Source organism: Embiotoca jacksoni, unplaced genomic scaffold (assembly GCF_022577435.1).
Source record: "Embiotoca jacksoni isolate LCO1_2020_lvr unplaced genomic scaffold, fEmbJac1.0.p SCAF_23, whole genome shotgun sequence".
NCBI classification, from domain to species: Eukaryota; Metazoa; Chordata; class Actinopteri; family Embiotocidae; genus Embiotoca; species Embiotoca jacksoni.
Genome location: NW_027185374.1, coordinates 7,391,136 through 7,535,314, shown reverse-complemented (window position 1 = coordinate 7,535,314; position 144,179 = coordinate 7,391,136). Strand labels below are relative to the sequence as shown.

Here is a 144,179-nt window from a genome sequence, read left to right as displayed (position 1 = left end):
CACCAGCAGAGGCCGGACCTGAGGCCACGAGTCCTGGTCCTGGTGCAGAGACCGGCTCACCCTGACGTGCCTGCTGCGTCTCTGGGCATGCTCACCGCCCGTCTCACCTTTCTCCGGGTGAAGTACCTCCACCATGAAGCCATGGTTGTGGCCCTTCCCAGAGGTCCACTGAGATACGGCGGGGCTGATGTCGAAACTTTCCCAGCGGCTCAAAGAGTCCTGCACCAGCCGAGTGTCCAGCAGACGCGCCAGAGGTTCCGCACTGTGAGAGGCAGGAACTCCAAATAGCTCATAAATGTTGATGCGATGGAAGCCACCGGCGGGAGCACCGTCACTAGTGCTGCTGTTGTTGTTGGGGACTGCAGCTCCTATGACTTGGTCCCGGTAAATACGCAGCTCTGCAGAGGTGATGAGCTCCTCATCGGGGATAGAAGTAAGGTTGAAGTAGAACTGCTGGGTTGTTTTGCTTTTCAGGCTGGCCAGGGCCTCCATAGACTCTACAAAGGACAACAGAGAGACAACCATGGTGTTAGATTATAGAAGTGTGAAATACGGATGAAGCACAGAATTTATGCATGGTACAAGAACGGGAAACAGCATCTGTGATTAAATCCGAGCTGGCTGCATGGATCCAGTGTGAGCAGCAACAGTTTCTTCTGCTCTCTCGCACACACACGCACTCGTAGACCCACACATAACTCGCAGCTTTTTTTTCCCCCTTGTGCAGCCAGCCAAGCTGCCACGTGGTTACAGTGAGTGGGTGTGGACCATTGTCACAGATATAAGACGTATATCAACACTTTTTATGTATGACTCAGTGTAATTGTAGGTAAATGCTCATTGTGATGTAATACCGTCAGTAATGTCACGGTCTTAAAATTGCCTGGTTAAATGTCAGAAGATGAAAGTGGTGCGCTTCCATCTATCGATAAGATCACACAGACGAGTCTGGCTGCCTTCAAATGGCTCATTTGCACTGAGAGAGACCTGGCGGCTGCACACGATTCCTATCAATGCACATTGTAATGCAATAACTATCATCAAAGATTAGCAGAGGAATATGGAAATCAATACAAAAATTATTGGATAAGTGCTAGCACAAATGGCAAGTGTTGCATTAACCTTTACAGAACTTGCCTGCTGTAAGATATCACTGGTAAATCTTGTTATGTGAAATTGAATTAATCGTAAAAGCCATTATAAAGACATAAGGTATTTTTAATGTCTACATTTTTGAGAAGTTCAATAGACTGATGGGAAGCTGAGTATATATGCAGTGCTTGATATTAACTGTGAGCCTGGAAATGCTATCCTTTATTATCCAGCTATACATATTATAGCTGTCCTGAGGCATATGAAAATCTAGAGTTCATTGGTATTCCCCTCTATAGTGCGCAGTAAATGACAGAAGTCTTAGTAAAAGCTGCAATTTTCTTTGAGGCAGCCCCACTTTGAACTCTTACTTATGAAGATCACAGATGATGTATAGACACACTTTTTAATCTGTTTGGTGCGGCAGAGTAAACACAAACTTTGAACTTTGCTTTTTCAAAGGAGGCATTTAGGAAATTCCACCATCTCATCCTAAACCTCCCTCCAGAGGCACAAAGACCTCAATTAGGCCCATCACTCCTCATTTGATGTGGGAAAGCCCCCTGTCTCTCGTTCCCTCTCCTCCTTCCCCCAATCCCTCTTTCTTTCCTCCCTCAGCTCCCAAATCCCCTTTTCCCTCTGTTCTCTCAGCCCCAAATCCTCTTTTCGTTCTGTCTCCGTCTCTTGTCACTCTTTCTCCATTTCTTTCCTGCACCAGTACTCACTCTCTCTCTCTTTCTGTCTTTCTCCTCTTTGAGGAACGGCTGTGTGAACAAGTCGAGGCTTGTCAAAAACGTGTGAACCACAGATATGAGTGTATCAACATTCCTAATTTCTTTTTGTGCTGCATGCCAAGACAAAAGATAAAGGCTAATGTTGGGTCATTCATCAGGGACCTGTCTCTGGCAGCCACTTCCTGTGTAATAGTGGAAATGTTCTATTTGGCATGAAAAATGGTTATTTTTTGAAAACTGATATCAGTGAGACTAATTATCTCGGTGAAATGAATATCAGCTGGCAGATGTGGTGAATGAGTCGAGCTGCTTGCTTTGATGTGCTGCATTTACATCTGTAGATACATGCTTATTATATGGAGTCGCCATCAGTTGCACGTCTCTTGGAGCGGGACGAGTAGCAGCCCCTGCAGCTCTGTTAGCATAGCATGAAAGAACCGGGGGAACGTATGTAAACACAGTTTGAACACATCCGTAATGGCCAGTGATGTCAAGGTGTGTTGGGCGGGTGCAGAGGTTTCCAGTTGTAGGCAGAGAGCAGTCACTCAGCCTCGGCGGCCCGGGCCAGGGTTGTTTGTAGTGTGTCAGTGTAGCCACTTGGTGTCATTACATTGGGCCTCTGGAGAGCACCCAAGCAACCACTCAACCACCCCTCTGACTCACCCCTGATGGAAACTTCCCCAGTGAAACACTTAGGACTCTGTATGAAGACTCTGTGTAGAGCCCCTATGGACTCAGTCACTTGTGCTCAGTAAAAACTGGAGCATGGACCACAGGAAGTAGAATGGAAGATACCGAGTTGATTTCAGAGTAAAAGTTGTAATTTTTTTTTTTTTTATCAAACACATATCATTTATCTTAGGGCCAGGTGCACCTCTCTAGTTTACCAATAAACCGTCCATATGTTTACATTTCATTTGTTCGATTATTTTGTTTACAAACTTTAGCATATCCAACTTAATCGGTAACATTTTAAACGTATAGTGTATAAGTGGTGAACTACTGCGTTTCATTGTGTGAGCCTTATTCATCTGAGCAGCATATGTTGTCTTGGAAGTAAAATGGACTTGAACTGAAACCATGAATTCAACAATCAGCCCGTATCCAGCATATAAACTAAGTGAGCAATTATGGTGTTATTGGAACGTGCGTAATGGCGCACAGCACGCAGACAGAGAGAGAGAGAGAGAGATTTGGAAAGAATATAAAATGCGCGAGCCCGCCTCCCCTCTCCGTTACCAAAGACTAATTTCAGTCTTGTTCAAAATGACTCAGAATTCAGTCTGACACGATGACTTTGTCATAATGCGTGTTAGCATAATGTCATGTCGTGTGTTATTGAAGTAAGAGGGTGATGACTATCACCTGCGCACTAAGGCACACCGCCCTTTATTCCGCTCCTGTGGTGCGTGTCTGGAAAAACTGTTTTCAGAGCCCACGCAAACACCATCAATTATTAAGAAACAAATTACCCGAGGGATTCCACTGCCCCTTGGTGTTTTTGAAGCCGGTGACAGCTGCGCCAGGGGGATGTTTGGTTAAAGGTTGCATCACTACATACAGGAGAGTTAATTTCATTGTGCGTGAGCTGCTTGTTTGTAGTTCTTGTCACTGACTTTTAAGCGATCCCAAACTTATTTAAGAGTTACAAATAACTTGGACGCGTGTCACCTGTAAATGACTAAACCTCCATAAAACAGCGAAGACTCTGAAGTTCAGTCTTGACGCACTGAGTCATGTTTAAATATAGGTTTGGGTTGTCTGAGACAGCCGAGGAGCTCTCCGGCTGACAAGGTAAAGGTATGTCACTAATACATACCTTCATGGTGAAAGCTTCTAATCGTGTTGGCCTTGCTGGCGGCTCTCTCTGCGTGTTTCCCCATGCTCTTGGGCCGTTTAGTGCTGTGGTCTCCGTTTGCTGAGTGCATGCGGTAAAGGTCCACCATGTACTGCGGCACCACTGCTTGCTTGCTCGGGGTCGGCCTGCGCCTCAGTCCAAACATATTGAGAAGCCGAAGCTCAAACTCGTTGAGGAAGCTCTCCGACTGCTCTGGGGTCTGCTTCCCGGATTCGCTGTACTTCCTCCGGCCGACCTCGGGGATAAGTCCCGTAGCACCTTCCAGCAACACCTGAGCGAGCAGCAGTACCATGAGAGAGCGGACCACGGCGACCATGATCAGTCAGTCCCTGTGGAGAAAATTGGTTTCTGTCAATACACTGGCGCTTAGGTATTGACAGGACGTGGACACAGCAGTGGCTTCACTGCAGCATTCCCCAAACTGTGCGTTATCCCCCCCCCATACAGTCGGAATGATTGAAGGGAGAGCAGGTTAGAAAGGGAAGACACCTCTTCACTTTGAAGTAGAACAAAAAAAAGAGAGAGAGAGAGAGAGAGAGAGAGAGACAACCCCACAGGCAATACAGCTCGTCAAACTGAAACACAAGTTTGGTCCTAACATGAACTGAAACATGAAAATATCAAGGTGAGGAAGTTATGAAAGAGACGAACAAAAAAAAAAAGGGGTAACTGACACGGAAAAGACAAATCAAAGGTGCGGGGAGGAAGACTGCAGACATAAAGTCTCCAATTAGAAGAGATAAGAAATCGTGTTTGGTGAGGCGATATGAAAAGAAAAGAAAAAAAGAAATGCGAGTCTGTGCAGCCAGAAAAGATCACAAGAAGAATGTAGTGAGGAGTTAGAATACACAGCAGCAACAGAGGCAAGCAGACGGTGTGACAAGCGTCTGTTTGCAGAGGCTTTGACGGTCATGTATAATCATAAGGGATAGAGTTACTTCAAGGGGCTCGCAGGTGTTAGATCTGACGTGCGTACCAGGGCCAGATGTAGCCCGGGATAGGACATCAAAAAACATCAAAAAAGCTAAATATCATCAGAGCAACACAACCTCCAAAAGAAACAAACTTTTCACCGTGTTCTCAGCTTTTTCTCGTGCTACAAGAAACCCTTAAACTTTTACGCACACACCGTATAATTATATATAAAAAGACAAAGAATTGGCGAGTTCACGTTGTAAAGTAAACGTTTTCTCATCAAGCAGGTTGTTTTAGAACTTCTGAAATTATTAAGGTTCTACTTTTAACAGTTTGTCAAAAGTCCCCCCGTTTTATTTTACCTGACGAGGAAGCGCTGTGTCCGGTCGTCGTTCCACCTTTGGGCTCCGATAAATTCCACATTAATTCGTGTTTAATCCACGTTGCTTCTCCTTGGGGGACCAAAGACAGCCCATACCCTTCGCCGATTGCCTCTCGCACATATTCTCACCAGCTGCAAATCGGTCTTGGTCAGGACGGAAAGAAGAAAAAAAACAACAACTATGTGAACTCTATGAGGAAGCGGGTTCGCGTAGGCATAACCGGTCTAAAATCTCTTGATTGAACATCTTAAAAAGAGTTCGCTGAGACAAAAGTTGAGCGGCGCAGGCTTTTCTTTAAGAGAGAGATAAGCGCACTGAAGTGTCGCTCCTTTGGACGTTTGTTGCTGCGAGTTGGAGAGCGCGTCGCCTCTCCGCTGTGCGCCACACCGTAGTGGTTCAATTGATTGGTGCCTTCTCTTCCCCCAGCGACTCTTTTTGTCGTACAGTGATGTCACCAAGGGGCTGTCAATCATTTGTCCACTATAAAGCACCTCCTGCGGACCTCTATTCCCGAGGTTTATGACTAACGATGTCAAATAAGCACATATTAAGACCCCCCCCCTTTTTTTTTTTTTTTCTTCTTTTTTTTTTTTTCTTTTTTGAGAGGATTTGATCAGAGACCCCCAAAGGAACATTTTGTTTTGTAATGGCTTAGACCTTTTTCTGTACTTTGATTTAATTGTAGTAACATAAAACTAATTCATAAAATGCTGCGGACCCCTTTGGAAACCTCCGTAATGAACCGTATCCTCCACCAGCATGTGTAACTATAAAATACACGCAGTATATATATCATTATAAATAACTCCTTTTCTCGTTGATACATATCACTTACTACAAACTCAGACTATAAAAAGTTTAAAAGTCAACTGGTAAAACCAGACTTGTTTTTTCCACACACAGGAAGAGCCATCACTGTTTGCTTAATACTTTTAAATAACATCAAAATGGCTTGTTACACTCCTGAAGAGGTGAATTTGAGCACACAGAGCACCAACATGTCAGCTCCTGCTGTTTCAGTAAACAGAAGAGGTGTTAATGGCCTGATCGAACACTTTATAGTTTTTGGATTAAGGCTAATATATAATGGCTTTATAACGTGTTGCTTTTCTGGGTTTAAAAGGATTAGATGCTGCAACATGACTCGTTATATTCTCCTGCTCAACTTCAGTGTGTGTGTGTGTGTGCGTCAGTGTCAGTGAGCGTGACAGCACTGCTGACTTATACATGCTTCCTCCTGGCTGCATTAATCTTTTCATTTAATTCCAATTCTCAGCAGTTTATCAGTATATCAGTGTCAGATTTGGCTGCATTACTTGCTGTCTTACACCTACAATACTCAGAGTAAAGTGAGACAGTCTCAAGAGAAACACCATCAATTTCCCAAGATGGCAATATTTAATTCACCTATTTTGAAATTCCGTATTTTGAACATTTGTGCTCACACTAAATTGCATCTTAAAAAAAGCGCAACATATTTTATATTTATGTTGATTTACACATTTATGGAGAAGCACTTGGTGCATTTGTAGTCAGAGGAACAGGCGAGTGAGTGAAACTTTACTGCTTTGTCTTTAGCCTGTGGGGTGTAGTCAACAGTATCAATGTTTGGGTCATCTCCATAAGAAAAAGTATTCCCTGTGTTTATTCCCTTCTATAGTGACTTCCATTAGGTAATGATTGTGATTCAGGCGGCCGTGTTTTGGCCAAAGCAACCGAGCCTGTTTTCTTCACAAGAAACCAATAGATTAAATCCCACACAGATCACAAGATACCTCTGTCTCCCGTCAGGGCAATAACATTTTATGAGGGATAATCCCGGATCATCCACTTAGCAATTAAAATACAGAGAGGCCCGTGGGTACATGCTGTTACCTGAGTGGCTGTGTGCATTCATTTTTGGCTTTTCCCTAACTGGATCCAAGAACTTCTGATTTGACACTTTTTTTTGGTGCAGAATCTAACATGCTTCTTTGGCTGTTGCTTTTTATTTATTCAATATTTTATTTTAATTTTATTCAAAAAATAGATATATAAATTCTGTTCCACTGGACTTCATTCTATGTTTTTTTCAGGGCCGATACTGATCATTGGTAATCAAGGATATAATAAAGGGATATTTGGAACCGAAAATCTTTGTGTCAAAATTTGGAATAAGAAACCCGAACACAAAACTTCATTCACATCCTTTTAAATAGATCATTGTTGCCACTATGTAATCTTATTATGAACGTATATAGCAACTTGGGTTATTTATTGTGAAAACAAAGAAATCCTTTATTGAAGCATCAGTCGTGTTTTTGATACATGATTCAAATGTTTTTTGTTTGTTTTTTTATTGGGAGGATAATCTATCTGCGGTCTTAAATAATGTTGTGTGATGCTTAAAAAAAATACCAATACTGATAATCGGAAAGATGCTAAATATCAGCCCGATATTTGCCCAGGCCGATAATCGGTCGACCCCGAGTTCGTTCATTCATAAAGCCGGGGTATGGGAGACTATGTTCATTCATTCATGCTAAATAGATTTGCTCTATTGTCATGTTAATCTGTTGGCAGTGATAGTTGGGTCTCTGCTGTTGCCAAAACACCACTTGATGAACCTGGTGCTCTAAACCCAGGTAAAAGCTGCTCGGCATTTAGATGCTGCAGATGGGGAGGATAAGGCCTCACACAGCAAGCTGGGAGTATCTTTAATTACCCGAGTGAGGGGATTAGCAAGAGAGGGCTTTATCTGATGCTTTCTCCCTCTTTTTCTTTCTGTATTCCTGTGTGTGTGTGTGTGTGTGTGTGTGTGTGTGTGTGTGTGTGTGTGTGTGTGTGTGTGTGTGTGTTTCTTGGCACTGCTTGTGTCAGGCCAGCACTGAGGAATGTGTCTAGCCAAGGCCGTTGAGGGACTTGATCAGCAGTGCCCAGAGTGGATTGAGAAGATCACGCGGCTCTGATACATCATTGTTTTTTAGGCAGATATATCACGCTTATCAAATCTCTGCCGCTGATCCAATTATGCGCTGATTGAAAGGAGAACATTACAGAGTGAAGTGGCTGGAGAGGGCAGGTAGAGATATGCTATCTGAAACACAAATGAACAACCTGCTGTGAGGGTAGAGGGATGGGGATGGAGGGGGGAGGGGGGGCTGTGAGAGGTTAAACTGTGACTCAGCCAAGCTGCGTTAACCTCAGTGCAACCCAGCATCATTATTCCCTTCCAGAAAGCATTTGTTTGTTTGTTTGTGATAGCAGTAAATATTCTCTGAAAGTAGCAGCATTAAAACTGCAGGTTTCGGAGCGCTGTACTCACACGGCTCTCTGCTCTTCTCAAACACACCACAGAGCGTCCTGGCCCATTAGGACAGCGGTTTATAAACTTTTTGCTGGCAGTATTTCGCGATGTTCCACTCTGCTGACCCGCTGCTTATAGGAAAGGGAAACATCATTCACTTGAAAATGCATTTTTGTCAAAACAAGAACATATGTCATGCAGTGTTTCCCACAGTTGTGTTTAAGTTCAGTTCCGTATTTCTATAACATATATCCCGTTTTTCTTCGCCACACATATGATCCTGTGGTAGAAATCTTTCTTTAAAAGTGGCATTTATATCTTTTAGGGGTGCAAATAGGAAGCGGTGAATCAATTTTATTCAAAATGTTTCGCTGGCACAACCTAAGTATTTTTGCTATGCCTTGTACTTCTGTCAAAGTCTCCTCTGACCTACGAGGTGGGTTGAAAAAAAATGCAGTGGAACATCTGTACATCCTCATAACAATCATTTGGCTAAAGATGGTTGTTACCAGATTAAACTGGTGTTCTTGGAAATCCTTTTTGTCCCAGAAGTGAGGAGTGATGCGACTAGTCTCTGCTCCGACCCCTGGGGCCTCCGGTTTGTGCTCAGGAGCGACAAAACTGAACTGAACAAACATGCGTTGTCCCTTTTTTCGGCCATATTTTCTCTCTTTTAGTCGCCTCTTTGTTCCCTTAATATGATGTTCTGGCCATTATCTTCATAATTCTCTCGCCTTCTTTGACAAGTGGAAGAGAGTATGAGGTTAAATTTGAGCTTAGCCGAACACCATGATGAGGTCTTCTATTATGAAACACACAGAATCTCACCTATATCATTTGAAAGTCAGATTTCTTCATTGGTATGTTCCATTCATCCTTCAGCTCATCTGCAGCAACCAAAAGAATAATATACAGTAAACCACTGTCATGTTCTTGTGCTAATAGATGTTTTTTTTTTCTTGTATGGAAACCCCCTGAAGGGAGAACAATGTGTCATACATTATAAGAGAAGTATAATGAATCTATTGAAGGGGAGATGTTTGAGGTTACGTGAGGGAGACGAGGGTTGAAAGTATTGTGTTGTTTTAGCGCACGGATCCTGAGGAAGAGGATTGGAAGACACGGCTTATTGTCTCGTACACGCTCGTTTCTCTGTATGCGCTCCGTGTGTGTCCGTCCGCACATGTCGCGGTGGACGTGGACGGCGCAGCCTTCTCTTGTCATCACGTACATTCCACGAGTCAGTGGGCAGACAAAGCCCCCGAGATGACACCGCAGATCCGACTATTAGCCTTTCACCTGCTGTTAACAGTAGCTTGGCTAGACACGGGGCCAGCATTCCTCCGCCTCGAGCCACATGTAGTCTTAACACACTGCATCGTGCCTTCGAGGAGATCATCTTCAGAGATGTTGGTCCTCAAAACCGGCAGACAATCTGCTGCTGCGACTCACCTCTAATTCAACCGTTGGAGCAGAGTTGTCTTTTTAATTTAGAAACCATTAAAAATCTTCATCAGTCCACATGTGCTTGACAGCAGAAGCACGACTGATGGACCGTGCCGAGCACGTGCACACGGTGCATGAAAGAGATTGCGGCCAAATGGGACACATTTCATATAGGTTTGTCCCAAAATGGAAACCCACCAAGGTCAGAGACAGCCAGCTAGAAAGCCAGAGTCAATATTTATGGATACTGAACATGTGGCATGCTTCTATACCCACTAATTTGAGCAACAAATCCACCTCCAGATTACATGGCCTTCCAGAGATCACAAGAGAGGGTCCAAACCTTGCATGGAGGGTTCAAATATTGAGAAGTGCGCTGAGGTTGGTCGCTGACAAGGAGCAGTGGGTAATTTGGCAAATTGGCACGTTGTTTATTTGTTTGTGTTTTAATTTCCTGTGTGAATAGGGGACATGGAAGCTTTAATCAGGCAGTCGGGGCTGCAGTTGGTAGTCATTGTCATTGATTTTGTTATAATTATCATATTGTGAAATGACTTTTGGCTCGTATTGACTTGTATGAATGAATCAAAACCGTTTCCTTGTGTCTTGTTCTTGACACTTACATAGCAAAATGAAGTTCCAGTGCTCTGACTATATAATCCTACTAACAAGACAAAGCTATAAAGTCACTATACCAGTGTGAAACATTTAGCTCTGTGCCGACCTCTCGCTCCAACAGTGTACAATAGGAATCACATAAACACATGCGCCATTTAGCCGACTAGCTGAGATGCATCCACTTCGATTTTAAAGAGAGAGAGAGACACACATAAATACAGGGATCTGCCCTTTGAATGCAGCTCCACTCATAAAGACACCACGCGTCACTCAATTATACGTCTGCATGATTAGAAGCTTGGGCTACGTAAACAGCCAGCGTCAAGATTTACATTTTACCCCTTAAGCACAAGCAGCTGTTTACAGGCGAAGGAAGGAGGGAAACACTTAGCAAGTATCTATACATGAGAAGGGATCCGGCACGAACATATCCAGGAAAGATGGCTTCAATTAATAGTTGTTTATGTAGAGTTAATGCAATACTTGGTTGGAGTAGCAAACTGCTTTTTAAACCCTCAATGCTGCTGCTTTTGGGTTTTGAACTTGTTAAGATTCACTGGGGTTAAACTGCAGCGAGAAAATGAAACTCGCTTCTGTGTAACTGCCCTTTAAAGGTTCAGGAAACCAAATAAAAAAAGAAAAAAAAGAAGAGTAACATCGTGATAGAAGTGTTGTGACCTTCACAGGCACAAACACAAACTGACAGCATTTTCAATCACGTGCCGGTCAAGATGAAAGAGCAACACTCGTCGTATATATTTTCATCTGCGGTGTCAAGCCATAAGCAATAACACGCATCTGTAGCTTTGAAATGTCCCTCGCTTTCGCAGAAGCCATTTCAGCCACACAAGATGAGATTAGACCCATCACATGACGCAGGGTATTGGTCAAATCTGCCGGGTTTATCGTTTGGGAGATACAGTGAAGGTTATACAACGGAAAGCATCTCATATCAACCAGCGCAAGGTCAGTCAATAAACATTAAAAATAAAAACATCTCACTGTTTTCAGATGTTTATTTAATACTTAATAAGGATTGCAGATTTCACTGCCCAGCTAATATAGATCACAATTAGCACCATGACATTTCTTTCACAGAAGCACATTTTGTACCAAACCTAGACCCCCCTCCAGCCATGTTGGAAGATATATAGAATTGGTCTGCTTTGAATAGTAATTGTCTGAAATGTTTGTTCCATAGAATTAAATTTACGTGGTTAGAAATTATTAAAATTATATCTGCTCTTTTTCTCTCACTGATATAGTCGGAATCTATGAATATACAAATATTTGTATTCTCTGGACACAAGAAGTCCCCTACATCACTAAAGACCGTTCTCAGTGTTCAATGCAGCCTTCAAGTTTCTACAGCACACTTGTGGAAATTGGATCGGGGTTGGCCTCTAAACTAGTTGTGACTAGGTGAGCTCAGTGATGACAGAAGTATTTAGATTCTTGACTTAAATGCCAACACTGCAAAAATACAATATAAAAATAATCCATTTGAAGTAAAACTCCTTCATGAAAAATCACGAGAAGATCACCATTTAATGGAGCTGTTAACAACTCATAGACATCTGAAATATGACCCCAACTGATTTTTCTAAGACATCAGAGGCCAAAAAAGTTGGAAACCACTAATGATGAACAATTTGTTGTATTTTAAAAGCTTGTTATACTATCCATAGTGTCAAATCTTCATCTGAAAAGTAACTAAAGATATTATGTAAATGTAGCATAGTAGAAATTTACAATATTTCCCTCTGAATTGTATTGGAGTGGAGGCATAAAGTAGCAGCAAATGGAATTACTCAAATATAGTACAAGTACTACTACAACTTCTACTTTAGTACAGTACTTGAGTAAATGTCCTTAGTTACTTTCCAGCACTGCTGTCCTCTAATTCTCCATCACCAAACAGCACAATAAACAAATTTAGCAAAGACAGTTTTGCATGTTGCTGCTACATCGGAGAATATGTCTTCAAAAGCTGATGGAGACCAAAACAGAGATAAAAGAGAGTGGATTTAGCTAAAAACACAACACAAGTGAATGCTGTTGTTGCTCTGAAACTGCTGGGAATGTCAATAAGCTACTGCTTGCTACCAAGTGCAACATATCAACTGAAACTTAAGGCATCCAAGCCATCTGAAAGGAAAAAACATTATTTTAAAAGGTGAATAGGTACTTCTGAAATAGAAAACTGACCATTTTTTGATTCTAGTTGTAGTTATTAGTTGCGTTGTGTTGGTTGGGAAAAAAAAACATCTACAACAAGTTCATGCAAATACATACAGCTATAGGAAAATGCAAACCCTGGCTTTCACATATTTGAAGTTGAGTACAGAACAAACCCATTTCAATGTCACATTTCATTATCGTGGTGTCGTGCTGAGTCTGATCCCAGCCGTCCAGCCTTGAGCGAGTAGAACAGCAGGGTTGTCTGACACAGGAGAGAGAGAGAGAGAGAGAGAGAGAGAGAGAGAGAGAGAGAGAGAGAGAGAGAGAGAGAGAGAAGGCTAGTAGGCTATAGGGAGGACCTGATTGTACTCTGGCATCCACAGAATGACATTATAGCTGTGTGGTTTCATGATAATAATAATCTTCAGAGCAGCTGTATAAACATTTAACTGACATCCACTCCCTGGGCATGCAGTATGTATCTTTAACTTCTACTAGGGCCAGTCTGATGCAACTATTCATATCTCCGCCCATCTCTCGCTCTCCCTCCGTCTCTCAGCTTGAGATACATGATCCATGTTAGAATTTGCTGTAAATGTCAGCGGAAAATGAATGTTCATATCACATTAAGCTTTCAGCATCCGAAAGAAAAAGCATGTCACGTTAGGAGAACAAACTTGGAGTGGGCTGATTTACTGTTTGGACCCACACAGAGCTACGACAGTTGTCTTCTTTCATTCAGTTTGAAGAGCAGTTTTTAAAAAGAAATTTAGGACTCAACGAAGGCGAATAAATTCAGACAAACCCTCGCTCCGGCCTCTCACAATGTCGACTATTTCCTGGTAACATTTGTCTTAATTCGTGGCAGTTTGTGTAAATATTTATGCCACTAAACTAACTGGTCTGTATACAGTAAGCCCCCCCCCCCTCCTTTGCTCCCAATCTTCCCTGGAATGTGATTTAATTGGCGGTTTCCTCTGTTTATCCTGTTTCATACGGTTATGGGCGCTTACTGTAATGAATAATCAGGTAGATAAAGTGTAGCCTTAAATTAAATGTCCTCCTTAAAGAAAATCAAATGAAGGTTAATACCTGTTTCATGCCCCCTGTCTGTAATTCCAGTTCTCTCATCACATGCCAGATTACCATTATGTGTCATTTGTAATACAATAAACAGACTCCAGATGGCTTGGATTCTCTGGAATATACACAGAGCAACAGAAGCTCTGAAGAGAGCTGCTGTATTTTCCTGTGGAGACCAGCTCTCCTTCAACTGCTGGCATGTTATGTCCTCATAAAGTGAGACAAGGGAATGAGGAAAATGATAAAAAAAAATAAATGAAAAGGTTCAGATGAGAGATTAGTGTGTTGTGTCCGTTAGAATAAGACTAGATGACTCAGCTTGAACAAATGCAGCCTTACTGAATTTTCTTTCCTGCGTTATTCATTGATTTTTTTAATTTGTCGTGCTGGCAGTGGAGTGAATTTTTTTGAAGTAGTTTCCTTGTTGCTTGCACATCTTTGACATTGTGCAGCGGAGCAGGCAGGAGATGTACGCAGAAGGCAAGAAGTGAGAGTTTCTGATCTCCCAATTCATAATGGCTCTTGCCTTGTCATTGCACGCCGTGCTTTTATTATCCATATCTTGGAGTTTCTTTTTTTTTTTGCCACAGCAGCACAAACAGACAGTGTGCGAAAACTGATTCTTTTCCAAAAACACCCTGAAAACATATCCATGACATATGAGATGTTAGCTGCAGACTTACCTAAACACCTCTGTTATGATGACTATCTCACATCCGACAGTGATTTATCTGTGATTATTTAGCCTCTGCGTTTGGGTGCGAGGGACGAGGAAAAGATCACTCGTTCAGTTGACGCGTGGATCATCGAGGAACACTGGGCCTCCTTGTCAGTGTGCCAAATTTTTACCCTAGAATGAAACATTGTATTTTCATAACCTGGTTAAGTAATCACATTACCTAAGACTCCATAAAGTGGAAACAGTAGCATATAACCCCGACTTTTTTTTATGTGCCTTGAGTGACAGATTGGCTTTCATCAAAGAGGCAAGCATAGAAGTTATATAGCCATTTTGCTACACTAAGAACACTAAATTGATCCTCATATGTAGAACATCTGGTGAAAAGCAATTTCCACCCAAGTGTTTTAGTATTTCCTCCTAATTAATTTCACATGTACATGACAAGAGTGAGCGGTCTCCCAGAACCGAGGCACAAAAGCCAGCTTTGTTTCCCTATTAGAAAAAGTCATCTGTGGTTCCTGGTTGAAAACTGGCTGGCGCTTCGACGCTCCAAATCAGTGCTGAAAGCAACATTTTTGGGGGAGAAATATCACATCTTGCTCCCCTGGTGACACCGAGGGGACGAAGGGTTTACATTTACATTCAGTCAACTGGTGAGTCGTGAAGCGAGCGGGGCATGTCGGACAGAGTTGTGAAGGTGAAGGAGAGCAGACAACAGAGCCTGCACAGGAATGAGTAAAGAAAAAAAAAGTGAGTGCAAAGCCGCCAATCCAAGCCATAATGAAGGAGTGCGTGTTAAAAATGCAGAGTATTAGAGGCAGTTCTTGGATCTGCGCATGAAATGCTTGAAATTGTCTGTCTTGACTCACCTTAAAGTAACAATTATGTTGAGGCAGTGGATGGAGAAATCCCCATTAAAAGGGAACTTCTCAATGACTCTCCCTGACATGCAGCAGCTTTATATGCAAATATAACAGCATTTCTTGTTGATGATCCTGAAGGATATTAACTATTAGTGTCATACCGCAGGCCTACTGTATATCACAACTGTCTGAGAGACAGGCGCCTCAGTTTATGAAGGTGGTTGCGAGACTGCTGTGAGACACAACACTTCTTGTTATTACTTGTCCACATGACAAGTCAAAAGAGCTCCCAGAGACGTTGGCGTCGACGGATGAAAAGTTGGCTCGATCAGATTAATCATTAAAGAAGGAGATATGAGCACACCACGGCATTGTTTTTAACACCAGCTTGATGCCACTCAATCTGAGACCTCTGTTTGGATTAGGGCGTCTGGGACCACCTGGATGAATGTAACTTTTGTTTGCCAAAACCGCACATTTCTCACCTGAAGGTCTCTTCTTTACAGCGGGTTTCCCCCACCATCAGAGAGTCAGTCTGCTTTTCATCTCCCCGAGCTCTTCATCTTGAGAGAAGATGTGATGCATGGCTACAGAAGAAATAACTGTCCAGAGGTAGCTAGCGGAGGTCTTGTCTGTACACAGGCGAACAAGAATGGGTGGTATTTACACACAGATGCAGGAGGGAGATACAAGCAGGTGTTTACAGGAATGTTTGAAGTTGAAGGGAGATGGTGTGCTCTGATTAGAGCCCTGAGGAAGGCGGACACTGTAGGTGTTTCTGCGGATACAGAATGAAAAAGTCCTCATCCCTTCTTATCTTTTCATTTCTTCTTCCCATCTGCTGTTTTTATAGCTAAGCTTTTGACTTTCAACTCAATTTGGCACCGGGGAAGCATGACATATTGCCATTCCAAACATACCCTTGCTTTGCCCTTTTTATACCACCAATGACAGCAAAACTAGGCGCGTGTTGGCCTCTTGGGAAACAAATCCATCCCACTAACCTCCAGGTCAGTGGCTGGGTTTCTTTCAGTGTGATAAAAGAATTCGAGGACTCCTATTGTCGCTTACCTCCTCTGGTCGTGAAGTTCGGCCGCTGCACCCAGCGCTGCACCGGCTGCATCGAAGAAGCCCTCCTTTCTATCGTGGCTTCAAAGCATTTTTCCCCAGGCGGCAGAGTTACAGGCTCTTTGTGGCTTGGGTTATTTGTCAGAGGGGTTTTGGAGAGTGACTTGTTTCACTCTGTTCTCTGAAAAAAAGGTCCCGTGCGTGAGTGCTTGAGCGGTCTAAAGTTACAGCCGTGAGCCCCGGTATTACAACCTGATGACTGACAGGAAAAATGGGGTGAGCTCTTTTTGCCGGGCTCTAACAAAAACACCAATAAGAAGGAGAGGGAAACAACAGATTAGACTACTGATCTCAATCTGCTCTCTTTTGGTTATTGGGAAATAATAGCTCTGAAAAGGAAGTCATTTAAAAGGGCCTTTAATCAATTTGCCTTTGACGAACAAGCGGCATGAAAGGCTGCAGTGAGAGGGAGAGCATGCTCCTATAGCTCTGAACATTTTGGCGTGTGTGTGTGTGTGTGTGTGTGTGTGTGTGTGTGTGTGTGTGTGTGTGTGTGTGTGTGTGTGTGTGTGTGTGTGTGTGTGTGTGTGTGTGTTGGGGGGGGGGGGGCATGGGAGAGATGGGCTCTAATTTGTGTTCTCATGGTGTCCAGGCATCTCCAAAGCACTTGATCACCACCACAGCAGGCCTTGATGCCATGTGTGAGTGTAAATGGTTCCAAGGCTCCCTGGTGGTAAAATCACATTGCCAAAATGACCACCAACTCTAAATGAAACACTACCCTCTTTTTAAAAGGTCCTATTCAAAACCCTGTGGCTTTTTTTTTTTTTAAAAAGGCACATAAGGTAGCAATTTCCCTCAAATATGGCATAGCCCAATAACTGCTGAAATAACTGACACCATGTCAGGCCGAATGAAAGAATTTTTACAATATGTATGAAGCATTTGCGAGATTTGAGATAGTAAAAAAAAAACTGTTAAGTAAGTCGTAATTGTGTGCCAACATGTGCGACCTGCAGGAGCTGTACTGTACTACATTCTTGCCATCACTTTACCTCTTTTTGTTTTAGTTACAGCCGACTAGAAAGGTCTGTGTATGGACTCTCTTCATTCCAAAGCATGCACAAATCTGTTTTAAGTTCAGGAGAGGAGGAACCCTTTAATTTAAACCCTGAAATGAAGTCATTCATTCCCTGCTAAACTGCACCGTGACCCATGAGGTTAGGTAAACAAGTGTCCCTTGCATTACTGTCAAAAAAGACCCAACCCCTCGCTCCGCTATGATGTAAACTCCCACTATCCTGTTACAGTTGCATGGAGGGGGAAACTGGCTGGATGGATGGTAAAAAAAAAAAAAAAAATTAAAAAGGAGGGGAAGAAATGTATTCATGTGTGCCCCTATTTCTTTTTTTTTGATGACATAGGGAGGGTAAGTCAGTACCTGAGGCTGTTCTCAGGAAGGTGTCCTACAAGGGGGGGAAAAAAACACGTTCTTGGTCCAGAGCAGAAAACTGAGGAAGGGAGGACAGGCCACAATGCACTGAGCCCAGCAGGCCTGCTCAGATCTATTACCAGCTCCAGCCCCAGCTCCAGCACGGCCTGGAATGTGAAGAATCCTACTGGGCTGGGGTTCTAGTGCAGGGGTCCAAACCTCACATCGCTGCTTGCACTCATTTTCCCCTCTGTTTTAGCATTGTATTTGGATAGGTGATTGTAATGGAGCAGGAATGCAGAGTAACCATTCTGCGGATAGCTGGACACAAAGTTGAGACTGTATCGGCATCAAATGTACAATGGATCTGTTCTGGTACTCCCTGAATGTAAAAAAGAAAGAAAAAGATTTTAAGTAAAAATAAATAAATAAATTAAAAAAAAAATCAAACAAAGTAACTGTTTATGTAGAAAAAAAAAAAAAAAAAAAAATCCATGAGTGAGCAGCAGCTTTGGCATGAATATTGAATTCTACTCTGGATGTCACTAATGTGACACTAATTGCTTCTTAGTCTGTCAGAGGACAAGAGAGAGACGAGACAAAAAGACAGAGGATGAGGAAAAAGAGGGGGAGAGAGAATACCAGGTGCTGACAGAGGGCAGTAATGACTGCCAATGGAATGCCTACACCCATAATCCTCTCTGTCACTGCTGACAGATCCTCTTGACCTCTGAACTTCTGATGTAAGGAAGGGAAAAGAAAGGAAGTCACAACTTAATAAAATTACCGAGTGGTGGTTAGCGCTTGTTTTTGGAGTGGCAGTTGTCTTTGGCTGTTTGGAAGTGTTTACATAGGTAAAGCTGCACTCTCTAAGATAGAGTTTAACACCACCCCCCCCCCCCCCCCCCCCCCCCCCCGCGCTGTTTTGGATATGCCCTTTGATTGTTGCTCTGCGCATGTGTGCGCTCCCAATACGCGAGGTCAAAGGGCAAGGATGTCATAACAATAGCAGCGAGTGTGAAAAACGGAGATACGTGGAGGTCATATCTCGCATGTTACAAAAAACCCAGATATTTCAGGATGGATTTCTGCTCTGACATGGGCACCACGCTGCTTCACTGCGGTTCGCCCGGCTAATCACTCACATTAAACCCTGACATTGGATGTGTGTGTGTTGGAGGTGCACTGCAATCTATATTTCAGCAGGCGGGCTATGTCTGAAGACATGGGCCAAAGCTGTCAAAAGTTTGTCATCGATTCCCCCCTGCCTTGTCATCAGGCTTATCTGATCACACTGTGTTGCTCGCTCCACGTTCTCCTCCCTTGTGGCTAATGGCAACAGACTTTCAGTGGTTATAGGGAAACAAGGTGGGACCTCCAGAGGGCCTCTTAAACAGTTTGTTCTGTATAGTAGCTGTCTTTCAGATCTATTTCCTGGATTTCAGCATGATGTTGTGTTAATATAAAATAATGCTGTTTGTAGGGGGATTTTTTTTTTTGTCACTTCAGGTCGGACTTTTTTTTTTGCATCTTAATCATTGGAAATGTACTTTGAACAGAAAGATATTTGTGCTGTCAATATGTTTTCAGACAAAGTACATTACAGGAAAGGTGCATAGATTACATTACATAAACTATCCTTCTTTTTGATGGCTGATGCAGTTCAGAGTGATTACTTTGAAAGTTCACAGAGATTTTGGACTTCTAATATTTAATGTGAGTAGCCTACCGTGCATGTGCACCGTAGCATAGCAAGATATTAGTTTTATATTGTCATGGTATGACGTGATATGTAAAAAATTCTGTTGCAAAACCGGTAACTAGAAGTAAAGTATACGTGGTCGTTGTCAACATCCTGTAAACTTCCACCCGTCCAGCAGCACCTAAGATGGTTTCAGTATGTTTTTGTATTTATTTGAACACTCTTTTATGTTCATCCTACACATCATATAGGACTACAGGATGATACTATTGTGCACGTTCTGTGTATGAGCGTGTCATCATCATGTTTCTGGCCCTTACTCTCTTCCTCCTCCTAAGCCGGCTGCACTGACAATTCGTTTGACAAACATGCAATCACCATAGTCACAGACAGCCCCTTTACTTAGGTAGAGCGCAGTGTGAATTATGGTTGAGATGGAAACCTTTGAATTATGGGTAAGCTCTAAAGTGCCAGGGAAAGAGAAAGAAGAAGAAGAAGAAGAAGAAGAAGAAGAAGAAGAAGAAGAAGAAGAGGAGGAGGAGGGGGGATCTTTACAGACTTGTGCCACAGAGGAGCGCTGACAGAGACCTGGCTCAGCCAACTGCAGCAGAACCAGAACAACAAGAGGCTAACCCAAACATGGACCAGCAGAACCGGAGAAACCCAGCCTGGGCTGAGGGTCAGACGGTGCATCTCACCACGGAACAGTGAAGGAGGTTGACGGCATGTAACCTCTTTACCATTCAATCCACCGTTTGCCCAAGCCAGCGCTGCGAACACACGCTTGGAAAACAGCATTGCAGGCATTCCTACCTAATTGTACATTTGTCCTCTTTCAAAGGGAAGAAGTGTTAGGCCAGATACAAAGAATCTTGGGATAGGGCGATAGCGCCAGCATCCGTCCCTAGCCTCCTGAGGGCTATTTAAAGGTACAGTAGGCTGTATTTTCCGCCGCACAGTGAGGCACCCACCCTTCCGCCTGGCTCCATATTGGAACCAGATGCTGCTGGATGCGAGGCCCCACTAATTTAAGTGGACAGGGCAGATGGAAGCGACTTGCCCTGTATGCATACCACCCCCTGTTGGCTTTCATGTGATAAAAAACCTCTGCAATATGGCGGGGGAGCTCCACTCCATGATACACACATGCGCCGTACATGCACACATTAATACAGCACCTACGGACACACATTGGCATATACACATGCTCTCTTGTACTTTTAGCAACTGTTGTACACAACCACAGAAACACACAGATGTTTTTCAGATAGAGAAAAAGGGCATTTCTGCACCATGAAATAACAGTGTTGTCTGTGAATAGAATAGAAAAAATATTAAGGTAATGTAAAAAAAAAAAAAATCTGCACACTATGAGCAGAGTTTAGACAGTCTCAGAAAATATGTGGTATTGTTGGCAAGCACTGTACCAGTTGTTTGGCAGCTTTCTGCTTGAAATTTATATTAAATTCCATTCAAAATCTGAATTGGTCCAGAAAATTTTGTGCTAGCCTCAATAGAAAAACACCACCCGCTGACTTACTTATAAAATACTTTTTCTTGTTTATAGTCCAGACCTTCAGCCAGCGCTGAAATCTCCTTTATCAGCTGTGTGTTGTGGACTAAAGCCCTGTCAGCAAAGCGCTCACCACCTGGTAGGAAGACACTGATGGGCGCTAAGCCTGCAACCCTATCCCGCCATAAATTACAACAGTGCCTAGCAACCATAAGAACTGTTGTATCGTCCCGTGGCGTGTTCGAGCGCACATGCGGTGCGAGTACTTGCATATACGTTCGTGTATGTCTGCATAAGAAATGGCCCTCCATAGTGTGTCCTTTGTCTGGGGAGGTGACAGGTAATTGAGTCAAAGAGAGGATGGAGGAATTATGGCTGGGAAGCAATTTGAAACGTTGCAAGGCTTTAGAGCCAAACCCTCACTGGTGGTTAATTGCTGTGTGACACAGCCACGTGCAGTCCTTTTTGCCGGGTCTAACTTAGCGTGAAATGAAAATGAAAATGTATATCTGAATGCAGTTTTTAAAAGTAACACAGAAAATGTTTGAAAAAAAAAAAGGCCCAGACCGGGGCTCAAAGGCAAAGGCTCTTTACTTCAACATAACCATGACATATACTGTACATTAATCAACAACTGACTGACAAGCATTAGCACAAACCCATTGTCTCATCCCTCGGGATCATCTGGTGAATGCACGCTAACTGTGAAGCAAAAACTTTCAGATTGGACAGGAAATTTCCTCTTTGATAGTGCATGTTTGTTTAGCTGGACTCGGTTGACCTGTGTTGACCTGTCTTCTCAAGTTCAACGGTCCGCAGCCAGAGCCCTGCCTCGCACCGACAGCCATCCTCTGACAAAACTTTACTGCTCTGCCTTATAACACAGATAAAACCCAAACGGTTTAATTTCTTTGCACATCAAATGCATTGATATTCAGAAAAGCAGGAGTGGAGCTGGGATTGTTGGTAAAATCTCTCGCATGGTTGCAGAAATTTCTTCTTCCTATGTCCGTCCGGAAATGTATTAAAATAGCTTATATAACATTGTTGGAAAGCTGGTGCTTCACTTTAACTTAGTTTTCCAGTCCAGTAGATCTATTTTATGTCAAAAAAGAGCATGAAGCAAAGTTGAATGTAAATACATGTTGTTATTGGTGAGTTTTTGGTATCTCCTTGACTCTCAGGGTGTTATGGCTTTTGACCTCTCCATTCAGAGCACATTAGATAAGCATGTGTCGAGGATCCCCGCCAGCTATACAGTAAATATGGCCGATCTGCGTGGAATTACGTGCGATTATCCGAACAGGATTCCTAACGCTGATTCTGAGAAAATGAAGCTGGGGACTCATTCAGAATTAATGGCCCCTCAATCCCTGCATGAAGAACGAGGACACCTTTTTTCAACCAAGAAACCCGACCACTGTGACGACACGCACGCGCGCGCACACACACACACACACACACACACACACACACACACACATACCACACGTATGCATGCATACATATATTAAGGAGCACACACAAACACAGAGGGTTAAGGGGTTGCATTGTTATCATGGGGGTGCCCTGTGGCTGTGATTAAGCGTTGTTTTCACTATCCCTCTGGTGTCCTAAAGCTTAGGTAGATGTCACAGCTATGGCAGGAATGCTCGAGTGAAGAGGCCAAGAAGGGGTCACAGCTAGGATGTAAACATCAACATTTTCTTTCTTAAAAGGATTTAGGCCCACTTGAAGGGGGGGGGGGAAGCTCTACTACAGCACAAAGCCTGATCCCGAGCACCTGGCCTTAGGCGCAGACCTATGACCAGCTTGCCCCCACCTAATCCTCATTTAAAACCATTTGTGGGGGACAAAACTGACCTTAGATCAGCGTCTTAGCGTGGCCTAGGCTTAGTCAGCGCCGGGTTGTTGCAGCGTGTAGGGATTGGGAGAGAGGCTTTAGCTACAGATTGCTATCAGAGCAGACAGGAGTTTTACGCCCTCCCTGGAACTGTGCCACAGCGGGCCATGGACAATAGAACCTTTGTGCATCACTGATTGGCAGATCTACTCATAACAAACACACTAAATGGTAAAGTCACAGTGGGAGGTGCAAGGGTCTGATAAATCCTGCTTTTCATTTTAGGCACAATGATGCATTTTGCTTTGTTTAAGATGTCAGTTTTGAAGTGACAACTGGACTTTGTGTAATTTAAAGATGACTAGGGGAATACCATGCTGGCAAGCTAGGACTATAAAAGCAATGAATGGCTGCAGAGGCATAAAACATTTTTCTGTCCATTTTTTCTCCTCCTCACTTCTCTCGTCCAGCTGTGTAGTGATGGTTTGAATTAACCTGTCTCCCCAGAGGATGGGCTGTAATGATGCAAATTTAGGGCCTTTCTGACAAGACCCCCAGACACTTGATATGTTGGTGAACTCCTCGTTCCATGTTGGTTTTACTGAACCATAAATACTGAGTCCACCGGCACTGGTGGAAAGAAGTCGAAGAAAAAGAAAAATAGTTTGTAGTGCTACAGACCTGCAGCCCCATCTACTGTTGCACCACACAATAGGAGCAGAAGATGCCCAGAGGCGCAGATGTCTGGCTCGACCCTGCCTCTTAAAACCAAAGCAATACCCAGCTGGGGAGGGAAGTGGTCAAAGTGAATGAAGATCGATTTTCAGTCTAGACGTTTCTTTTCTTTGTTTGTCATGCGTTGTTATTGGTCAGAGCTGAGCAGTAAAAAAATTACATTTCAGTAGCTACATCTCTTTTCCCCTTCCTTCTCCCTCATTCTTTGCCTCAAACATGTGACCGTGGTTATGCTAACACAGCATGGGATGTGAACCATTTTTAGGCTGCGGCCACAACCATGGCATCCGCAGCCCTTCCACTGGCCTCATCTGGAAGTTGCAAAATCTGGATTCATGTGGCAAATGGATACATTTAGGTCAATATTAATTTAAACTCTGAAAAACCGGAGATTTGTTTGCAAACCTGGAATGTAGGAATTTAGGAAACGCCTGGACAACTTTAGTGATTGTGTTTTAAGTTTCTTTGCTTGTGTGCGCAGTAAGCTGCCACCATGCAGATACCCTCAGTGCAGCTAAACTACCAGCAAAACACAAACATGAAAGTCAGTTGTATGGGTGCTCTACATCTGCATAAGTGCGAACTGAACGATTACTTTTGTTTGTCAGGAGTTTGAAGAGGCTGTGTTTTCCTTCTGTGATCATTCTGACGTGCACGTAATGAGTTCTTTCTGACAGAGTGAAACTGGCCCAGCTGCAGCTCTGCAGGTGAATGATGTCTCCAACTTCCTGGCTGTGAAAGGGCCCTGTGTGGTCCAGGTTTCTTTACATCATAGCAAAATGTGCACAGATTGGGAACCTGTCATCCAGGTTGCCATTTGATATTCAAGAATACTTAGTTGATTGTTGACATTACCAACTGACCTTTTTTTGTTTTTGGTACTGTGTGTGTGTGTGTGTGTGTGTGTGTGTGTGTGTGTGTGTGTGTGTGTGTGTGTGAAGCTTCTGTAGAGGTGTATAGTGTCCACAGCTGTGAGGAAACTGTGCCTATAATCTGTCTCACCAGAACTGTGTAACCTGAGTTAGAGTGAGGTTAAGGGTCAGTTATTGAACTTGAATTACACTGGGAGAGGCCTCCCTCGGCCCCTCGCCACCCCTCTCAGCCACCCTGTGGGGTTTGTTTGTTTTCTCTCCCAGTCTCTCCCAGAGCTCACCCAGCCCTCTGTAATGAGTATTTAATACACACCCTCAGACATGTTTACACTGCATGTAACAGCACTGGCTGTGTGAGCTTGCAACACACTTAGACATGTGTGTCAAAATATATGCTTGTGTGTGTGTGTGTGTGTGTGTGTGTGTGTGTGTGTGTGTGTGTGTGTGTGTGTGTGTGTGTGTGTGTACATGCATGCATGTTCCCTATTCATTCTAACTCCCACTCTTTATTTTCATCATTTCTGAAGTCTGTAGCCTGAGGGGAGGAACACCTGCCAGTTTTTTTTCCCCTCTTCAATCTCAGATAAGACAATAGAAGTAGAAGAGGTGTTTGGTTACACAGAGACAGAGCGAGGAATGAGACATATTAAAACCTCCACTGTCTCCCGTATAGTCGCTGCAATACTCCAGGTGTGAATAATGTCAAAAAAAACCCCACATATTTGTGTGAAGAGAGTCGGGTTGGGGAGCAAAAGAGCTTCAGCATTTTTTTCTTTAAACTCATAATTTGACCCGAGCCACAAGCCCTGGGCCCCCTCTGCAAGCTGTTAAGTTTTTAACGTATCGTTTTTCACTGCACATGTTCCGTGTTATGTTAGTTACCAGGAATTTGGATTGAATGGACAATGAAGTTCCTGAACCTTGAGAGAAGGATTATTCTTAATCGTAAGCAGAGGACAGCCACCGGGTTCATATAAAGTTATACCACAGCGCCCTCTGTTGGTGAACTTGCAACACTGCAACTGCCCCCCCTCTCCCCTCTTTTTTTTTTTAAACCTTGAAAGTCCCAGTATGGCTTTGGTCTTTTTATAGGCCAGAAACCACATCCCTGGTGTCTTTGAAGAACTTGTATTCACTAAGTAGTAGTTAGGGCTGCCAGTACTTACTCACTATTTTATAAGTACGAGTGGTAGAGGAAGCCTTTGAACTGAACCCATTTAGAATCCCAAAGCTGATGGCTTTATAATACAGAAGTAAACAGACTATAGTCACATAATTAGCAGAGTGTTTTCCCTTGCACAGGTGGATTAGAGAAATGGTCCAAATATTCCACGTCGTTTTGGTAAGCACCAACATGCTTTTCACGCATTTATATGCACACATCCAAATGTTGGTCCAGACACACGCTACACTCCCTGCTCAGCATGTCAATGTGCAGCAGAGGTTGTAGACACATCCTGCCCAAGTAACTGTATGAGGAGAAATCTCAGTGGGTTATACTCGTGTCGGGTCTCTCAAACCACACCAGAAACACCACAGGAAACAATTAACTTTAAATCTATAAAACCTTTCAATTATAGTCAAATTATAACCACTTCAGTCTGAATTTGGCAGCACACATGAGTATGAAATATGTGTCTGACTGTGGTCAGAAGTAACTAAGTACATTTAATCAAGTACTGTACAGTTTTGAGGTAGGCTATGTGTGCTTTACTTAGTACAATTTCCATTTGGTGCTTCTTTGTACTTCCACTCATTTCATTCATCCTTTCTACACCACTATATTTATTTGAAAGCTTTAGTTACTTTTAAGATGGAGATTATGAATGATACAAGAATATTTAAAATACAACACAGTGTTAAAGATTAAATCTGTGCTTTCCAGCCTGTTTGGTTTCTGACGTCTTACAAACAGCAGTGTGTAGTTGGATTCATATTTCAGATGTCTATGAGTTGTTAACAGCTCCACCAAATAGTGATTTTCCACTCCAAACTTCTCACATGGTTTCATTTCAATAAATCTTCAAATGATTCATATAACTCATAAAAATTAAAGATGAGAGGAAAAGGTCCAGAAACTGAAAACAGATTTTTCTTCTTTCCTCTCCCAGTAATCATCTGAAGACCCCTCAGATTTCTCTGCTGTCTCTGGATCTATAACTGGATATAAAGGAATTCAAATCAGCTGCAGCTGCAGCAGCTACAACAGTAAAATGCTGCTTACACACTGATGTTTCAGTAATAATTATCTCATGATAATATATCGGTCAGAGGACGAAACCAGAACGTTGAAGTTTAAGCAGGATTTTCACTGCAAGACTTTTGCGTCGAGTATTTTTACATTGCTGTTTTGGTACTTTTAATCATTTAAATCATCTTAATACGTCTTCCACCACTGCATATCAATGCTCTTTGATGGACAAACTGTAATGAGTGATCAATTGATTTATGAAACAGATCACACCTGGTCTGTTTTTTTGTTGAATGTCCTGCTGTTGTTGCTTGATGGAATCCCTGTGATTAACTTATCAATCAAAAATATTTGGTAAATATGTTCCCACAGTGCTTTTAACATAACATCATGATTGGTGGTCAGCTATTGAAAGCTTTGTTACAGTAACGCATGATGACATCATCATTCTGGAACTCATAATACAGCTCCTCCTGAAGTGACAGGTATCTTTGTCTTTGTTGAAAACGAACACTCCGGTATCACCGTTTGCAAGTATATTTGTCATACATATTGTTGTGTATATATTAGTTTTTTTGAGGAACAGATTACACATACATCACTTGTTTTAAACTTCAGTTAAACAGGAGTGGAAGAGACTGACAGGCTTGCAAACTTGTGGAAATCTTCTCTAGAAGAGCAGAGCAAGAGTTCATCAATTAATTGGTATTAATTAATTGTACAGTATTTAATACATTGTATGAAGTGGGGGGAAATAGTAGTTATTTTTGCTGTATTTTGCCAAATTTAGGCTTCTACAACATGTAAACCAGCGTTACAACCCACAGAAGTGCACTGGCAGGAAAGAACCAGAAGATGCTGCTAATGCACCGTCTTTGCACCGTGTGATTCTGTTTAGGTTCATAGAGAGGGCAATGCAGGCAGACCCTTTGCCATTCCCACAAGCCTTTTTTTTTTAATGCATTAATATATTGTACTGTGCAACACCAGATAAGTGATTACAAATCTAGGTTTTCTATTTGAAATCTCAGATTGATTTCTGTGTGTTGTTGTCAGAGAAATGTCATTTCCATCATGTCAGATCCAGGGGGCTGAGCAGTAAAACAGCACTACTTTGTCCTCACGTGGAGCTGCACTGGCACTCTGAATTTAAACAATTAACCATTTTGTATCTGTGACTACGCAGTTGTTTTTGTCATAAATACAAACATTAACGTAACATTATTTTGCATTGCTCTGTAAACATCAAGCCAGTCTCAGCATCTAAAACTGGGTTATACTTAGCGAAATAAACAGAGATGGAGAAAGACGCAGAGGTGTGATGCACTGAGCTTCAGTAGAATCCATAAAGTAGCTTGGTTAATGCTGAACGTGCAGTTTAGGATAGATCTAAAGTTAATATTGATAAAGAAAGCTGCAGGAGGCAGTCATTTGAACACCTGTTCCTCATCGTGTGTGTAGAAACGTTCTGCACAGTACCAGTGTATGAGTGTAGAGGTGTACTGTGTACAAGTGTTTTTATGTCAGGTTCTGCTACCTTAACTTAATTTAGGGTCGGGTGCAAGGTCAGAGCGTCACCTTGGATATTCAGTATGCGGATGACAACACCACTGACCTCAAGTAGGTCTTGAATGTTTCAGAGCCCCAGGTCTCGTCTTGAATACAAAAAAAGTTGCAGGTCCTTCGCAGCTGGTCAGCCGGTGATGTTGCCCGACATAAAAGTCAACATCATCAACTTTGAACGTCAGGCTCCCAATCTACCTGGCTGTAGATCACACTCTTTTCTGGACAATATTCACTCCCCAGTGCAGAGATGAACTAAGAAATCTACAGTTCTCTAACTTACTGTATGCATTTTGGACTGTATTACAGTTTGTAAGACCACAAACTACAGATCAATGCGGTCATGTGAGAGATGCATCCTTTGGAAATTGTTGGCTTTTTAAACATATTTGGAAAACCAATCATTTTATTCTCTTGCATACACTGCGTGCAGATGAATTCGTTGATGTAAAAAACACCACATGGAAAATTTGTGTTTTCTATCATTTATTTAACAAAAATATGAATAGATGTAATATTCTTCATTGGAAAAAGTAACTACACCCTCGGCATTAGAAGCTAGTATTGCCCCCTTTAGCAGAGATTGCTTCCTGGAGATGTTTTGCTTAATTTTCCACCACTCTCTGACATCGGCTTGCTGACATTTTTGACCACTTTTCCATGAAAAAGTCTCTCAGTTGCCAGATGTTTTAGGGTTTTCTCTGCTGCACTGCCTGTTTTGAATCCCCCAAATCATTTCAATAGGATTTAAATCGAGGCTCTAACTAGGCCGTTCCATAACCCTCAATTTCTTCTTTTTGAGCCACTCCCTGATGGATTTGTTTGTATGCTTAGGATCAATATCCTGTTGAAAAGATTCCCCTCTAATTCAGCTTCAACCTTCAGACAGATAGCCTCACATTACCTTCAAGCAATCTTTGATATCAATCAATAGTTGAATCAATGACTGCAAGCTGCCCAATCCCTGAGGCAGCAAAGCAACCCCAAACCATAATATTTCCACCACCATGCCTCACAGCTTGTATGAGGTTCTTGTCTTGAAAAGCTTGTTTTGGTCTGCAACAAACATGACAAATGTTACTGTGGTTAAACAACTGTACCTCTGACTTGTCTGCCCAGTTCACATTCTTCCAAAAGGTATGGTCTTCGTACACCGGTAAACTGTAGTTTTGCTTTCATGTTCTTTTTCTGGCAATCTTTTTGATTGCAGACACCTTGACTCCAATAGATCCTGTAATGAAATTCTGGGGCTCTTGGAGACTTCTTTTAGCATCAGACAGTCTACTCTCAGGCTGAACTTCCTGGGATAGCCAGTACTGGACAAATTGGCAGTCGTTTGAAATCGACGCCACTTGGAGAAGATTTTCCTTACATATCAAATCATTCTGAAGGCCTGAGAGACTTTTTTTAGATCTTGGCATGAAGACACCACACATCTTAATAGCTGACAGAACAGCAGACACTTAATGTCAGAGGTTTACATACGCCGAGTCCCAACTCCTTCTACCTAAGAAAGTTCTAATTATTGGCAGCAAATCTGAGGCTCCTGATTCAAATTTTATGGATTTGAAAGTGTAATTATTGTGGGCGTCTACTTACTTTTTCATGTGATTGATTGATTTCATGTTTATTTATCTAAATTATAAAAATCACAACCAAATTGAGTATCACTTTTAGTAGAATAGGCCTTATTTCAAAGAGGATCAAGTGTTTGCTTGTTGAGATATGCTAACATGACAGTACTTACTGTTTTTGGTGCCGTTGTCCTTCCAGCAGAAAACAATATTTTACATGATCACATGGTCTGACAGACTGGTACCAATATACTGGATATTTTTCAGATGAAGCCACGGTAATGCTGCACCAACTGGACAGGCCACCGCATTCGCCCCCCCCCCCCCCCCAAAAAAAAAAAACAAAAAAAATCCCAATTAGATGGATGAAGGTCAGCGAATCCTTGTTATGAAGATGACATCAAAACCAGCAGGAAGAAACAGGGAGGAAGTCACATTACACTTAAACACTGACAGGAGGAAGTCAGTTTAAGATAGAACTAGAAACAAGACTGGCTGTGAATGAGATGCAAACCCCTGTCACCTGTCCAAGGACAATGTAAAGTTCACATTAGGATGAACGTGTATGTTTCGGGTTACCTGAGAAAAGTCACACAGTGTATAATAATACATTTATCATCTACTTCTAATGTGTTTTACATATCACTGTCTCCTACAGCAACAACCACACTATTTGTTTCAACAGTAAGGAAAAGCTGAAATGCTCTACTGACAACTTCGAGGACTTGATTTTAAAAGCTCAAAACAATCTTAGAGTTTTTATATACTGACAATCCAATTATTCCTCCTTACTGTGGGCTTTTGTCTTTCATGTGAGAGTGCTGTGGCTGATTTTAGAGTGAGCTGAAACCTCAGGGCTGATAGGAAGTCAGATGATGGATACCAAAGTCTGAGGCATGGAGGATAACAATGACTCATTCGCTGTATAAAAAAAAAAAACAACACATTTGAGTCTCGGCATTGGTGTGACACTATTCTGTACATTTGTTGTTGTTGCTGAAATAAGTGCTTCTACTTTGGGATTGTGATTCATTAAAAATATTGTTTTTAAATGTGATTTTTTTTTTTCACCCCTTCTTATAGCTTTGAGTCTTTCCTCTCTGTTTCTCTCACACTCTTCTCTCACTTCCCTGAGCTGTCACCCAATTATGACTCTTTTCAGGGCCCGGTCCCCAAACTGTCACAGTTAATCAATCATTAATGACAGGAGGCAAACTCAAACAAACTGCTATTACAGCTGACATGGAAAGTGCCACTCAGAATTTGACAGCTTTGAATAGTTTGACATGTCTGAGGGGTCGGTGCCAGCCGCTGACTGACCGCAGAAGGAGGATTCAAATAGTCCGCCGTTTCTTTTTTTGGAAATTGCAGAAAATACACTGTAGGTGGTGCAAAGCCCAGCGGAGTTCCATGTTTTATTTAATAAGATAGTTAAACTCTTGAAACCAAAAGTCCTGAAGGCTGACTCAGAACTTTATAGAAGTCTTGTGATGAAGAAGGAAAATGGCTGAGAGCCATGTTTGGGGACTCAAACAGAAATCGGGGAGTATTCTCACTAATGGGTGTGGACCTATTTCTTAAATTAACAAGAAGCACCTGTTACCCATGGATACAGGGATGAATACTAGTTCAAATTTCCCTTCTGGTGAGGATATACTACATCCATTTAATGCCAAGACCAAGTCACAACACACCGAGAAGAATTTTAAAAAAAGGCGTGTAACTTATTTTTCAATATGAAAACCCAACCGCAAAATCCTGCCTCATTTCAAGGGATAAAAAAATCTTTCTCATTATTATACTGCTGTTATTGTACTCTAAAAAAAAATTCACAAGCCAGCAATTGCTAAATATCAATGTTGCATGCACCTGCACTTATTCATATGTTTCCCACATCACTAGTGACAAGTTTGTTTAAAACTTGAGGACACTAAATGCCCGTCTAATTGCCACGGACGCATGGCGGCGCTAGATCACTTACAGCATCGATCCTGTCCCCGCATTAACTTGTACCATTTGAAAACAGACGTGCAACTCATTCAGATGCCCCCTCCTTCTCCACCATTATCTCTCTCAGTCCGTCTCTCTCTCTCTCTCTCTCTCTTCTCGTCCTTAGCTGCATGTCGCTCAGTCAGTCAGTCAGTCAGTCAGTGGCCCCGGTCCACGACGCCTGTGTCCGCCTCCACAGCTCTCCAAAACGCCGAGACGCGCCACCGCCGAGCGTCAATGCGGGCATGACATACTGGCAGCAGTAGTGGGCTCCCGTCCGCCTGCTTTTGAGCAGATTACAAAGGAGTGGTAGAGCAATAAGAGTGGAAGAGAGTGAAGTGACTCATTTTCTACCCCTGCCGCGCGTCGAGAAGAGTAGATGAGTCAATGGCTGGGGCACAGCCTGGAGTTCATGCGCTGCAGCTCAAGCCAGTGTCCGTGCCCGAGAGCCTGAGAAAGGGCAACAAATTTATGAAATGGGATGATGTAAGTAATGACCTACAGTGAATCTTTTTTTTCTTCTTCTTCTTCTGTTTGGCACCGTGGGATGATTTCTGCACGCGTCGGTTTGCATGCACTGTAATGTATTACACAATCTATAGGCTACTCATGCAACAGTGGCCGATTGATTTACTAGTCAGTGGAGACAGCACTGACAGAGGGCTGACTGCTTTTGGCTTCCTGGTTTGCGGTTCAAAGAAATACTGCAGCTGTAGTGTGTGCTGACATGTGCTTTGCTTTCATTTACAGTATTTGTATGCGTGCGCGCGTGTTCGCCAATGCTTGTGTGAGAATGTGCTCGCCACTCACTAAATCAAAGGAAACATTTGAACTCATATCGCCCCTCCCCCTTCCTTTGAATTATTTGATCAATTAACTAATTAGTGTATCGCGAATCTAACCATCAGCCAAAGAGCTGAATGAAGCTCGTCTTTGTTTGTTTGCTTTTACTTTGTTCTTGGTGCTATTCCTATGTAAAGGTCTGACTGGGGTGAAATGACCTTGATTAAAATTGATGGCACGCTGCTGATAAGTAAAACAGTAGTGGCCTTTGACCAGACAGCTTTGTTCCGCACTGCACCTTTTCCCCAAGAATAATCCTATCGGAGAATTCACACTGAGCCGTTGCGCTTCAAACGGAGTTTAAATTGAATGACCTTATTGTACTAAATGGTTTTGCTTATCTCCAGCTGTGACTTCAGAACAGCTCTCTCTGTTCTGAAACGGACTCTGTGTGATGTTTTTACTTCCCATGTTTTCTGGCGTATGTTTGTTGTGTGAGAATTTGAATATGTGCCCACCTGTGAATACTTTCAATTCTCTCCCTACATTTTCCATCACTGAAAATGTTGAGAGAGGATAATGTACCCACATGTAACTGTTGCCCAACATACTTTTCTGACACTGAAAGATTAATCAAATCTCATTATTTTTTGCATTCAAATCCTAAATGGAGCCAAGCAGAGGCAACGAAATGTTGCTAATAAACTATGCAGCTCTGCTAGTTTTACATAAGTGGCCTTTTAAAAGTATAATTTCATAAGCTCATGTATTCACAAATACATATTCAGATTCCCTGAGCTCAGGTGAGCCGAGCACAGCACAGATGGCATTAGTGGATGAGCGTTGACAAAAGTGTGAATGTGGTCAGTACAGATGGCAGAGAGGGAATTATGCACGCTTGAAAACCTGCCGCTCTGTCAATCATCAACCTTCAGCTTAAATAAGAGAACTTGAGTCATTCCTTAACCAGTAATTACTAATGAGCCACTCCCCTCTCGCTTCCTCTCCCTCTCTCTCTCTCTCTCTCCCCCTTTCTCTCCCGGGTATGTTGTGAGAAGGGGTGTGTGAGGTGTGAGTCTGTTTCCCCTGCCAGCGTGTTTATGAACTTCAGTTTGTATGTGTGGGCCTATCTCCAGAACCAAATGCCCACCAGGCCTTTCCTGCGAAAAGCCCACGGCATAGAACACACTCGCAGATACTGTCTCTGTTTTATTTCCCATGCACTCCTTCCTTCCTCTTTCCTCTCTGTATCATTTCATGGAAAGAATGACAGTCCTAGGAATTCAGAGGCAGACAGAGAGAGAAAAGCTCTAATAAATTGTCAGTGGGGAAGGATTAATTCAATCATTCTCTTCTTATCGTGGCATTGGACGTTTGGCTGCACTCAAACCTCTCTCAACGAGAAATTGTACAAACAAATTCTTACATGCATGTGATTTAATTATTGCGTTATTGCTTTTCTCTGGTGGAATTTTTTTTTATTTTTCCTTGTCCGTGTAAATTACAGATTTTTTTTAGTCACTCCTGAAATCCATTTTTTTTTCTTTCACTGTGTAATGAGGGCATACTGTACTGCAGGAACTAGAAGCCATGAGTTTTCAGAAGCACAGTGTCTGAGCTGGTGAGGAAAAGCACTGCAGAACTACAGCACACAATGCTGTGACTCTCGAAGAAGAAGAATAGACAAACTATCAGAAAACCTCTCGAAATGTTTGCGAAAGCCTCAGACCTCTCCCAACCTCCCCTCACACAGACATATACAGACACCTTGTATTTTAGTTGCAGCCACTTGCAGACAGCTGACTGCCTCTGCAGCTCATGAAACCACTGGTTGCAGCCTCACATATTGCCTGGATTGTGTTATTTTTTGTCAGTCAGTTCAAATGGCACATTTACCACCAATGACTGCTTTCTGTTGGGAGAGAGTGGAGGACAGGCGGCCATCCAAATCCTCAAGGACAAGGACCCTTCATTTTAAGGATCCCTGACAGACTGGCACGATGTGAAATCTGAGAGATGATGCTGGGTCTGTGTAAACAGATTTTTATAAGTTTACACTTGTATCATTTCCCCTTCGGTCTGGCGTGCGTAGAAAAAGATATGATCAGGCTCCACAGGGGAGCATAAAAATCCCTCAAAAGTAGCACAATATGTCATTAGCATACAGAACAGGAATCTGCTGAGCTCAAATCTCCTCTCTAACACATCCCCTTAGGTGATGGCTAATGGTACAGACTGTTCACTAAAAATAATGGCAATGTCTCCTGCCTTGGAATTGGATCCCTCGGGGTGTTTGTACTTTCGCAAGTCAGTCACTAATCTCATCTTAATTCTGCTAAAAAGCAGGCCACTGGTGCCTAATGTCGTCCCATTAATGACAAAAAAAAAAATCAACATGAGCAGTCACACTCAGGAGGTGGTAATCTGAGCAAATCACTGAAGTCTAATCCACTATGCTATAAGTACTTTTTGTTTTTTTCTAAATGTGCAGCAGACCCATGAGAAAGTCTTTGCTAAGAGTCCATAATGGCTTAATGTGTTTGTAGTGGTGGCCATGAAGAGTCAGGACATTAAGTAAGAAGCTGGTGAAAATGACTGCTCTCACATCATTAGGCTAAATCCCAGAGCTCGCCAACCATCTTCCTCTGACATCCATCCGTCGCCACATGTTGCCCACTGGAAAAATTCTCAATTTACTGGAAATATAAACAGCTTCCTGAAAAGTCAAAGATCAAGCTCATGATTATTTTCTAGAAATAAATATTCATGCAGAAAGAGATATCCATCTGTAATAATGTAACTGTAGAAATTGGACTGTAGATTGTAAATTGAGTGAAGATCAGAGACATGAGCTGGATTCAGTATGAGATGCTACTGTATATCTAAGAACTGCAAACATTAGGCTTCTTTTTCCTGCCCTCAGGCTTTGCATGGTGTGCGTGTGCTACGTGCATTCAGTGGTATGAGCTGCATCTTTTGTCATTCAATCAAGCCTGCAAAGATTGTGCAATCATGTGAACAGAACCAAAACGATTCCTTTGAGGCTCTAATAGATTTCACGGGGATGGTGGGTTACCATAGCAAACGTCACTATGGCAAATGCCACTGATGCAGCACTTTACCAGTTCCGACACTGAACGAGTCGCTCATTTAGTTTACGCTCATTTCCTGTCTTTCTTTTTTTCTGCTTTGCCTCTGTTTATTTTAATTTCTCCATGGATGTCAGTGTTGATCCATCATAGAGCAGGTGTGTGAGGTTTCATGAATTGTTACCATCTTGTTAAGACAGTGTGAAATGATTTCCAATGGTTCTCAGACTCCTCTGCTGTCTGCCACCTCCCTCTCCCAACTTTTAAACTCTGAAAGTTTCAGTACATAGGGTCGCCCCCAAATGTGACAAGTGTGTAGCAGATGCAGACCATTAGCTCTGTCTCCCAATGCTGTGATAGGGACATCATTAGAAGACACTTTGAAGATTTTCTAGCTCTGTGCAGCAAATGCGGTTTCCATCTCTCTGATCTCACAGCCATAGCTGATTGAGGAGGACAATATGCTACTGTTCAGCTCATCCACAGCCACTGTCCACAAGAAAAAAAATGCAAAGACTCATTCTTTTTATAGAAGCATCCAATAATATCTGGTGTTGCCATGTATGCCTCAGGGTCAAACTGTGTGTGTGTTCGTGTGTGTGTGTGTGTGTGTGTTCGTGTGTGTGTGTGTGTGTGTGTGTGTGTGTGTGTGTGTGTGTGTGTGTGTGTGTGTGTGTGTTCGTGTGTGTGAGAGACTTGGAGCCGTCTGTATGTAGGAACTGCAGGAAAGCATTTGACTGTTCCAAGAGAGGAAAATGGAAACATCAGCTGTGAAACAACTTGCAGTTCATGACTGAAGTCATCGCACACACACACACACACACACACACACACACACACACACACACACACACCAGGCTCCTTGGCCGTTTGTGGTGATGCCAGGTCGTGGTTCGGAAAGAACATTTGATGGAAAGGATTGTGTTCATGCTTACAACATAAACAGGACTTGTAATGTTTTTTCAGGTTCTGGTATGCAAGTGTTATTACAAAAAAAAACTAAGCTTTAATCCCAACAAATTAATTAATTGTTTTACTCAGAGAATATTGTGCCGTAAAGCAGGCACTCATGTAACAACCCAGACAAGGCTACACACATCTAAGCAGAAACACACATTGACTCCAGATGTCGTTTCTGTGTTTACTACAGGATTCCACCACTGTGACCCCGGTGACTCTAACCGTTGACCCCAAAGGTTACTTCCTGTACTGGACCGACCAGAACAAGGTAAGACACCACATGAATACGACCTATCCATGCCTTCAAGCTTGGAGCTCTCCTGAAACTCTTGCGGCAGTCTTAATTTTTTAATTTGAAGATTAAATCTAAATTTGGAAGCCCAGATTTAAAGCTTATCAAGCAGCAAGAAATCACATATTGTTTTATAATACATTGGGCCCAGATACTTTCTGTTATCTTTTTATTTTAAGATGTACCATATGAAATTAGCACAATGTTGTGATGTACATGATTCAAGCTTTCCCACGTGAATCAAAATGTTTGGAGAGTGCTTCTGTTATGCATGAACGTAGTGCAACCTCGTAGCGAAGAAGCTATAGCCCTCATGAATAAGTACTCCAAGTTTCGTAGATTGATCAAGGTAGGTAGGTAGGTATATACTTTATTAATCCCCGAGGGGAAATTTTTTAACATCATGAGTTAACTGCGTTTTTGTGACCACTGGTCCGAGCACATCAGCGATTTCTCCATGAACCTGAAACTTGGGCGGAGAGCAACATTGTGTAGTTGTGGGTGAGAAACATATGCGTTTTGAACGTGCTGTGAGCGGTCACATTGTCACGTGGGAGAGCCGAAGTGCCACCGCTCCACAGCGCAGGTCGTTTGTACCGAATGTTTTCCCTCGGACACCTCAGAACATCACATTTGAACTCGGCATTGAAAGTCTGACCCACCGGGGTCGAATTCAGGGTGCGCAAAAAAACTCATCTGGTTGCGCTCCTGACCTGATGTGTGTTTTCCATGTTGGACAGTGATGTTCTGGCCCTCTTAAGACGCGAATGTCACTCAAAACACCTTGACTGGTTCATTGCGTCGTTGCCGTAGGCTTTCTGAAGCATTTCAAGGGTGTCTGTTGCAGATTTCAACAGTTTTGCACAAATTGTGACGTGCTCTCTCTGCTCATGCCAATGGAGAAATTGCCACTGCAGCCGGACCAGTGCTCACAGAAGCCTGTGTAACTTAGACACTGATGCTGATCGAGCAACGATACTTACTCACAAAGGTCACTGCTTCCACACGCACGTCATGATGCTGCACAGCCTTTACATGCAACAGGAACCCGTCTTGTAACATTTTGGTCCAGCTTCGTACATACTGTATCAGCAGTGCGTTGCCAGGTCATAACAGATAGATTTAGCTTTTTTGCTGATCTCCCCACATATAATTCTCTGATGCACTAAAGCATTAGTCTCACTGAAATGAGAAACCTTTCATTTTTGTCACTGTGCCATTGTCAATCTGAATGCTAGCGGTGAGGATTGAAGGACATAAAGCCTTGACCAATAGAAGGATCTGTGATATCCATTACATAGTCAACACCCTGATGATTGGCAAGTGGAAAGTGCTGAAGCACTAAACGACCGTCTGTGTTGTTCTTATCTAAAGTGCACGTCAAAACTGCCTCCTCGTCTCATTGTGTTTGGTATTAATCTGAAGCAGGTGTCAGGACAATATATAAAATGGGCATCTGCAGGCAAGATTGACCAAATAATCTAATGGACCTTTGTGTATACATAGTCTGTGTGCAATCTAATATTCCCTCGTGACACAGGTCAGCCATCAGAAACCTGATTTCTGCAGTATTTGATTTGTGTCACCATGGGAAGTTACAGCACTTACGGCTCGGAAAGCTGCTACATTACCAGACTGTTTCTTCAAACTGTACAACTTTTACATTTACTACCGCCATCATGCAATCCAGTACTTATTGCCATGTCAACTCCATTAGAATATCCATGATAGGCATTTCAGTTGCCATTATCATGGTACATAGGATTATTAGAGGAGTCACAAGCTCTCTGGGAAGCATTTAAGCCCCTGGAAACAGCCTCCTTAACTGTGTTGACATGAATGGAACAGAGCAGGATCAACAATATAGTTATATCAACATTTTCCAACATTGCGATGGTTTACCTTTTTTCTTTGTCTCACTATTCCAGAAACATTTGTGTTTAACGTTTCAGCTTTTGGATATAAACGGCCACCAGTTAGCTTCAATTGCATCCATGACAACACTGACTGGTTCTCAGGAGGTCTCTCCTCTCTGTTCTGACTTAAACCTGTAAAAGAGACAGAAATCTGAACTGCTGCAACTGCAGTCCTTAACTTGACACCTGTGAGAATATTCCCTTGTCTATTGTGTTGTTTTTTTTCTCCACTCCCAAGTATGGCAAAGAATGTCATAATAACCAGGAACAAGGTTATGAAACTGAAGATGGTACATGCTATCAGTTTCAGGAACCTTATCAATCACTTCATCTCAGTCTCACCTTGAAATTTGATGTTCCAGTTCGCTGTGTTTATTTGTATGTACAACTGTTGGGTACAGGGATTGATTACGCGGAGGACTCGAGCACAGGTCTGCCAATCCAGCGCCTCCAAAATAGCTCTGCAGGCGTCATGTTTTCCTGTTCTATTTATGTGTATAACGGGAGCCAGAGGTAGACTAATTAATAGCTACCATTGATTTGATGTTTTGCTGGATGAGGGGTAATTCACAGCAGTCATATCAGGAGTGCTGACCGAGACCTTTCCTTTGCACACAAACACACCATTTATGAGTGTACAACGACTGCTGTTTTGCAACAGACAAAGGACCCTACTATGTTTCCAGCCTGCTGTTGATTAACACACTGTATGTAAAGAAAATATCTGCAGTTCTATTGAACAGTCAAGGAGAAAAGACTTCCTTTTCTAGAAAGAAAGAAAAATAAAGAGACTCTTTTGATGTCTAGCTAGTGTCTAGTGTGTGTGTGTGTGTGTGTGAGTGTATGTGTGTAAAGTGTGTGTTTGTCTGTGGTCGGAGATAACAAGCACTAAGTGTGGTTCTCCACTAAGAGAATTGAGAGAGGCTCGTTGGCATCAATTCGACATTATTTCCTGTGCCTCTGTCATAAGGCGAGGATTTTGAATGATGAGGCTTTTGTGTGTGTGTGTGTGTGTGTGTGTGTGTGTGTGTGTGTGTGTTTATCTGTGTGGGTGTCTGTTCTGTCTCTCAGCATTGAAAACAGGCCCACCGCACACATAATAACTTAAAATGATTCCATGCACAGCCCCCGACAAAACTCTATTAGGGCATAAAGAAAGGCACCGGCTATATTCCTGTGCCACTGTGTGTTTGTACGCATGTGTTTATAAAGAGATATTGTCTCAAGCGTTTATTCATGATGGTATTACACATCTGTTGAACAGACCAATTTAAACAAGCCGTGATACTCTGTCCAGTTGTTGTGTGTGTGTTTGTGAGCGACTCGGCCTGATGGCCTGCAGAGTAAAGGCATTCCTCAGATTCTTCAGGAGCACAGCAGAATTGTACTCGGTGTGCCCACTGCACTGACTTTCAAACACACACCGCCACACTTTCATCCATTTACTTTATTTTCAGTTCTATTATTTATTGAAGGTCTTAACCATGACTCATTTAGTGGTTCAAGTGCCTTGATTTACTGTCTATTTAAATAGCTTTCAATCTTGTCAAGGAAACACCTTTAAATTCAATGAACATATTTAAGGGCATTGTCACACCTGAATGTCTGGACCAATGTTCGGGTCTGAAAAATGAGGCCAATGCGGAAGTGTTTTAAGATGAAATACCACAGAGTGCGCTCCAGGTTGGCTCCAAAAAGCCTCCGGCACCATAGACTCCCATTCAACTTCTCTCATGAAATACAAAGTCAAAGAATTGTTTACATAAGTTATTTCAGTGTTTCTAGCAAAAGTTGCTTTTGCTTATTAGTTTTCTGGCGATCCATCTGAAAATAATCCCATCATTAATTTGAAAATAAGCCTAAAAAAAGCAGCGTTTTGGGGGGCGTGTCTGTTTGATTGACAGGCCTGTGGTGTGACATTCCTACATCCCTAAACTTGACATTGTTAGGTTTGTAGATGGTGTGCATCTGACGTAAGTGTGATCGAAAGTCTGTACTGTTAATCCCAAGGTTTTTCAGTGATCAGTTCTCCTGCCAGAGTGTGATCCAGCAGTGGATTTCAGCCATGTTTAAAGGTCAGACCTGTTTAGGTGAGATGTTCTTTGCCTTTTAGCAGATGACTCAAGGCTCAGGGATCCAGGTAGTTTTATCTCGCTGTCTTTGTTGGGGTCACAGTAAGTCGTGCTGACGATACAACCTTAATTTTGAAAGGAAAGTATTCTGTGAAGAAAATGTCAGAAGTGTAACAAGATACTTGTATTAGTTGTTGATGGTGTCCGGCGGGGAAATGGAGGTGACTTAACAATGGCAGCAGCTCAGTGTACTGTATGAGCACCTTTGGATTCAATAATAAGCTTAATTGTATTTTTCACTTCTCTCTACATACCAAAACAAATGCTTGAACCAGCTTAGTACTCTTGTTGAAGGTAGTTAATGTAGTATGATATAGTTTAATGGTATTACACTTTCTCTGTAGATAGAGAAACAGGTGCAAACAGTGTAGAGTCCTGTGCAATGTGAGCTGTGTCTCCATTTCTGCACACTGCTGTATTTTTAAACAGGGCACTGCTATGTAAACTACTGCAGTCATAACTCTCCTGTGTTTGTATGAGTCCATTTGGCTGGCTTTTTATGTTTCTGCACGGTCTCCCTTTCATTTTGAAACGCCTCCTGCTTTAAAAACACACAAACACACATTCACATTCACAGATGGAAAAAAATTATGATGAAGATTACAGTGATGATGCAGCTGATGAAAATGATGGTATGCCTGACAATGTCAGAAACAATACCATCAGTAGTAGAGCAGAACCATGTGTCACCTCAGTGTAAATGATTACCACGCAGTTACTTTATGTCAACATAATCCTATCCTACATTTGACATAGATTAACAGGAGGGCCATAAATACTCCACCGCGCCTGCTTCTAGTATCATTGATAATTAGAAATACCGAGTTCAAAAGTTGGCACATTTCCCATTGCCATTCAATACCATCATCAGTAGATGTTGAAAACATAGGTGAGGTGTTTTCCCTCAATCAAAGAAAAGTACAAGACACTTTAAGAACAAGGAACTTGAATATATTTAAAGGTTCCTTGTCCCAAACTGTAAGAAAACACTTCCTGCTTGGAGTTTCGCTGTGTCTATTATTGTTGGCTTCTACTCAATGAATTTGCTCAGAAATGTGGTCTGAATAGCCTGCAAATGCATCACCAGTGTGTCTCTTATTTACTTGATACCCATTATTGGAATGACACAAGTCACTGAGTTCCCATTTTCACCCTCCGCTTTGGCTGACTACTTTACATTTTCCAGTTAGAGTGCCATGGTAACTAGACAGAGACGCAGCTCATTTGACCACATTGCACACATGTGTATGTCATGCTTCAAGTAACAAACCATCACGCACTCGGAAGCACCTACACACACACACACACACAGACACCCCAACATTCCTGTCATGTCCAGCCAGGAACAGGTGCTTCTTTAGGAGGTTAAAAATAACGTTTGCTCCTGTTGGTTGGGTCTGCTTCCAGGGGGAGGAGCAACTGAGAAGTGGACTGACTCAGTCAAATTAACAGCGTTTTGGTTTAGTTGCCATGGTTGCCATGCGACAGCACACACCTTGGAAATGTCACATTCTCTTTCGGCCCCCGCTCATATTGTGAGGAATGTTACCGCTTTGAAACTGATATCATTGTTTCTGTGTGTGTGTGTGTGTGTGTGTGTGTGTGTGTGTGTGTGTGTGTGTGTGTGTGTGTGTGTGTGTGTTTTCTCCCGGGCAGGCTGTGGTTATAACAAAAGGTTAAATGCTTTCTCTCAGGAGATTTATGTTTGAGTATTGTGCCAATTTCAGGACATTCACTGGACAAGCACTCAGCATATGGCATTGAATGATGTTCAGAGGTGAAAGTCAGTTCACCCCAGGCCAAAACCAGAGTCACACAGTTGGCGGCTGGTATGTAAGGAGCATTTCTCGATGAGCCCCGAATTGTCATAATCCAGAGCACAAAAAAAAAAGAAGCTCTTTTCGGGTTTCAGTTAAGTCCAAATACAAACGGGATGGACCAACACAAAGCCTTTTCTTTGTCATAGCAGAGTTCGTACATCTGTTTACCCCAACACAGCAATTTTCTGTGATTACTGAGGCTGCTGCTCCTCCACCTCCGTCAGCACTATATGGGAGCGAGAGACGAGGCATAAATCTGCAGCCAATCCACTGAAAGTGAATTGTGACCTCTTCCAAGTTATAGGCTGGCACACAGAGCCCCTATTTCATCCTCATCAGTAGTCAGAGAAAGAGAAAGAAGATTAGGAAGAAAAAAAAAAAAAACTTTGTTAGCTGTGGTTGTCAGTTTATTTACATAGAGTCACTTTCCTGCCATATTCACCCTGAGATATGCAGCAGATCTTCTGTCAGTATCTTGGTTAAATAGTATTTTCATGAATGCTGAGGAAAATCTTTCCACCAAATTACTTAGATAAGATGTTCAGACAGAAGGAATCAGCCACTCAGAGAGGCTTAAGCTTTGCTGTAAACACTGAATGGCTAAAGATTACAGCAAAAGGTCAGAACAGGGTTATCGATAACCGGCCAACACCTTTTATAGGTGTTATTTATTGGTTTTCAGCAGTGTGGTGAAAGCTGTTGTTACTGCAGTAGTTAAATATTATGGCCTTTAATCAGTCACTCTACGCCAGGGTTCTCCTGGAGCTCGTGAACTACCAGTAGCCCATGACCCAGTTCTGAGTAGATTGTGACATTTTTGAACAATATGCAGTGTTTCCCATACATTTACTTGGGCTGGACGCTCAGGTGTATTGATGGACGCCCAGGTATATTTGGTATATTCATCATGTTTTTATTTATTTATTTTTCTACCTGTCAGAGAGAATGCTGCTAACAATGCGATCAATTAACAAGTGGACAATCTCCCCTTGCTGCCTTCACCTGTGTCTGCTGTGTCAGTGCAGCAGAGGTTGAGCTCTCGTATACTTTCATTTTGCCAAAGTATCTCCCAGAGTGAAAATGGTTTGGACACCCCTGCTTTACTCCATGTTTTTTAGGAACATCAAATGCTCCTATATATATGACAAAGAACAAGGATAGTTTTGCTTTATCTCAAAGTTTTTTTTATTCAGTGTGCTGAACAACAGCTTGACTTGAAGCATCCACCCTAAAACAAGTGAATGGTGACTGTCAGACTGTCAGTCTGTCTGCTGAGCAGGGTAGAGCTGTGACTGTGGAGCAATCCAGTGGCCTGGATGTTGGAACTTGGAACTTGGCACCGTGGAGTAAGGAACAGAGCCGAGAATCAAATGCAGAAAAAGAAAGGTGTTAAACGAAAAAAAGCACTGCCAAACTATTTAGGATTAGCAGTTCCTGGGTGAATTCAAAAAAGGCTTTGTTTGTGCATGAGTTAGTCCAGTTTTACTCCTTGAATTCTGATTAGGACTTCTCCACTGCACAGCGCTGGTTTGGTAAACACTGCATGCTCCAGCAGACACACACACACACACACACACACACACACACACACACACACACACACACACACACAGTTACACTAAAGAGGAGGTGCAGCGATATTGTTCTGTTCGTTTCCTCTCCTGAACAACTGCGGTCTGTTCACAAAACTTGGGAGGCGCAGATCCAGAAAGAGGACTTCTTTTTTTTGGCTGATTAAATGTTTCCCCGGTGCCAAAAGCGTTCAGTGTGAATCTCAGTACTTCTGCAGAGTTGGAACAGAGGTGGCTTAACAATGGCAGCAGCTCTGACTGGCCAGCTCAGAAGAGCCACTAAGACCCTGGATTCAGATGATAAGCTCAACCAATCACATTGCTTGAAATTGATGATGCAGCAGCAACTGAAGGGTTGTGGCCCATTTTCAGTATTAACAGGGATGGAAATGGTCAGAGAAAATAACAGGAGTACTTTCTATAGTAATGAGATCATATACTATAACATAAATAATCCTATGAGTTGAATACTCATAGTTGAGGAAGACTGTTAGTTCACTGTCATGCTTATGAAAATTATTTTTTCTTATTTTGCCCACCTTATTTAATAATTTATCTTCAAGGTGCAGTGATCGAGGCCTCAGAGAGATATTTAAAGAATAACACTGGTATAATTTTAGTGTTTCCCCTCACTGTTTTAATTCACATGAAGAGTCAACTTGTTCTTGCCACAGTCACAAACTACTGCTGTTTGTCTTTCCAACCAGAAGCCATACAGTGGGCTGTAACTGTAGTTTTTAATGCATTTTTTTATGCTCAGACGGGCTTTATTTCAATATTTTTTTCCTAACATAACTTAATAACACAACAAGTCTCGTTTGTAGGTGTTTATTTATCTCTGACTTTGCATTTTGGTGAGAAGGACTGCTGCTATAAAGTGGGAAAATATAAAATGTTTTCAATTGGTGGAAATAATTTAACCCATCTTAATAACTGCGGATCTCAGTACAGGAATTGCTGCCTGTAAACCGGCTTAAAATGTATCTTCCCTTCATATTCAAGATTCATATTCTACATTTTGATAGACCTGTATTATGAACATAGAGTGTATATAAAAGTGGACGTAGCTTCCAGGTCTGAAAAATGAGGCTGATGCGAAAGTGCCATACCACCGGGTGCCACTAGGGGTTGGCTTCAAAAAGCCTCCGGCTGCATTGACTCCCATTCAACTAGTTTCATAAAATTGAACAATCTATAGTTTTTTCCAATTAGTTATTTCGGTTTTGCTAGCTAAAGTCGATCCTTGTCATTAATTTTCGGGTGGTCATTAATTCGAAAACAAGACTCAAAACGTCGTGTTTTTGGGGGCGTGTGTGTTTGATTGTCAGCCTTTGGTGCAGTCAGTTTACTGCCATGGGTGGGTGGGACCTATTGTCATCAGATTTCAATTAGATAAAGTCTAATCTCACAAGCTCACAAGCTTGTACAAATATGGTCACTTCCAACTCCAAACCACTCTGAACAGCAAGATTTGCCGGCCAAAATCCGAACTTGAGCCTTCATATTGGCCGTTCACAAACCAATGGGTGAATTCACTGTTGGTTGATTGTGACGAAAAGGAAATTTATCCACATTTGAGTATTTCATGAGAGAATACATTAAAGGCCAGTATTGACTCATCTGTAAAAACAAATATCATAATCTGAAACTTGAATTAGTCATTGACTATATAATCAGCTTATAACAAAATATTGTTGTAGCACTGTGTTTGTGTACAATGAGACGGCAGCTCGTGACTAATCACAGGTGCTCTGTGTGACTGCCTGTTTAAAATGTGACAGCAGAGTGAAGAGGCTGATTACGCTTCTCATTGTCTCATGTGTCCAGGTATTTATAACATTTATGCCGGCCTATTTCTGCGCCACTTATTCAAAACTGATCTCTATTGTGTTGATTCCTTTCATCTGACACAGTTCACACAGGCTGCAGTGGGATATTTTGCGGGCTAAGTGCTTGTATGATGGCGTAGCACACAGTCGTAGGAGTACGAGAGCAGAGCGAGAAAGGAAGAGGAGATGAAGAAAGGGAGACTTTTGATGGATGAAGATGACTGAAATAATTACACCGCCTTTTTCTTCGGCTGCCTTGATCCACTCACTTGAACACTGTCAGAAAAACCCTCTTATTTCAAGCCTATAAAAAAAAAAAAAAAAATCTAAGGATGCCTCTCTGGTGCCAAAGAAAGTGGTTAGTGAAATTTTGATGTGGAGCACTTAGATGTTTGGTTAACAGTGATGACGATAAATTGACTTTATCTGTACTCAATAGACTGCAGTCAGCTGGAAGGTCTGCGTCATCTCACTCTGCCCGTTTTGGTTAAGTTCTGCCTCTGCCACTCTATTTCTGTATGCTTTTACGTCTCTTGGTGCTCTCTGTCATTACTGTCTTTGGACATGCTGATTACCTCTTCATTATGTTCATATATTGGTTTGGCTGCACAATAACACGCAATGCTTTGAGGGAAATCTTTTTATATAAACAACTGTTGCCATTTCTCACACAGATTACGTTTTACCTAGCTGTGTGCAAGGAATTAAAACTCACATATTCATATTTATTATCCCTCTAGGCAGTTAGGAGCCTTTTTATTGCAGGCAGTAAATAAGCTGAGCCAAAAGTGAACTTTGAACATTTGGACCTTTTGACATGGGATGTCAGGAGGACGACTCTGGTATAGGCCCGCGTGCAGCAGCTTTTGTTGGAGTTTTGAGTTGTCACTCTGACATTGCCGTGATTTGAATATATTTAAATGTGCAACAGAGGCTGTAGCTGTCAGTTAGATATTTTCATGGTTGAGACAGAGCGGAGTTGATTTGTTGGTTGAACTCATAACACGGATGAATCAGTCAGTGTCAGCTGGTTTATGGCTTTTCTTTTTCATCCATACTGGTCTGCATGGCAGTGCCTCCCAGCTGAACTACTAAAGTCTCCGTGTTGTCCACAAGATTCAGAAAAAAAGTATATAATGTCAGATTACAACAGTTTACTTAAACATTAAACAATAAGTTTATCGTTATCTTTGCTGTCTGATGTTTGGGGAGCCAAAGTCGATTAAGGGCATTTTGATATGTGGGGTTGGTCTCATTAATTTTGACATTGATTGGTTTGTGTGTCTGCTGACAGCATTTTGTCAATTTAGCCGGTAGCCTTTTTGGTTTGAATGGAGCAAAAATAACTAAACAGATTAATTTCATTGCCACTATATTATTGTTACGGCATTACTACCAGCTTTAATTCTCCTCCCAGAAAATAAGCTCTAAGTTTTGGCATTTTTATGTTTTTTTCAAGTTGACTTTTGATTTGTACGTCAGACCACATTTCCACTGAATGCTTTGTTTCCTCCTCTGCCCATGTGCTGCAGCTAATTTTTACTTCACTTCTAGTTCTTTTTTTTTTCTGTTGTTCAATTGGTGTTGGTAGCCAAAATCAACTTCCTGTAATTACTCCGAAAGTTTGAACCATCCAAAATGACCAAATTTCAGTCGCTTAGTCTGGAACAGGGTCAGAGGCGCCTCTCACACCTGCCAATTTGGTTCAGAACAAACTGAAAAGTCAGAAGATCCGGACCAAACCAGGTAGGTGTGAAAGCATCCCAAGACTCCACTGAGTCTAAAGGAGTTCATATAAAAATAAGTCTATTCTAAATGGCCACGCTTAAAGGCTGGGGGATGGTGGCACGCAGTTTCAGACAGTCTTTTGTCGAAGCTGTTCATGGTGTTGCACTTAACTGTATACCCTCAAGTGATGAAAGTAGTTGTGAGATGAATGATAAAAGAGAGTTCAAGAGGGAAAGTCAATCCCAGTTTAAATTCATACTCTTGCACTCCTCCTTGGTTGCAATGTAAGGAGGTGTACGGTATATTATTGGAATATTTATTGTTGTAGCGCCACTTAAGACGATCCATCAAGTGTTTAGTTTGATTTTTACTGAGGCCTTTATTTATATCCAGCTTTGATTTATCTTTGAAAACATGCGGTCCTAAATGTCACAGGACTTTAATCTGACCTGGGGATTGTGTTTAATCATTCTCCATATGTGTCCTTTTTTTTTTTTTTTACTCATAATTTGACCTACTTATACACAAAGCATTTGCAAATGAAAAAAAAAAGTTGAATGTGTTCACTCAGCTGAGCGCCTTGGGTATTCTTTTACCCACTCAGACAATTACAGCGGGTAAAATAAGTATTGAACACGTCACCATTTTTCTCAGTAAATATATTTCCAAAGGTGCTATTGACATGACATTTTCACCAGATGTTGGTGACAACCCAAGTAATCCATACATACAAAGAAACCAAAACAAATAAATTCAGAAATTAAGTTATGTGTGATAATGTGAAATGACACAGGGAAAAAGTATTGAACACGCTTACTGATATTTATTTATTACTTTGAACAAAAGCCTTTGTTGGTAACGACAGCTTCAAGACGCCTCCTGTATGGAGAAACTAGTCGTATGCATTGCTCAGATGTGATTTTGGCCGATTCTTCCACACAAACAGTCTTCAAATCTTAAAGGGCCTCTTCTATGAACTCTGATCTTCAGTTCTTTCCATAGATTTTCAAGTCAGGTGATTGGCTGGGCCATTGTAGCAGCTTTATTTTCTTTCTCTGGAACCAATCGACAGTTTCCTTGGCTGTGTGTTTGGAATCAATGTCCACCCTCGTTTCATCTTCATCATCCTGGTAGATGGCAGCAGATTTTTGTCAAGAATGTCTCGGTACAGTTTTCCATTCATCCTTCCTTCAATTATGTGAAGTTTGCCAGTACCGTATGCTGAAAAGCAGCCCGACACCATGATGTTCCCACCTCCAAACGTCACTATTGGTCTGGTGTTTTTAGGGTGATGTGCAGTGTTGTCCTCCAAACATGGTGTATATTATGGCATCAAAAGAGTTCAATTTTGCTCTCATCTGACCAGACTATATTTTCCCAGTATTTCACTGGATTGTCCAAATCTGCGTGTGAGTCTTCCATGGTGAGCGTGCATACAGGCCGTGGCGGTTGAGTGCGTTACTTATTGTTTTCTTTGAAACAATTGTACCTGCTAATTCCAGGTCTTTCTGAAGCTCTCCACAAGTGGTCCTTGGCTCTTGGACAACTCTTCTGATAATTCTTTTCACTCCTCTGTCAGAAATTTTGCGAGGAGCAGCTGGTCATTGCCAGTTTATGTTGAAATTATGTTCTTTCCACTTCCGGATTACGGCCCCAACAGTGCTCACTGGAACATTCAGAAATTTAGAAATGCGTCTGTAACCAATGCCATCAGTATGTTTTGCAACAACAAGGTTGCGAAGGTCTTGAGAGGGCTCTTTGCTTTTACCCATCATGAGATGTTTCTTGTGTGACACCTTGGTAATGAGACACCTTTTTATAGTCCATCAGTTAGGACTGAATCAGCTGATATTAATTTGCACTGACAAGGGGCCGGATTGCTTTCTATTTACTGATAGATTTCAGCTGTTGTCTTGGCTTTCCATGCCTCTTTGCACCTCCCTTTCTTCATGTGTTCAATACTTTTTCCTTGTGTCATTTCACATTATTACACATAACTTAATTTCTGAACTTATTTGTTTTGGTTTCTGTGTATGTATGGATTACTTGGGTTGTTACCAACATCTGGTGAACATTTCATATCAATAGCACATTTGGAAATATATTTACTGAGAAAAATGGTGACGTGTTCAATACTTATTTTACCCGCTGTATATTACCTAGAAAATGGAGATATGCAAGTAAAATGAACAGAATCTGAAAATAAATAAATTCCTTTCTTTTTCTCCCTAATTAACATCACTGTGGGTGATTCTGCTTTGTATACTAGAGCATCTCTTAATCAGATTACAGCTGGACATCGACTGTTATGGTCACTAGTCAATCAAATGTGTGGAGGGCCGTGGTTTTTATGTTGTATTATGTGTTGTGGGGGTCAGAAATCAGTGGTTACAGAGGGCCACAGCAATGTATAGATCCTTTATCACAGTTTGTCTGAGTGTTACTGTGTCAGGTCAGAGGGGATGAATTATATCTCTCTTTGATTTGCTGTAATACTTGTAATTATGCTGAATCAATTACAGAAGAAAACATAGCTCAGACATAAAAACTCTGATCCTTCTGTTAAAATGATATTTCAAATTTGTGTTGCCTGTTTTATGAGTCAACTGGTGAGCAGAGACACACTGACTCTCTCTCTCTCTCTCTCTGTCTTTCTCCTTCCCTTCCCTTCCTTTCACTTCAAACACTAACCCTGCCCAGTTGCCATGACAATCCAATCCATGCAGCTTGTTTTTTGATACTGCAAAGTACTCAAAAACCCCCCTGCTGCTGTGATTTGACTGCCATCTCTGTTCCAAGCCAGGTGGCTGCTTTCCTCAGGGAGCCCTTTCAAATAAAGGCATTCAGCAAATAGACTTTGAAGTCCCACTGTAGACAAGCTCTCAATAAGAGAACACACTTCCTTCCTGTTTCATCCCGGGCTTTGACGGGAGATCCTAAATGGAGCGCAGCCTCGTGTTGCTCATCAGTTTGTTGTGGTGTTAATGCTACAGAACAAGTGACTGTAACTGAGAATCCTCCATCAAGCTCATTTCCTGATTAAACAAGTCTTTTTCTTTCATGCAGGGTTTTGATCCAAATGCGAGACAGAGAATGCACCTTATTTTGCTCAGCAATTTAGCTTCCCTTTAATTTCTGGTCTTTGATTATCCAGTGTGGGTTAAAAGTTCACCCAGTAATGAAGCTCTCCCATTCTCTTTCTCCTCTCTTTCATCTGCACAATCACTGAGAACAGAAAGATGAGAAATTAAATTAAAAAAATATTGAAGTCAGAGCGGCATATTTTAAATTATCCATATCTCCTCTGAAGAATGTTGTAAAATTGGAAATAGGCAAAGTTAGCTTTAGTGGCAAATTAATTATCTGTGTAATACTTATTGTTGCTTCTCTTTTGTGCTAGTAGTAGCAAAATTACTATTTCTCATTTCCTGAAAATTGCAAGATGGTTTGTGGAAAGAAAACATCCAATTAACTGTCACAAAATGTATTATTTTCAAAGCCATTAAAAAACAACTCAAAAGAGTAAAACATAACATGAGAAGCACATTCAACAGGCTCCAAGAACACATAATGTCAATGTACTATGGAGCACATAAAGTACCGTGAAGCAGGTATGTCAGCCAAAAATTTAAGTCAAGAGCCTTATGTATGTACTGTGCCCAAATTCACATCCCCTTTTCTTGGTTGAATTGCTCAAAAAATATTTATCAGCAGGGTGAATTCATATCAAATAAAACAGCACAACTTGAGCTTTCTAGCAATGTTAGTTGGTTCTCTGTGCGACCAAGTGTTGGCAAAACAACAAGTGTTGAGTTTACATTACAATAAATTTAACCATAGTTATAATCTGCATACAGCTCTGCATCCACCTTCACATTCACTACTCTTGTCTGAATTACTCATGAACTGGCCATTGAATAAATATGGAACATATTTCACAAGAAGGAGCCGAACTGGAGCTTTGTAATGATGATAGTCATATATTCACCCCAAATAAAAATCAAGAGACCACATGTTTGGCTTGCCCTTATAATGACCAAGATAAATCTTGAAAGTAAAGGTAGTGAAATTACCATGTAAATGGCTTAGTGCAAAGTCTGTGCAAACCATACAGTTAGTGACACGAACACATCCTCTGGACAACCACAGTTTTCAATTTCTAGTAAATATACTATACTATAGTTTGTTTGGCCTCTCAGTTCCAAATATATTTCAACCAATTGATCCTTGAAATGGACGGAAAGATTAGCTGGAGGCACTTTTCTTTTTGACATTACTGGTACACTTATGAACATACATATAGATGTTATAAGCGAGAGAAACTGTGTAAAACATTTCACAGTTGAAAGGATACAGATGCACCACATACTTTTTTCCCAAACCCAAAACATGTAGTACATTTTACAAGTGTGTAGAACTATCTGATTAAATAACAAGATTATGCGTTTTCGGTTCAGGGAGGCTGAAAGACTTCAAGTAGCTCCCGACCTTCTGCATGCAAATAGAAAAAAAATCCCACAAGAATTTAATGTCACAGGGTTAGACTACAGATCAAGATGTTTAGCCTCTTCAAGACTCACTTTATTCTCACTGTAGATCTCATAATTGTGTATCATGCTTCATCTTATAACTCTGCGCCGAAGCACTTGGCATTACTTTATTAATCCTGTTAATATATAACGAGCTGTAATTTGCTTTCCCTTCTCCCCGTTTTTCCCTCTTAACTAATGTTTCAAGCTGTTTTTTCCAAATTCACTGAAAGGCCTCAATACATTTCATTTGGTTGGAGGAATCCAGACAGTGGATGGCGTCCACTCAAGCCCCCTTTGTTAATAAGGCAATTATAGGATTTTTGCTTTCAAACAATTTCCAGTGCTTCCTCCAACACAGATGAATGATCAATTGCTTGAGTGGATAACTGGAAAGTAGAGGTTTTTAACTCTGTTTCAAAGACACAGATGTAGAGTGGTCAATGGGATAGTAAGTATCACAGAGATGAAAGAGTATGTTTTGTTCCGCCAACTGGTCTTATTAATTCTTTACAAGCATGTTGGAAGGGCTGCATGTCGTGTGTTGACACTCATTAGCCTATTAGTCAGAAAACTTATTAACAACACACTAAGGGACTCATTTTGGCCTTTTCTGTAAATTATTAACGGAGAGGATTACATTTCAATCCACAATCATTTGTGACAAGATTGTTTAGTGTCTGAAAATCTGTTTAACCCACTATCACACTGCTTTGTGTATCTTACTCTGCAGGTATGACCTACCACCTAAATATTTTTCTTGACTGGTAAATAGAGTGAATATAGAAAGTTTTCTGCCAAGCAATCACTCCGCCGTCCATCCCCAAATTTCCTCGGACTCCCCTCTTCCTCTCCCTGCTCCATTTCCGCTCGAGCAACTAAGTGTGTCACAAATGTGGGTCAGCTGCCTTTCTTTCCCCACTAAAGTCAATTCAATTTGGTGGAATGATATGAAGGTATCAAATTTAAACAGCTTGGCGGTGCTCTGGGGCAAAACAAGAAGCGCAGCAGTCTGCCATACTGAAAATACCAGCTCTTTCCTCGAGAGAGAGAGAGAGAGAGAGAGAGAGAGAGAGAGAGAGAGAGAGAGAGAGAGAGAGAGAGAGAGAGCGAGAGCGAGAGAGAGAGAGTAACATGACGGGAGGGAGAGGAGCAACACCTGCCCCATTAGAGGAGAGGAGGAGAGGGACATGGAGAATTAGTTTTCAGCAGTGCATTAGCAGATGAGTTGAATTTAGGGTGGCAGTGAAACCTTTCAGTCTCCTCTTTATAGTCTCACTGCGCTCTGTTGATGATGATTGTCTCTGCATCTGTGGCTTTGCTCCATTATTTGTATCAAACAGCATTAGGGCTGGTTGACAAACATATGTAATTGCCGAAGGTTTCGTTTCCAAGAAAGAGGATAAAAAGGCACTTGACTTCTAAGTAGCAGCGGGTCGACAACAGAGCCTGACCGATACATTGGCATGGTTGATATGTGTTCTTTAGTGTTGCTGCCACGACTAGTTTTACTATTATACATACATACCATTAGCATAGTGGAACAGTTGAATTGAACACAGCTTCACTGAAAGTGAAACTATGCAAATGTTTGAGTTAAACAGGAATCATTCATCCTTCTAAGATGAAAGGTAGCCAGTGGTTTGGAAGTTCCCACAAGGATGGAAAGAAAAAAAACTGTTTCACGACAAAGATAGTACTTTTCCCATATTATGCTCTTATGCCTCTTTAATTACTATTTTTACTGTGGTGGCTGTTGTAGCTGCTAACAGACCACAACATACTCTGAATGCCTTCGGTTGCCAGCACAAGAAAAGATGCCTACCTGAACCACAGGGAACTCAAGCTCCACTTATCAAGAAGTTTACTGCTGTTTCCAACCCACACTAGTTTATAGACTACTTCAGTTCATCACACATGTATTAGTGTCAAAATATATAGAGATGAGTATCAAGGATTTTCATTACAGGACTGTTAAGAATAATAAGATAATTCAGAAACACTGTTAGTTTCAGTCATAGTTTGTCCACCAAAGAGAAAGAGGAGGGCAAAGTTGGTCTGTTGGCTGGTAGTTCCACCACTTTAGATCAGACTGAAATGTCATGTTGGATAGATTGAAATGAAATAGCAATCAGATATTCATGGTCTTCAGAGGAAGATGCCTCTTGATTTTGTTAACACCCTGACTTAAACTCTTGTGCCATCATCAGGTTTGGGCTTTTATATCTTGACAGCTTTTGGCAGAAAATGGATGGATTGGCACGACATTGGGTCCAGACCTTCATGGTCCCCAGACAATGCATCGCATAAACTTAAGTGATCCCACATCCATCCATCCATTTGTTTCTACTTATCCGGGGTTCGGGTTGTGGTGGCAGTAAGTAAGTTAGTCCAGAAGCCTCCCTTCCCAGCAACATTTTCCAGCTACTCCTGGGGGGTTCTAACACGTTCCCAGGCCAGATGAGATATTTATAGCGATAGAGATAGAACGTAAAAACTTCCCTCTGAGGGATTAATAAAGTATCTATTATCTGTCTGTCTGTCTGTCTATCTAGCACCTGTCACCTCACTCCATCCTTCCCTCATCGTGAACAAGACTTCAAGATACTTGAACTAAGTCACTTGGGGCAGGCTCTCCTTCCTAGTGATCCACTGTTTCTCTGTCATAGCACCACAGCCACAGACTTAGAGGTGCTGACCCTCATCCCAGCTGCTTCACACTCTGCTGGAAACCACCAAAGTGCGTGCTGAAGGTCGTGGTCTGATAAAGCCAACAGACTCATATCATCTTCAAGTAGCGGAGAAACAATCCTGAGACCCGCTTCCTTTTCTCGTCAATTTTCCAATTTGTCAAATACTTTTGGTTTATGACAAAATACCTGTAAAACAAATGACATTCCCATCAGCCTCAGCTACGTTAGCATGCTAACACGCTAAACTAAGATTGTAAACATGGAAACTACTGGTACAGAATGTCTAAATAATAGGCCTTTAAAAACATGAACATTTGACTGTGCACTGATGTCAGAGAAAATCACATTTGGGAAGGTTCTTAGTTTTGTGCCAAGAGCCAGTGTGATGTCCTTTTCTCTCTTCCGTCCTCTTCCTCCCACAACTGTGTTTACTTGTCCTGTTCTGTTCAAAGTGCTCAGGTTTATGAACAAAAAACCTGTAGGAAGAATGAAAGGCTAACCAGAGAGTGTTTAAGGGGCAGAGACGTTTGCCTGCAGAGAGAAAGTGACAAATGCATTTCTCTTAGCCGCCCGCTTTGTCCTGACTTCAAAGGACCCGTGGTTTGCACTTAAGAGGCGTCTAAATGAGGTGATGGGAAAGATGAGAGTCAGAACTGCACTGTATCTGCCACTGGCTGTGATTCTCAAAGGATTTCAGCAGAAGCACACACAGACACACTGATCACTTTCATCCCGTAGATGTTAAAACAGAAATGTGGTGTGGTTGAAATGTTCATTTCAGCCATCGCCTGAGTACCAAGAATTTCATTTGTGTGAGTGCTCTTCCCTGCAGACAAAAGGTGAGTGTTGTATTCAGACAAAAGAATGTTGAGGATATGCTGTGCAGATGCCCATATATATATATTTTAATATCTGAATAGAAGCAAGGTTAGGACACTGAAAAGTATTATGTAGTTGTACAAGTGCATTATAGTGGGTGAGTAACTTAGTTTACATGTATACTGTGGTGTCTCTGTCTGTGTCTTCTCTGGCCTTTATTTACCGTAACTGATCTTTTTGGGGCTTTTTAAGTCAGTATTTGTATGTGTGTTTCTGTATTTCTGTATCCACTTGCTCTGGTACTCTTAACGGGATCTCAGATGTTTCACTGCAGCAGTTAAGAGCCATCCAGAGTGTGCCTAGAGGATGCCAAATAGAGATGGTGCAGAGCAGTCAGGATGGAAGAAGATGGAGGAAGGGATGGGGGTGGCGTGTTTGTGTGTGTCAGTGGGGGTTGAGACAAGACAAGATGTGAACCGTCATCCACAGACGCGAGAGCTGCTGTTGAGATGCGAGCAGACAGGAGGGAAGGTAAGAGGGTGGGAGGATGAGGAGGGACAAAGGAGGCAGTTGTCCAGGGAGAGGAGAGGTGAGATGAGTGAGGAAGAGATGAACATGTCCAAGGCAGCGGAGGCAGATATAGACAAGAGAGGACAGAGTAAGCGAGGGAAGGAGGAGGGGTGTTGCAAAAAAATAAAATCTAGCTCGAAGCAAGACAAAGACAAACAGAGGATGATGGACAGATAAAGGAAGCAGATTTGCTGTCTTTGTCATCCCACTCTGCTCTGCTATCTATCAGAGAGGAGTACACTCCCCCCAGTATCCCTCACTACACTGCATCAGTCATTGTGTATGCGAGTGTGTGTCCAAGATTTGATTGGTTGAGCACGCTCTAAGGAAATTGGTGGCCAGTGTGAGCTCATGAGACGGTCACATCATCGCTCTCAGTCCCCAAGTGTTTATAATGACTGAACACTGCAGACACTGCAGATTGATGATGGAGACAAGTTGGAATGTGTGTGTGTGTGTGTGTGTGTGTGTGTGTGTGTGTGTGTGTGTGTGTCTCTGTCTCTCTCTCTGTGTGTGTGTGTGTGTGTGTGTGTGTGTGTGTGTGTGTGTGTGTGTGTGTGTGTGTGTGTCTGTGTGTGTGTGTGTGTGTGTGTGTGTGTGTGTGTCTGTGTGTGTGTGTGTGTGTGTGTGTGCGCACAAGCACAAGCGTGCGCCCATAGAGTTGTATTTGTGAATGTGTGCATTACCTGATATGCGTGTGCAAGCATGAATATGTGCGCTGATGTATAGAACAAAGCTTCCTGCAGCCTTTATCGCAGCTCTGGTTGTTTTGCGGAGCGTGCCAGCTGCTGATAGCCGCTATCAGCCGCAGCCATGCTCCCCTGCTGCTCGGCCTCAGCGTTAGTCCCCACAAAACCTCTCCTCCCTCACTCCTTCCTCACAGCCTTTCTCATATTTTTCCTTCTGACCTCCAATCCCTGTGTCTTCCCCCCATCTGTCTTACCATGAACCCAGCTCACACTGATTACCAAAGTCATGTGAGCCCATTGATTTATGACTTATCTCACGTTCTGATGACTCCGCTCTCGTGTGTTTCCAGCTAAGCTTCGTCATCCTACTTAAAAATGAAATTTACATGACATTGTGGGCATAATGGAAGTGAATTAGCTGAGAGTCCAGCCAGATAAATTCTTATCATATTTGTACACATGCTTGGTGAATGAACTTATTTTTTTGTATAATGCTGGTTTTGACTTGAAAATGTATTCAAACACACCTCAAAGTGTGAGTAAACCCTACGTTCTGAAAGAGGATCCGACCACGATTTCTCCAGCTTGTTTCCTAATATCCTCACCATCCCTCCTGCTGTTTGTGGAAGTCTTTCCCTGCATTTAAAAAAAAAAAAAAAAAAGCATTAAAATGTGTAAACTTGGCAAAGCTGTATGTGATGTGATTGCTGCCTTGAAAGATAGATGTTGCAATGAACGACTGATGTGATTTTACATTAAAATAATGGGAAAAGTTTTTTTTTTGTTTTTTTTAATAGTATTTATTTACAATGCAGAGTTACAGGCCACACATAGAGGCTGAGAAAGGGAAACAGGAACAAGTAAGAAATTATTAATAATCTACAAACAGAACACGTTTTATTTTAAGAGCTTTATTTCAATACACAAATCAAACCAAGCAAAGAAAAACAATCAAAACAATGTGGTTAGGCAAGAAAGGTTTCATCAAAACTTAAAGTGGATTGCAGCATTGTGTTAAATATGAAGAAATTCTCTACGCTTGCGTACATATCAATTTCCCCTTTAGAAGAGTAGAATACAATAGGAATTCCAGGGTTTTTACAGAAAAATAAACAGGAGCTCGACAGATTTAAGATACTGTAATCACAGCACCGCCATCTGACTGTGGACCTTCTTTTGTACGCCCTCCCCCATCCCCTTGTCTTGTCATCTCTGCACTGACTTTTGTCTTGTAAGGGGTAAACAAAAATCTATCCTAGATATTTAAGAAAACAACATGCATAGGTTGAATGAACAAATTATTTGTATGCTTCTACACATTATGTTCAATTCCACATTTTGTTTTTAGGTTGTCCGTCTGTCCGTTCCATTCTTGTGAAAATGATATCTAAAGAACACCTTGAGGGAGTTTCTTCAGATTTGGCACAAACCTCCACTTGGACTCAAGTGGCTTCATTTGTTAAATGTGACAGTTGCAAGATACAAAAATACAAAAAGATATGACTTTTATAAGAGAAGCATATTACATGTCACCCCATATATGATGCTTTTAACTGCGTGAGAGTGTCGGCCATATTTTCTTTTAATCACTTCTGTGACAAATCGGCATTGCATTCACGTCATTTAAAGGTTAGAGTGAAATTGGAGGCAGAGAAAACTGGAGTGTGATGCATCATTGCTTTAAAATGCTCAAACGCATGCTGACAATCACTGGACCACAGTGTGTACACAGGTTAGTCAAAGCACGGAGCTCCCACATGGTGGCTAGAAAATGCCCGGATGACATCTCTGCAACAGCACACTACACATGTCTGAGATAAGAGGACTGTACACTTTCGAAAACACAGCTTTTGCAGTGCTCAACAGTAGAGCCCAGCCCAGAGATAGAAACGGCTCTCTCAGTTGATACACAACTACACATAGAAATTAGGCTTATTAATTAATGCTTTGCCTGAACTCATGCTGAGTTAGACTCGGGTCCTACAGATCTACAGCAGAATTGATTGATTTATACAGATTCCACCTTCATACAACCACTTACCATTGAGACTTTAAAGGAGAATAAATAAAAGTGGTGGTGTTCAGTTCATTTCATTTGCATTGTAAAGAGAAATTATCATGGGTTGGTTGCTTATGACAGGGTATTGATTTGTTTAAAGATTTTATGCAGGTTTTTTTTTATGCTGCGGACGAAGCGAGGAAAGGGAAAGAGCTGGAGACATGGAACAGGGCGGATGGATGAACTAATGTCTCCGTTTAACCCTCGTGTTGTCCAGCTGTGTTCAACCAAGTTCTGTTTTATTTCTATATTTTTCTATATTTTTGGGATCATTGGTCATTATTTTTTAAAGAAACCCTCACAGCCTCCTTGTCACCAATGATCCCAAAAAATATGAAAATAAAATAGAACTTGGGTGAACACAGCTGCGGGTCATTTTGATCCAAGGACAACACGAGGGTATGCCCTCGGGCAGCCTCATGGCAATGCCATACTCCAGTCTGGTTCAAGGTTTTTGTCGCATGCCATACTTAATTTCTCTCCAAATTGAGCTTGAACTCTTCATTTTATGCAGGGAAACTAATGTAAAATTTAATATGTCTTCTTGTGAAGAAGATACATCTTCTTAGCTTATTAGTAGGACAGGAAGGAGCACTGAAACCCTTGGTGGAAGTTCTTGAGAGACAAACGTTGCATGCATTACATTGCATTTAGCTGACACTTTTATCCAAAGCGACTTACAACACATCGATGGTACACCATCGGGAGCAATTTTAGGGTTCAGTGTCTTGCTCAAGGACACTTAGGCATGTGGACAGGAGGAGCTGGGGATCAAACCACCTACCTTCCAGATTAGTGTGCAACCCACTCGACCGACTGAGCTACAGCCTCCCATGGCAAATGCAAAATGTACAGAAAATTACTTCCATCCACATCCAGGCTTTCATCTCTTTTGTCTGACTCTCTCTCTCTCTCTCTCTCTCTCTCTCTCTAGTCAGCCGCTTCAGGTGAGGAGTTTGGTGACTTTATCACTGTGAGGCTGTTAGAGTTGCTCTGTAGAAACCCAAGAGCAGGGCAGCAGAGTGGATGTGACTCTCGACCGAGCTCAAGCACGACTCCCCACCAACCATTTTCCCTCGTAGGGTGTGTTTCCAGGCAGCTGAGTGTCAGTGGAGGGCCACTTACAGGGACAGGCGCAGCACCTGCACAGCTTCAGCGGGTTTTGTTCCATATAATCACATCAATGCCCCGAATCCTTCGACCATGACTCAGTGGGCCTTTCGAAAACTCTTGTGCATGGAGATTGCCGCAGTGTTCTGTAATTAGTTATGCAATTATCTTATGTAGCTCTGCACCTATTAAACCTCAATAGTCATCTCCTTTTCCTTCTTAATTGTGCGAGTGTATTTTATGTATATGTATAGACAGAGATGTATTTTTTTTATGTTTACAGAGAGCCTCCCCAGGCTTCTAAACCGTCTGTATACTGTATTTACGAGAGATTATTTTGGTCCATAAGTGGCATAAAGAGGCCTGCTTAACATGTAGCAGTACAGTGTGTGTGACCTTATGACACAAACCAGCAGCTTGTCGGCAAGCTTGGAATCAAACCACATCCGACTGGTCGGCAACTTGATGGCAGACATGGACGTGTGGGGCATTAGATGAAACGTGACACGATGGACCAGTAAAAGCTTATTAGTGGGTTGATTATGTCTTCTATTTCTTCGTTTTGCTTTTTATTCTTCAAACAGATCAAATTATACTTTGATGACATTGTTATTACAAAGCACCGCAAAAATACGATCCATCACAGATAGCCGTAAGAATGACTATCGTGGACATTTTCCTCAGACTATTCCTGGTATAAAACAGTTCTGTCTCAGAAATCTCCCCCTTATTTTTTTGCTCCGTGCGTGTTCACTTATCCCTCTGTCCTGCCCTCTCTTTCTTTGCTCATTGTCTCTGTTGCTCAGCAGAGGCCTTCAGCCCTGTGGAGTGCACATCAATTTTTGAACCTGGAGGCTGTTAAGCACGCTGTCGGTAAATGAGCAAGGTAACCTGTGGCTGTCCGTCTTCCCACTTCCACTTATCCTTGTCTCCGTCTCTACCTTCCATCCCATGTTTCCTTAACCTCTCTCCCTTTTTTCTCTCATCAGCACATCCCTCCATTGCGTATGCTGCTATATACAGCTGTGACAGCTTCAAACAGCAGCAGAATTCTTTGTTATACAACCACCCAGCCTGGGCAAACCATAGCAGCCCCATTGTAGATACTCAGGAAAAACTTTAATTCAAAGCACCTTGAGCAGATTTTTTTTTTCCCACCTTGTCTCGAATCAAATATATTATATCACACTTCATACATAGGTGAACTCATTGTTGTTCAAATTTAATGATAAAAAAAGGGTGTATCTTGCAGACATGAAATACTGTAAACAGTATATAACATTTATAGAGTAGAGACTGTCCTCATCCAAAAAAACAACCCAGGAGGTCTTTTGTGCGAGCATCTCATTACAATTATATTTTAAGGGTGAGCGACCTCGACTGTCGTATGATTAATGACAATCTTATGTCACAGAGACATGAGATCATACAGACATCAAATGGCGTCTATACAATGTTAATTATTTTCTTCGATACAATGGGTATGGGAGACCACTGTTAGCGACCCGTTTCCAAACCACGTTTAGCGTTTCCATGGTGATGAAGGTTACATAACGCTGATTGCAGGAGACTGCTGTTTGCTACGCGTTCGGGACCAGGAATCGAGACAATTTTTTTATAACCGCGTTTACTGTTGCCATGGCAATGAGGGCTACTTAACACTGTTTGCAGGAGATCGCTGTTCATTTCCTGTTTCGAACTACGAGTCGAGACAATTCTTTAAAAACTGTTTCCATGGCAATGAGGGTTACTTAACACTGTTTGCAGCAGACCGCTATTTATTTCCCTTTTCGAACTACAAATCAGGACTATTTTTTAAACCGTGTTTACTGTTGCTTTCACAACAAAGGTTGCATAACTTTAAGCAAGTAGTTACTTCAACACACAACAGGATACAGTTCATTATTTGAACCCCGCTGTCACAAGGACAGATACAGGAGATCATTCCTGCCCACTGCAATAAGACTGTACAATAACTCACCTCTGGCAAAATCCATCACAGAACAATAACACTGTTGACTGTGTTTCTTGGTTTGTTTGTATATAATATATATAGATATATACTGTACTGTATATACTGTGCATTTTATATTTTTTACTGCTATTTACTGCTATTTTATTGCTTTTCTATTATTCTATTCTATTATATTCTATTATTTTATTCTATTATTATTATTATTATTATTATTATTATCTTATTGCTTCTGTATGCTGCTGTAGCGAAAAAAAAAATTCCCCTCGGGGATTAATAAAGTAACTACCTAACCTAACCCAACCCAAACATAAATCTTTTCTAAAATAACCAATTGTTTTTTTCTGCCTAAACCAGACCAATGGTGCTAATTTAGGAAACAAACAACCGTTACGGTTGAATGCATTGAAAGACATAAAGTTAATAAAGGATCTTAAGCGGAGGTATTTTTTTTAACAATAAAATGACTTGGATCAATAATGAATGTCCTACAATGTTTCATATATAAACCGTCATCTGTATTTGCTACTCCCCTGCTGGAATGTGTTTGATTTTACAAGGAAGGCAACATGCTGCAGATGTCGTGTGAACGTTGCTCCTCAGCAGAGACAGACAAACAGGCAGAGAAAACAGGGCCCAGGGCCAGCGCAGGTTAAGCATGTTCATTTATTTCTGTATTTTCTCTCCTGCTGGCCCTGCTTGCTTCCTGGACGTGCCGTGGCTCTTAATAGGCTTTGGATTCGTGCTCACTGTTTTGATACGTACAGAAATGCTCCGAGAGAGGGAGGGAGAATAAGAGAGTGAAAGACAGAGCCGGAGGGAGAGTGATAAATACAGAGATAGCAAAAATGAACAGATAAAGAGCATGTGTCATGGGAAATAAATGAAAGACGTTATACAGGAGAAGTAATGGCTGGACTGCAGGACTGAAAGTGCTTTAGTTAACTAACTGTCCAGTGTCTGTAGTGATAAATGCAAGTCTGTATTAATAAAATGCCATTGCCATCAGATTTTATTTACATCTGTTCAATGAGTAAGCCTCTGCACGCTAACAAATGCTGAGTGAGGTCTTTGGATGTTGCAGTTTTGGCTACATATATATCGTCTCAGTGCTCACAGCTTGTCACCATTACAGGCAGTTTACGTTTAATAAGTCGGTTCTGTAGGTTAACACTTAACCAATGATGTTTAACCAGCTTAGAGCTGTGCTAACAGTGCATGGCCTGAGGGCACAAAGAAAGGACCCCATCAGCCAGTGACTTCCTGATGTCCCACTGCTTCACCAGGCCCCCATGTGGAGTTCCACCTCTCTAAAGAGACTTCAAAGGCAGGCATTTCCAGACCCGATGTAGGCGTTAACCTTTGACTCAGAGGCTCTCTCTGGACAAACTCTAACTGATGCCACAGAAACGGCATAACTTCTCCTTGTGTATTACTGCAACTGAATAGATTGCTTTAATTTCCATTTTTAATATGAAGGCAGACAGCAGCTGCATATGACGTAGCAAAGGGACTACAGTGTTCAGCATGTACTAAAGCTGCATGTCGCTGAAAAAAATGCTAATCAAATTGTTTTCATGTTTAATTCTACCTTGGTTAAATATGCTTTTACTTTGAAAACCTAAAGATCCTATGCTGCCTGTACAACCTTTTGGTTTAAATATATTTCAAGGGGGGAAATAATGAATAATGCTATGTATCATCATTGTACCTTCAGTATCAGAATGAATGACAAATTTAAACTATTACATCTAGTGGAATTTGCAGGCAAAGTTAAACCCCATTTTTAAATATAAGGATTTAAGTAAATACTCCAGGGGGGTTCCTATTGGCATGTATTTGTAGATAAGGGAGAGTAGGCAGGTGCAATTTTCCAACAACCTCATGGTCCTGAGATGATCAGATAGCGGCGCTGCGGCTGGAGATTGAGTTGAGCCCCCTTCGCCTCCTGTCTCTCCAGATAATGCTGAGTGGACACAAACGTTCTCTGTGGTTAATTTTCCACCTCATGGCCCGGTGCCCTCTCAGAGAGATGGAGGGAGCGATAATCCAGATTGATAAGAGCTGTGGTGACTGAAGGAAGATACCAAGGGACCTTCTGTGGGATTACATTTTCTATATATTTTTTGCTAAACACATTGTAGGCAGTTTAAGGGACAAAAGGTTTTCAAATATGCATGAAACAGAGCCTGTCCATGGATTGATGGATGCATGCTGTGTGTGTGGTGTGTGATGATTTGTAGATGGACATAGAGTGGGTGCCTTTCCTATGGTAAACCTGCTATATAGCGGAAGAGATAAATACAAAGTTTAGATCACCAAGAATTTCTTCAAAATCATGTTTTTAGCTTTAATTTAAAGAAAAAAATACTTCTGTCATCGAAGAAAAAAGAAGGACAGTTCAGATTTCTTGTGCATGTTGCTTAATATTTCGCCACTCCTGTTTACGTTTCTGTCCCACTGTGGCCGTGGATTAAAAATAATGTGAAATATTGGAGCAACTGTATTAATAATGGACCACAGATTCTGTTTAAATTTATTGTGACTGTTAAAATGCTCTAAAGACAGCTTTGCTTAACTTTTTGGTTTAATCATAATGCTGATATTCAAGGCTGACTTCATTAGGGTGCCATGTTGTGTGTCTTTGCCAGTTGAAACCACTCACACAGCTGAGTCCAGCCAAGCTGGACCAAGGTGTTATGGCTGAGCATGATGCACCAGCAGAACATTGTGTATGTGTGAAGTGTTTTGCATCTAATTTCTTTTTTATTAGTCCTTGCCAGCAATGATTCCAGCGCTATAACGCAACTGATGACATTATCTGTCATAGAAAACAGTCAGTACTTTTCATTTTTTGGCTTGTTGCATCAATACTCCTAAAACTACTTAGAATATTTGGTTGTGTGCTTGTGAGGAGCTTCTGCTCATTTAGCCGGGTCATCAGTCAACATGGGAACATTACACTTTTGTCCTAATTTGACATTTTTGCAGCGCAGACAGTCATTAAGGGTGCATCTGTCTGTGCTGAATGACTCCCACGTGACGCCCGTTTAAGGCTAATGTGGGACCTTGAACACTTGTGGCTGTTTAGACACACACAGACACAAACATGCACTGCCATCCGCCACAGGTGGCAGGTTTAAAAATAGAAAGGGTTCCTGAAATGATTCCTATCACCTTGGCTCCCAGTAACTTCCATGAGTATAAAATGTCTTTGTGTCCTGAACAGTCTTTGAAGTCTTTGAATTACCACTTGGTTGACATTGACACTGCTTTTTATGTGCTTGTTCTTGTTTACAGGATACAGACCTCCTAGATATAGCATACATAAAGGATGCCAGAAATGGAAAGTGCACCAAAACACCAAAGGTAAGCCCACAATTCCCGAGTTTGAATTGTTTCCGGGTTGTTTTTTATCTGTGCATTATTACATATTAAAGAAACAGTGTGAACAAGTCTCTATTCAGACAATGATCAATGTGAAAGGAAACAGGAGGGCTTTTTTGGGGGGAATGATATGAAAGCCATGTGTGGGTGTGAGCCCAACCATGAATTATACTGTCTGTGTACACAATACTGATTGTAATGACTGATATTCAACCGTAGAGCATTCTTACAGGTGCAACTGGCAGTAGTCTTTATGTCGCAAGTATAATTCATGTAATTGATTGATGTGTGTGTTGCTGTGTGTGTGAGAACAATGGTATTCTGTCAGAATCTGCACATATATAGTTTTTTTGAAAGTAATTCAAATTCAAAATGCTATTGATTGACAGCAATGAGAGAAGAATTCGTTCACACATTTTTTATAATCTGGTATACAATTGAACAAGAAGTTGGCCCATTGTGGAGCAGTTAAAAAGCCAAATTCAGTTAATCTCCCATTTACAGAGTGACGATTTGAACAATAACCTTCATTATTCTCTGTTCTTCTACTATACATCATCCCTACATAATGGCTCAATTTTAAATAGCTTTTGGAGCTAGTCAGTCTTGAGATGAGACGTGACAGTCTTCATCAGTCTGACTCTGCAGCAGGAGAAGCGAGTGGGGGTCGTGCACTTGCTGCTCCGTCTGGGGACTGAGTAATGACGGAATGAGTACAATAACACAGAGAGGATTCATGCATTTCTAAACAGCTTACAGAGTGAAGCTACCCAGGGAAGAGACATGACCACGTGACGGGTAAGATGGTCGAAGCATTGGAAATCCATTACTGGAAGATGGAGTGGTGATGCACCCTGGGCATTGTAATGGGAGCACCAGTGAGACACAGTGTCTGAGGAGTTGATGAGATGAGGAAAGGAAGGAGGGAAAGGAGAGAGGGAGGCAAGTAGAAAGAGTCAAAGGACAGGAAAAGAGAGTTTTTTTTTTATGTGCGGTCTGCAGAAGGCAAAGAGAAAGATTGAGAGGAATGGAGGAAGGACACGGAGATGATGTGAGGTCAAAGGAAGATGTCAGTCGAGAGGCGCAGATAATACCAGACATCAGCTGCCATGAATGGAAGGCACTTTTCAGGCCATTTCTCCTTCACACTTTTTGAGGATCTGGTCAGAACAATGAAGGTTTTGTTAGGATCTCTGTGCTGTTAACTTCACCTTGAAACAAAACCCGGAGGATTTATTTTATCCAATTAAAAAAGCCAGTTGAAAATAATGGGATTGGTTATGCAGAGTCATGTCGACAGTGGGAGACACATAGGTAACAAAAATCTATCAACATTTAAATCTTAAATTTTATACTGTGCAAGTCCTTTAATTCATAAAACTCTTATTTTTACTGTGTTGTTGTTTCGTCTGCTGGTTTAATTTTTTTATGCTCTTTACTCTTTAAAGCTCGCCCCGCTCCTTCTGCTCCTTCTGCTCTCGCTCGAGGGCCTCCTTAGCCGCATTCATCCATTCATGCAAATTGCAGGAAACCGACACACTCACCGAGGCGAGATGAGATGTTGGACTCATGAAGACATGTGGGTAAAAAGCTTCAGAAGTGCTTTCATTGTGCTACTCAAGAGTCCTGCGTTTCAGCTGAATATTGTCAGACTCAGATACAATCACTCTCGACAGACTTGCTTGAAATGGGCTCCAGATGGAAAGGCTGCTCTCGCTCGCCTCTTTTTGAGCTCTTGTTTCTCGTAGAGCTCAAGTTACTTCATATTGTCTTTGAGCGGCGGCGGAATTTTGTGTCTGAACGTCATTAAGGATTTGGAGCACGCCGCTGTGTTCATTGGCTCGTCGCAGTGTGTGGGCAGCTCGTCTGACCTCTGCTGAACTTCTGCCACCCTGCCCACGGGCTCCGGCTAGTCGGTTATGATTCATACGTTTTCTGTGTGGAGGACATACTCACAACACAACACAAAAAATATCTCGCACTGAGGAGCGCTCTCTATCATCGTGTCCATTTACAAGTGTACAGACACAAATCCCACACAGATGCACAAACACATGTACTGCATAGAATACCGAAGCATGACAAAAAAACCTGTGCCCTTTGTTTTACCCTGCTCAGGCTGCTAATGCTAATTAGCATGTGTCCACCCATCATCATTCAGGCTGATTAGATTGGCCGCTTGTCAGTATGGCGAGAGGCAACCTTTGTGTGACGGTTGGCCACAGAAATAAATCACACACTCTTAGGTCGGGTGAGCAAAGCAGAGCGCTCATGATCATCCACTTCATATAAACAAAAATAGCTGGCTGATTTGCAGTGAGAGAATGGTGGGCAGAAAAGCTTAAAAAAAGTATTTACTGTTGCTCTGAAACCTGTTCAGTTATTTTGTACATGCTTTTTTCTTTATAATAAACTGTGCTGGAAAAGTTGTATCTTACTTTGGTAATGCCTCATGCGGCTCAGTCATCAACTGGTTGAATATTGGTTTTAATTTGTCTTCTAATCTCTGTATTTAAAATATTTAGTATTATTTCATAGTATTTAACCCCATCTTAGATTGCTCTTTGAACCCTTGCAGAAAAAAAAGAATTCCCCATGGGACACGTGATCACATATATGACAAATGTATACCACATGTTGCAACATATGATAACACAAGGAAAATATATGACTGTAAAGAAAAAGAAAAAAATAAGAATGCAAAATAATGGCTTTATTGCAGTTATTTGAGGCAGTAAGAGTATTCCACTCATTTGGGGGCGAGAAATGGAAATATAGAAAAAAGGACCACCAGAGAGTCTCGATAGACATCCACTCCTGTTCTTTGTACACGTTAAAGCCCCTGGTCACTGCTACAGGCCCCACTGTTCCAAACCATCCATTCAAATTGTCTCTTTATTAAATCAGCAGATTAGCTTGTTCCTGCACAGCATGTTCCCTCTCCTCAGCACCAACCAAGCAGTTAATCACATGTCCCAGCTTTTATGTACACTTTACCATATAACTAACTTCGACATACCCGCGTTCAGGTAACATCTACTCCGCGTTCGGCCTCTTTGCCCACTGTATGGGGTGTATTGTGACGCTGCCTCTGCCCTCCTGTTCCTCTGTCTGAATTGAAGATAAAAATGTAATCAGCAACTCACCATGCCCTGTACAGTAGGTGTCTGACAAACAAAATTACATGCTTTCTCTCTGTCGATTTGACAACCAAACAAATGTCTGTCTGAAATGGCCTGCCTGTGAAGTTCAGGCTGTAATATGCATCTAGAAAATGGAAAGTCTTAATGATTTAGTGTTCTGCACTGTAGGCTTCATCCTCACATCTTTCCATTTTTTATGACAAAGTAAGACATCAAGCGCAGACACTATTATAGGAGGGCAGGATGTGCAGACTGAAGGTGGTTGGATAATTCAGATATGCTTCCATTAAGTCTGACATGTGTTTCAAACAAGACATAAGGATCACGTAGCTTACCCATCCATGATTCCTACTTATAGCTGACTGAGTATAACATCGACTCACATGTTCACACACAGGCAGAGGAGTGCTACTCAAAATCAAATTGTTTGGTTGTTATATTGGTGAATTTCACACACACAGAGGCATGTCTGCTTGAGGAGGCGTTTGCAAAAAGGGGTAATCACAATCAGCAGAGAAGGGGGAACAAATTAATGTCTGGAGTCTTGCCAAAGAAGGTAGTTTACAAATGTCTGAGCTGATGCAACTGCTGTTATCAGCAGAGAAACACATGGAAATCTCTCAGAACTCCAAAACAAAGCTGGGAAACAACCTTAATCCTGGAGCTTCAGTATGCAGCTAAAATACCGGATAAATGATGCGAGTCATTTTCAAAGATGGCCAGGTTGAAGTGCTGTGCATCAGCAGCAACACTCATGGAAGGATTATCATGACCACGGACAACTGGACACAAACTCACCACGGACCCTTACTTACACCCACAAATAGCAGACGTGTACTGTGTGCACATGGAGTTTCATCACACGATCATAATGCAGGGAAACCCACAACCACACACCATCTATTACTTTGAAATTGTCTTATTTTGATGAATGATTAATACTTTAGGTCTGTTTCTTTCTAAACTCCTACAGCAGAGTATACACAGTACATCTTTAGAAGTCAAAACACAAATCCTATTTTAAATACAACCACCAACAACAAACTGTGTAAGATCATAAAATGAGCATCAAATGTTGTGCAGAGCCACAGCTACAACCACACAAAACCACAGTAAACAATATCCAGTCCGCTCTCATTTCAGGGTATCAAATAATTCTGTATTTTTTAAAAGCTTTTCACATCTCATAAACACGCACAAGGTGTCTTACATTTAGGCATCAAAAACCACACGGTTACCGTTAGGAAAAGATCTTTGAGTTAGATGTGACACGATTGGCACTTGGTTAAGTTTGGGCAACAAAATGACTTGGTTAGAGTTCGGAACAGATCCTGGTTTGGGTTACTTAAAAGACATCCTCGTTGACTTTTGCTTTTTCATGGACTTGAACACTGGTCTCCTGGTTAAAAGTCCTGGGTTTGTTCCATTCAACCACCTCCAATTTTCGTCCTAAACTGACAATACCCCTCTTTGTACTTCATCACATGACCTTCTTTGAATGGCCTTAACACGGCACATAAGACGTAAGGTACCTTTGACCCCACTGGCTGTGACAAAGCGGCATTATTTGATGTCCTGGGAAGGAGAACAGGCTAAAATATCCTGCCTAAGCTACCAGTTGTACTCTAAACTTCTTTAAAGAGAAGTCATTGATCAGGTTGTCCAGGTCCAACTTCCATATGAATTCCAGTTTAATGGCAGCTGTTGAGTGGCAGCATGTTCAGGTGTCTCTGTGTCATCGTTGTCTTTAGTTCATTGTAAATCCCACACATTTGTGAAAAGGACCGTTCTGTGTCAAATACAGCCTTTAAACGATGTTTATGTTGGAAAATGTAGATTGTAATCCACATTTGAGCATTTGTTTTCAGAAGATTTGATGGAGGCATGTTCAGTCCATCAGGTCTAATTAAAGATCTGAAGTGAATCTGTTCATTAGCAATATCTGTCTAAATCTGAGGGACAGGCAGAGAAAAGCATGTTTGCTTTCTCTGGCCTGAACAGAACCCCGAACAGATCACATAGTGCTTGTATGCATCAAGTCTGCCTGTGGCCAAGACAGGAGGAAATCACAGTCACTCCAATATTTTAATTATAAAAAAAATATTTGAATGTCTTTGCACGCTGTTGTCTGCGTAGTGAATAAAAGTGTAATGAATCAGCGGTCTGGAGCAGACTCAAGGCTTCAATGTTCATTTCCTCCAGAGCTCTTTGTTCCGTCTGACTTTTGTTGGGAGGTGAGAGGAAGTGGCCGCTAGCTCTGTTACAGTCTGAGCCTGCAGCAGAGAGGACTGCTGCTAAATACAGAGCAGCTTGTGTGTCCCCAGCAGTGTAACAGGATCTGGGAGAGGCCAGCAGGCCATTATCACCACCACTCTGTCTGGCCAACAAAGTCGGCTAAAGCTCTATCTCCCACAGCAGTAAGTGCTAAACATCTCCTCTGAGTGCACAGCGAGCTACTGCAGGGTTTAGATCTGTCTTTTCTTGTTCAATCCATATTCAAAGCAGCTGTGCTATAACAGTGTTTGAGACAGTGATTAGAACAAATAGACAGTAAGAGAGCCCACGGTATCAGTGTCATGGCATTTATTTTAGGCACTATGGCGCTGCGCTTTAACAAATTATCCAAATTCTTTTTCTTTATTTATTCATCTTTGTTTAGCTGAAACATCCCACAATAAACTTCACTGAACTGTAAAGAATATGATTTAAATCTCCTGTGTAGCATATTTTTTTAGGGCTCTTGCTGTGGCCGTGCTCATTCCCATCATCTGTGCTGTCTGGTGTGTATTGATGAAAGCCGTGGGTCCCACTATGAGCTCCAGCTACAACAATCACAGCCCTTCAAATCTATTGATGTTGAGAGTGGCCAAGGCCTTCGTCCGACCCTGGACACCGCTGCACTGTAAATAGCCAAGAAAGCATGGAAATATGAGATAACATGAGTCCAGTATGTCGTACAATACCAATGCAAATGTTTGCAGTTTAAACAAACTGACTTGTGAGCTTTTCCATTACAGTCTTCTGTATAAGGGCTTTCATTATGGGTTTGCATTACAGCGGCGAGCAGGATTCCTGAGAAACAATATGAATTTAAGTTTAAAATCTCTGCTCAAATACAACCTAATAATAGTTTTGATATGTACTCAGATGCCTCTGCTGGTTGGTGGCATATTGTACATTGTGATGCATTTATAGTCAGTCCACTGGATCCATGTTTCAGCTAATGATTGATGTATTTGCATGTGTGTGTGTGTAGAAAGATAATACCTGTGCTATGTAGGGGTGGTATTTAGAGAATGTCTAAATCATGTAATGATGTTTGCATGTGTCTGTGTTGCAGATGTAACACAGTAAATATATACGCAAGTAAATATATCTGCAAACCCTCACAGCCGCCGTCTCACCCGCAGCCGAAAGAAAACAAACTGTAATTCAAACCCTGGTCTCGTCTGCTGTACATCTACACAGTCACCTGTGGTCGAATAGAAATAATACTTGATCCCCGCTTACATGCAGGGAGGAGTGTGAACCCGCTGGAGTCATTTAGACTGAAGCTGGCAGCACATCTTGCTCCCCCTGATCGGCTCTAGATCAGTATCACATGGCACTGGGTTGAAATAATGGACCTGAGACCATTATTGTTTGGAAGTGATTCAATCCTTAAGAATTACAATTGTTCAAACGAGCGCTGACGGTTTGAGTGATGAGAAGCTGAATCTAAAAAGAAACTTCAGGAAGACAGTCAATGGAAATGAGTCTCTTCCGAGGCCTTTCTGAGAGTGGCTGTGATGCGTGTGTCTGCATGAGTGCCACAGGAAGACAAAGTGAGAAACAGATTGGAGTGTATGTATCTCTGACTGGTGCTTGTAGATTAGAAATGAAATGAGAGCTAAAACAGTTAGTTATTTCGTTAGTTACCAAGTTTAGTGAGCAAGTACGTTTATTGGTAATTTTCTAAGCTTCTCCATTGTGAGGACTTTTTGCTTTTCTTTGGCGTATGTGACAGTAAACTGAATAACTTCAGGTTTGGACATACTTTTATAGACAAAACAAGACATTTTATGACATCACCTTTGACTTGAGGCAAGTTTATGTCGCTACATTTTGTCCTAGTTTAACTTTAATCAATGAATAAATGTAGACATCGCCGCCACTGTGCTGCAGTGGTTAGCACTCGCAGCAAGAAGGTTCTGGTTCCGAACCTCGGCTGAGGCCGTTCTGTGTGGAGGTGACGTGTTCTCCTCGTGCCTGCGTGGCCTATCAGACCGTGTTCAGACTAAAGTGGGTATAGATAATGGATAGATAGATGCATACATTTAAAAATAAAACAAAAACAAATGAATCAGTAGTGAATAGAATTTGACTGATGCCAACTTTCATGAACCATCACAGTTTCACAGATTCTAAGGAGACATGTCTTGTTTAGACCAACCATATCCAGTTTGCTCTAAAAGAATGAACCAAAACGTATTCACATTTGAAAAGCTGCAACCAAGATTTTTTTTTTTTTTTTCCCTTTAAAGAAAATCCTCAAAGCTTAAATCACAAGGAATCAAAACATACGAAACCTGTTAGTGCTCGACCGCAGTTGAGCAGAATAGACCCGTACAACACAATTAATTGAGTAAAAAAGGGGAGAGATTTGGATGTGGTAAGTGTGAATGAATTGAATGAAGTGTTGCTCGCCCCTTCCTTCCCAGCGGAATTTGCTTCGAGACATTTTAGTTCACAGAGGCATGAATATGTCTGTCAGTTGACAGGTCTGCACAGAGAACTCCCACACACTCCTATTTTAGACAGGATGCACACACACACACACACACACACACACACACACACACACACACACACACACACACACACACACACACACACACACACACACACACACACACACACACACACACACACACAAGCATGCAATCATACTTCCAACACTGTGTTATGTAGGTAACTGAAATATACATGCCGTCACACTATCAAAGCATGTATCGTCTTTTCTTACTCGGTCTGGCACTCTCAATCAGAGAGTTAATTCAGTCAGCACCAATATGTGAAGAAGCAATTGGATACTATTGCTCCTAATTATCATTTTCATTGGAGGGATTGGCCACAGGGCAAAGGCAGCTTGCAGTAAGAGGTGATTGAAGTAAAGGGGCATATGGACGAATTGATTTTCATAAAAGAAACTGCAAGCACCATTTGTCATCAGCCTAAGACAAGCAATTGATCAGGCATTGACGTAACCTCCAGGCGAGCAGCAGCAGTAGGTGATAATACAAAAAAAAAATAAACAAAGAAAAAGGTTAGCATGATGGACCCTGATGCCTTTGGGTTTGATTCTTCAGTCAATTATGCAGGTAATTCCTGCACACAGATGAATTCCCCCGGTGTGAAGCAGGCCATCTCATTAATGCTCCCGCAGAAATCGAAGATGATGCCAAGCCTCTCTCTGGACTGTCTCAAAGCTGTCCTGTTCTCAGCTAACATGGGTCTGAGCTGCTGGATCTGGATGAATGAAGGGGAAGAAAATGACAGACTGAATGAACAGATGAAATAGAGACAGTGATGATGAACAGAGTGGCCTGTGTCAGCGTAGCGGGAGAGTTACCCAACTGAGTCCAAAGATTGCTATCTTGGTGAAAAGGCAAGAAGGAGCACAATGGTGCACCTGTTCAGGTAAAGTTTCCAGCTTTAGCCGAACCTCAGCTGGAATGTCTCAAACATTTTAGTGCGGGAAAGAGAATCCTCTTTGTGGACATTCTTCCTTTGCATTTTTTTTTTGTCTTTTGCTTTGTAGTTAAAAGGACAAAAAAAAAAAGAAAAAAAAAAAGCCACTTTAAAATGGAGCAAACAAGCATCTTTCACACTAATCTTCACAAACAAGCTGTAATATCCAGTTATTTAGGATATTCACAGTGTTGTATTTGTTTTTCCACATTATTAAATGTAGTTAAGTCAGCTGTTTGCAACAGAACACTTTTAGTTAGATGTAATCATATAATAACTGTCTTTAAATTACAAAGAAATTAAGGCACACAGCAATAGGAGAACAGGAAGAAAAGCAAAAGCAGCAAGATTTTTTAAAAAGTAAAGAAAACAGCAGCAGCAGTGAAGATAGATTCTAATCACTGCACTTGAAATGCACATAAAAAAAAATTGCCAATTATGTTTGGCTGCAGTGAGAGATGATTGGACCAGTGAAAATTGACATGTTTTATCATGACTGAGCTGCTAGTAGCTCGACTGAAGCTCAGAAAGCCCTGAAAGAACAAAACTAGTGAAACCTATCAACGTGGAGACAAATGAATTGCTGGTCTGTTGGCATGCAAAGACACTTTTCTTTAGTCAGTGTGCTGGTGTCAGTCTATGTCAGTGGAACTTGGCTTACATCTTCAGGTTACTCGATGCCCGCAGTGAAATCAGATGTGACATTTTGTTAACCCAGCAAAGGTCGTCCCAGTGGAACTGAAGCTGATCAAATAGGAAGCAGTCGGGACAGGAGCTCTGGGACTGGAAAGCAGGGAGCTGCCAGCTGAAAGTCAGCATTTTCGCCGGTGAAGAAAAACCGGTGTCAACACAGACACGCATTCATCTTTCATTTCAGTTCCTACAGGCAGAGGGAAAGAGTAGTGCACACTTACAGCCTATAAAGACAGATGTACCCCCACATCCCTGTCAGATGAGCTTGAGTGCTCCTTCATAAGCACCATGCATCATGTTCATTCTAACGGGATCTTAAAATGGATGTTAAGAAACACCACAATATGTTGATCTTTGTATTCTATTATCACTTGGAGTTGCAGAAGCGGAAATCTTTCAACCATTTTGTTATTGCTTTCAGTTTATTATTTTAAGTGTGTATCCTCTTTTGGCTTACTTGTTTAACCACTTATCTACTAGTTTTAGGACATTTTGTAGGTGTTATAGTTTTCGTAGGTACAGCACAGATAAGGCTGGGTACCGACCTTCGCTACTTTTATGGCACTGACCCAATTGCTTTGGTACTATCTAGTATCAAAAAATGCCTTGTCATTCAAATTTCACGACATAGGCTACATTCACACTAATCCGTTATCATTTTAAAATGCATAAAGTTCTTTATGCAGGAGTAAATCTCATCAGCATCAGTGAGCATATACAGTGTTACATAGACTCAACTGATAAAATCACTCGATTTCAACTGAAGAAATTCTTCTAATAAAACACTTTGTTTCTCTCTTTTCAAACTCATTTTCAGCCACATAACTGTCTGAGTTGTGTTCACTCCAGTAACTTCAGGCTTCCCTGTGTGCAGATCTACCGGTAGCATGCGAAGCATTCAGGAAACATTGGTAAATTGTCGCTCCAAGCGATGGCTATGAAATGTAAAATTGTAGCAACGAAAAACAACCTTGATTATATTCTCTCCCTCTACATGAAAACTAAACGTTTGTACCGTAATGTGTCATGTCATTTTCTTTTTCTGAAAAAAAGTATCAAAATGGTATCAAAAGTTTGATGGTATCAAAAAAAGTATTGTTCAGCAACAAGTATCAAAATTATTTTTTAATGATTTCCAGCCCAATATGTAGAGGCACTCTACTATATCTGGCAACTTTTTTTTTTATTATTTATCTCAACAGTAACTCGTTTAGTCTGCCACAGACGGGACACTCACTATAAGTCTACAATCAGTGGCTCTTGGTAGTCTTGCTATCGACTAGTCTGGATTTAGCTCTTCTGTGCAGTTAAATCAGTCTGTCCCGGTCAATATATCGAACCGGTTGCTCGTGTCCAACCATCACCTATGGATTCCAATCATTGCTTCTTATGCCATGTTTAACTCTACTGGGTAGACTGAGGCCAACCTTGCACCTTATTTGCTGATTCACAGGCAAACTTTTGATAAATAAAAGTCTCTAAGGATTAGCTTGTTGGTTTAATGTGTAATGAGTATCTCTAATAGTCGGTCAATGTAATTATCTAAGAGATTAATCCCTGTGTATTAATGCCAACTAAAATTACACCAACCAAAGTCGACCGAAGTCAACTTTATATTCAGTGTCCTTTACACATACACAAACCAATGACACCAATATACTGTGCTCTGCCGGTGAGTGTGAAATATATGGGGTTATGACCAGTCTAATGGGCATGTTACCACGGAAACCATAAGAATGAGCTGACACATTTAGAGCTAACAAGGCCAGAGAAGGTTCTCTGACACATAGTAGCTTTCCATTTGACAGGAGAGCAAAGAAATGATCACATTAACCACTAATTAACTGTTCTCATCCACAAAGGTTCACACCTCTTCTTCTCTTTCTTCTCTTTTTCCTTTTCTTCTTCTTCTTCTTCTTCTTCTTCTCTTCTCTTCTCTTCTCTTCTCTTCTCTTCTCTTCTCTTCTCTTCTCTTCTCTTCTCTTCTCTTCTCTTCTCTTTGAGAAAAAACTAAAAAGCAAAAAAGATCATCTCCCTGTCAGCTCTGTGAGTCTGTTTAACGGCAGTAATTGGAGTAACATTTTCTGAGATCCACGAGCTGTTCCAGACTCATGATTCTTAAAGTGATTGAGAGTCAAGCTTTAAAAAATATGTTTTTTATTCTGTTTCATCAAGTATCATACTGCCCAAAAAAACAGTCTTTCCTAGCATCTGTCCCTAATTAAACCCAGAAAGGTTACACTTAAGGCTTCTTATTCTGTGTTCCTTCAAATGCTCACAAGTTATCAGATCGACTGGGAGTTTTGAAGCTGCACTGGCACAGCTTCAGGACCCTTTTCATGCTAATTTCCTACTTCATGCAGGACTCCTTCCAAATTAATCCACTTTGTAAAAGTTGATGATTTTTGGAAGCAAACACCTCAAATGACTCATAATTTAAATGGAATGATATAATTGTCTTTACTTTGATAATGATCATGAATGCTAATGAAACAGTGCTCATGCTCATTGATCATTTCAAACTGCAGATATATCTTTCTTGAACTGGACTCTGCAAGTGGAGAGTTAAATAAACTTTTAGACATGCCTGCAGGCAGAAGCCAGTTTGTCCCCATTCCTGTCTAATTTGTCCAGATTTAATTTGGTGATCAATATCTCCTCCAAGTTTCCACTGTACTGTTATCATGCATCCATCCATAACATATACATGGTAAACTGTTAATGGGAGTTGAGAGAGCAGCTCTTGGGGATTCACTTAATTTCCGCCTCGTTCACACTAGTCAGGTCCTAACACCATTAATCATATAGGTGACACCGGGAGAAGTCCCGCTCATGGCTGTGCTTGTGTGATCATTTTTTTGGAGCTGCGTGCATAAATATGTGTGTCTGTGTGTTTGCAATGCCGAGACAAGAAACAGGTGACCTTTCTCACTCCCTCCAATGATCCCTTCCAAGCACATCAGCACACGGAAGACTTAATTGGTTTTCAATAGTAAATCTCAGGAGGGTCACTAAAGAAAATGTCTGATTCTTAATGCTGCTGCCCCAGAAACCACAGAGCTTGAACCAACTATTTCCTGTCCGAAAGACCAGAGCAAATGAGATTCACTTTATTCTTCTCGCTTATTTGTTTTTCTCCGCTGAGTGATGACTGAGTAGACCAAGTTGGGATCTGAGAACTTGCGTACTTCTCTTTCTTGAATGATTTCACTTTCTGTTGTTTTTTTTCCTCAGGAAGTTGTGTTACACTTTTTTTTACATCCATTTGTTTCGTTAGACAAGCCCACTTCCACTCACTTCCATTCTGGACACCACATGGTTTGGAAGCTGACAGACTGCAGTTTCTGTTTAATAAGTGTAACACTTACCAGAGATGCTGACAACACTCTCTTGAAAAAAAACATGTCCACTTAACAAGTATTCTGGCCCGTGCACTTTTAAAATCAAATTTTCCTAAAAGGAAATGAAAAGTCTGCCAGGATTAACCAGCTCAATTTCCTTTGTCTTCGTTATGCCATCTTTTTGCTGCATTTCATCCCTTTTCAAAATCTATCTTTTGTTAATATTCAGTATTAAGGCAAGCAATTGACATCAGGAAATCCCCACTTGGACCAGAAATATCTTCAGTGAAGGCATTCTGCATAAAACAGGTGTAATTATTTCATCCCACTGTGTACTGTAATTTACTGCAATTATGGGAACATTTCTCCAAGTGTAGCGACCGTGCTCAAAGGCCTATTGTTACATTCTGCAATGTAGAAAGCAGAACTGGCTGGGATTCAGCTCGAGTAGGATATGACAGCCCGGCAACACTGGTCGGTTGTTTAAAGGGGTTAAAGATACCTCTAGTGTCTGTAGATATTATGATGGGAGCAAAAGAGGAAGTCGGGTGATGCTCTGCCAAGTGATATAATATGGTCACCGTTGTCTTGATCTGGTTGAAATTCTTTTTATATTTTTTAAGTGCTTGAAGATCAAATCATCTCTAAATTATATGTTTGCATGACAAATAGCCACAAATAGAATGGTCAAAGATGCCATATTGACATTGATTGACTCACAACGTCAACTTGAAGCCTCGTTTTGTTCTGCTACTGTTGGCGCTGTTGAAGTTGCTGCATTACACATTAATGCAAATATACACTTCCTCTATCTGTTTTCAAATAAAAGCTGTCTAGTGTTTCAGTAGACAGAAACCTTTCATTTCTTAACAAGGTGTTTATTGTGAAACACTTTCAGGAACCTGTTGCAATTTAAATCGGACAATTATACTTCAGATAAGTAATCCAGGACAACCGCTGAAAATAGCCTGATTATGCTGTTGACAATTAAAGCAGTAGAAATATACATTATTGACTATTTTATGTAAACTTGCCACCACAGTGGTTACATCACCGAAGGAACAGAAAAACATCTGTGTGTCACAGGGGTGCTATTGTACTTCAGAAAATAGCACCACACCCCTGGTCACGTACGTAACACAATTCATGTAACAAGTGTACTTTTTCCTAAAGTTTTGGTGCTATATTGCAACTCTTTCACTTTATCCACATGTGTTTATTAGCCTAATGGTACCAGATCCAAATTCACTGCATGAATACATAGGGGTAGAGGTGTTCTTTTGGGGATTGTTTCTAGTTGTTGCATCCTGATGGTCATTGAATTTTGAAACTATTTGAGCAGCCTTTAACCAATAACCACAGCCTTGCTGTGCCAAGTGCTCCCGTGTATATTGATGATATTTATAAGGTGTCTTTAGGACATTTTTCCAGACACAGTCATAGTAAAATGAGGAAGCTGTAATCACGTCCACCATGGCGGCATGTTTCATATGCTCTAATTCAGGGTGGAAGAAGATGAGTCTGATTGAATTTGGCTGTAATATTCTAACTTGGACTGGTAGACTGTCAATGTTGGAAAAGACAACAGCATTGTGTTTTTGGCCTGCCTGTTGTGCAACAATGTGTTACGGTACAGTAAACAGTTATATGTGTTTTTTTCTGTAGAATAATATCTCTGTAAATTGTTGTTCATTTTCTGAAATGTTACAAATTGTCTTCTAGGTTTGCTCACGTTCATCATACACTAGATTAAGACAATGTCCTCAAAGTTTGATTTGGCTGTCAGTTGTCGAGCTTCTCAAGTGAAAAAGAGGAGTGACAAATGCAATTTTCATCCAGAACACTTCCAGCTCATTTCCATAACTTGTTCAGTGGCTTCTCCTGAAACAAAAGCATACAGTGATTTTGGTAAAATATGAGGATTGTACTGTTTCTCTGTCTTTTCTGTCTCCTACAGAAATAAATAGTGCCATTAGATGCAGATTACAAGTCAAAGGTTTCTTCTGTTTTGGATTGTCTGTCTTGTTAACTATCAGCAGGCGTGTCGAGACATCTCCCGGTCTGCTGTTTCAAACCGAGATTGGCCAATTAAGCTTTGGTGCTATACGTGTCTGTTGTGTCTGCCAGAGAACAACCATTGACTGATAATCATCTTTTATCAAAGGGCATCAAACAGAATCAAAATTAGTCGGTCTGGTTCCACATGTAGTCTAGATTTCTACCATCATGTGTGTCATTACCACCGTGGAGTCCTGAAATGTTCCCACATCCCTGTTAACTGAGACATAGACCATAGGATTAAACGGCCACTTGAATACTGTCAAATATCCAAAGGCTTGTTTAAACACTGAGTAAGTCTTTGTTGGCAGATCAGTGGAGCACACAGATGCCTTACCAAATGGGGCATGATGCGAGGGTGGTAGGTGGCTGGTTGGTTGGTGGCTGGCATGGCCTGGTCTGGCAGATGGTCTGGGGAAGTCAGGACAGCAGGCTCTCTGTGTCATAGCGGAGCTAATGATGGCAAAAGACTAAATGATGACTACAGACAAAGTATAAATCACAATTATCACAGCACAGAGCTCACCAAGGATGTTCAATGTTTGCTGAGGGATTCGGAGGCCCAATTATGGTTATTTATGCACAAAATGATGACATCTAGTAAGTTCTGCTCTCCATGTGGGGAACATTAGTGTTTGCCCTGGCTCGAACAGTATGTGGCTAAACAACTGTTGCCATCTTTTTTTGCAAAAAGGCCCGAATGACCCAGCATGCTGGATCACGTACCCCTGAAGCTTCTCACTTTCATAGGAAGTGAAATAGTGCCACTGATTTCACAGAAAAATAATGAGCTTTGATGTTACGAACAGACTGACATGACAATATAGTGTTGTAGAATATAAAAAATGAGAGATGTACTGTACCTTAAAGGTAATTAAGAACAAATGCATTTTTTGTGAAGTCACAGTAGGATTTAATTTGAAATTTAAAGACACAGAAATGAAACAAATAAATGCTCCTACTTCTTCTCCCATGTCCTCTTCACTGTTTGTTTTTTCCTTGTAACAGGTGCATGACAAATATTACTTTTTAAAAATATATCTACATATCAAAATCCCTCTTTGTCTTCCTATGAAACCATCATTCAAAATGTCAAATTTCTTTGCAGAACGCTGGTAAATCATTTTGTGTGTCTTTAATAAATAGTTTTATTTTATAGGCAGGTACAGTACACTTCATAATAAACTGTAGGGAATGGAGTTTATTATTGCACAACTGCTGTGCGTCATTCATGTTAAGCCTAACAAATCGGCACAAAGTCTGTGTGATGAATAAAGCCAGATCTGTTTGTACATCTACGTCCCCCAATAAACCTGATTGGTTCTGGTCAGAATTATTAAAGATCTTGGGGCTGGAACTGGTCGGCGTCCTCTACGCAGCAAGGGCACAGCTCTAGTGGTCGTTTTTGTCAAGATGGAAGGAAAAAGTGGGTGTAAAGAAAATAAATGCAAGAATGGGAACAGCTAAAGGGAGAGGACATATGTGGCATCCGTACAGTAGCTGCAGTGGCAGAGCATCTACAGCCCGAAGGCTGGACTGTGCCAACAGGGACTCGTATTAATTATTTACTCCTGGACCCCATTTGTGGACATTTCCCCTGCGAGGCCTCTCGCTATGGGGCTCCTGACTCATGGCGGGCCCCTAGCAGGGTGCCAGAGGGAGGACTTTAGTCTGGATATGGCTCTTTTTCCAAACAGCCTGATGTACTGTGAGGCTTTGCAGGCAACTCTGAGGAAAACAGATTACATTTTTCTTTTTTTAAGTCATCTTACTTCATGAACACAGCCATTTTCTGTTGTTTATGTTTGTACACAGTTACTAACACCCATAACTGAACTGTAATTCCTTCGCCTTTCTAAGGTTTCAGGGTCATTTCGTCAAAGGAGCAGGTGGAAATTCTGTTTCTAGCTCAAGGAGGCACCAAAAACACAGATCCTGGTTTCACCAGTCTCCTGGCTGTTTTTGCTCCACCATGTCTATTTTTGCCCCAACTATGTTTTTTAGTCTTTGTGTGGGCGTACGTGCATCTGCGCCTTCTTGGATGCCAGGGCACATGCCTGTGTCATTCCATGTTAGGTATCATATGAGCTGATTGCTGTTAGCATTTCTCTGAATTCACAGTAGTCTGCCCACAGTAAATTAGAGCTTCTGTAGACTGCAGGATAATTACCGTAGTTATGTACCTGCCAGCTTCTGGCGCCCGGGAGCTGTTTTTAGTGCCACCCTTGATGGAGTGCTGCTTGATGGACGGCTTGAACAGAATGGGGTTCATCCACCTCACAAACTGATGGGAATGAGTCAAAGAGAGTGGGTGGAAGTAATGACCAGAATACCTGGGACACGCTGAGATGGAGGAAGTACTTTTAAGTAGCACAACAGGATAATGGCAAGCATAATTACAAACTTTGTCAAAGAGTTTTACGCTCGTTACTTTGGGAGAAAAAGTATGAAGTTGGCATTTTACCATGAGTTTATTTTCGCTTTTTTTTTTTTTTTACTGTATGGCTGTTTTCCAAAGGATGTACATCCCTTAGTACACTCACATAAAGTACTCTTACATGTTAGTACACTCACTTGTGTGGTACTTGAATTTTAGGAGGGTAGTGTAGTGTCAAATTACACACTACTGTTCTGCACTTCCCTAAAATGACTGTAGCATTGGAATGCGTCACCCGTCAAAGTATCTACCAGCTTTGATTATTTTACCCAGAAATGAACGTGTTTTTGTGCCCTTTGTTTAACAGACACAATAAACACACAGGTGGCTCCTGTGCAACAGTAGTATTATGGTACTGAGTGAAATATAAACACTTTTACTTCCTCCACTGCTGCTGTTTGAAAATACTTTATGTTGGTGGTCAAACCAAGATGACGACCGTTCAGTTTCATCAGTGTCCATCGTTTAACACACAGTTTATTGGATCGTTTTGAGTACTTTTATACTTAAGAGTGTGAACGCATGTACTGTATGCACTCAAAATAGCAAGTGTGAGTCTGTAAGTTCACCTTTTGGAACACATCCTCAGTGCCATTTTATTTCCTCCTAAAAACATTTTTTTCAGGTAACTGATTGAGTGGTCTTATTTGTTTGTTTGTTTGACAATTGTTTTGTCACGATTCTTAAATTTAACTAGGTTAGACTCAGTCAGAATAAAATCGCTGAAAAACATGTAACGTAAGCTTTTTTTCTTGTAATTGAAATCTTGGATTATTTTCCTGTTTCTAAAATCTCTCAACTTTGTTTTTGGCAGTATAATTTCATTATACAACATCCCACTTTACCAAATACTTCAACCAAGTGAGCTGTCTTGTTTGATCTGATTGCCGGCTCAGCTATTTGAATCCCGTGCAAATCAATTTTTTTTCCGTGCTCGTTCTAATGAGAATTGCTGAGCTTGTGATTCACAGCATGTGATTATTTTTTTTTCTCCTGCTGGAGTTCATGCGTTGTATCTGAGGTCAGCTCCCTCCTGTCTGTGCCTTTACCTTCCCGTCTGCCCAATGTGAGCTCAGCCAGCCAGAGGAAGAGAGCATGCCAGGTAGACTACTTCCACCTCATCAAGCTTGGCCCTTGCCCCTTCTGTCTCTCCGCCTTTCCTTTACAATGATTCACACACAGCATGAGTCGTCCTCTTGCCTCTTTTTCTGTTTAGTCTCTCTCACTCCTTCAAAGCCCCCCAAACACTGACCTACCGCTGGATGCTCACAAGATCCCATGTCCACACACACACACCAGTGTTTAAACACATGTAAAATGTCGGACCTCATTTTACTGCTGTAAACAGAAAGTGTGTCTTTGTAACAGATTATGATGCAGGTTGCGTTCCCGGGAACTCAGGAGCAGAAGGAGTCTGTGTGACAGAGATGTGACTGGTCTCCTCTGTAAAATTATCTTTGCGTCCTGCCCTCCAATATTTTACTGCCTCTCTTAGTTTAAACTGGCAGTCTGCTCCCCTGCAGGTCCCTTCAGTCCTTTGATAATCAAACATCTGTTCTAAGAGTTTGGTTTTGTGGCGTGTCCAGGTGTTGAGGTAAGTTCTGATTGGGTTTCTGTGAACATGTAAAGAATTAAACAGCTGTTAAAACAGCCTCTGTATAATGAAGTCAGTATGTAGAGAGTGAGTACAGTGACATCCTCCTTGAAGCTTATGGCTGCTACTTTTTGTTTCTGTGCCAATCAATCTTCTCTTTTAGGGATGCTATTTTATTTTCAACACTAATGTCTGCCTTTTCTAGTAACATTTATTGGTAAAAAAGAACACTGAGTAAATACTAGCTTCTAAACTCTGCAGTCCAGCCTCTCTTCTATGTGTATTTAAAGACCAATAAGCAAGTCCAGATGCAAAATAGCAGAACGGGGAACAGAAAAGTAGGAGTCCTTGAAAAGTACTTAAATCTTTAAACAAACACATTCAGCGGTTGTAATCACCATTCATTTGACATTTAAAAAAATGTCACTTGCCACTTTTTCACAATTTTGTTTTGCTTTGCAAAAATATATTGCTTTGCAATGTTAGTGTGAGAGTAGTGGAGTCAAGTGCAGGGTGTAAGAGTGGAGAGCGTACAGAAGCCACTCTGTTCCACTCGTTAAGGTTTTTATTCACATAAATACACTTGTATTTTATTTTGTGTAAAGTTTTATTTCACCTCTAAAGTTTTGTTCTCATCATAATATTTACTCTATGTTGGGTTTTCATATAATCCGAACTGACATGGCCGCTCCTCATATGCCTCTCATGCTACAATGACGCCAGAGCAAAGCACATTTCTCTGCAAGATTGTTCAATTTCCTCCCCATTTCTGCAGGATTATTCTCTTCAAAGCCCTGCAGTCATCATGTGCAGTCAATAGAGATTCTTTTCTTATTTGTTGTTTGAAAAAGATTGCGGCCATGTTGACCTTAAAAAGAAAAAAACATTTTTTTATAGCATGCCAGACTGTCAGAGATCATTTCAAAAGTGTGAAATAATTGTATATCTTTTATAAACCGGAGAAGGCGTTTCAACTACAATATGGTTACTGATGATATTTGTTTGTACATACAAGCACTAAAACAGAAACATATAGATACACATGTACTCCAGCTGAGGAGATGAGTTGCGTTTGAATCGGTAAGAACTCCTCTGTGGCCGATTTCTTTGTGACAATGTCTGTCGGCTGACAGTGAAATCAGATGATTTCGCTATAGAGGGGGCTGTGATTTGCAGTTAAATGCTTGTCAGGCATTCCTTATGTTTGCAGTGAAAAGCCTGAATGAAATGTCAAGAGTTTCTCCATTTGAGGTGAGTTTCTGCCATTTTCTGGACAAGGCTCCAGGCACAGCTCTCAACAGCTGTCAGACATTGGTAGTTTTGTTCCACTTAAACACTGTGATAGTGAGCAGGTGACTTTTGTCTTCCTTTCAAACTTCTTTAAAATCTCTTCTGTTGGTTTATGCAGTGTTTCTAGACCACAATCCTTCATTCTTGGTTTTATTATTAAATCACCTTCCAAGAATTCAATATCACATGAAGAAAAAACACATATATTGTCATGTGTGTCTTAATATTGGATATAAATGTGGGAAACAGAAGCTGCAGATGGTCTCCTCCCCAAACTTGTCAGGAGGGTTACTCCTGCATTTGTGAGATTTCAATAAATTGTTTCATTCCGAGTGTAATAAAGATTCGTTCTACAAAATTATAAAAGTTTCTGGAGCGATACATCAGACATACCTCGACTTCTGAATTTCTTTTGAACACATTTTTGTCTGGAGTCCAGGTGCCTTGCAGGTATCGTGAAAGTTTGACGGGAGTCTCGCTGTGCAGCAGAGTGAAGGCTGATCACTAAGAACAATTAGTGTAGTCCAGGATTTGCGTATTCATGATCAAATGAGAACTATCGTGTTTGTGTAACTGCTCTTGTCAAAAATAAATGTTTCACTTTCCAATTCATGCCGGCGATGCTCAGTTCCGGTGTGTGTCATGAAATGATTCGCGCTGGGTGTAAATGTTAGGCCACTTCCCCGAGACATGGAAATGAGCGGCTGTCAGCACAAGTTATTGTGCTGGCATTTTGGAAAATGGCGTGATAGCTGCCCTCCGTCTCCCCTCTGTCTCCCCTCCGTCCACCCCTCCGTCTCTCGTTTCATGTCTCACTGCTTCGAGGGTTAATGAAATGCCCCTGTTGAAGAGCTGGAATGAGGGATTGTTAAGTCTGCATGAGCTTTCAACCTCCTCCCACGCGTTTCCTCAACCTCTGCCTCGACGCATGAGCACCAGCGACGCATCAACGCATCAACGCATCAACGCTGGCAAATGTATTCGAGCAGAGAGCTTCTGATGAGCTAAAGCTTTACTCTAATCAGGATGTGATTTTTGTTATTCTAATTCCCTTCTTAGCCGTTATACCCCTCAATCAAACACAGAAGGGGGAAATATTTAGCTTAAGAAGGTTAACTCCTTAACATAATGCAATTTAAATGGCTTTTACAAACTGTGTTCACTGGTGCTTCACTGATGGACAGTAGCCAATATCATAAACAAGTTAGCCCGGTGGCTTGAAGGAAAACATTAAATATAATTTTAAGAAATTGCCATGATTTTGGCACATGTAGTCAGGAGCAAGGTGTTTTGTGAGTGTACACACACACACACACACACACACACACACACACACACACACACACACACACACACACACACACAAAGCCAAATGTGTGCATGCTCAGTTCTGTACTGTGGTCAGTGATGCATCACCTGACAGATGACTGATGAAGCACTGACCTTTTACTCCCGGCCTTGTGGGCAATTCTCCGCCTCATGAAACTGTGGTGGTCTGCCTCCTCTGACACTTGAGTGCTCAAATGAATTATGACCATGTGGGAGAATCATAAAAAAAAAAAAAAGAAGCAGATGAGGAAGCGCCTTGCAGATTGAGGGGATGAGAGCGTGATGCAGATAGCAACAGGAAAGAGTAAGATGGATACACCAGAATATTAAAAAAAAGACTCCCTGTTGACTCCCTCTGTGATTCCCTCGTATCTCATCCTCTCCTGGTTCTCATTCTCAGTCTGGGGATCGTGTTTACAATACAGTTGTTTGAGAGAGGTTTATCTGTGTCTTATTCTCCGGCTGCAGACAGTGGACTGTATAGTGGCTTAGTTTCACTCGGAGCTAGGAAAGTTAATACAGTCACACTGAGGAAGTTTAAAATATGAAAGCTCAGAGCTGTAATGGGACTAGAGAGTTCCCTCGTACTTATATGAAAGGCGGCTAGTGTTGAGGCTGAACCAAACAGACTGTTTGATCAGCCGAAAAAAGCTGTAAAGTTGAACTACATGCTGTCCCTGTGTAGCAGAAATGATTCATACTGTAGTTCCCCACTGTGAGGGTGTGAAGTGTAAGGTTTCTTTGTTGGTGTCTTTGTTTGTGTGTATGAATGTGTTTGTGTGCAGCTTCTGTAATCCATTAGCTGCAGATCTGTATAAAACTGTGTTTAGGTTGCTTACATTTTTTTTAATCACAGCCATCCTGATGGTTCAACATTCATATACATTGTGTTTTGTAAGATTTTGTTATTTTGACCCATGCAGCCTGTACAGCTGATCCTCCATGATACAGTACCACTGTGTAAGAGGAGATAAAGGAAGCCTTACATCTACAGTGTGTATCTGTGTGTCTTGTGTGTCTGCAATCTGAGGTATCTGCGTGATCGAGGAATGTGCTGTCTATGTGTTCGCGACTACACGTGTGTCGGTGAGTGCACATGAATGCGCATGGATGATAAGGAGGGCTGTTTGCAAGAAACGAAAAAGACAGGGCTCTTTCTTCTAATGGGACCCATGTTTCAGTGCTTTCCGTCCGTGTAAGTTATGATGTGGTTAATGTTTAAAACATGCCCAGCAGATGCAGCGTGACCCTCTTAAATAAATGACTGTATCGCCAGGAGAGGGAGTCGTCTTAGGATTAGCTTTGCTCAGGGTGAAATGCTCTGTGGACTCTGTGACTCACGCTGGCTGATAAACAAGGACGCACATGTAACAGCAAGTGTAGGCACACACGCACACACACACACACACACACACACACACACACACACACACACACACCCCCTTAACAACAATGACATGAAGGCAACTGACTCAAGGCATATCAGCATCCAGCAACAACTAGATATCTTGTGGCGCACATGTAAATTACAAAACACGCATCTGCGCAATATTTGTGTGGCAGAGTTAACATATCACCCCCAACCTGATATCGCATCATTTACTTCCAAAAGCCCGAGGCTTTTTAAAGGCCCACCAGCAGCATCTTGCCGCTCTGTTAGTTAACAAGGCTAGCCAGCAGCAGGAGAACGGTTGCCCTGCTCCTGAACCGGCAGTACTGCTCTGCAGTGTCATGGCTTCACACGTTGAGATGTGCTGCTCTCTTGGATTTACAACTTTCAAGCTCATTAATCCATAATTGTTAGAGGACATGATGAGAGATTAATGAGCAAGTGTGAGGTCAGATGGGATTATTCATAGAAGATAAGGATGATATCTGACTGTTTACACTAATTTCCAAATACCAAATGCACCTTAAAAAAAAAATCTGGCAATATTTGGTAACACTTTACAATAAGGGTAAATTAATGCCATAATAAGCATTAACTAACAGTTAATCAGCAGTTAACTAATCTATAAATAATAATGTATTAATTGTGTTAATGCTTACTAAGATATTATTTATACATTGTTTAATAGTTTATAATGTTACTACTGACACAGTAAATACAGTAATAACCATTAACTAACAGTTGATCAACAGTTAACTAACAAGCAAATAATCATCAAATATTTATCACCATCTGAATTTCTTAAACATCTTTTTGTTGAACAAGTGCATGTGCTTTAAAAATGCTACGTGAACTGCCACGAACTGCATTGGCAGGGTCAGCTAAAGTGCAGTCATCCTCAAGACACCAACCTAAGTGGCTGTTTTTTTTTTTTCTCTCCCTTACACAACATTCTGTAAAGAGTGTGGGTCTTATGAGAGTTGGTACATTAAGAAGAAAGAAAAGGACCTTTCACATTTCTTATTTTGTAACCCAGCGGTAACTTCCTTGAATGAGGAGCTGTTCACTTATTAAAGCTGCTATCCTTGACGTCTAATTAATTATTTCAACCGTCTCATGTAGACATTTTTTAAGCAAAGCACTTCATAAAAGCATGAAATATTGCTTCTACTACTTGTCCAACATAAGAATCCGAGTATCACATTTCTACTTGTAATTTGGTGGGCAGTGATTTTAGTTTTTTTGATACAGTATATCTCATCATCAGACAACCTAAAGCCTCAACAAACACCACATGGTTGAAGAGGAAACTTTTACTTTGGGTCCCCTGCTGGCTGAATGGTTAATACCAAATACCTGCAGTGTCCATGGTTTGACTTCTGACCAGCGTCTGGCTCCCGTCTCTCTCTGCACAAACAATGATAAAAAGAAAAACTGAAATGAAAGCTCTTTTAGTAGTTGGGTGGCATGTGGGTAGGTAGTCGGGTCATCATCAATCATTCATATTGACATTTCCTCTGATCTCATGTTCTTGTGTGTATATTTATACACACACTTGCATGTGAATCTGTGAACTTGTGTGTGTTGATCCGAGCCTGCCTGAGTACAGTCTTATGCATGTGTACTCAAATGTGGATGTGTGGATGTGTGTGTGTGTGTGTGTGTGTGTGTGTGTGTGTGCATTTCCGTGTGTGACTTTAGGCAGCCGAGCCTGCCTGAGTACAGTCTTATGCATGTGTACTCAAATGTGGATGTGTGTGTGTGTGTGTGTGTGTGTGTGTGTGTGTGTGTGTGTGTGTGTGTGTGTGTGTGTGTGTGTGTGCATTTCCGTGTGTGACTTTAGGCAGGTGCGGCGCTGCAGATTTAATGACCTGAGGTGTCACTGACTTCCCTTTTGCAAATCTGAATCTCTTCCTCGTGCCCAGCAGAGTGTGACAGTTTGAGTGCTCGGCTGGTGACAGGTGGGGGCCTTGTGACAAACTCAGGCAGGAAGAGAAAGTCTGTGTATTTCCTCCTCCCGGCTGCAGCTCCACCTGAATGTTAAGTGTCTGAGAGGAGTTATCATGCTGACACACTGCAGCTGCTAACATACAACATGAATCTCTGACTAAACACATCCTCATAGGCACGAATATACAGATACATGCCGCACATTCACACGCGTGCGATTGTGTTATATAAAAGCTGAGCTCTCACAGTAAAAGTATGTTGTGAAACCCAAAAGCATCCTCTCTCGCCTGGATCGCACCATCGTCCCAAATCCCCTCCCACCCCCGACCCTTTGCCTTGTTTTGCTCTAAATCTCGAGTCTTTGTGGTAACTGGGACCTTAGGCATGCCTCTAATGGCTCTCACAATACACCAGCACAAATTACATTTCACTCACATGGCTAAAGTCCCGTCCTCTTCTTCCGTTGCTTTCTTCTTATGGCTCTTTTTCAGTTTCTCCTTATTTTCCTCTCCTCTCCTCTCCTCTCCTCTCCTCTCCTCTCCTCTCCTCTCCTCTCCTCTCCTCTCCTCTCCTCTCCTCTCCTCTTTTGTTTGTTTCTCAGGCCAAACTCTTTTCCCAACATAACTACTGATGTGGGTGCAGCAGGTGCCGTAAGTGCCTGCAGCTCCCTCCCAAATCAGTGCTGCGCTGACTGCATACAAGGAGATGAGCTGTATGTTCAGCTAATGGGTACAATTTTATAAACCACATCAAATTGTATTGACGTTGAAGCGTATAATAAATGAAATATGCATCTTACTGTCATCTCGTCTTTTCTCAGAAGCCTTTCATCTTTGGCAGGCTGCCACAGCACTCCTCAAAGGCTGCTTTAGTCTTGTATGTTTTTGTAAATTGAAAGTGGCTTGTTATACTTTGACTGATGAGGCTGGTGGCATTCAGAATACAAAAGTCATCAGTGACGGATTCCCATTCAAGTCAGCACACGTGTTCAATTGATTGGTGGTCAAGCCTAAGACCATGATGTCTCAAATGTCTGAAACGGAAAATGTGCAGTAGTTTTTGCTCCTAAAATTTAAGCAAAGTGTAATATTTTACAAAATCTAGCCACACAAACCTGTAAATACTTACATGAGAGTCAGGCCGACAGACAGACAGGCTGTCAGAAGGGAGAGATCCTTCAGTTTATTGCCTTAGAACATTTTTAGCGTGATAATAATGGGCGCCTCTAAGCCGCGCAATTTGATTCGGGGGCGTGAGGGACGTGTAGAGGACATTTATCAGCATGACACAGGACACAATGCTCTTTGTTTGATTGGTTAAATTAGTGGGAGCTCATTTGCTTTCACTGCAAAATCCTCTACAGGGCTTTTTGTTGTGTTAATTAAGCCAGAGCAACCATTTTGTATGCCACTTGCGTACTGGGTGGCGAGGGAGAAAAGAAGATCATTGCTATTCCTTTTCTTGCACCTCGGAGACGTCGTAGTTTGTTTTGTTTATGATTTGCACTAAATATGAGCTGATTAAATGTATATTTGCTCAAATTAGTTTGGTTTAGTTTTCCTCTGACAATTACCTCCACCGAATACAAAAGCTGGAGAGTTTTACTCTCTGTGTAAACTGGACTCTGGTCAGCACCCAATGATTTGTCACAACAGAGAACAGATGTACAACAACCTGCTGAATTTGTTGAATGATAAAGATTGTAGGAAGTTAACATTTTATTGAATAAAAAAAAAAATGTGTCACTCAAGGTAAAAGACAACTTGTTCGCACACATTTGTGTAAGCATTTACAAGCAAGAGCAGAATCCCCATGGGATCTCCTCAGTTAAGTGAATCCACTTATGACTTTTATAGAAACACTGTGTGCTGTGATGTTATGGCCCGCTCACCGTGTATTGCTGTGTATTGGCTGCCCTTTTTAGCACCATCTTTATCAGTTAAGCTGAAAATGTGATGAGACAGGAGGATGTTTTCCAAACTAAAAACAAGCAGGAGAGAAAGGTTTGGAAACCACCAAGCTCTCAGGATTTGGAGAGCTGTCATGAGGTCATCAATAAATAATAAATAACGCCAGAAATCCCCTGCAGACAGTTTGTGAACTTACTTGACTTTGAAACATTAAAAGTATTGTTGGAAGTTTGCCAGTCATTCTTTTAATGTCAGCTCGACACCTCGAGCTATTTTAATTAGTCCACAAAGAGTACGTCTCCTATCACAGTGCTGCTTAGCCCACCGTGTTTGCTGCTTTTATAGCCTCTAATGTGGGCAGGGAGATTCAGTGGAGCTGCAGCCTCACACCTCACACCGTCTGTGTCAGAGTGCTGACCTCTCATTAATCAAGCAAATCAGCCGTCACACGAGGTGTGAACTCCAAAACGCTAGCAGGTCTTCTTTCACTTCAGAGCTTTCAGAGGGAGATTTTTTTCCATTGTGAAACAGCATCAAACCAGAATACCATGACATAGAGCAGCACTGCCTCTCACTTCCTCAAAAAAAAAGCATTGCCTGTCTTTTTCCGTGGCCTGTTTCATGTCATTTGCTTTTCCAGTGAAGTGTTTTTATTCGCAGGTCTGGCCGTTCTGTTCCACCACAGTGTGTGTGAAGAGGGTCAGGATGCTGGCTTCACATCTTCGGAACTGATATTCATTGGTTTGTTCCGTTTGATCATTGTTAATGTCTTTGTTGTTGTCTTTGTGTTTCATCTTTCAGGAGGCCAAGCTGCGTGAGCTTCTGGATGTCAGCACGCTGGCGGGGAAGATGGAGAACAGGATGCTGACGGTGGTGAGCGGCACAGACATGGTCAATATCACCTACCTGAACTTCATGGCCTTCCAGGAGGAGACTGCGAAGGTAAGAAATTTGCAACAACAAAAACTATTTTGAATTGTATTTAAAAGAAGCTATTAAAAGGAATATATCTACTGTTTTTACAGTGAAAACTCTGTTCCTAAAATTCTAATATTTGTATGGCCTTAGGTGGTGTAGTTATGTCTGTATGCTTGAAAAAGCTGGAGATCCTAATGTCACAAAGGTTAATTGTGAAGGATGAAAACTGATGCATAACAATGATATGATCAGTATTTTTACTTTGAAGTCCCTGTTAAACTATCCTAAGTAAATCTTGAGTAAACTATCGCTGTAACTGTGTTTTCTAGATTCAAATGGAAATTTTCAGCATAACCATATACATAGAAATAATATCTTAATTTATGGCTGACACAGCTACAGTAACAGAACCCAACATTTCAGCACTCAGCAGTTCTCAATGGGTTCTCCCCTGAGTGTGTGTGTGTGTGTGTGTGTGTGTGTGTGTGTGTGTGTGTGTGTGTGTGTGTGTGTGTGTGTGTGTGTGTGTGTGTGTTTTATTTACTGCAGGAATGGGCAGAAGAGCTGTTCAAACTGGCCTCTAACCTCTTGGTACAGAACATGTCCAGAGAGGCCTGCCTTGAAAAAGCGTATGTCATCCATGCACACACACACACACACACACACACACACACACACACAATCTCTCTCACACACACACACACACACACACACACACACACACACACACACACACACACACATAAACAGACAGTCTCACACAAATGTAAATCCCCAGTCCCCAAGATACATTTGAAAATCCGGTCTGCTGGTAAAATAACCGACACTCACATCAGGTGTGTGCTGAATTTTATGTAAACATAAACAGCAGGAAAAATCAAATGAAAAGCATCTTCTGTAAAAGAGACGTGACTGATTATCAGAGTGCTCCCACTTCCATGTACATGCAGCAACTAGACTCAATTAGTGTTTTGCATGAAAAAGCATATGTTTATCATGCACAAAGTATACGAGAAACATACACAGAAACCTTTCTGCATACACCGAGGTGCATTTGGGCTGCAGTGTACACATACTGTACTCTACCAGGCAGCCTGAGGGTTTGAGTTTATGAGGGTCACTTCACCCCACAACAATGAGGAGGTAACAGAGAAAGCAGGAACAAAGGGGAAATATGTATTCGTTCATGAACCGCACTCACTTCCTGCATCTCAGTCGGCTTATCTGCTTTCCAGTGTGACAGTATATACATGTGAATTCATGCGGTGCTGTGGCCAATGTTCTTGTTGCATTGATGATGCAGATTGAGCTTAAATTTGAATCTGCCTTAATAGTTTCTGTTGAGAATCTCCCGAGCTCTGCTCGGTGACAACTCCCAGCCGTCTGATTGTTTATCAGTGAACTGAAGCCATTACCTGGCACCCCTGAGGAGGCTAATTGACTTATGAGACAATAAAAGTGGCCATCGACCACATAGCACAGAGAGCGCAGAACGGAATTGAATAGAGCACGTTTTGCAGTCATATTGGTTGCTCACAGCAGCGGTTGTTGTGCACTGCTTGCAGCAGGAGGAGGCTTCATCCCTGAAGTGATGGTGATGTCTCTCCGCATGTGGTTAACTCTCATCGCTAGCTTTTAAGGCTGTGATAAAAAAATATGTCGGCGGGGGGTGGGGGCAGCGTAAAGGAAACTGAGCCCAAATGGCTGTTTGCTACCACATCAGTACTACAGAACTGAGTATACTACTTGGATTACGTTGCTTTTAATCATCAAGCATTTGCAATCAGGATAAGAATTGCATGTTATGTTATGTTAAGTTATTGCTTTGCTGTGTATGTAAAAAAAAAAGCAGCTGACTGTGCAGAAATAATGTGGATAACCACAGGTCAAATGGAAACTGACATTCTTGCTGTAGGATGAACTCGAGGGGGTAAAAAAAAGGGATAGAGAAAGTGAGTGAGTTAAACAGAAAAAGGAGACTGTGAGTAATCAGTTTTCCCTCTTCCCCCTTGTCAAAATGAATAATACAGGCACTTGTGAGCTAGATGAGAGTATCACGAAACACCCTCAATGTTTCTTCCGTCTTTCTGGGTACTTGAGCCTTTCATTTGTCTTTTGTTTCCTCTGTCTTTGAAAATTTTGTTGAAAAAAAATTAACCCTTAGATAGCTATAGCGACCAGCTCTTCCTCAGCCAACAATTTTTTCACTTCACATTTCTGTCATTTTGGATGAAAAAAAGAAGAAAAAGCTTGAGACAAAAACTCCTGATTCCCATTAACCATTACAGCCATCGGTGACTTTACCCGTGGCACCCGGTCTGCCCTATGAAGTGGACACTGTAATGGATATTAATTATTAGCCAGTAGCCACTTAAAGCCCGGCTGTAATGATGGCTCCTGTTGCAGCTTGGCTATTTTTAGCTCAGGTTGCTGCTGCCTGTGTTGCTGCTGCATGGCTCTGCGCTCGCCTGTGCTTGAGACTTCCACGGATTAGCCACAATTTGAACCCGTCATGTAAACAACAGACATATATTCATTGGTATGCACGGAGAAACCTACACCTGCACTCAGTCACAAGGAGATATTTTATACGCAAGTGTGTATTTCATTGCAGTGATGTCGTATGAATTTGCACATTCGCTCATACACAGACATGGCAAACGGTTATCAGTGACACATGTGAACTCAAGCACAAACACACGCTCCCAGAAATTAAATTGGAGCATGAATGTTCTTCACACAGACAAAACTGCTGTTACGTGTTGTTTAAGGCGTGTGCTCTGTCCAATGCAGATACACTCGGCTGAAGCTGCAGCTCAACCCTGAGGGACGAATCCCTGTCAAGAAGTAAGTCGGTCTGACTCATCCGTCTCTCCCTTGCCACCTCTCTGCTCTTTTGATCAATGCATGGTTTCCTCTGCTTTTTCTTGTTACATTCAGCATTCATACGCTTCAGTACACACACACACACACACACACACACACACACACACACACACACACACACACACACACACACACACACACACTCTGTGTATTTATGTAGAAATAAATCATCCCTCTCTTCTGTCGTCACAATAAACCCTTTTATTCCTTTCACAACTCTGTAGCTTTATTATTTCTATCACAGTTTTTTTCCTTTATCTCTCAAAAGCCCTCCCTTATTGGTTTGTTCACGCCTGTGTGTGTGTGTGTGCGTGCGTGCGTGCGTGCGTGCGTGCGTGCGTGCGTGCGTGCGTGTGTGTAGTAGTAGCATGCCTCCCAGGCAAGACTCAATTGTAAGTGCTACTAACTTCAGCTCAAAGTGCGTCAGCATGTGATGTCTGTGAGAGTTTTCTTTTGTTTATTTCACTTTCATTCATCTGTAAATTTTTCAACAGCTTATTGAAAATCCAGCTCACTCCGTCTCCATTAGTCAAGTAGAGCTTTCAGGCAGGCCGCAGTGAACTTCTGTGATAACCTCCATCAGAGTCTCGAGGAAAGCGGTGGGTGTCAGCACAGCGAGGCAGAGAGAGACACTCCTTGCCGTTTAGGGAATTAACCTCCTCACTGGGAGCACATGTCAACTTGACTAATGTCAGCTTGACACTGCTCTCCCGCTGAGCATACAGTATGCGCTCATGGATCCGCGCATGCATACCTCTGCAAGTAATTATAACGAGGCTATGGCCGACGAAAACAGACCTAAACATCCTACGGTAGCTGTAATGACACCAGAGTTGGTTGTAGTAAATCTCAGTTATTGTCAATATACACTAGAATAAAACAGACGCCAGGAGCTCGACCACACAGATAATGTACCGTGTAACTGTATCAGTATGTATCTCCAGAGGTAAATGAACCAGGACAGTGATGATACGACAGACTGAGCTTGTTTGTAGTTATGTGCATGCATTTATAATGAGAACATATTATATCTGTCTTGTTTACTTCAGCAAGAAAATAAATTGTTTTGGAAATGGTAAGATGAGATGTGTTCCATTTTACAGGCACGAACTAAAAATAGCTGAAAACTGTAATGATAACGGCAATGATACTTATAATGATAATGACAACCATAAAAGAAATCACAACATTGCAGATGCAGCTTTGTGTGCTAATTATCGTTCAGGGTTATATCGTCTTCATAAAAACATGATCTATTTTGGTGTTTGCCATCTGAAGTTTAGATGTGTGTAATTAATAGTAAGCAGTATTCAAATCAGGTTATTCTTTATTGTACATTAGCCTGGTCGTACCAGACCCAAATCCACTCTGTGAATGGACAGGGTCTGGCCAAGCACTACTGGCTACTGTTACTTGTGGTTATAACTTAATGGGTGTAAACCTCAAGTTTTGAGACTATTGGCGCAGCCTTCGACCAATCAGCATTGACTACCATATGAGGTACTGTATGTTGTGTACTTAAACTCACCAAGCCGTAAACAATAGAGATCCTCCCTCATTGTGAGCACAGTGTGACGCCATGTTGGCAGATGACCACTGTAGACTTTGCTTCAATTCGTCAATATTTTCTGGTGTTGTCTTCATCTCGCTCTACCACCGCTGCCAATGCTGAAACTGCATTCAACAAACGCCTGACTTTTAAATCATGGCACTTAGCCATCCCTACTGGTCGCTGATTGGTCCGCCTTTCAGAGTGGCTTTACTAACCTGAATGCAAACAGGGTTTCCAGACTGTAATCACACCAAAGACTGAAGCTGTGATTAATAGGTGGGCAGAGCCAGGCTAATTGTACAAACCACTTATTTGTGAATATTAAATGTTCATTAAGTAAATATATTTAGAGTAAATTTTGTATGACGTTTGTAGAAAATCCACTAGTGTATCTAATTATCAGTCTGCCAATATATATCAACGAGTGAAACACTTTTTCAATCAAAACAGACTTGATTTTGGGGGAGTTATTTAAACATTTTTATCGCCATGTGCACAAACAAGATCAGTAATGTGAGAGATGTGAGTCTATGGCAATTAGACCCTATTATGATGTCATCATGTTTAAAGAGGGTGACACTGTGCGTAGTATAGAAACCTCCCGGTGTCCAGACACTGGTGGTGGTTATGGGATCAAATGAACATTGAGGACTTGTATGTGATGAGGAGTGGACTCGGATGAACACTAGAGGTGAATGGGCTGGATGAGGGCTGCAGAAAATCACACTTAAATGACAGCTGACGCAGCAGAGAGAAGAGGAGAACAGATTTAAAGACTGACATGATTGGCTGATCGAGATTGTGGTTAAATCTGATAGATTCACTGAAAACACCCGTAGTCATCTTATTAGAAGAAGCAGGAAGAGAGAGCGAGAGAGAGAGAGCGCAAGAAAGAATTGTGAAAGAATCAGGCAGAGATAGTCTTCCTGACTGAACTCAAGAAACACAATATAATTTATTAGTATCGGGTATTATAACCTCCAAATGCTCCAAAAAAGTTGAATCAGTACCTCCAAACAGTTTCAGCAATAATAGAAGATTACTGTGACCTTCATGAATGTAAAATCTATTGCAACACTGTTAGACTGTATTAGTTTGAGCTAGATGTTCCTTTTTTTTTTTCTTTTTTTTTTTTTTTTTTTTTACCTCTACCTTCTTATTCTGCATACTTTATACATCAACTATCGGTGTTTCATATTTGTCTGTAGCTTCTCCCTGCGTTAAATAGTTGCATTCTTTCCTGCCTCGTTTATGTTTCGCTCTTTTTAAGTTTGTTGTTTCACGTCTTCTCAGTGTGTACTGTTGCTGCAATAGGTAGTTCTCACAGTATCCTTGATATGTGTCAGTTAAAAAGCTGTGATGAATTCACTGAGAATCTGAGTAAAAACTTCTCCATCTGTGACATTTTCTGCGGTCATTCATAAAGGTGTGTCTTTGTGTCCCTACAGTATCTTCAGGGTGTTCTCAGCAGACAGGAAACGAGTGGAAACGGCATTGGAAAACTGTAACCTCCCTTCTGGCAGAGTGAGACACTAATTTTTTTTTAGTCTTACTGTCTATTCATATTTCCTCCACCTCTGAACCCATTTGTGCCCCTGCTTCTCTATCTTATCCTGTCTCTCTTATCTTCGCCTACAAGCTCTTTCATCTTCTCCAGCCATCCGTCAGTCTGTCCTCCCGCCAGTCAGCTCATTCTCTATTCTCCTGAAACAGTAACTGATTGCTGCTTTGCTCGGTTGTTTGGAGTCTTATTTTCTGGATGTCTGCATGGCTTCCCACTCAGAACTGATTTAGCCTCGGTTGTAATGAAACAAATAGACCCAGTGGGAGCGATAGAGATGACAAAAGCTGTTTTATCTTTACCTCTCTTAGGTATCACTAGAGAGCAGCTGCCCCCTCATGCATAGAGGTGCAAACAGTCCCCCAACACAGTGCGCAATCCCTGAACTCCCAACAGTACAACTGCAAGCAATTTGCAATCCTGGAAGTGGGAAAACTGCTGTTTAATGCAGTTCTCAGCATATGCTGAAACATATGGACGTGCATTACATTGTAGACATTGTAACTGTAATGAATGGCTTTTGAATACAAACAGAATGAACACATACACAGAGAAATACAAACACACACATGCACAGAAGAAGCTATACATAATTAGCGCGTGGAGAAAGAGCAGGAGGTAAAAACGTGTTGCCGTATGAAGGTCTCCTGGGATTTGCTGTTATTCCATTGCGCAAGTAATTACAGCTAAATGGTATTGCTGTTAATCCCTCTCACACACACACACACTCGCAGACAAAGGCGCATACACAATTTAGCTCGCACCAAGGTCTCTTGAATGACTCAGTGAGCTTCAGCAGGGTTTGACCTGCACCCCCCCCCCCCCCCTCCCTCTGTGTGTCCTTCCTCACCTTCCTCTTCTCCCACTGATTTTGAACACTGTCTGGTTCTGCTGTGTTTCCTACCTGTTTGCCTCTGATCGCTCTAAGGAGCCCTCTCTCTCTGTGTTGGGTTGTATTTTACTTTATCAGTACTGTAACTGATAAGTGTGCACAACATGACTCATACAGATCACATTCATTACTGTGCAGAGGCGTTTGAGGCTGAGAGAGTTTGATAATAAACACACTGAAGATGGATTCAATCTGAAATTACATCTGGACAACTCAAAGGAAACTGTTACAAAACAGATTTGTTCTGAAGTGTCAGGTACAAAGAATGTAAGACATTTAAAAGGGTCTTAAATGGTCAGAATTATGCGCACGTTGCAGATAATTCAGTTTTTCACTTCAAATTATGTATACAGTATATATATATATATATATAGTCAGCTTCAAGGTTGGGGTGAGAGGAGAGCAGAGCAGAGTACAGTATAGTGAGACAACAAATAAAAAATGTATAGTCTGCCTTTTCTAATGTGGCTGATATTCTGGGTGCAAATGTACAAAGAAGGCTTGACTGCATTCTGGTTTTCTTTGTTTTGTTCTTGTATTGTTTATCAGTAGTGATCAATATGTTAATTATTTCCTCCTTTTCCTCTCATTTAAGTTTTTTTTTTTTTTTAGATGGGCGTTTTCCTGTCACAACGTAATGCATAAATAAAGATTTAAAAATAAAAGAAGTTTATATTAAGAGTATAAAAATGTGCTCTCAGTTCTCGGATACAAGCATTACACTATAGCCATCCCACGATGAGCCTCTAAATTCAATATCTGCTGATTCTATAGATTTGCAGTTCCTCCACAGCGTCTCCACCCTCTGCCAGGCCGCCTGCTGCCCCGCATTTTGTGAACACGTACATACGATTTAAATAACCATGTTGCTGTTGTCTGCTGCAGAGTGACTCCATCCCCCAGGAAGACTTCACTCCAGAGGTGTACGCCATGTTCCTGAGCAACATTTGCCCTCGACCTGAGCTCGACCACATATTCTCTGACGTGTAAGAAGTGTTTCCCTCTCTTGTCTGTAATAGTAATCACCTTTTCAGCTTAGAAGAAAAACTGTGAGAAATGTATATAATTTCTTCCAACCTGTTGCTGTGTTTAGTCCGGCAGCTAGATAATGGCTGCCAGCCCTGAAAAGACAATATGGCTGTGCAGGTTTAACACATCTGCTTTTGCCCATTAAAGCCATCATAAGAAGTTAATTAGCCCAGGAAAGTGCGTTGTAATGGCCCTAGTTGTGACTTCCTGAACCTGGCAGTTTGGCCCCTCGTGCTGCAGAAGCACGGCCCGGAGGGACTCAGACCGTCAGCCGAGGAAGCACGACCGGTGCCACTCCGAGTCATAAATCTAGATTTTAATCACAGTTTAGTGAGATGGCACGAGAGCCAGGAGGATATACAGAAGATAATTTAGTGGAACAGGCTTAGATATGAAAAGCGTTTTAATCAAATCTCATAATTTACTCAACACAACATTTAATCCTCTGCTCCTTTGCGCGTCTGTTGCTCTCCCTCTCCACATCTCTGTGCGCTTTAATTACAGCTCTTCCTCTCCATCGTCCTCTCCTCATTTCATTTCCTCATTTCTCAGTTTCGGAATTCTTGCTTAGTAACCCTCATCATGTTTTTTCCTAATTCTCCTTTTTTGTGTTCTTTCTACTGACCCTGTTCTCTCCTCTCCTCAGAGGGGCGAAGAGTCGACCTTACCTCACAGTGGAGCAGATGACAGAGTTCATTAACAGTAAACAGCGAGACCCTCGTCTGAATGAGATACTCTACCCGCCTCTCAAACCAGAACAGGTCCAGCTGCTGGTGGACAAATATGAACCCAATGCTTCGCTGGCACAGAAAGGTCAGTGGCTCAAGTTTCTGTCAGTACAATCCCAGGCATACTAACATGCTTATGTGTACACAGAGACACACGTAACACACGATCAGCAGCAGCTTTTAATACAGATCCAGTTTGTCCGATAATCAGATCCAGCAAAGAAAAAAATAGGAGTCACAGATTTTAACTCAGAAATATTTTGTCTATTTTTAAGTTCTTGCACCCTCTTCCAACCCTACTAAGACTCCACCTACCCCCAAACTCTTCACGCCAGCTCCCACCACCAGTAAATTTGGCAGGGGTGTTGCCATAGCGATCGCTGCATGGTGTCCGAAGCTTTAGAAAGTGATGGGACGCAGTAGGATGCCAAAGAGCGGAATGTTAGTGGTCTGTAAATACCACACAAACACACACACACACACACACACACACACACACACACACACACACACACACACACACACACACACACACACACACACACACACACACACACACACACACACACACATCTCACCACCACCAAAATGTTTCTCTGCCTCCAAACTTAACAGTTGATATTCCCCAACATTATTTTATTTAAGTTCAAGATCGCATGAGTAGAATTTCGTAGTGTTTGGGAGTCACATTTCTCTTTACTTTCATTCGTCAGTGTTTTTGTGTCTGTGCTTCTTAGAGTGAATCACAAGTCTTCCTTTTTATCTTAAACTATAAATTTGTTTCTAAGAATGAAATGTCATGTAAAAACTTGTAAAAAAAACAAAAAACGTATATGATCCCTTAAATGTGCACACACCAAAAATAATTTCTGTGGAAGACTCATAATAATCTTGTGTAATTGTAGCTGTTGTGTCTGAAAGAGCTCTGTGCACTGCAATTTAAAGCTATCGTTCAACATATTGGGAAATATCTATTTGCCTATGGTGTGATGCTAGAGGCAGGTGGCAACCCACTGTGACATCACCCACTGGTTTTTGTGAACTGACGTTTTGAAGCCTCGAGTCTGGCATTTGGGTGGTTGCCATCTTGTTTTTTTTGGAGCCGGAAGGGACAATACTGTGGGAGGAGCTGAGGAGGAGTGAGGGTGGACCTGGCTGACCACCTGAGGACACTGTACAGAATGAAAGAAATGAAATCATAATTATTTTATTGACTCGGGATTCATGAGAGAAGTTGACTCTTTTTAATTAGAGTCTATTGGAGCCAGAGGTTTTTGGAGCCAGCCCCTAGTGGCCCTCAGTGGTATTGCAGTTAAAGAGGTTTCATTCAGACAAAATTAATAAAAATAATCATCCTCAACATCACAAAACTGCACTTGCGTAGAAGTAAATAATAAAGCAGTCTTGCGTGTAGAATTAGAGAGTCAGAAGTGGCGCAGAATAATTCATTAAGGACTGAGAAGGAGGAGTGGATCCAACACTCCTGGACATGCTGTGCTTTCATGTTGTCTGAAGTGTCAGTGGACCGAAAGCTGCCCGTACTGGAGCACATCCCACTCCAGATATCAGGCAACCAGGCCGGGTGTGTGCCAAGTCAAGTTTGTATCTCTGCTGGAGAGCATGTTATACAAGTGTGCCCAAAATGGGCGACTTATTTTACACCGTGTTCTGTTTACTGTGGAGCAAATCAGTGGACGGAGGTTTCCATCACGTTAATACATGTTGAATATACTGATTTTTAAATGCACTATAAACTTGCTGTGTTCCAAATGACATACTTCCCTTCTTACATTACGACATAGTTCTCTCACGTTAGGACTCTTACTTGTGCAGTACTAGGGTAGCGTTGTTTCAAATCGCACACTGCTGTTCTGCACTGACTGGAAATAACCTCATGTGACACATCAGCCACCAAAATATCTGCAGCTTTAAATATTTTACCCAGAAATGAACGTGTTTTCATACCCTCTGTTTAACACAGTGATGGCTTCTGTCACGCAGTAGTAGTGAAAAAGAAACCTTGTGCTTTGTTAAGAAACAGCGGGAGCTTTCTCAGACGCCTTAATTTGAAAATGTTTTACTTCCTGCTCCCACCCCTTCCTCTACGTCGCCAAGATGACGACCGTTTAGGGTGGAAATTGTCCAGCATTTCACAATTATTTTTATGACTGTCTTATGTAGATCATCCTGGTACTTGTAAAATATTTTATGTTTCTCTACTTGACAGTGTTAACGCACTTATGCAGTCAAAATAGAGTGCACAAGTACGCCATTTGAAACACAGCATTTGCATTTACCTTGTGTCAGTTCATTTCCTCCTTCAGAACTTTTTTTCAACTAAAGACTTTTACTCAGGAGCTCATGTCTTGTACATTTATTTTCTATCTATTGAGAAAATATTTAGGAATCCCGCAGGAGAGCTTTAAGATTAGATCTGTGTATGCAGATATGTAAAGAAATGCAGCACACAATATACAGGCCCTAGACATTAAGCTTCTTAATCTATACTATATCTGATCTGAACAATTTCACAATACGTCAGAAAAATACTTCTACCCCTGCAGTAAGAACGTCCTCAACCTCCATTCACATGTATGATGGATGATTAGATCGCAGTATCTACCTACACACAGCTGTTTTTTACTCCCGCTCACATGCTGTATCCACTTTGACTGCCCACCGTTTGCCTCTGATCACAGCGATGTGCTCCTACTGCGATGTTGTATGTTCATCCTGTCTCAGGCTCTCTGGAACCGTGCCCTTGCCTGTCCCAGTGACAGATTTCCCCATGTGAAGTATTTATCTAGCCGGAGGAAGTGCTGCCATCTGCTCTGCAGAGGGGTCCAGAGCTCCACATGCTACCTTCGCACACACAGTCAGATATGCATGCACATATTTTTTTTCTTGTCTCAAGGACACTTGTGTGTGCATACCAAGCATGTGCTTTTAGATTGCACTAAAAAAAAGCATTGCATGAATGCATTTGCATGCATAGATTTATATGCTTACATTGGAGGTGAAGCCTGTCTAATTGAAGAAGTGGAGTGGGGAAACAGTTACATTCTTTTTCCTTTTTTGCTCTTTCAGACCGGGAGTTTTTGAATATTTATACCTTTCATTTATTTCTTCAGAGCTCAGTCTTTGTCTTTGACTACGTTAGTCTGTGTTCACTCAAATGTTCTGACAGTGTTTGAAGGCAGATGAATAAAATTCTAAATGAGACAAGACACTTAAAGTCTCGTACATCCAGAATAGATGGTGGAATATCATCAGTGTTTGTAGAGAGGAAACTCTTTGTCAGATTTGGTCATTTTGTGTCCATTCTTGTCTCACAGATTAACGTTAAAATCAGAATACATTTCCACTGCAGTTTCCTCGCAGCTCCCTTGTGTCCTTTTTGCTGCCAACAGCCACAATTTCATTTAATTGACTTGAATGTAGCCCTTTAAGTCTCACCTTTGCAATAACACCTGTAGGTTCCTGCGCAGGTACAACCATAATCCCCCCCCGTTATGTTAACACCATTTGTCCCTGTTTGACCTACAAATGTCTTGAGAACTGGGGAGACTCTTTGTCTGTGTCTGTGTGAGTGTGTGTGGTGCAGAGGTTCGACCTCCACCTGGCGAACTGAGGTCCTGGCAGTCGGCGAGGGAGTGAGAGTCCGCATGCGACTGAGCTCAGATGTCACAGACAGCAGCCAGCGTTAATTAGTCCAGCAACTCTGCAGAGGGCTGCAGCGCATTAATTAGCATAAAGTGGCCGGAGGGACCTGCTGCACTTGTCAAGCTTGCCTCACTTAGCATATTTAGCATAACGTCAAGTGAGTAGGTGTGGGGGATGAAGGGGGTGTTTTGGTTTAGCTTAGAGCCCCTCGCTATACGATCAAAATGTAATCCATGATATATTTGCGTCTGGATGGATGGAGAGTCAAGCTTTTATCATCAGCTGCTTATTACTTATTTATTCAGTATCGTTCAATTTCTTGAGCACGTTCAGTGAGGACACGAACTCGGTGATGACAGCAAAAGGGCAGAGCTTAAGACGACTGACCTTGATAAACAATCAAAACAAGGACGGAACAACATCAAGGGCAACTCAGCTTTATCAGATCCTCGTATTATTAGTACAGACAGTAGCAAGAACTGTAGACGCAAGTAGAGCCTGAAATGTAGAGAAGTGCAACAATATTGTAATCTACCTGAATTACCGTTTCAAGCCTTTTCATGACTAATAACTGATAGTATACACCTACAGTGAAATGAAAGAGATCAGGCTTTAAGGATTAACCACAGAGGCTTTCAGCAAACAAAGAATCAAGTTTCTTACTAAATAAAACTCCTAAAACTGCAGCATGTGTACTTAGTATAGAGTACTTTTTTTTTAAAGGTTATTCTTCATGTTACATATTTTATGTAAGGCCTCGCAAATTGAAAAAAAAAAAAAGCCTCCAAAAAAAAAATCTGTTGAACATACACCACCATATGGCCTGCACCATATGTTTTATCTGAGTTGTTTAAAGGACAAGGCAGGCCACATTCAATATGTCTCATGTTGTCTACAAATGGCATTAAATAAAAGAAGAAAACCAGCAATGTGTTAGTCCATCTGGCAATACTTTAGGACTTCCTTACCCTGTCTGAGGCCCTCAGCCTCACTCCTATATATTTTAACTGAAGATATAAATCTTTAAAAAGGTATGCAAATATGTGATTACATTTTTAAAGAAAGCTCAATAATTTTCTAAAACTGCAAGGCACTGTAGTTCTTAACAAATCACACTCAAACCAGAGTCAGTACGGCATTTGTTTGGGAGTATTTAATGGTGTGGATGAACAACCTGTTGGGCCACTAGTGAGTATTTATGGCAGCAGACTCAAAGTAAACAACTGTGCCCACATTCATCATAGTGAACCTATCAACTATAATACTTTTGACTCTCTGTATCATACTGTGGATACTTAGACATTAGTCCAATCAGCTCATTAGAGCAAGGACAATCTCCCCATTTGATATATCACGATACTTGAGGTGCCGATTCAATATGTAGTGCGATTTTTAAATACTGAGAACATTGACACTAGGCCATGGGAAAAAGTTGAATTATATACTTCAAGAGACTGTATCATGAGTCATATTTTCAAAACAATGCACAGCCTTATGACATTTATTTTAACAGCCTTATTTACTGCATATAAAAGAGGTAAATGTTTTTTGAGAGACTGTGCTACATTTAGTTGTTCCAGTGTCATAACTAAATAGATAATGGATTAGAGTGTGTAGGTATCTATCCGGACCCCCAAAACAATGTTTTCCAACTCATCATCTTGACGAGTGTTGCTGTGTTGTGTCCCTGCAGGTCAGATATCGGTGGAAGGCTTTGCCAGGTATCTGAATGGGGAAGAAAATAGCATCATTCCCCCTGAGAAGCTGGACCAGAGTGAAGACATGACCCTTCCCCTCTCCCACTATTTCATCAACTCCTCACACAACACATACCTCACAGGTACGCACATGGCGTCAGCCACAAATCTGTTTTGCATGTAAGGAGCTTTGTCTGTCACATACTCACACTCAAGTTGATTTCACTCCTGACTGATTGCACAGGTGCACGCTTTATTCCTCTACAAAGGAACAGATCAGACATTCATTTAGAAATACAATTATAGCTGCACATTGATATGCTCAACGTTATACCTCGCAGGTCAGTCAATCAGATGTGCCAGAGCTTATCGGGCTCCCTTTCCTGTGTCACCTCTCAAGAGCTTATCCAATCAAGTCATGCCTTGAGACTCATTTCATTGATATTCATGAGTTAAATATTTCTTTGGACTGGTAGTCACAGTAACTGGTTTGCGGCAGCGTGTGAGCATGGCAAGCACAATACAGAGGCCATTTTCTCTTCAATGGATATTAGAATTCATCTATTCAAATCTAATCCCGGGGGGAACCGGAGAGCATCGAATCTCTTGAGTGGATCAGATTTCTCCAGCGATGAGGAAAAAAATAAAATTTCCATAATAGCGCAGCTTCATAGGCTGCGAAATGAAGAAATGAGGAAAAACAAACAAGAGGTCATTGATCTTCTGCTCATGAACACCGTTTGTCTTTACATATTTTCAAAGTGGCACACATTATGCTGTTCTAATACTGTTTGTCTTTACATATTTTCAAAGTGGCACACATTATGCTGTTCTAATAGGGAACGGAGACATGAGGCAATGTAGAATGGATTTGTTTATATTTCACAAGTTAATAAGATCCACACAAAATAAAAACACTGACAACATATTCATTTATGTTGATTTCCTCCTATAAACCTATGATACATTAAAAGAATGTTTCATACTGTATGTACAACCCATTCAGTAAAGACAGTGTTCCCTTGATGGACTTGGGTAAAGATGTCAGGCAAAAGTAGAGAAAGAGTGAGAGGAAAAAGGATAAAAAGAATTTAAAAAAAAAAAAGAAAAAAAGGGAGGAAATAATGATGCCTCGGAAAGTGAGAACACAGATCTGCTTCTCACTTTGACACACGTCCCCTCTTGTTGCAGGAAAGTATGTTGCTAATGTGAGGAGGTAATTGCTTCGCTAATGGTGATAGGGTGATGAGATTTGCCAGCTTCAGATAAGGACAGCTGAATTGTTTTTTACTGCATGCAAGCGACGAATACGTTTAATGAGCTCTTGAAAAGTGGGTGGACATGCTTTTGTAGGCACCCTGCCGCTTCTTGGGATCGGTACAGCCGTAACCTGAAGGTGCTGTTTGTGTGTTAATGTGTTTGCCCCCGTTTGTGGTGCCGCAGCCGGCCAGCTCGCAGGCAACTCTTCAGTGGAAATGTACAAGCAGGTCCTCCTGTCCGGGTGCCGCTGCATTGAACTGGACTGCTGGAAGGGTCGCACCACAGAAGAAGAGCCTGTCATCACTCATGGCTTCACCATGACAACTGAAATCTCCTTCAAGGTAACACAAGGACAGCTGGGTGATGGCGGTGCAGGGGAGAACTGAGGTGGGGGGGCTGGGAGCAGAAAAGGAGGAGGAAGAGGTAGTACTGCTGAAAAAATGTTGCTGTAAAGATATATTAATGTCTTTAGACACAGAGAGGGGATGCTCTGGTCAACACGCTGTGCTGGTAGATGATGTAATCCACACTTTGCATGCATGATCCATCCAGTGCATCAAATAAACTTTGATTGGGATTTGGGTTAGGCTAACAATATAATTGTGTTTTAATTACTTGAGTTTTCAAATAGTTTTGGGGTTGAAAATATCTAAAAAAAGACAACAAAAAAAACATTGTTAGATTCATTGCACAAATTCAAGATACAATACTCATCTGAATTGAAACTTCATTTCCACTAGAGTCTGTTTGGTAAACATGATTTTGTGCCCTAATACAGAATTTAGGTCCCATGTGAGTGTGTTGTCAGCCACCTTTATAAACTTCTCCATATTCAAACATACCCACTCTTGCATCAACAATGAGAAGCTTATTTCAGGTTTAAAGAAAATTGAATAAGTCAGCTGTTTAAATAGCTTCATTGCCTTGTTGGCAATGTGTGTTGGTTTGAACCTATAATCCCTCAGAAAGATCTGAGTCCTGGTTGATTTGGTGACACTTGTGGATAGTGGTGGTAACAGCAGGTACAGTTTGATACAGTAGCAAACAATCCCTGGCAGCTAGCCATCCATCCATGACCTATACCTGCTTTATCCTGATCAGGGTCACGGGCGGGCCGGAGCCTGTCCCAGCTCACTTTGGGCAAAGGCTCCCTGCCAGCTACTTTGTTAGAAATAAAACAGAAGTGTGGAACCAAACAAGCTCGCATAATTTAGATAAAGAAGTCATTGAGTGCTGTCTGATGTCATGCTGCACATGGTGCGAGAGGGAACAGTGAGGATTTTGCTTACCTTGCGGAGGTGTGCAGCCATTTGTCTAAAGCTCTTCATCCAACTGCTCACGGTAGCAAAGAATGGCCGTGTCTTATTTTTCAGACATATTTTTGATGATGATCACAGCCACAGATGACAAACACACTGTGTTTCCTGTGACTGTTTCACAATAAAAGATACCCTGTGTTTTGGTTGAATGCTTTTAATACGAAGCATCTTGCGCAAGGTGGTTCTTTTCACATTAGCAATAACTTAATACATCGAGTGCGAAGAGAACATTAAACACTGAAGCTGTTATCGATAAAATTACAATTTGCCAGATTACATGCATGCACTTTTCTGTAGATTGCGTGTGCTCAGATTGGCAACCTGAATCCAGTGAGGCAATGACGAACTCTACCACTACCAACAAAAACAACTCGAGAAAAATATGAATTCCTGAATGGACATTTAAATGCATTAGTTTATTTTGATTTCATGAAAATCTTTTGTATTCTATCTGTGTTATCATTATATACAGCAGGGAATAAAACAAACTGACAGAGTTGCACACAAATATAGATATCGATAGGAAGATAAAAGAGTTGGAAAAGAATAGTGGAAAACAAAAAGTGGGGCATGCATGCAGCAGATGGCAAATTGTAAGAGACCGGGGCGCACTGAATAGCCCTAAAGAGAAGCGCTGAGGGGCGATTAATTGAAGTCTCAGAAGATGAGGAGGAAAAAAAGAATAGGAGGAGGGCATGGAAATCGAAGGGCAGAGGAGGTGTCGAGTGAAAAGAAGAAAAAGATGGCTGAACAGATTGATAGAGGAAATATCGATCTAGCCACTCGAAAAGCCTAATGGAATTATTCTAATACAAAACGAGGAGAGTCGTGAAAGACGGGAGGAGAGCCACAGATGGAGAGGGTTGAGTTACAGAGAACTATTTTTTTTTTGGCGGAGATGGAGTAAATGGAAATGAAGGCATTAGTGACACTGTTATTAACGACGGTGTATTTGACTCAGACAATCAGTGGCTTCGAAATCTTATATCAGATGGTTAAGTGTCTTTACAAGTGACACCACCTTCATCGCTCAGCTCTCACTTCAGCAAACATATCGAAAAATTGTGGAATATGAATGAAAACGGTGATTAATGACACTTTACATGAATGATAGTTCTTGTCGTGTTATGTCTTATTATCACTCTTCTGTCTCAAGCAGTTATTGATTTCAACAGGTTTAGGCATGTTCTTTGACCGAGGCTCCCAAGCTTTCTAGGAATAGTCTTGAATCACAACATTGCAGATAGACATGAAAACAGCCAAGAGTGCTTTGAAATATTTAATTTTTTCATCACTCTACAGCTTAAAACCAACATGATTTATTGTTTTTGAAGTGTATTACATTATTCAGATAATAATGACAGCATTCTGTCTCAGTTTCCTTTATTCATCATGACTTGCGGTTCCAATACTGAATAATCTTTGTCTCTGCCTGGGTATTCAGGAGGTGATCGAGGCTATCGCAGAGTGTGCCTTCAAGACCTCGCCGTTCCCCATCATCCTGTCTTTTGAGAACCACGTGGACTCGTAAGTGAGCCGATCGTTTGAACCTCATTGATGAGCACTGTCTATCAGCAAGCCTGACAATAAGCCTAACCAGCCACTTTCTTTTTATCAACTATCTTTTATCTGTAATAGCTCCAATGGGATTCTGAGGGGAAACATACATATTCACTGTATTGATATATAGCAAAGAAATTATGTTTATTTTGTGTGTGTGTGTGTGTGTGTGTGTGTGTGTGTGTGTGTGTGTGTGCGTGCGTGCGTGCGTGCGTGCGTGTGTGTGTGTGTGTGTCTGTGCGTGTGTGGTGACTCCCAGACCAAAGCAGCAGGCCAAGATGGCAGAGTACTGCCGGTCAATATTTGGAGACGCATTACTGACAGAACCTCTGGAGAAATATCAAGTGAGTACATAAGATGTTAAAACACACACTTGCATGTGCACACGCTCACATTAACACTTGTGTGCACTCTTTCTAACATGCACGCACAGATAACATATGACATGGCCAGCAGTGGGGGATTCAGAAGATATTACCACACGCATGAGTGCACTAAAGAAGTGTCCTTGAACTCTGCTGCCCAGCATGCTGCCCATACGGATATGCATTCAGGACGCTACAACATTTTACATACTCACATGTACACACATATATATATTAAATACACAATATAATTTCTCTGTGTTTCTGTCTTTCCCAGTTTCCCTTTCTTTCTCACTTACAGCAACATATCGACATGCCCTCTCGCACCTGACAAAATGTGTTACCACTGTTCCTTTTTCAGGCACTCCAGGCACTCTCCTACAGTAAATGGCTGTCTAGACTTTATCTATAACTCTCTCTCTCTCTCTCTCTCTCTCCCACACACACACACACACACACACACACACACACACACACACACACACACACACCACACACACACACACACATACCTGTGGCTATTTACATGCCATAGAAGCCCAACTTCTAATGATCCATCCCACAATCCATCTTATTCCTCCGCATCACCTCTCCCGTTATCGTGGGAAACGGCAGCCGCTTAAGATTAAATGGAAGTGTTTTACGCTGTAATCTAAACATGGCTCTTCTTGGCAACCCTTCATCTGCCTTTCCTCTGTTGCCATGGCTACCAGTCAAAAGCTTGCTTTGTCCCTTTGTAGCTAAACTTCTCTTTTTTTTCTCCGAAAGGCGTCTTTGTGTGTAATGACGCAGGCACTTGCGTGAAGCAAATGTCGACACTTGTCTCAAACACACACACACACACACACACACACACACACACACACACACACACACACACACACACACACACACACACACACACACACACACACACACACACACACTCAGGCATCTCTCACTGTGTCTGGTACAAAAAACAATTCTGCACATATATGTACTTTAACCTGCCACTTGTTCCCCGAGTGTTATTCACCAGGGATGTGGTTGTCCCTGTTGGTTTAACGCTACAAAGTAACTGAAGTTCCCAGTAGTTAGATGCAGCATTATCTCACACACGCAGGGAGCTCCTCCAGCACCGCTGCCTGCCAAAGACACAGCCCGCTGAGAATTACAGCTTCTGACTGGATTTGACATTGAAGTATTACGAGGGAAAAGTCTTTTGAATGGAGTGGCAGAGGGAAGGAGAAGGGAGGCAGAGATACGGGGAGACAGACACCAGCGTAGAACTTAGAGACACGGAACGAGAAAGTGCCATTGAGGAATGAGATTTCTACCACTGGGCATGTAATAACTGAGAAAAGGTGAGAGCAATGACAATCACTCCCTTCTGGACGGCGGTGTATACAGCGTATCGGATGGGATATCAGCTCCATAGGGGCGGGGGCAGATAGGGTAATATAGCTAGATTGGTTCCAGCTCAGCCTAGGGTGAGAATAAAGAGGATTACAGCTTTCTTAGAAACTTGAGCTTCTCCTGCGTCTGCACTCTGCAAAACTGTCACTCGTCTTGAACAATAGGGACTACTGATGTTTTGTTTTTGTGTTTTTTTTCCCCATTAAACTGAGAACAGTCATCCTTCCATAAGAATTAGCTAAAACTACTTCATTCATTGTGCTGGTGATGCCAGCATATTTTCATTGTAACTGCTGAATATTGAATATTTTAAGAAATACGAGTATTTGTCTTGCAGTTTGTTTAATCTTGTTGAGGCTTAGCTAAGCAGCAGACGGACCAGAATTGGCAAGGCGAGATGTGCTCGCACACAGAAAGGCAGGCGGGATTGAGAGTAATGTGGGCTCAAGAGGAAATAGCTGCTGGGGACTAACAACAATAATCCACAAATTGAAAATGATATACCTTGAATCATAAAGTTAATAACTCCATCATAGACTTTGCTCCATCCCTCCGGGTCTTCTACTTCTATTCTTTCTGCATACAGTTATAAAGATAAGGATATTAACAGGCAATACTTCCTGCAGGAAAGGTCTGTCTCTTCTTCTCTAAAATATGCTTGACATTGGAGAATTATGCAAGGGTCTTTCACATTTTCAAAGTTAAATAAAGGAAGAGATTAGAAACAATCAGACTGACTACACACCAGGGTAAAAAAAAAAATGCTTGTTTACAAGAACAAGTCCTGCATTCATTCAGTAAAAAAGTATTATGGGAGAAAGTACTTTGAGTATCATAGAAAAACTTTGCAGAAACTGTCTCCTGTGAGTCTCATATTATTATATCATTAGGGAATCATAATGACTAAGGCATTCTGATGTACTGTTAAGTTTGTAAAATCCAAATTTGAAATATGAGTCACGATATAAGCTTCTTAAGTAGGCTAGTTTAGGAAATGTAGTTACATCCCAACACTGGTCAGACAACAGGGCTCGAAAGTGGGGGGCATTTAACTTGTAGCAATTCAATAGATTTTGTGTGATGCATTTGGGTGAAGTCAAGATCACAAATCACTTCCTGTGGAACTATTTGAGCGAAGCCAATGCAAACAGGACGTCTAATCTGTATTTTATCACTTCCCAACAACATCAGTTGAACAGTTTGGATGGATGTGTGGAGCGTCTGGGAAAACAGATTATTGGATGGGAGATCTTGGCTTGAGTTGATGAATCACTGTTTTTTTCCCACTCTTGAGAGAACTTGAGTGAAATGAAGAGATGTTTTAAGTGAGGTTATGTTTATTGCTGATAAGTTATAAACACTGCAGCTGTGCTTGTACTCTACGTGTGTGTGTATTCAACATCGCTGCTGACTATCTCCATAATGAATTATTAATCACCCTAAACACAGTGATCCAACAGCAGTGTACCCCATAAATAAATCAGAGATCTGCCTACTTCTGGCCAGCTCCCTTGGGAGAGTGAGTGTTTGTGTTTAACACTCGGTTTCCCCCTCAGGAGGCTGATTTAGGTGTTGAAAGTGTAAACTTTTGAGCTATTACATCAACAGAGTTTGTAATGCTCGGTGTTGATACTCATGGTCACTAAACCGGCTCTACTCAGCAGAATCTGTCATTCCTTTGAATGGCATAATAGCCACGAATTTACATTTTACACACTCCAGTAAACAACTTCAGTATTTTTTTTCCCCCTGCAATTGGCTAATTTGTCGAAAGTGGGGTAAACTCTGACTGTAATGTAGAAATCTCCAGCCATACTTCAACATTTAGGAACATAACAGCTGCAATGTATATACTGTTTTCATTGTTTTTGTCAGAAAAATTCTTTACAGTGCCCCATCATCCAACAGAGTCAACATTCAAGTGTTATATTATTCTACAAAAATATTTAAAAAATTCTTCCACACCTTTTTCTTTCTCAATTTCCATTACCTTTTTCTGATTTGATGACCTCTCTGTATCTGTTCCCTTCTTCTCTCGTTCCAGCTGGAGTCTGGTGTGCCGCTACCCAGCCCGATGGACCTGATGGGGAAGATCTTGGTGAAGAACAAGAAGAAGCACCACAAGATGGACGGAAGCACCAAGAAAAAGCTCTCAGAGCAAGTGTCCAACACCTACAGCGATTCCTCCAGCGTGTGTGAGCCCTCCTCCCCGAGCGCAGGTGAGGCGCAAGCAGACATCCCGCTAATACAGTCATCAACACTGGGACCGTTGCGTTATGATGTTGCAGATTTTGCAAAATGTAGCCCAACCGTCTGGGTCCACTGTGTGCTGCGGACCCAGACCTCTTCGCCGCCCAGTGACTGAATCCCTGGAGCGAAACTGTGCTGTTGTTTATCATTCATCATTTTCATGGCCCTCTCCATCAGCTGGAGGTATTATTGGCTGTTGCATACACTCTCTGTCATGCATATACACTGCTTGTCACTGAGGCATCTTAAACACTGGCTGGTCATAGCTGTCAAGTGTGTCAGAGTGTGTGCGCATGCAGCTGTGTGTACATAATGTCCAATGTCCATTTTTATATTTTTACAGCTGTTGCCTTTAGCTTTAGTTTTTTCTCTTCCGACACTTCACATATGTTGTTTAATGTGTGTGTGTGTGCGCGTGTGTGTGCACGTGTGTGTGCGCGTGTGCGCGCATCCCTCAGTGCTTATTTTCTGTGTTTCTCTGTGTTTGTATGTTCAGTGTACCATTCGGGTACAATAGACCTCGCAATCCATCACCTTTAGTTTGCCCTGATTGCTGAGCGCCAAGCTTCATTCTTACACGAACACACACTGCTCCCTGGTGGAAGGAAATAAGCAGTACAGGTGTCAGACTCAATAACAATATAGGGCCTGATTTACTAAAATCTCAAACAAAGGGTACTAAATTGCGTGTTTATTCCAAAAGTTTGCACATTTATTTTGCACCCGTTTTGCCGGTGATTTACTAAGAGTAATTGCGTCTTTGATATCAGGTGCAAATCGCTGTATTTAAATGAGGTATTTTCATGTGTTAAAGTGATTCCAGCCGTTCTAACAGAATAAACTCAAAAGAAAAGGGAAATCTGATCCCATTGAAATTAATAAATAGCCTGTTAATATAACCAGAACAAAACGCTTTATAGGAGATTATCAGCGAGGAAGTCAATGCCGAGGGAATAACAAAAAGATCATAGATGAAATTATCAGAAGATGGCAAGATATTAGGCGAAAAATAACAAAAACGGCATATAATAAAATGTCGGCAAAAAAAACAGGAGGGACGGTGGATGAGATCCTCTGACAAACACCGATCAGCAGAGCCTGTTCTTTCTTTGATGAGCAGGTGACTTTTCATTCAGTTCCTCGCGAGTGCTCGGGAACCTTATGAAGCTACCTGTGAATTCTGCGGGACACATTCAGGACCTGTGACAGCACACCTGACTAGCAGGACTGTGTGGAACATCCAAGCAGCGATACGCTGGAACGACCCAGAGGCAGGAAAATGCTGAGTCGTAAGAACTTTTTTAATTGCTGGTATTTCGTGGCTCCTCCTTGTTGATGGCTGTCAATCATCATTCAGTTCATTCAATAACTCAGAAATGTCATCGCTTGAAAGAAGAGATGTCTAATAATTTTTTCCTCTGACATCTCAGAAATGTTTACAGTTGTAAAACCACGTTCTCTACATATTCTTTGCTTTCTCTGCGTCTCCTTCTCACCACAATAAGAGCAGCCGTCTCTCCAGATTTGCGCTCCTGATTAATGTGTTCCCTTCAGTCGTACTAAAATACACAACAATCACTTCTCCTATTTCTACTTTCAGGTTCAGTAAATATAGTTGCAGGTGCTAAATTTATGTATTTGCATTTCCCCTCCCAGTATTTTGCAAGTTCAAGTAGAAACGCCCAATATTACATTGCACATATGAAAGACGCAATCCTCACTGCACAACGTTAGTGGATCACCTCGGACATTTTTTTTGCAGGTGATGTGAAGTTTGCACGTGATTTTTACACACGCAAACATTTAGTAAATTTAGGTTTCTAGGTTTAAAAAGGTTAAAAAGTATTCAAAAGTGATCTCTTTTTTTTTTCCTCACAGGTTCGACCAAAGAGGAGATGGCAGATTCCTCGCAGCCCTCTGAGGTAGCTGAACTTAGCCTCAGACCACAGGGCAGGAAGTCTATTGGTGAGTTATACATTGTACATGACCTTTGACTCAGATCTTTAGTGGAGCCCTGATTAGGCCGGCGCAGAAGCTGTAGGTCAGTCCGACCATTACCCTGTTAAAATTAATTTCCTCTGTCAGCGTGACCTCAGATTCACCGGGAAATCTTAAGCAGAGCTCTCATTATGTACTGTAGGTGCTGAGGCTCGGTCAGCTCAACCAAAACAATATCAAAATTAATTTCCTCCATCCACGAGCTCCTCGAGTCAGAACCTGTCAGTGTGAGCCTTGTTTGTGTTGCTGCTTTGAATGTAATGTGATTCTAGATAAAGATATATTTAAAGGCTGTCTACTTTCAAACCAGTCTGTCTGACATTTTCATAGAGTTAGTGGAAATGTCAATTACATGTGCATACATTTCATCTTTACCTATTATATTTATCTTTAATGTAATCTGTGACTCCTGTTTTAGGTGAGGTGGAGGCTGAAAGCGAAGATGAAGATGATGACGATGACGACTGTAAAAAAGGATCAATGGATGAGGTGCGTATTTTGCAAGTGACGAGTCAAATGCTGTTAATAACAGACCCTGACTGTTCAGTGTATTATTTGTATGCCACGTGCTGGGGCTGTCCTTTCGTCTTTGATCATTTTTGGTATGTGTCTTTAAATGTACAGGGCACAGCAGGCAGCGAGGCGTTTGCCACGGAGGAAATGTCCAACCTGGTCATCTACATCCAACCTGTCAAGTTTAACAGCTTCGAGGCTGCTAAAAGTACATAAAACCTGTGAACATTTATGTTTGTACAACAATAAATAGAGCTATCAATCCCTTAAAAAAATCCCATAGACTTAAAGCATAAGTCATTTTAAGACATTTGTTTGCCAAATAACATGTTTCCAAATGGCTGGTGTCAACAGCTAAAGGAAGAATATAGTTTTTGATAGAGCACCTTTGTCAATCAGCTACCTATTATACTGCTATATAATCTATCTGTTGATCAAGAAAAACATTTAGCCCTTGATTTCTTGAATCTACTTAATAACCATTAAACGTCTCTGATCAATATTTCCCCACCTCCACCCACAGAGATCAGTCGCAGCTACCAGATGTCATCGTTCGTAGAGACCAAAGCTTTGGAGCAACTGACCAAATCTCCTGTAGAGTTTGTGGAGTATCCTTCTGATGCCGTGTTTTATACTATTTAACATGCCGCACGATGTTTGAATTTAATCTGCATTCATGTAGTTGCTGTTCTTCCACCTCATATTTACTCCTCGTGGTAATGACTTGGTAAACAGGAGCTAATTAGACTCTTTCTGGTTGTCTGTTTTCATCACTTTACTTCAGTGCCTCATCTCGTTCAATAAAAGTAATAATAAGATAATGTACAGATAATATGAGGTCAATAATTCTTACTTTGTAGTTGGATTAATGTTACTTGCATCAAGTTGTGTTTTCTTATGCAGTCCGAGCAGCTTTGTCCTTAACGAACTCTGTTCAGATACAACAAGCTGCAGCTGAGCAGGATCTACCCAAAAGGCACTCGAGTGGATTCATCCAACTACAACCCTCAGCTCTTCTGGAACGCCGGCTGTCAGCTGGTAGCGCTCAACTTCCAGACCATCGGTGAGGGAGGACATCTCTCTGTATAAATATGATGTTCTTTACCACTTGAGGAAATGATAAGTTTCTTGTTTGTGCGTATTTTGTGTGTGTGTGTTGTTACACATGTAAATGCGTTCTTGTCCTTCTGTCTTCACCCCACAGATTTATCAATGCAGCTGAACCTGGGCATGTACGAGTACAACGGGAAATGTGGCTTCAGACTGAAACCAGAGTTTATGAGACGGCATGATAAGCACTTTGACCCATTTACTGAGAGTACAGTGGATGGGATAGTAGCCAACACACTGTCTGTTAAGGTGTGTGTGTGTGTGTGTGTGTGTGTGTGTGTGTGTGTGTGTGTGTGTGTGTGTGTGTGTGTGTGTTTGCGTTGGTCTTTTCTTGCTTGTGAAGCTCTGTCTGTGTTTGATTACATTTCTCTCTCTATTGCTTTTTCTTTCATGCTACTTTCCCTCCAGATCATCTCTGGCCAGTTCCTGTCAGATAAGAAAGTGGGCACGTATGTGGAGATTGATATGTTCGGCTTACCAGTGGACACAAAGAGGAAAGCTTTCAAGACCAAGACGTCTCAGAGCAACGCCATCAACCCTGTCTGGGAAGAGGAGGCCATTGTTTTCAAGAAGGTGAGTTTTCAATTTACATTCATACGAGTTCGATTGATGAATTTCACTCCAGTTCTCATCAGTTCTTTTAGGGGCTCTATTTTTTTGTGGTCTAAAGTATGTGATGCAAATGCACTCGTGAATGACGTGTAATGATGAGTGCATTTTATACCTGTTCATACTGTTCTCATTAGGTTGTCCTGCCCACACTTGCTTCATTGAGGATAGCAGTGTTTGAAGAAGGAGGAAAGTTCATCGGTCACCGCATAATCCCTGTGTCAGCCATCCGTCCAGGTGATAAAGTTTTGTATTTATCCACCATCATTTCAAACACTGGTCAATGATTGTTCCACTCTTCTTAGACAAAAAAAGAGATCACATATTTAAAAGCAAATGTTTATTAGCTCGTGCATCAAAAGCATTAAAACATTAAATAATAGAAAAGAAAGGCAGAGACAGGCCTAAAGCCATTCCATGTAAGATTTTTGCACATTTTTGCTCGAGCTGTGGTTGTTCTCTAAATTGTGTTCAACTAGCTGGATGCTTCGGTTTGAAGTTGGATCTTCTGAATTGTTGTTTCTGAACTGATGGACTTTAAATCTGACTAAAACCCTGCAGGCTATCACTTCATCAGTCTAAGGAACGAGAAGAACCAGTCCCTGATGTTACCTGCTCTGTTTGTGTACGTTGAGGTGAAGGATTACGTCCCAGACACATTTGCAGGTAAGTCAGGTGAACATATCTAATAGTTCATGAGGTTTCTGTTCTATGATCAGTTACACAAAAAAAACACACAAAAAAACTCCCTGTTTCCTTCCTGCTCCTCAGATGTCATTGAAGCCTTGTCCAATCCCATCCGCTATGTCAACCTGATGGAGCAGAGAGCCAATCAGCTTGCTGCTCTTACTTTGGAGGAGGGAGGAGAAGAGGAGGGTGATAAAGAGGTGTGTGAATGTTTACATACAGGTCCTCCTGCATGTGTGTGTCTGCTCAGTCGTGTTTGTGTTTATGTGCAGAAAGCTTTGTGGCTTCTGCCACAGATCAGCTGCTGATTCAGATGAGCGGTCCTCCGGCCAGCTGGCTACTCTCCTCATTGTGAGGAACTATGTGGTTCTTAAGTCAAAAGATATAGTAAGGAGAATTAGAAGATGTAGAAAGCAGAGTTTCATGTCAGAAAAACTCTATTTAGATACAGTTTAGAAGAAAAGCAGCATGAGGAGGTTTTTAATGTCACCATAAGTACTTTAAAACCCACAGCCATTTACCAGCGCTTCTGTAGGGAAAGAACTGATTATGAATCGCTGCTTGTTTCTATCACAGATATTATCAACAGACTTTGGTCCGTTTTCTATTCCCAGTCACCCCAATGATAAACTGCTCTGCAGCTACAGCTGTAGCAGGACTGTTGCTGCATTTCATAACGCCTCATCCAGAGTCTTAACTGCAGGCTGTCATAGTAGGTTTTTTTCTGATGGAAGGTCTGTCACTGTGATTTAAGCGTGGCTAACATTAGATGTCAAAAATCAGTAGTGCATATATCTCCATTTATCTCTGTAACTGTGTTTACTTTAGATGTCTGACTGAAATATTTCTCCGACCACATTAAAAGTGTCATTACCCATTCAAAAAATGTTCACAAACTGCTTTGAAGTTGACAAACCAAACCAAAATTCCATGACCATCCTCTTCATTACTGTAACCACTATTTGAGCTGAATGTAATTCTTTTGACTACTATGGAGCAATATTTTAACGTTTTGTTTGCATCTCATGTTTGCCCACTAGGATGCATATGTGCTTGAGACTGATGTAATATACAGTCCTGCTGATGATTTCACACAACCAACTACTGATTAACTATTGGTGGTGGTGTACAGCACTGGAAGAAGTTTTCACATCCTAATACAGCAGTGTAAAAATATTTCATTACAAGTAAAAGTCACGCATAAAACATCCTACTGAAGTACATTACTGTTGTAGTTGCTCCAGGCAGAGCTACTTGAACTACTTTATATCCAATTCTATATCCAGGGACAGCAGATAAATCTGAGGGGTCGTCAGGTGATGAAGCGAAAAGCTTTGAAACCACTGTTGTATTTTAAAAGCTTGTTATATTGTCCATTGTTTCAAATCTTAATCAGAAAAGGAACTAATGCTGTCAGACATATATAAAAGTAGAAAGTACAATATTTATTTCTGACATAGTGGAGTGGGAGTATAAAGTAGAATCAAATGGAAATGCTTGATTAAAATACAAGTACCTCAAAATTGTACTTAAGTATAGTACTTGTAAATGTACTTAGTAACTTCCCATCACTGGCAGTGAACCAATTAAGACAAGAAAGCAGACGATTAAATGGGGCAGGTTTTCACATTATTCTAATAATTACAATTGTCTTATGAGGAAGGACATGCATTCGTTAATGAGGCCTCAGTGATAAACAAAATGCAGTTTGGTGAGAAACAGTGAATGGAAGCAGGACCTTGTTTGCAGAAACACTCCACAGAGGAAACCTTTAACTTCAACCCTGTCTGTCCCAGGCATTAACAACCTCTAAAATATTTCTCATATTTAAAGCACATACTGACTTACTGACCTGATGTGAGTCACTATACAGAATATAAGACATAACAGCTTGTATCCAAACTAGGGTTGGCAGTGACCTTTAAGCTTGGGACAGGACTTAGTTTGAACATAACCTAAATGCAAAGCAGTTCAGAGAATTTGTCACGGCTGCTTCAGAGGATGTGACCTTCTGCTTTGTTCCAAGAGACATCCAAGGAAAGATTGTCCTGTGAACGTCTCACACTAACGGCCATCAACAATACAACAATAGCAGGAGGACAGATTTTACTGAAACTTGTAAGTAGGGCATTGAGGGTAACATAGCTGCAATCTTGATGAATGGTTTTAATTAGTTTAAAAAGACCTGATGGAGACAAGTGGCCAAGGATTACTGCAGGTGCAATGCAACAGGGAGCAGGCAAAAGGTGTAATATCTGAGGAGAGATGTGACAATAATTTCGAAGATTGAATTGAGGATGCATTTCGGACGAGAGGCGAGACAGGACGGGGTTATCTGGGGTTATTAGGAAAGGACCATGGGAAAAAGGGTGGCTCCTGAGGGGCTTCTTTTATCTGTTATGGCAGCTGATATGATTACCCACGAGGATGGCCGACACAGCCTTCATGCCGTGACCATGGCAACAGTGACCTAACAGGAGGCAGAGCGTAGAAAAGGCAGAGCATAGCACGGGGAGAGATAAGAGTAGAGAGCAGGGAAATAAAAGGGAAAGATCTGGCTAGCCTGACCAGAGCGGAGATTATTTTAAATTGCATTAACCTTTCGGAGATAAGAGCATATAGTTGGAGATTCGGGCGAGCAAACGAGAAATTAGGATCTGCTGAGCCTCGGCAGAAGGGAGCCATGATGAGAGTGGGTTACCAAAGCTATGTCTACAAATTATCCTGCAGGACACAAGTACAACAAGTGAGTCCAGGAAACAGAGGGAAGGAGATTGTCAGCGATCTAAAAATTTTTTTTTTTTTTTTTTTTTTTTTTTTTTTTTTTTTTTTAAAGAAAGCAAAACTTTTTACATGTAGAAGGTGTTTATACTGACGAGGTGTTAGGCTGCTTTCCATTTTACTGCACCAAATATTAATGAAGCTAAAACATATGAAATTGAGTGTGTTGATTGGTAAGATAAATGATGGTTCTCATTTAGTTTTGAATGTTGTTCTTCACTAAATGGCTCTGCAGGGTTGTAGGCTGAGTCTATCCTTTGTGTTGACTTCCAATGAGATTGATCTAAATGTTGGATCTTTCTTGTGACGGACAGGTGGAGGCAGGAAGTGATGCCCCCTCAGAATCTAAGGTGGACCACAGGGTAACGTTGCCCGCGGAGAACGGTCTGAGCCACACACCCATCATTGCTCCGAAACCCCCTGCACTGGCCGGCCACCAGCCTCAGTCTGCAGGTGCACAATCAGTTTACCAGTCTTGTATGGTATTGAAGATGCACTGAAAATTGTTCATTAATTTTCTCATGTTACATTACATTATTATGTCACATCTTACAGTAATTTGAGAGAACTATTTTAATTAAAATATTTTGTTAAACATGCATTATAATCTCCTACATGAATATACTGTATGCCTTTATTCCATGATGTGCATTACGTTTTTTTACTTACTAAAATTACTTTTTAAGTATATAATAAATGATTTGACATTTAAATTACCGTTGGTATCCAGTTTACTTAATATTCCAACTCTTTTTTTTTTTTTTTTTTATAAATTGTTCCATTTTAATCAAATAAATGTATTCATTTGCGAATGTTTTATGGACATACCAGTACCAGGTTATGGATGAGAAACACAATACAATAATTTTTTTCATCTACTTCTAAATTTTGAAAAAAGAAAATATTCAACTACTTAAATTTTATATAATACATAATAATATATACTTTAATAACATAATGAGCAAAACAAGATCTAAAAGTTTTTTGTTTTTTTTGGAAATACAAATTAATAGAAGTATTTCAGACCTGTACATCTGACTGACAACTCATCCTGTGAACTTGTTTTGGGGAACAGGCTCATTGAAACCATCAGTGAAGACTGAGGACATCATCCAGAGTGTCCTCACTGGTAAGCTTAAATTCTCTGACTCGCCGTGATCACTTCCTCTTTTGTTTGAATGTGGTTACTGATATTATGGATTTGTTTTCCTTCCCTTATTTCAAATCACTTAAGTGTTTTTTTGACCTTTTGACTCCAAGACCAATTGATTTTGATGTTCATGCACATGGTACTCATGGGAACGATTTTCAGCATAACTCTTAGCGAAAATATTCAGTTTCAGGGGTTTTGATCCTGTTAGGCTTGAAAGACACTCTATAATTGAAGCGTTCATTAACCTAAGAAATCAATGTAGCAATTGTCAGAAAGTAGATATACGTAGTTATTCATATTAAAAAAAATTTACACGACCCCTTCTCCTGCTCACATTGGTCCTCCCTCCCTTGTCTGCAGAGCTGGAGGCTCAGACAGTGGAGGAGTTGAAGCAGCAGAAGGGCTTTGTTCGCGAGCAGAGGAAGCAGTACAAGGAGATGAAGGAGCTGGTTCGGAAACACCACCGCAAGACCAGCGAGCTGATCAAGGAGCACACGGCTCGTGTATCGGAGCTCCAGAGCCAGCATCAGCGCCGGCGCTCCGCCGTGCAGAAGAGCCACAAACGAGATGGTAAGAAAAGGTAGGTAGCCCGCCTCTTCTACTGTTTAAACTGTCCTAGTTTTGGGTGCCGTCTTCAACTTTTTCTTTTAAAGTTTTCCCTTTTTCCCCCCCCCCAATCTCTTGCTCTCTCTATCTCAAAGGAAATCCCAATTTAAAACACGTCAACTTAGAAAAACTTTTCCAGTCAATCAATACAGACACAGTGTCATGTTTAAAGGAAACTTGTAATTATTTTTTCAACCTGGAGCCTATTTACCCATCATGTTGGGTCTAAGTGCCCACTTAATTGAACCAGAAAGCATTTTAGCTGTCAGCTATTCAACGGGCTGCAATGGGCTACTTTGGAGCAACTGCTGCCTGTCAATGTACGTCCACTAAAAGTGCTTGTTTTTGCCACTGACAGGCTCAGATTCTTAATTGTGTGACAACATTATGGAAAGGATCCCTAACCTGGAACAGAAGACTCGCTCTTTATTTTACTGTAGGGTGAAGTGCTTTAGTGTAGGATTTCTTCTCTTCTGTGGCTGGCAGTAGTCCTACAAGTCTGAACGGTCACTGTCGGCCCAATGGTCTGCTCGGGGGACAGTATGGACAGGAGTGAAACACAACTAGCCACAACTGGTTACAGCTTCACAAAGTTAGTTAATGAAAGTTTTGCATGACATATTATTGGCACAATTCAGAAATGTGCAAACACAAACCTTTTTTTTTTTTTTTTTTTTTAATTTCTTTACATTGCACTGTACTGCAACACATTAGCACTTCTCTCTCAAACGCTCTCACATTTCCACCGTTGTGTTCCTGCAGTGACTCGCCTCTTGCAAGATTATAAAATAAGACTTCTATTTCATGTTAGGGATCCTTTCCATATTGTTGCTAGACAATTATGTTCAGAATCTGTCAGTGTGAAAAACAAGCGCTTTTAGCGGATGTACACTGACAGCCCGTTACAGATGCCCATTTTGCTCTCTGGCTGAATACCAGACCAATTTTTAAAAACTGTTGTCCCCATTAGTCATTTAGACACAAAATGATGGGAAAATAGGGTCCAGATTGAAAAATGCCAAAGCTTCTTTTTACGATACAGCAGTAAGCACTTTCACTGCACAATACTGTACTCAGATTCAAAGAGCAAGCACTGTATACAAACCCTAGCAAGAACAAGGCAGATATTTCTGTCCATAGATCAAAATGAAAGACATGTTACATTCTGCGTAGGGGGCATGGCTCTCACTTTTTCACTATTTGTGTCACTCTTACCACCTGCACACAATTGCTTGTCAAAACTACCTCCACAGACGGTGTAGACTCTGCACCGTCTGTGGAGGTAGTTTTGACAAGCAATTTGGATATTTGAAAGTGCATTCTGGAAAATGTGTAAATTACCATCTGAATGAGAAATGCAGAAAAACACCACATCACTAATCAGCTTTTGATACATCTTCATTATATACAGTGTTATTTATCAGTTTTTATACCCTCACTCTTCCTTCGCGTCTGTTGTCCATCTACTGACATACACAAAACACAATGCAGTAATACCTACACATTAATAATATACCTTATATATTGTATTGCTCAGAAACAAACAGTAGCCTACAGGCAGAAGTTGAAAAAGAAAAAAAGCGGAGTTATGCAACGAATATGAATGAGTGGATAAGACTTGCGCCGAGCCCCGGGGACACACTCAGAGCCCTGAGGAGTGTCCATCACACACGGCAGAGATTACAGTCCTCTCAGCCAGCGTGGACCTCAGAGGGGCACTGTACAAGAGAGATAACACATGTCAAGCAAGTTGCTTTGAGAGAAGTGTCCTTCCATGTGTTTGAAAATACTTCAGTGTTCGCAGCACCTTTGCCCGAGAAAAGAGAAAAGTATTTTAATGACAAGTAGACGCGCTGTCATGATGGTATGCCTGTGAAAATCTGAAGTCACTAAGTTATAGTATGAGTTAGGGCTCCTCGACTGACATTTAAGCATGTGTCATAATTTGTGGTTTTCCCGTTTGTGTGTATGCAGTCGGCCCGAAAACTCCCTGTCCACACTGGACCAGGACCTGTGTGAGCTGGAGCAGGAGTGCAGCCAGAGACTGGCCGAGCTGAAGGAGCAGCAGCAGCAGCAGCTCCTCACACTGCGCCAGGAGCAATACTACAGCGAGAAATACCAGAAACGAGAACACATAAAGCAGGTGCTCAATCGCAGATGCACAACACAACTACACACGTACAGGCTTTAGATGTGAGGGCAGCTGGGCTGGCAAGTTGTTTAGAAAACAGTAAACAACAGGACTTTCATACTAATGCATCTCATTCTGTCTGTTTTAACTTCATTTTCACAAAATACCATAGTTATATTTTTTATATTTTTCTTGTCAACACCTGATCTGGAGTGCCCTCATTTACCAGGACTACTAATTATTTAAAATATGGACAAATCCCTTCGAAATACACTTTGTTGTGAAATCGCCTCAAAACTGCAAATCTCTCAGAATAGAAATTAACATTAATATCATATGTGTTCTAGCTACAACTATGCTGTAAGGTATTTTGTCATTATTAGAGGGTACACAGTGCATATAAATGAATAGAAGACTTAGAACCACAGCCCATAAGTTGGATTTCAGGTCGCGAACACCAATTTCATTCCCTGCACCTGACATTTGTGCCCTTATTTTGCTCTTGTAGAATAATTTTCCAATGCTAATAATACCAGTGTGGGTAGTCAGAGCCTCCACATAAACAGAGCATGTGAACATACTCAATATAAACAAGTACATTCTGTACACTGGGATAAACAGACATGTGCCACAATCAGACAGGAGCCTGTCCTGGCTTGTTTTGGATTGGATAATGTGCTGACAGCTCAGAAACGCCTGCACAGACTAACTATATCAAACATATGAGTAACATCACAGGCATCATTTTGCTGCCTGTGCTCATGTTGTGCTGTATAGTGTGGAAAAAATGAATGTCGTCTGCTCCAGTACACCTGCACATTGAGCACAGCTGAGGTTTCACAAAGATGTATTCAAGCGAAGGGCAATAAGCTTAATGTTGACTGTGTTGTTTACCTGGTCTGAATGTTGTTTGATTATGATCAGAAACACAACAAATGTAGTTTTGATTCGAATGATATATATCGACTCAAATAATTCATTAATAAAAGCAGATGTTTAGTTCTCAGTCTCAAGTTACGGCTCTCCTTTTATCTCCCTCCAGCTGGTTGAGAAGCTGACCAGTATAGCAGAGGAGTGCCAGAGTGCCCAGCTCAAAAAGCTCAGAGACATCTGTGAGAAGTAAGGCTGCACACAGCACGCACACGCGTTCATACAAACACAGAGAAATCATAATAACACTTTCATTCTCTTTCTGGTGTCCTTTTTCTCACCATCTGCAGAGAAAAGAAGGATCTTAAGAAGAAAATGGACAAGAAAAGGCAAGAGAAGATCAATGAAGCCAAATCTAAAGACAAGAATGTGACAGAGGAGTAAGTGTGTATTTAAACGGGATTAGTAAAGTGTCTGTTTCCCTGTGGAGTTGGATGTTATGCTTGTATGACCACTAGATGTCACTAAATACCAAAGATTTAGACCAACTGTGCTGCCTGGTTTGCTCCCCACAGAGAGAAGTTAGAGATCAACAGATCGTTTGTCAATGAGGTGGTGCAGTATATCAAACGGGTAAGCAAGGATATGACTGTGGTATTATGAAGATTTGACTGTAATGAAAATCTATGTAGCTGCTACATTCAAAGTCATGCAGTGAATGCAGCAGTATTGTGTGTGACGTGTAACGACCTTAGACTGTGTGTTTGTGTCCATGTGTGTCTAGTTGGAAGACGCACAGAGTAAAAGACAGGAGAGGCTACTGGAGAAGCACAAGGACATCCGTCAGCAAATCTTGGATGAAAGGCCAAAGGTAAGGCATTTATGGAGAGCATGCACGTTTAAAAATGTATGAAATATTTATTTCAGATAAGTACAAATAGTGAACACGCTGACATTTGTAATGAATCCCATCACATGGCTACCACAGCTTAGTTTAAGTTCCTGATCTTTTGCGTGGCATGATTCATCATCAGGATGTCCTGGGTGCAAAGCAACGAGCTCAGCATGCTGATATTGCACAAAAATAATTGTCTTGCAAAATAGTAATAATAATAATAATTATTACTAATAAGCCTTATTGGTAACTGGTATGGCTTCAAATGGCAATCTAGCAGCAGGTATTTTTTAAATGAAATTTAAAAGCATAAAGTCATCAATATGGGTGATATGAGGACTGAATGCAGAAATACATGGGTCATTTACCCAAATCCAAGCTCACATATTTGTCTTTTGGGCAGATTCTTTATAAATTGCAAAGTTGAAAATAATAGTATGTAGTAAATAAATACATTACATACTGTATGTACTTTGTTGTCCTTGTGTTTTACACCAAACACTTGCTCGTCGTGTCAACCACTAGGTGGCAACATGGGCTAGGTTTAGTGAGACGCTACACTGTCTTTAACTTTTGTGTAAAAATGTATGTTGAACATTGTGGAGTAAGAAGACTGTTGTGACCTTCGATCATAAAATACGTTTTCAGTGTTAAATCTTTAGGCTAATATCAGAATATGTCGCCCTGAGTTTAAGTACAACAGTCAAAATCATACAATTTTAGCTGACGAATAATTGTCACAAATAATTGCGTCTAATGATTTTATTGTCTTTTTCTGTTAATTTTGTGCGTCTATAGTAGTTTAATCCTAATCATAGGTTAGTAATACACATACACATTATGAAGAGCTATTTATTGAATGTGGGGTTTGGCTTTGCAACTAAATTAATGCCAATATCTATTCAGCTAAATGTGTTCGATTGAATACTAGAAGTTAAACGCCTTGAGATAAACAGCTGATGGCGGTAATTCTCCACTTATGTGCGGTTTTAAAGATAGTAGAAGAAGAAGGGGGTACAACAAAATGATGCCAGTCAAACCGCAAATGGTGGAAGACAATGTGGAAACAGTGATGGAAATATGACATTTCTTTTAGTTTCACCCTGTTTTTATGAATGGAAATGATGAATGATGAAGGGAAACGATTCTGCAGAATGTCTGCAGTCAGCTCGAACAATTACAATCAGGTGATTATGTAATAATTGTTACAGGCCTGTCTTTAATTACCAATACCTGCTGTACTTTACATGGTTGCATACAGTATAAATAGTTCCTCTATGTGAAGGAGTTGTTGGAAGCTGGTTAATTGCCTTGTATTCTCTGTTGTGGCTGCATCAGTCCTTGGCCATTACTGATGTGCTCCCAGGCTATAATGTCATCATACCACTCTGCTGTTTGCTACATGTGCAAGGGTTTGATGTCAGTGTGCTTATGGAAGGTTTAGCATGTCTGCTCCTCCTGTATGAGTTTCACAGTACCCAACCATGTCATTGTCACTGTCATTGTAGGATGATTGTGCAGCTGCGGAGCATGGTAAGGACATTGTTGCATCCCAGTGTTGAGCACTAATACAGCATACGTGTGGCAATATTAATATGCAAGCTTTCATACACCTGAGCTGCTTACTGGCAACGAGTAACTGTGTATTGCATCTCTGCAATGGCTGACACCTGTCAAACATTTCTGTGATGCAAAATACTCTATTAATAATTGCAAATGCATTATTTATTGCAGTGTTTTAGTTGTGATCAATACCGCTTGGCAGTATAACATCATAAGGGGCAGCAGATTGGCCTGCCTCTAGTGACATCACACCCCTGCTGGGTGCTGGGATTTGATGTGTCTTACAGACCAAAGAGGAAAATGGAAAGAATCTCATCAATTTGGGATAATAATGAGGAATAAAAATCAAAGTAAGCGCACATGTTTTTTTAACCATATGTGTCTCAGACATAGTAGCACACATTTCTTCTAGAATCTGCAGACCTATTAGGAGATATAGTTGTCTCACATCTAAGATATTTGGAATGTAAAAGCTTGGTGCAAGTCATGGACTTAAAGTTTGTCATGATCATAACCCAATTCATCACGTTTTACTAGAACATCTATTGAACATAGATACTGTATAGTCATTCATTAGGCAGTCATTTTTTCCTGCTGCAATTTTCTGTTCTCTTCTCTCGAGCTCTGTCTGTGATTTTGACAAATTGTTCATTCTAATGCAGTTTTAACCGTATTACAGCACAGTTTGCCGAGAAGACACTCTGATGTGATTCCCCCACCCTGTTTTTACTCGTGTTGTCAGATAGAGAGCATGTTCAGTTACCATATCCACTCATGAGGTAGTCATGTTGTTGTTTTTTTAAGACAGTGAGAAATCAGAAGTCTTCTGCTGGAGACATCTCCGTAACCACCCACACTCAAAGTGACATCTCCTTGTTCCTTTGAAACCACTTGGAGTTGAGTGCAGTACAAACATCCAGCCCCAACAGTTCACATACAGTAGGTCTGCCACGTTTTTCCACAAAGTTGCAGCAGGGACAAATGGAGTAGTGAGCAAGCGGCAACCAACAGTGACATCACCCATTGGTTTTGTGAACGCCCGTTATGAAGCCTTGAGTTCAGATATTGGCCATCGCAATCTTTGCTAGAAGTGACCATATTTGGACGAGCTGGGGGAGAACGAGCAGTGGCTCTGACTCAATCTGCTTGCAAACCGACGATACTACCTCCCGCCCACTAATAGCCGTAACCTGACTGCACCACAGGCCTGTCAATCAAACAGACACGCCCCCAGATACGCAACTTTTTGAGGCTTATTTTCTAATTAATGATGGGATTATTTTCCGATGAAACGGCAGAAATTTAATAAGAAGGAGTAACTTTAGTTAGCAAAACCGAAGTGACTTGTGGAAAAATTGTATTGAGTTCAAATTTCACCAAGAGAAGTTGAATGGGAGTCGTTGGAGCCGGAGACTTTTTGGAGCCAACCTCTAGTGGCACCCAGTGGTATTGCAGCTTAAGGCACTTCCACATGGGCCCCGAAGCGACGTCCACTTTTATATAGAGTCTATGGTATTGAGACTAACATGCTGGCCAGTGGGTTGTATGTTTAGGAGAGGAAGACAGGGTACAGTCAAAGATGATGGTTCTTATCTTATAAACAGCCTGCTTGTTGTGAAAATCACTAAAGCTATTGAACTGCACTCTTTTGTTTTTAATGTGGTCCTGTGGCAACCATCATTATGTTTATTGTAATTCTTGTCAATAACCCTACGATTCCAATTTCAAAAGTCATCCCTGACTTAATATGAGCTGTATGAAACAGTGTCATCAGGGTCTAATCAACGTTTAATGTGGCAGGTTTCCTCAGAGATTTGTGTCACAATCACATTTCATTCTGATTTTCCATCACCTAACACAGTCACAGACACTTCTCTACATCAAAATATGGACTGCTGCAAATTAGATTTTCGCTGAAGTCTCTGCAGTATCTGTTCTCAGTCATTTGTATGCAAAATATGCTGATGTCAGAGGTCACAGTGCTGGAGACAGCCAGCAGAAGATAGCCGGGGTTATGTTTGTTCAGAAATTCAGGATGCTTTTCGCAACACAGGAGTAAGAACCAAAGTTAAAGATACATACAATATTTGTTTGAGATTATGTGGTTAAATAATATTAATGGGAAATCATGTCGTAAAATCATATCAAGCATCCTGGCATGGCATGTCCCATCAGAAAGGGTATTAATGGCTGTAATAACTGATAGGTTGTTTGTTGTTGTCAGTTGCGTAGTCACTACCAACTTCTGTCTCTTGGCTGCCCTGATTTCGTGTTTCACTTAGTTCTCACCAGTTCTCGTAATGAGTGGTGATCACATTCAACTGCTGAATAGTATGTGGAAGTGCCCTTGAGCAAGTCACTGAACCCAAAACTGCTCACACTGAGCAGGTCATGGCAGTCCCCACACCCTCTGTGTATGAATGTGTGTGTGTTTATGTGCGTGTGTGGATTAATACAGTGTGATGCATACATGTAAAAGGCTTGGCTCTAGGTAATAAAGAGCCATTCTCCCTCATTAAACCTCCCTCACATGATACTTATAAGGCCAAGGCAAATACTGTCGTCATCTGTTAGTTCAATTAGCGTGCAGGAAAATAAACCTCTATTAGTCATTTAGTCCTTGGATGAATGTAAACAACAACAGACATAGAAAATAGAAGGCTTGAAAGACAGGATGTTAAGAGCTCCAAAGGGGGATAATGAATATGGGCATATAACCAATATATAAATACTTTTGTAGTGTGTCTGTGTGTGTTAGTCTTTCTAAAACAGAGAGAGGAAGATACAACACACTTTCTCTCATCCAGTTCTGACCCAGTTTCTCCTCTGGGCTCAGAGCAGCCACTAATGGACATCTATAACCATCCCTGGTGGAGACCCTGAGAGCTGAGCGGCCCACTACAATGGTATTTGTGTGTGTACTCGCATGCATGTGACGTACCAACCTAAAAACTCGCCACAGTATCTCTGCGGTGCAATTAACTCCTGCTTTGACCTTCGCAGATACAATTTCGAAACACTTTTACACTGGAGGGCTGTGAAACATGGGATATTTGTTTATCTAAGCTTCAGTATTATTAACAACCTGAAACCTGGTGATAATATCAGGGTCACACACTAAAGTGAACAAGAAGAAAGAGACGCGGCATGGTTTGTCGTCACTCCCAGCATGTGCACCCTGGTGTCACCGTCCTGTTAATGATCCAATCAAAACAACCCCAAGGTGTCAGCAGGGCACAGCACGAGGCCAAAAGCTGTTTCCGCACACCTCCAGTCCCGATATCCTGGAAATGTCACTGCTACTTTTCCTCTCTTATTACTTACTTGTGGCCAAATGGTGAAGGTCACATTGCCATATGTCCAGATAATGATATTCACACCTCATGTTGTTTATAAAGTGAAAAAAACATTAGGAAGGCGGCGGCATTCACTCTCAGAACATCTGATGTGGGGTGCACATTTAAACACAGGATGCTGAAAGCTCTTCAAACTATTTATTTGATGCAATTTTGGATGGTTGGATGATGGGTTACATAACTTCCTGGGTGTGTCTAGCAGGATGACAGGCTACCCAGTGCAGAGTTAGATGTGGTGATTTCAGTTTATGATAACGTATTTTAACTTGTGATTAACAAGAGCTAAGTCCCAGTACTCGTGCTGCTCATTAACTTCTAACGTAGATATTTTAAAGCTGAAACATGAGCAAGAACTACTAGCTGAAGGGTCAGAGCTTAGCTTTTTGATTAAATACTGTATGTAGTACTGACCTGTCCAGGGAGTATGCCGCCTTTGCCCAAAGCCAGCTGGAATAGGCTCCACCCCCTCCCGTGACCCCGTACAAGATAAAGCGCGTATAGATCGTGGCTGGATGAAAGTAGATATGTTGAGTGTGTGACTTCATATGCTGACCACTCAGTGTAAGTGAACCAAATGAATCGGCAATGGATTGATTCAAAGAAGGGTTGTCTGAGACCTTTTCTTAGCAAAACCTATATCTTTTGAGGATCTCTGTCTCATATAGGAGCTTTAATCTTTGTACATTTGACCTAGATAGATAGATCCACACAGAAACCTGGTCAGGTTTTTAACTTATACCATACCAAATGTGGTCAGATCATATTTTTGTTCAACCAAAAAATAAGATGGACATCCATAGAAAAGGTTTCTAGCCTCTTTGAAGGTTGTATGACTGGAGCAGACTAAAAGAAAACCAGGGCACGTTGTAATTACTCTGTACTAGTCATCCTTTCCACACACCTTTTTTTGGCTGTGAAAGGAGTATGAAATAGTGATAAGGCAATATGTTTCACAGCATGGTGCGTTGGTGTATGTGTCATTTCAATATGCATTATAATGTGGGAGGACATGTGATTCTTTTTTGCCTTAATGAAAAGCGGGGGAAAAAAATCTCTTGGTGTCTCCTCACTGTGAAAGCATTGAATCAACTCACAGAAGCACACATATTCTGTATGTGCGCACACAGTCATGCGTTCGACAAGCAGGAGTCCTCTGCGGTCGTCATGGAAACTCAGATATCCCCCCCCCCCCCCCCCCCCACACACACACACACACACTTCCCCACCTCCCATATCCTCTTCTATCCGTCATGACTCTCCGCAATCTGTTAATTTGGAACTGAATCCTCATGACGCAATCCAAGGGACGGTTGCTGCAGGAGGAAGAAAGTGGCAGCAGGAGGAGGACGGGTGAAGAGAGCGAGAGCAAACAGGTTGGAGGAGACGTGGAGGTCTGGAGTTGAATAGGAAAAGAGCAATATATGGCCATCTTCTATTCCCATTTGTCTCTTTCTATGTCCCGCTCTCGCTGGGTGGCGTTGTGGTGGCCACCATGTTCCCTCATCACAGACTTTGATCTGCATCATCCATGGCCGTCGGGGCTGCATCAATAATGCACTTGTGCCTGTACATGCACATTCACACACAGACACACACGCACACACACACACACACACACACACACACACTATACCCACAGGGAACTCTGAGTGCTTTACTAGAGGCAGTGAAGTAAAATCCATTGTGTGTGTGTGTGTGTGTGTGTGTGTGTGTGTGTGTGTGAGAGTGCGTGAACATTTTGCACGCTTGGTTACTCTTCTGCTCTATTATGCTAGCTGCTATTTTAGATTAGTGCCCGAGTGTTCATTATGTATGCCCACATGTGCTAATGAAGCTCTCCAAGGTTATGCTCTGTCTAAGGAACACTCACTACTCAACTCCTGCTGAAAACTGTCCTCAGTGCAGGATGGTTTTGAGGCTTCTCAGCATGACCCGCCTTTTATTTATCTAATCTGTTACCACTGTACACCATGAGAGCAAAAAGACTGTGGCACCAGATAATGTGAGGAAAATGCAGTAAATAAATAGAGATCGGGTTATGGAATGTAAAGAGATAGAAGAGTTTAAGTATATTACGGTAGCGAGCACATTTTAGGCTACATGTTACTACAATGTTACCCAACTCAACCAACCAACCTCTGCTCTCTTGAGCAGCTTTCAGCTCTTTGTTTCGTTTTTGTGACCCGGACCTTTACTGTGTTGGTTCACTGCCAGACACCTCATCAACATTATTTCCCAACTGCAGCATGAAGCTGTTTTCAGTTCTCATAAACTCACTGTACGCGACCTGTCCAGTACCAAATGGCAGCGACTACGCTGTGAACATAGTGGAAAATGGGCAATTAATAAGTGAGACGTTTCCCTCAGGAGTTGGTGGAAAACAAAACCGAGCAAAAAGGGTGAATATCGGACAGCTGCATGTGTAAATAGGCAACTGTTTACTAGCAAATATAAGATTTGCAAGGTGATGATATGTCAGTGTTTTGTTTACAGCTTTTGGCTTTACTGAAAACATTTCATTTCAAAATGATATACAAATATTTTAAAATTTGTACCTTTGGCGCCTTCTATTTAGCATCCGCAACTGAAGTAAAAACATCAAAATACCAGAAAGCACATTTCACAGCTCCCCGTCCCTTTTGAACCAATCCTTTTAGGGAAAACAGCCATTGCAGCACATTAATAGTGGAGGTATGCAGGGGTGTTTTTAACATTCTTGGACCTGAAGAGAGGAATCTCAAGAAAAACTCTTGTAAAGCAGCAGATAAATTATGTCAATGGAGTCAGGAAAGGGCACACGCACGCACGCACACACACACACACACACACACACACACACACACACACACACACACACACACACAGACAGACACACACAGACACAGAGAGTTAGCATGCATTGATCTGCCTTTTTCTTCAAAAAGCCTGGAATGGTGACAGGGTCCGTGTCTCATCTCTCAGACATGGGATCTTTGGTTTAGCTTAATTGGACTATGTTTGGGTTTGTCGGTATATCTCAAGGTCAGGACACACACACCTATACAAATCACGCTGTAAGTCTAAGCTTTACTGGTTTCCTCCGTGTCACAGAAGACGTTCAGCTTCGTTGAAATGGTCTGAATCGGAACAGCAACTGGTTAAAACAAAAAAGGAAAGGAGATATTTCCCTCAGACGTTCTTACTGTGACTGTAAGACCATAGTTAACATTGCTTCATGCTGTGCATGTGGTGAAATGCATTGCCGGTCGAAGGCTTTTTCTTTTTCTTGTGCAATGCTGCAGCAGGCGTTATGTCATAGCTCAAAGCAAATAATTAATTTGGCTCTTTGGAGGCCCTCTCCACTTCCCTCGATAGCTTCTCAAAATGAGGACAGCTGGTGAAGAAGGTCACCGAGTACTGTATTTTAAGAAAGGCAGAAATGTGTGTGTGTGTGTGTGTGTGTGTGTGTGTGTGTGTGTGTGTGTGTGTGTGTGTGTGTGTGCATGCGGTTTGTTGACAGATGACATGTCTTCAGAGATGAGATACAGATTTAAAAGCTAGCTGGATAACTGCCGCTGCTGGTCGGTGTCCAAACAGAAACTGGACCACACACACACACACACACACACACACACACACACACACACACACACATTTTTTTACACTGTATAATTGCAACACACATACTACGGCAAAAAGCACATAGAATAAACAAGTGAATGACCCTGCATTTGCCAGGGATAAGGACTATATCTTTCAGCCACAACTGGAACATTGTTTTTATTAACGGTTGGCCTTATAGTAGTTACAACTTTGGATATTTTCACAAATCAGAATTTGATTCAGTCAAATTCTGCATGACAAAAATTAACCCAAACTTGTATCCAACTCCAGGAAGCCTGAGGAGTTAGTTTCACTGATGCCTCCTCTGATAAGATTTCCGATGGAAGCAACATATCAGGAAAACTCTCAAAGTATCGCTGCTCTAAAAGTCTGTTCCCTAATCCATCCATCTCTTTATTATTCACTGAGACTGTGTTTTAACTCAAGCTGACCCTATGGTGGAAAGCGTCGTGCTGTCTTCCTCACTCTCCTCCCCAACTCGAACAGACGTCCATCGCTGTTCGCTTTTGAGCTGTCGATTGCACGCAGAGGACACATACATACATGCGCGCAGACACACACGTGCACGTGTTTCCGAGATTGGCCTGTCGCCCCCCTCAGACACCCCCCCCCCCCCCGCCCCCACCTCCTTCTCATAAGCCCGGGTGTCATCAGATGGGAGGAAGATGACAGCTTTAATCAGAGGGTGTTTGTGCCTCAGCAGGCAGGGTAAAGGCAGGCTGCACATGTACAGACACACACACACACACACATACACACACACACACACACACACACACACACACACACTGGGTGTGCAGACTGTCCCACCCTTAAGTAGGTCATGCGCAGTGCAGAGCAGAGAGAGAGTGGAGCCGTGGTGCATCTTTAGCCATCTGGTTTTGATGTGCTGGATGTCCGCTCTGTGAGACCCATAGAGAGAGTGAGAAAGAAAGAAAGAAAGAAAGAAAGAAAGAAAGAAAGAAAGAAAGAAAGAAAGAAAGACAGAAAAAGAGAGAGAGAGAGAGAGAGAGAGAGAGAGAGGGAGGGACATGGAGGGAGGAAGGCACGTTTCAGTGAAGGTGACCTTGAAATGCTGTGCTTGGTGGGGGTTGTAGCGGGCGCTGCTGTACCAAAAACACGAGACAGACACAAGTCAAGAGCTCCTTCACTTCAATGAGAGACAAGTAGCCTCACTCAGAGGAGATATTTGAGATGTGTAGCTGATTGAGTCTGCACTTCACTCGAGTTTTCACTTTTTAGAGACACACATGAATGCACTAATTACATATGTCACGGGTTATACACAGATAAGTAACAGTAGCAACCTGTAGGTTTCTTTCGAGTTATACTTATTATTATCGGTCCACGAATTTCGATAAAGATTTGTCACTGTATGTACATGGTTAAAATCCTTCACTAAAATTAGATAGCCCTTAGTGAAGACAAGGTGGCAGCAGACTGGGAAACTGATTTACTACTGGATACCAGACATTTTTTGATCCGACAAAATTTCAAAGCACAGGTCAAGGCCGCAAATATCCTATTTTTATCCAGCTATTCTGTTTGCAGCTTTACATTTGATCTCCGGTCTCAGTTAGAAGAGATCTACCTTTGTCTGAGGTTTGATCTGATACCAACTCTTATAATGCCAAAGCATGTAAGAAAGTCCACCAGACGATACCATTTCAGTGTCACGTTTTGCTTCGCCAAGGCGGGAAAAGTCCAGTGCCTTAAGTTTAGGCAACAAAAACTATAAGTTGAGGTTTAGAAAAGGATCATGATTCTGGTTAAACGTGACACTGGCAGTTTGGTTAGGTTTAGGGAGCCAAACAATTTCGTCAGTGTCAGGAAAAGATCATGGTTTTATGTAAGTTAGAAATGCTATGTTATCTGTATGAAGGTCCTGTGTTTTCTTCTATGACCCTGGTCAGACATGTACTTGTACTTTTTACACCTCGGCGATAAAAATACCGTGACATTGACACGGTATCCTCTAGCGGACAGACGGGTGTATTACACACTTTGGCGGAATACCAGGCTGAAATGGCACTTTCAGTACTGCAATTTTGGTTTTATGATCATATTTTCAATACAGTCCAAATTTGTGTATATTTCTTGATAGATTTCATAAAAATCACATCATTGATTTGCAAGTCTAAAACTAAAACCAAATGGATGTGCCATCATCATCTCAGAAGTGGAGAGCAGGATGGCCTGCCTCTTCTCTGTCATTCTTGAGAATATTTCTGTTAATATTCAAGGGCCTCACTTTTGCCAGCTGGGAATTTCTCGGCCACCATTTTGACTGGAGGCTCGGTGTAGGTAAATTCTTTAAGTTGAATGAAGGTTAGTGTTTAGTATTGCTTTCTATCTGAGGCTCCTGCAGGTGCATGTACCTCTCAGTTTGTGCAGATTTATGGCATCGATGTTTGTTCCCAGTGTGTGTCATTGTCTGTTTTCATTTATTAGTTAGAGGTTGGGTCATTTGATTAAAAGAAGCCTCTCAGACAAGATATGGATCCCTTACAAATCCTCTCAGAAGTCAGGTATTTTCGATCCCTCAAATTGCTGACATGCCTGTATGGAGCTGTGAGACTCTGACACCATTCATCTTAGCAGCTTTTCTTTTAATTACTGCTCTCCCGTGGGAGCCAGCCGGGTAGTTAAACAGAAATCAGCATTACAGCAATTATTGGCTCGCAATGAAATGAATACAATCTTGTCATCTGTAATCATTGGGGGCGTCTATGCCTCAGAGAAAACAGCTTCTCTTTTCTATTACTCAACGAGGTTAGGGAGTACAAGGATGCAGGAGGGGGGGCGGTCCTGGTCTTCCTCCGTGGACCGAGGTACCTGTCTGTCTATCTCCTAATCTAATGTTCTGTGTCCAGTCTTTCTATTGATTCCATTGTAATATAAAATAGAATAAGCAGAATTCCTACAAATATAAGCGTTAAATGAAGGGAAATAAGAGGAAAAATTGCTGCACCTGTTGTACCTCAGCGCATACAATACAGTCCACGCAGTGATTGTTAATATTGCTGTGAAGGTTGAAATCTTTAAAGCTGCTCTAATGGGGTCACTTATACTGATAAACCCACAGAGAATTATTATGCAACTCCTGCAGTTTCCCTCAGCTCTTTTAGCTCATCGTTTAGGTTGGAAGTATCGCAACTTTACTGTTTGTTTCACCCTCACCGCTATCATCAGTGTCATTTACAGACAAGTAGGCTGCTGTTTGAAGGGGGAAAAAAACACCACTGTACACCAAACAGCAGGCATACAAAGTTAATGACTATCTGCTCAACATAGTGGAAAATTTAACTGCAAAAAATCCAGATAGCAACAAATGCTGGAAATAAAAATAAAGGCGTTAGTGAAAGAGAATAAATACTTACCGATGTTGCTCCATGCCATTGATGTGGAAATACGAAATTAGTGAAGGTGGTAGAATGTCAGTGTTGCTTTTACTACTTGCTGCTCTGCTCATAAGTGGCCAAAAAACAGAAAAAAGATCAATGAACACATGTTTGAGTTTCTAACTAGCGTTGGTAGATATTTAAGGTCACTATTATAACATTACTGCATTTAATTCAGTTAGTCTAATACCCAAAGCATGCCCTTAGTCTGGTTTTAGATTGAATTCCATACAGCTATTGGTTTTCACTCGTGCCAGCATTGTGTAAAAATCTATATCTTCATTTGGCTAGCTTGCTAATATCTCTCGATACAGCATATCTTCATTCAGTTGCATAAAGCACAGTAGCAGTGAGCAGGACTCATTCTGAAACTCCTTTTTGTTTGGCTTCAGAAAAATCTGTGTTGTTGATGGAGAACAATAATAAGAAAATGTGAACCTGTTGCACAGTAAAAGGATGATGTACATGTGGTTTGGAGTGTTTTCCATCACTGGTTGTTGCATGTGTCAAACTGTCTACCGCTTGTCAAGCAGGCAACCTATGATTGTTCACTTTAGTTTGTTCCAAGAACTATTTTGCCTGCAGAGGAGTTAAAGCAAATACCTGAAATTACCCGTTACACTTTCAAATCAACAGGCTACTTTTATAACCTTTGTGTACACAAGGAAAGTCAAGTGATATACAGGTTTGAGCTTCGATGTTTTCTAGCATAATCTTGATCTGTCTTTTGTAAAATCAGAGGCGGTCAAGTCTTTTGCTCAAAGGAACATAGGTAATAGTTGAGACACATGGTAAAAGGATAGGGACTTGATCTTCTGTATACTAGTGAATAGTCAACTACAAAATCTGAGCTGTTTTCTGTCTTGACAAACTCTGTAAGACCCTTTTTTGAGCACCCTCAAGTATACAACGTGTATCTCTTTGTACTCTTTTCCTTTATGTTGGACTTCTTGGCTGATGTGTATTTCCTTTCTCTCCGCAGCTGCAGAGCGATCTGGACCAGGAGTACCAGGACAAATTTCGCCGGCTACCCGTGGAGATCCAAGAGTTTGTTCAGGACAGCAGCAAGGCCAAGCTTAGCGACGATGGCGTCCACGGAAACCTCGTTGCCTCCTCGACGATGGAGAGGCTCAACCACAAGGCGTCGCAATCCGAGGACGACATAGAGGAGGGCTCGTCGGAACGGGTCTACGACACACCCCTGTAGAGGTTCAAACCGTGGCGCTTTGCTTCACACTGGGACACTAATAGGTGGATGAGGTCGTGACCACAGATCTAGGATGAGACTGCCCCAACTTTGGTCCTAATTGTAACCAATTGGAGGATTAGATCAAATCTGAGCCTGGATTGGTGAGTAGAGGTCCTCTCTGCATTTAGTGCAGTCTTGTCCAGAGAAGCGTTTTCATGTAAATACTTTTTGTGTATTTGTATGTCACCTGTATGTCGTCGTCTCTTTCGGTACGGCCACAGGATGTGTTAGAAAACACAAACTATTTGCAGGAAATAACATACTTGAACTATTGCACAGAGAGTAGTTTCTTTTTATTATTGTTTATTATCATGATTTTGACATTAGTGATGGTCCGAGAGGTGTGTGGTGCCATGTTTTGAATTCACTTATGGTGGATTTTGTCATTTAAGTGGAGTCAACTTAAACTGTAAAGAAACCACTGCATATTCAGCCTTTAAAGCTTCCATCTTTGTAAGATTTAAATTCACCCTCACATATTTGCACTGAAGGCTCACTAGACGTAACTATGTAGATGTTTTTCCTTTAACCCAGAGCCACTGGTGGCTTGCTGGTTCTCGATTTTGTTCTCACAGAACTAAGCTGATGTGTTGCTGCTATTTCGTTTTAAAAACCATCATTTTTTTTTAACCATTATTTGCTTAGTGTGACATGGTAATCTTGTGCAGTGTGCTGTCATTCTTTCTTTCTTTTAGCTAGTTTTTTTTTTTTTTTTTTTTTTAACAAGTTTGCATTGTTTGTGGGTATTTCTGCCCAGAGAGGAAGAGAAGGGAAAGGGTTGTTGTACAGTGTCTGCATGTATTTGAACAACTGTAAATGTTACAGTAGCTCTGTAGCAGAGACATTTATTAATGTAAATCTATTTTCTCTGAAACATTTACACTAAACCTGGAACGTGTGGCTCGGTACATCACTGTGGAAGGAGCTGAGAAGGACTAAAACAAGTAACGACACACCCTGTTTATTTATATATATATATATATATATGTGTCCAACAGTAGCTGGCTCAAGTTCACAGGTTGCTCATTGTGTTGAACCAAAACAGTGAAACCAGGACATTAAGACCGAAGAGGACCCTGTTGTAGTTTACAGAAGTGGCTTTCCTCTTAACTGGTTCACTGTGTTCCTTCAGGGGAACGTGTGCACTTCCACAGTTCACAGAGCAGATGCCCCAGACTGCAGAAAATATGTCGCCCCACTGCCGTCATTCTTGTAATTCACCTACAATTGGAAGCTGTCGTGTGAAGTGGGGAAATAGTTCAGTTGTGTTTACACGGACCACCAAAAAAAGTTTATGTCCGCAGAACACCAGCGTTAACATGAATAACTGGACATCTTCCTCTTTAACATGTGCACTGTGCCCATTCAGTCTGGAAGTATTTTCCACTTCCTGCCTACCCAGTGCCATTTAACCAATGGGTGTGTCATTTGATATCAAATCATATTTTAACTGATTTTCCTTGAAAAAAAAGGGTTGAAAGTGGAGGATTACCTGACATGTAAGTAAAAACCACATTTTAAAATGATTATATTGATGTGAGAGTCCTGTGCCTTTGAATGGGTTTGCCTTGTTTGATGTTGAATGTGTGAACTGCATCATTGTTTAAATTGCCATGATATTATATTATATGAAGCTGTCTGGTATTGAATAGACCGTGTGCACTTTTTTAGTACAGTACCACTACTGAGTAATGCTTGTGATGAGCAGTATTTGACATGTGTCTCATGAAAACAGAGACAGTTTGATTCTATGTTTTGAACCACTTTATTTAACATCCCCCCCTCAACCCACCCTCTTCTCATCAAATTAAGTGTATTCACTCTGGAAATGTAAATGTATGTATGACATAAAGGACAAAAACATGAAGTTGAGAAAAAAAATATAGTGTAAAGGGAACTTGCTTGTAATTAAAATAAATGTGGCTATTATTGTACTTTGCAGGAGTGGAGTTGTGTGTGTTTTGATTTATCATTGGTTAAACCTAATATTGTGTTGTATGTCTATGTATGTGATATATTTTATCATTGCATACATCATTGTATCGCCCTTTTGATTTTAGTTTTGAAATACTTCTTCATTCATTTTTGTTATTCAGTACTTAATTGTGTGTTGTGTTTGCCTTAAAGTGTGTTAGTCGTCATT

The 144,179-nt window shown here is 41.4% G+C and overlaps 2 protein-coding genes across 5 annotated transcripts in view; one reads left to right on the top strand and one right to left on the bottom strand.

The window, feature by feature from the left end:
* Positions 1-5,385, bottom strand: part of bmp2b (bone morphogenetic protein 2b) — a 6,196-nt gene extending 811 nt beyond the window's left edge. Inside the window, exons 1-3 of the mRNA XM_069158572.1 lie at positions 4,962-5,385; positions 3,646-4,013; positions 1-497 (exon numbers count right to left, since the gene is read on the bottom strand). The exon at positions 1-497 is cut by the window's left edge and continues 811 nt beyond it. Of these exons, the coding sequence (XP_069014673.1) occupies positions 1-497; positions 3,646-4,000 (852 nt within the window). The 5' untranslated portion in view covers positions 4,001-4,013; positions 4,962-5,385. The remainder of the gene's footprint in view (positions 498-3,645; positions 4,014-4,961) is intronic.
* Positions 5,386-31,766: 26,381 nt separating this feature from the next.
* On the top strand, positions 31,767-143,975 carry plcb1l (phospholipase C beta 1-like). 4 transcript variants are annotated; one of them, XM_069158568.1, is made up of 34 exons: positions 31,767-32,109; positions 36,646-36,723; positions 65,485-65,553; positions 93,238-93,378; positions 93,904-93,983; positions 96,148-96,201; positions 99,241-99,316; positions 101,131-101,231; positions 101,921-102,087; positions 107,359-107,505; positions 108,806-108,963; positions 111,386-111,468; positions 111,761-111,845; positions 115,306-115,480; positions 117,390-117,476; positions 117,928-117,998; positions 118,134-118,230; positions 118,546-118,630; positions 118,961-119,085; positions 119,227-119,381; positions 119,541-119,705; positions 119,879-119,978; positions 120,303-120,407; positions 120,513-120,628; positions 123,524-123,662; positions 124,285-124,338; positions 124,723-124,942; positions 126,943-127,111; positions 128,142-128,218; positions 128,320-128,409; positions 128,545-128,602; positions 128,754-128,840; positions 130,373-130,397; positions 141,770-141,955. In XM_069158568.1, exons 1-34 carry the CDS (start codon positions 32,011-32,013, stop codon positions 141,865-141,867), a joined length of 3,636 nt encoding a protein of 1,211 aa, XP_069014669.1. In that variant the 5' UTR covers positions 31,767-32,010; the 3' UTR covers positions 141,868-141,955. The 4 variants fall into 4 exon arrangements, with proteins under 4 accessions (XP_069014669.1, XP_069014670.1, XP_069014671.1 ...); XM_069158569.1 differs by lacking the exon at positions 141,770-141,955 and adding an exon at positions 133,235-133,290; XM_069158567.1 differs by lacking the exon at positions 130,373-130,397 and having other exon boundaries at positions 31,768-32,109; positions 141,770-143,975.
* Positions 143,976-144,179: the final 204 nt, after the last annotated feature.

Coding starts and splice junctions, on each gene's coding strand:
- plcb1l (XM_069158567.1), top strand. CDS start 32,011: ATGGCTGGGGCACAGCCTGGAGTTCATGCGCTGCAGCTCAAGCCAGTG. Junction 101,232..101,920: donor GACCACATATTCTCTGACGT/GTAAGAAGTGTT, acceptor TCCTCTCCTCAG/AGGGGCGAAGAGTCGACCTT. Junction 117,477..117,927: donor ACAGGGCAGGAAGTCTATTG/GTGAGTTATACA, acceptor CTCCTGTTTTAG/GTGAGGTGGAGGCTGAAAGC.